The sequence below is a fragment of the Lactuca sativa genome, chromosome 2 (assembly GCF_002870075.4).
Source record: "Lactuca sativa cultivar Salinas chromosome 2, Lsat_Salinas_v11, whole genome shotgun sequence".
Lineage (NCBI taxonomy): Eukaryota > Viridiplantae > Streptophyta > Magnoliopsida > Asterales > Asteraceae > Lactuca > Lactuca sativa.
The window spans coordinates 234,085,625-234,229,803 of NC_056624.2; the positions used below are offsets into that span (position 1 = coordinate 234,085,625).

Sequence of the window (144,179 nt, forward strand, 5' to 3'; positions counted from 1 at the left end):
CATTTAACGGACTGTTAGGCGACGTTAACAAGTCCCTTAGACCAGTAGTCTTCTACGTTCATGGCGTAGCATAGTTGTTCTGGTCTACTCAGAGATATGTGGCGAACTACTATTGACAGCTTGTGCAGTTGGCAGGGCGAAATTGCCATTGTTCGGCGGTTTCATCATGAGGACGGTTCGTTGCCTCATTGATGGCATTAAAACCCCAGTTCATCCTGGCGTTTTCCTCATCGCCTTCTACTTTTTCTTGAGAAAATCCCTTTAAACCTTTCCTTCATATTTTCCTTGGCTACTGCTCGCTCTTTAGGAAAAGATCCTGCCACCGAGGAATAGGAGTCTTTTGAGTTCCGATTCGGGTTCGTTCCTGAACACGGTGTGCAAATTCCCTTGCCTAATGCCTCTTTGTACAGTCCTCCTGAGGGCAAAGTCGGGATCCCAATCACCTTGTTTGAGGTAGGTCTGCGCTTTCCTACCACCGATTTCTTCAACTTGGTAATCCGGGGATACGGGTTTTCAGTAAGGGAGTTGACCCTTATCGCTATAAACAAGATAGTCGGCTTTGAACTCCTTTGTCGTGCCCTAGGCCGCTTGCCGAACGTTCTTGATTTCAAGCACTTCTTTAACGTCTTCACTCAGTCGGGGACTCAAACCCTTTCTTGCCGTCGGGGAGTCCCTACTCTTATCTACGATAAGAAGTGTAAGAAAAACTGGCAAGATAAATTCTTATGGGTGAACAACGGTCTCGTGGTACTCAGTTACTCAAGGAATAAGGTGTACGTCGACCGTTCCCTCATGTTGTTTGGCGTTGACAAGGAACTGGTTGATGCCCTGGAGGATATCAGCATCACCAGTGAAGATTGGCTTGACTATTTCATGGCCGCCGATGGGATGAGTGTTGCATGGAGGGCTCATGGGAAGATGCCTGAATTCTTTGTTGAGAAAGTGGGTATCCCTTTTGCTTTTCCACTTCCCCCCCCCCCCCCCTTCCCTTTTATATTGAAAAGATTGGCAAGTTATGTTCACAGTCGTGCTTTGGCTGAATGCGCATTGTTTCTTATTTTTACCAGGTGTGGAGTAGACTGTTTCTTTAGAGAAAGCTCTATGGGGTTTGTTTGACGGAGAGCTTCAGGTTCGCGACGTTGACCTAGTGGAGGCTCTTCCACCTCCTTTTTCTTGCCAAGGACTTACGGCGACTGCCAGTTCTGACAGTGTTACCGACGCTAATGAGGATATGGACCTACAAGATGTTGTCATCACTGGTGCTTCTTAGAAGGATTCTATGTCGTCCGGGTCCCCAAGGAGTCTTCGCCGATTTAAGAGGCATTTCGCACTCTTGGAAGCCTCTTCCGACAGTCGAATTGAGGCAGCTGGCACCAGGCCCCCTCTACGTAAGAAGCGTAATTTGAGTCTCTTAGCGAGGGTTTCTAATGATTCCAACCGGGCCCCCGATGAAGGTCCTTCGAAACTGCTGGAGACAGCACAAACTGGGGTGACTGAACCGTCCCGTCATATGGGAGAGGAAAACACAGAGAAAACCAGCCTCGTTCCCACAATCGCGGGAGTTGGGACAAAGACTGAGTCTTCACCTCCTCACGGTCTTGCCTCCACCTCTTATGGTAAGACCGCAACCACCCCTTGCTGATAGGTTCTCATCTGGATGCTTATAAGCCAACCTGGAGACAATTTGTTCAAGATCATGTCTCTGATCATGAAACCGCTCTTGAGTGGTGTCAGCACACATTTCCTCCCGCCACGACTAAGGCCTTAAGTATCCTGTCCGACGAGCATATGGATGATGGCTTGCGTTATGCTGCCGCCCAAGTGTTGCTTATTTAGACGCGACCGTTGAACACATCTCCGAGATGGAGACCCTCCAGTACGATTCAGACAGAAGGAACATTAAATGTGAAGAACCAAAGGCCCAAGTGGTGATGGGTGTGAATGTTTCTCTTTATCGCATATACTCTTTCGCCTGGTTACTCTGTGTATGGTTTATGTTGGCCATCACATCATATGTACACATAATTTGTTTGCACCCCTGGTTAGAGTTCTCTTGCTAGTGAACTCTTTGTGCTTTACTGAAGCTGGTCTTTGAGAGATTTGTTCTAATATGCTTCTTAAAGACCTTGGGTGTAGCCAAGATCGTCATCTTGAGGCTCACCTAATTTTGTTTGCTTTATTTTTTATATTCATGGAAGGTTATGACCCTTCTACACTCATGTCATATTTTCTTTAATTGATGAACATGTTTTGGGAGGAAGGTTATGAGCCTTTCCGATGTAAGCTCCTTGGTTGCCTTCTTGTAACGATTTCGCTCGTGTGACGTTGGATGATCAGTCCTTGTTTCCACACGGTAAATGTACAGAACCTTTTTGTTTCTTAGATTTGGATATAAGGAGCATCTGAATTGCCATTTCTATTTACTCTAGTTTTTGTTTAGATCATAATATGACTAAAAATAGTAAAGTAATTGTAACAACATAAATTTCAAAACAATTTTTCACTTTTTAAAAATGTAATTTCAGTCATAAAGATTCACAATTCTCAATGTATCACATAACAAATCCATAAAATCACATCCCAAGATCAAAATATATGAAACTTCAATAGTGTGTACTAATCATGCTGGCGCCTTCCCGCGATCCTCACTAGTACCTGAAACACATAACACAAAACATTGTAAGCACAAAGGCTTAGTGAGTTCCCCAAAATACCACATATAACACATATTAGCCACTCGAGGCTATAACTCTGTGGACCCTCTGGTTCTAACTCTATGGACCCTCTGGTCCTAACTCTGTGAACCTTCCGGTTCTAACTCTGTGAACCTTCCGATTCTAACTCTGTAAACTCTGGAACATACACGTCATGAATCACAAAGAAATAATGTAGTGTATCACAATCACATAAATAGAATACAAGATACTATGTCATATAACTCTAATTACCACTCTAGGTAAAGTATAGTGAGAAGACTCACCTCGAGTAACTCGATAAATCTCGAAATCGGTAAAAATCTGGTCTAGCCTCCGCCTAATCACATGGAATAAGTACTCTAATCAATACAACTCTCAAGGCTAGACTAATCGCTCTCCTAGCACTCTTAGAAGGGTAAAATACCATTTACCCCTCTCATGGCTCAAAGACCCAAACGTTGACCAAACCCTAAAAGTCAACTCTCCGGGTTACGCTGCGCGTACCAAACCTGTACGTTGGGCGTACCCGGCAACCTCACAGAATTGGGGAACGCAACCCTCTACGCTGCGCGTACTGGGATTACGCCCCGCTTAAGTCCCAGTTTCATGCTCCTTTTCTTTTGGGGTCTTAAACGGTTAAGACACACATCCAGCTCCCAGATTTGACTACCCCTAAGCCTCTTAATCCATAAATTTGGTGACTTTAAGCCTTTGCATGGCTGTGAGAGTCACCAACACCCAAATCATTCCACTTCCAGCACTATAAAGCCCATAACTCAAACATGACTTCCTAATGACGACCAAGTTGGGATTTTTATGGATCAACAACACATATAACACTGAAATGGGACAAATCTAGGTCCATGGAGTCCTTTTTGCTCATAAAGTCTCAACCTTTGGGACTTAAACCCTAGAAATGGACCATAAAACACCAAACCAAAATAAAGAGGAAAGTTCTGAGCTTTTTACCTCTAAGTGAAGCTCCTCCTTCTGAAGAACTCAGATCCAAGCTTGAACTCCAAACCCTAGCCTCCACAAGCACCTCCCTTCTTTTTCACTAACACACAAGGACACTTTTAGCTCAAAACACTCACACACAAGCTTTAGGACGAAGGAAATGCTCTCTTAGGGTTTCACTTTCTGAAATGGTGGCTGAGGATAAGGCCTTAGCATTCCTTTTATAGTGCACAAGACACAAATTAGGGTTTGCATCTGGGCCCGCTACGCCCAACGTAACCCTGGGTACGCCCAGTGTACCTAGGCGAGTCCGCGTCCAACTAAAGTGCATGAGTACGTGCTGGGTACTCTTCAGTACGCCCAACGTACTCATGTTCCTTAATGTTTCAGTTAAGGGCTTAACTTGACAATCTTGGGAAAGGAGAAGGGTTTAAGAGACGCACCTGAAATTCAGGATGTTACAGTAATTTATACTGATTACATTTACATATTAAAATTAACACACAATACGTTAGCTAGCATTGTTTCTACCTTTAACACTTGTTTTAAGAGTAGAAGTGGCGCAGGCTCTGCGCATTCCACGTTCTTGGAATGTCTCTCCCGTCTTGAGCTTCTAGGACTTAGGCACCATTCTGATGCGTTTCTACGATTTTGTATGGTCCTTCCCATGTGAAACTGAGATTCCCAATGGTTCAGCGTGGCTAGACTCGTTCTTTCTTAGTACCCATTCTCCAACTTTGAAGTTTTGGCCCGGACTTGGCGATTGTAATAGTTCTCGGTCCGTGATTTATACAATGCTTGGCGCATCTGTGCTGCCTCACGTTTTTCATCAAGCATTACTAGGTCTTGGTGTCGCCCTTCTTCGTTGGCCACCTCCTCGAAACTCTGTGTTCGCAAGGAGCCAACGACTATTTCCAATGGGAGGACCGCCTCCGTCCCATAGGTTAGACTAAAGGGTGTTTCTCCCGTGCTACGACCATAACACTGTCAGGAGCTCATCCTCCTAGGTGGACTTTGATCTGAGTAGCTATTTCTTCAAACCATTGATTATGGTTTTGTTGGATATCTCTGTCTATCTGTTAGCCTGAGGATACGTCGCTGATGTGAATCGGTGGTGGATTTTCTTTTCTTCACACCATTCCTTGAAGGGACTTCCTTCAAACTAAGTGTCGTTATCGCTTATGAGGATCCTAGGGGTTCTAAAGCGGGCCAAGATGTTTTTTGTCATGAAATTTATCATCTGCTTGCCAGTGATAGTGGCCAGTGGTTCCGCCTCTATCTACTTGGTGAAATAATCCACGGCTACCAGCAAAAACTTTACGCCTCCCGGCGTCGGTGGAAATGGTCCCACTATATCGACCCACCATTGGTGGAAAGCCCAGGGGATAGTGATGTTTGTCAATGGCATGGTTAGTTGATTTTGGAAAGGAGCGAATGCTTGGCCTTCCTTGCATTTCTTGGTTAAGGTTGCAGCGTCGTTGTATATGTCCGGCTAGTATACTCCTAGACGAAGTATCTTGCTTGTGAGTACGCGAGCGCCTTCATGTGTTGTGTCCCCGGAATGGCTTTCTTCGAGAAAATCCTGCCCCTCTGTCTTCGAAATGCATATGAGCCATGGCTTAGATATCCCCTTCAGTACAACTGATTGTCCTGTATCGCAAAATGCGGTGCCCTAACTTTGACTTTTCTCGCCTCGTGTGGATCGCCCGGAAGCACGCCATGGCACAAGTAATCAACAAATGGTTTTGTCCATTCTGGGGGAGCTGATATGGTATTGACATTTTGGTTATCAATACTCCTTTACGAGATTACTTCAACCAACACTTTCTTTGTGAGATGATCATACGAGGTGGATGCCAGCTTGCTGAGGGTGTCTGCCCTTGCATTTTTCCCCTGGGAGATTTGCTTTATTGAAAAAGTTTTGAACGTGTTGGCTAACTTACGGACCGCATCTAGATATTTCTGCATCCTCGGCTCCTTTGCGTGGTATACTCCATTTATTTGGTTTGTGACAAGCAACGAGTCACTAAGAGCTGCTAGTTGTTTTGCGCCAGCCTCCTTGGCCAGCCTTAGTCCTGCCAGGAGCGCCTCATACTCTGCTTCGTTGTTAGATACTTGGAAGTCGAACCGTAGTGCATAGGTGATCTCTTCACCTTTGGGGCCTTGGAGGATCAGGCTTGCGCCTGAGCCTTCTTTGCTTGCTGCACCATCGGTATACAACTTCCAAAGTTCCTTGTCGGCCTTAGGCTCTAATGGGTCGACAGAGATTGTCTTCGGTACTCCCTTGATGATATCTGGGATTTCAACCAATAATTCAGCAAGGGCCTAGGCTTTGATGTTGGTTCTGGGGTGGTACTAGATATCATGTTAACCCAACTCTATGGCCTACTTGTCTAGGCGTCCAGACTTTTTTAGCCTTAACAACACTTGTTTTATTGGGTAACTGTTCAGAACCTCCACTTTGTGGGCTTGGAAATACCTCCGTAAACGTCTCACTGCGTAGACCAAGGTGAGGACCAGTTTTTCCAAGGCCAGATAATTTACTTATGGCCCTTGCAGGTCCCTTCTGACAAAGTGAATGGGGATTTGCTTGCCTTCCCTATCCACCGCTAACACAGAGGAGATAGCCTCTTCAGATGTTGCTAAGTACATCTGTAAAGTCTCCCATAGAAGTGGGCAGGCGAGATTCAGGAGTTGCTGCAGTGCGAATTTCAATTTTTGCAAGGCCACATCCGCTTCCTCTGCCCATTTTAATTGCTTTTTGTCTAGGCATCCCTTGAGTGTTTGGTACAGAGGAAGAGACTTCTCTACGAATTTGGAAATAAACCTTCCAAGAGTCGTTAACCTACTGTTAATCTCCTGCACTCCCTTAAGGTTGTGAGGGGTTTTCGACTTAAGGAACTCTTGTATCTTGGTGGGATTGGGTAGAATCCCTTCCCTGGTCACCTGATAACCAAGGAATTTCCCTTCCTCAACTCCAAAAGTACACTTATCCGGATTTAACTTCATCAGTGCTTCAACAAGCGTTTTGAAGGTTTCTTCCACGTCTTGGAGTAACATTTCTTCATTATGGCTTTTAATTACCATATCGTCGACGTAGACTTCGATATTCCATCCAATTTGGTCGGCGAATACCTTGTCCATCAGCCTCTGGTTAGTAGCACCCGTGTTTTTGAGCCCAAATGGCATTTTCTGATAGCAGGAAGTGCCTTTTCTATATGGAAAGCTGTTTTTGCTTAATCTTCTTGCTTCATCTACACATGGTGATAGCCCTTATATGCATCAAGGAAGCATTTGATTCGGAATCCTTCAAGCGATTGGACTTTCTGATCGATCTCTAGGAGAGGATAACAATCTTTTGGGCATGCTTTATTGAGATCTGAATAATCTATGCACATTCGCCATGCCCCATTGGCTTTCTTTACCATGACCGAGTTTTCTATCCATGTTGGGAACATCATTTCCCTGAGTATGCCAGCACTCACCAGATCGGTCACTTCTGCGTTAATAGCCCTATCATGGTCTACCACCTGTCCTCGCTTGTTTTTCTTTACAGGGTTGCTCCCAGGCGCTATGTTAAGACTGTGTTCTATGATATGTCGATCGAAGCCTGTCAGATCCGTTGGATTCTAGGCGAAGACGGTGGAGTATTGGCTCAGAAGCGCCACCATTCGTGCCTTGGTTTCGTCTGTTAAGTGGGCGCTGATTCACACAATCTGCTCTGGATGCTCCATGTTTATTTGGTGTTGCTCTGTGGAACATCCCTCCTTGGACTTCTTTGGCGCGTGCACGAGTTTTGGGGCGGCTATGATTTGGTGGCAATATTGTGCTCTGGTGTTTGTGGCGAGGACCGCCGCCGATCCCTAGCGATTGCTGAATTTAATGATGCCATGTATTGTCGATGGTACGGGTTGTAGTAAAGCGATTGTTGACCGTCTAAGCAGAATGTTGTGTTTTGTTGGGTATCGGATCACAGAGAATTCGATTGTCCTTGTGATTCGGTCCCTTTCGTCGTGGCTGACCAACGTTAAGGGCAATTGAATAATTCCTAGCATCCATAAGCTATGTCTGGAGAATCCTACTAATGGTCCACCGGTTGAGGGTCGGAGCCCGTCCTTCCACGTGTCAGGTAGCTTCCAGAAGCAGCGCTCATAGAGTATATCAGAGCAACTACCATTGTTAATGTATATTCAGTGGACCTTCGTGTTATGAATGAATCCTGATATGAGGAGTGGGTCTCGTGGATCCCAGTTTGATGGTGTGGGATCGCTACTCGAGAACTGATATTGAGTAGGTTTCTCAAGAGTGCCTCGATCTCGTTTTCTGCGTGGTGAGGTGGGTTTCTCTTACGAGAGTTAGAGATAGTGAATACCTCAGTGCCGTCATACGGATTCGTCTGCAACAAATTGGGATGTGATATCACCATCTGAGGTGATGAGACATCCGATGACAATTGCCGAAAATTGCTCTAGGGCCCTGTTTCTGCTGTTTTTTTTATCATAATTGGTGGGATCCGTTTCATCGACACCTAGAGTGGTTCGTGCGTTCTGAATAGAGCTTCTACTGCCACCCCAGATGTTGTTGGGTTTAGATCCCCCTTATGCAAGGAACCAACGTCGTCTATTGGCTGTATCACTCTGAGGATACGTCCTGATTGCGTAAAATGTTGTGACAGGTTCGCAAATAGTTTGGATGCTTGATGATGTAACTGCTTTGGAAGCTTTCCTGATAACACAATCACAAAAGAACCGTTAGAGGGAGATCGGGTGTTCTCCCGGGACGTCGCTCCGACATTCAAGTTAGTTTAGGATGAGAGAGAAATCTTAGGGTAATCTTCGTGAGAAAGAAGATGGATCCCTCCCTTGAGATGGAAGAGATCCTTTTATACCTGTTACTAACGGATCGTGGGGACCGTCTCTCGTGAGCGTGATACGTGGCCTCCTCTTACTGGGAGAGCTATTCACACTAACTAACCGCCAAGTGACGCCAGTTTTGGGCGTCACCCGAGCTATTTTTAGCTTTCTCATTGGTTGTGGGTGAATGAGGAGATCACATGGGACGCTCTTCCCTTGTGACGAGAAATGGGCTGTCACTCCAGCTTTGGCTCTCTGAGGCCAAGACCGGGTCTCAGCCAAGGCAGTAACGTCTCTGTTACATTTAACGGGTCGTTAGGTAACATTATATATATATATATATATATATATATATATATATATATATATATATATATATAGGGTTAGGTTACTATGTTCTAACTATTTATTGTGTGTATGTATGATTGATTATAGACCAATCATTTTAGTTATTTTAAGAAAATAATTAATGCATATTAAATGTTAAAGATATAATGAGTATTAATTAAATCTTTAGCATTTAATATTTATTAATTACTTTCTTAAAATAACTAAAATGATTGGTCCAGAATCAATCCTACATGTACACAATAGATACTAAAAACATTTGAACCTAACTCTCTCTCTCTCTCTCTCTGTATATATATATATATATATATATATATATATATATATATATGTGTGTGTGTGTATGTGTGTGTGTATGTGTGTGTATATATATATATATATATATATATATATATATATATATAGACAAAGTTGCAAAAATGGTCCCTGCGGTTGGCAAATTTATGTGTTTTTGGTCCAAAACGAAACCTTGGTGCATCAGTGGTCCAATTTCAGAAACCTTGTGTGTTTTTGGTCCCTATGGTTGGTATTTTTGTGTAGTTTTGGTCTATACCCCACATAAAATGACAAATGTACCCTTATGATAGTTTTTTTAATATTCTTTTAATATTTTCTTATTCTTTTAAATAAATAAATAAATAACCCAAAAGAACTCACACCCCCACCTACCTATGTCAGCACTCTCACATCTCTCTCTCTCCCCCCCTCTCTCTCTCTCTGTCTCTCTTTCCTTCTTCTAGACGACATCATCCTAGTTGGGTCTTCATCGGAGTACCGTTTTCCTGATGGAGTACTTTTACAGAGTAACCTTCAAGCGGATAAGTGAAGTAAACACACACACGCACACACGCTGGGGACAAAGACAGTAGGGGCGCTGGAGGAAGAAAGTGTGTTGAAGGAAGAAGGGGATGGATTTGATCAAGGTGAAGCAGTTTATGGAGTAACGGACTCTGATCTAAGATTTGAAACCTCTTTCTTAAAGTAAACTGCAAATGGGAGAACGCTACCGAAACCCTAGACGTATCTGACGTCGAATTCACATGAGACAATCACCGAATCTGCTTCAAATTTGAGTTCTTGGTTTTAGCACTTGCTTTTATCATATTGCCTCCGTCCTCCACATGCTCCAACAAATTCAAAATTTGATTCCCTTTGTTAATCTGAGTTTGATTTGATCTTAATTGTTGTTTTTTTTCTAAGCACAAATATTGTTGCGGGTTTGAATTGAAGCCGAAGTAGGGGTTAAAGACGGTGGTATTAAGGATGGAGTTGGAGGCTATGGAGGTGATGAAGGTGGTTTTAATGGTGGTGAGCTCCAACGGTAATTATAGGTGGTGCGAAGGGTAGTTTTGGTGGCTTTAATGAGGGTGAGGGGTTTTAAATCTGACGAGACAGTGGGAGAGAGAACGATGGGGATGGAGAGTCTCGCAACCAGGACTCTGGAAAATGTGGTAGTGGTTGCGATCTACGTGAACTCCGACGAGAATGGCGGTTGCTGATGGTGGTTCCAAACACAGGTGATGGAGTGTGGAGATGATAAGAGTGGGGAATGGGTCATTTGTTTTTATTTTTTGTTTTGAGTTCCAAAATTACAAATTTAATTAGTTTATGTATTTCAACAATTAAAGAAAATGAATAATATAAATTATAAGGGCATAACCGACTTTTTCAGTGTATAGGGACCAAAAACAATAGAGATATCTAATTTTGGACCAATAGTGCATTAAGATTTCGTTTTGGACCAAAAGTGCATAAATTTGCTAACCACAGGGACCATTTTTGCAATTTTGTCATATATATATATATATATATATATATATATATATATATATATATATATATATATATATATATATATATATATATATATATATATATATATATATATATATATATATATATATATATATATATATATATATATATATACTTTTTTCATTAGAGTGTTGAGCATTCAAATGTTGTATCGTACCACTAAAACCTTAATAAGCATTGTTATTAATATTATTTTGTTTATTTGTCAATTACATGTAAATGATATTGACAACATTAGACATGCTAAGGAAGCACGACTTTACCTATCTATTTTGATTAATATTTTCAAGCCATTTACACCGACTTGGCATTGCATGACGTAACCTGTAATAAGACGTCCTATACACTTTGCATGTCTCTCAAAACAAGCTTGTAGTTATTCGATTTTTTGCAGTCGTAGCTTGCAAATATGAAAAACTTTTTACAACAAAAGTCGTAATATGTATGTAGGAAGACATGTATACTAGCGATGTAAGTGGAATTGACCATATCACATGTGATGTCTAATTTTATAACTTACTCGATGCATTCCTTTAGCCTCATTATAAAACCATAAGCTGGAAAAATTAATAGACTACAAAATAAAAAATGTCATATAGCATAATTCCTAAATATATGTTCGTACAAACTAGTATGAAGTACATTTTAATTATCATCTCTTAAAGAAATCTAACACTCCAATAGTCTCGTACATACTAGAATGTCTCAGGCGTCATTTTAGCAAACGTTAAAAAGTTGGGTCAATTACCTAATATTCCACAAAAAATATATTCAATTTTATGATTATCTTTAGATATAAATAACTAAAGTACTTAATTGATTGAGATTCTTTGTAAAGATAATGCAAAGTTTCCTTTGTTTGCACTTTGCAGGTTACCATTGCTACCCCACCAACAACATCAACTCAGACATCCGGTTAACTACTCTCCGTTGCTACTCCGACAACATCAACCGGTCAACGACATCTCCAGAAGAGCAAGAGTTGCACATGTCGGAGGTTTAGAAATAATATCAAAACTAAAATCATAAATCATTAAGATTGGCATGGAAAATAATTCCAAAAAAAAAAACATAAAGAAATAGAAACATGGTTGAGATTGGATCTATACCTAATTTGGGTCAAACAGACGATGCATATTTAACGAATGGAAACAAAATTAGTCAAACATGAATGCCAAAGTGCCAAGTGCCAAACGCCCAAACCCGACATCATTCAATTCAGGTGGGGAGTGGGGACCCTGGAACATGTAGTAAAAAAAGGGCCAAATTGTTGGTTTAAAACAATTACAAATGATTAACTTGCCGTTTCATCATATTCATTAACAACAATAATCTCAATAAGAAACGGTTAAAAGACAAAAGTATCAAAAAAAAAAAAAAAAGAATAAACACAAATGTTTTTACCTATACAAATGAAAAATGTGTTTTGTTAACAGAGTATGTATGAGATTCTAAATGAAGCAAGCGGAATCAGGGGGATTGAGGCGGAGTCCGGAATATTGTGATTTCCTGCTGCTTAAAGTACCTGCGATCTTCTTCATCAACAAGCACCAGATTCAAATAATATTTCACACTGAATTTGTTGTTGATATTGCGGTGTGTTGGTGTGAGTTCATATGGGCTCAGGAACAGCCTGATTGGAATCGACTCACCTAAATAAATTAAACACATTTCAACTCAAATTAGAAATTAGACATTTGATTTGATTCCAAAGTATGAAGAATACTTATTATTATTACCTCTGACAGGAGCTCCATCCATGAGCTCAAACTTTGCTAGGGTTTCTGTCTCCACATGAGTGTTAGCCCCAGAACCAGTGGATTCCCGTCTTCTGATCTCAAGATCCATATTCTTCAGCTTTATTCTAACAAGCAGAAAATATATCTTCCCAATGATCACGTCTTTTAGATCATACTTGCTTTTGTTGTACTCAAACTCGATATGAAGGCAGTCTTCGATTCCAACTTCCATCTGTGTCATTCATTACATTTTTTTTCTCAATGCTTTTCTTGCTAAATCAAGCCAACTAAAAGTAAAACTCACCTTAATGCTATTGTTGATGTCTGGAGCTGGGGTGTAGTTGTGCACCTGATGCAATCCAATACATACATATTACATATTACATAGATAGATAGATAGATACATCACAAGTAACCCTTTCTCTTACCACAAAATCTTGGTATTCCACTATGCTGCCAGCATAACCACGATTGATGGTCACCTTTAACACATACCTGAGAGAATGAGATAACTTATTTTTACTTTACCTTCATCCCGAAACTAAAACATTTTTTTTTTAACTTACCTAAGTCGCACGTTTGCTCCATTGTATGTCTCGTACATCATTTCAACCGTTGAAAATTCAAAAGGATATGTTTTCTTTTCATACACTTCACCAGGAACATCCAGTTCACGAACTGCATAGCACAACATATCAGATTCACAATGTAATAAATCAAGTCACCCTTAGCCCTTAGGTAACAGAAACCTACCAAGGGAGGTAAAATCATAGAAGTTGCCTCGGTCAAAATACATCTCTGCAAAAAACAAAAATAAAATATATTATTATAAATTATAATATGCTAACTTGTTGTTACAGATTTACACAAGCTCACCGATCTGCCCAAGGAGCTCTATTTTGATACCATTGTGTTCAACCTTCTTTCCTTGCGAGGGTTCTAAACAAATCTACAAACAATGGACCCCACACTTTCCATCACATGTGACATGACTAGCCTCTCAATAAAATGATCAAAGCAACAAAACAATAAACCATATATAGTCAATTGTCACATGTGCACCTTTCCAGCAATGTTTTCTTGACTTTGGAAGAGGGGGACCAGTATTGTCTGACCATTTTCCTTCTTTAATGGAACCTACATCACAAATATAGTCTACAAGCTTCGTTATAGAAGCACAAAACCAGTACTATTCTATCTTACATTTTAACCAGTTGTCTTCCTACAGGAGAAGCAGTGATTAACAATTAAAGAGCATGTGCTTTGTAAGCTGATGTTGCTATAAACATCAGAAATTTCATGGCAATAGACAATACTTAGCACATGAGATAAGCCCAATCTTCGTGACATTAACTTGAAATATTGTTCATTCCTACATAACTTCTCACTAAGAATCATCACTGCTTGAGTTGTGTCAGATGCTTTAAATCAAGACTTAGATCCAATAAAAAGACCACTTATAATAATAAATTAACGATATAAGATACCTGCTTGCGAGTTTTGGCATCGGCAAATGAGATTGAAATATTACAAGCCGGCTTGAAAGCTCCTAAAATGTAATTCTGAAACATACCAACGAAGCATCTTATACTCCAACGCAACAGTTATAATACTCCTGTTAGATAAAATATAACCTTCAGGATCAGCTCTTACCATGCTGCTGCCTGCTAACGATCAAATCAATTTCCACTCTCAGAGCCCTAAATTCACTGTTTCCGATTTGAATTATTCAGAGCATTGACGTGCAAGTTAGCACGGTATAGATATGCAAATTGATTAAATTCAAGAGGTCAAAACCCTAATCATGATTACAAATTTTAAGAAAAGGCTTCCAATCTGCTACTAAAAAGAACCAAAATTCGTTACTTAGTGGTTGATCTAAAGATAATAACAAATTGGGCTGAGCAACATGTTGATATATATAAATACAATCAAACAAACAGAGAAGCAAAGAAAGTAGGTACCTGAGACTGAAAGTTAGTCGGGGAAGATTATGGACGGATCTGAGTGCTGAGCAAGTGATCCGAAGAGTTGATTATGGCAAGCAGCAATAGAGCAACAGAGGGGGGCGGAGACGACGACCCCAATGTTTAGGCAATAGAAGAAGACAAGTGCCAGATGTCCGTCGTGACGATTTCCTCTACTGCCTACTGGCGCGTGGCGTGGAAATCGAATCCGGTAGTTTTTAGGCCCATTCTTCTTCTGGTCATCAAATCAAAGCATGAGCCATGGCCCATAACACATGAACTGTGGACGGTACGAGGTCGTGTTTTGAATTAAGCCCTACACTCCGGGGGCAAGCTTACCTTTTCGTTTCATACATGTTTCAATCAAAAAAAATCACTTAGGGTGTGTTTGATAAAGGTCTGACTGGGTTGAGTCAGCGAATTGGGCTGACTCGGTCAGACCATAAGTGTTTGAATTGTTGCTTTCTCGGTAAGATTGGCTGGCCCAATTGCTTTCTCGCTCAGTATCTTAACAATCGTTGACCGGAGACATTAGACGATCCTACCCCTCCCTCTTTATTCTTTCTTCCATCGTTCCCTAACCTAAAAACACAGCCACATACAACTCCACATCGTATCTCCAATTGAACGCCAAACAGAGGTCGCCGGTCGGACCTCTGCCATCCCGCCGATTGCACCTCCGCCAGACTTCTCTTCCATCTGTGACACCATCTCAACGGCATCAGGTAAGAGAGTCTTCTTCTTTTCTGTTAAAAATTTTTAAAATCAGATACCATTTATGCTTTGAAGTTCTTTATGAAATCAAAATATTTTTTTGTTAGAATATTATGAATTCTTTATGAAACCAGAATTGTTTTTCTCTATTGTTATGAAATTTGTATCCTTTTTTGTTGTATTGTTATGAAATATGTATAAGCTATGAGCAAGTGTCGTGTTTTTTTGGTTGTATAATATGTTGGACAAGATCATACGAAATAGCTCTTAGCAAGTCATGTTTTTTATTACAAATAAGCTGATTTGAGAAAAGTTCATATGACATTATTTATGTTCAATAGGACACTGATTGCTCTAGTATGTCTTCTGGTTTTATTAGTACATAATTCCATACAAAGATAAATAGACTTGCACATGATGGATGTTGATATATGATTCATTTTTTGTTTGTACACTTTTATGATTGAATTAAGTATACTTGATCAGGTTATGATTATCATTGTGTTTGTTAATTACAACTCTCTATAATTCATGTCATGTTGTATTATTATGAAATATGTATAAGCTATGATTAGATGTGCTATTGTTATGAAATTTGAATCTTGCCCTCTAATTTCTTCTTCTTCTTTCATTTCGGTGGGATCTTTACAGTGACATATTGAATAAAGATTTTTGGGTGCTGATTCAGATTTTTTTTTTTTTTGAGAAAAGGACAGTTTGGTCTTTTTTTGATTAATTTCAAGATTAGCAAGTATAAGCCAGGTCTGTTGGTTCTCAATTGGTTTTTCTGGATCAAGAAATTCAAAATTAGTAGATTATTGAAGATATGGATGAGAGGATCTGTTTTTTACAAGACATATGGTCAAAATTCTATGCTCATGGAATGGTCTGGAATAAAAATGGAGCAGGGGCAATTTGGTCAAAGTGTTATTCTTATGTTTACTGTTGCTCTGTATCAATTTTGGTCAAAGAATAAATTGTTTGAATTGTTGAAAAACAATGAATTTATTTATAACTTTGTAAAAACAATGATTTTTTTTTATAACTTTAATTTGGAATTTTTAAAGGATTTGTGTGTAATTTACATCACCCTTTAGAGCAAAGGGTAAAATGATCATTTTTTATTAGTCAGACCATTCAGTCAGACGTAGAATCAAACAACATGGTTTCTTACTCAGTCAAGATTTCTTACCCAGAAAGACATTTCTCAGTCAACACTTTCTCAGTCAGCAACTATCAAACGAGACCTAACTATTTATTTTTATCTTTTTTTATTTTGACACTGTATTTTTTTGTTACAATTAAATCATTGTAATTTTAATTTGTTGCAATTCTGACCATTTCACCAGTTTACTTCATGTCATCTGGTTGTGACGACATGATGATGTGTTAAATGGTGCAAATGACACTATGTTTTTATTTTTTTGTGATTTTGACACTAAGTTTTCAATCTTTTCTAATTTTAACATTAAGTTTTCGATTTTCTCCATTTTGCAACATAAATGAATTAAACATATGCAAGGACATAATTGCTCAATTTACCTTATAATATAATAAAATATATGTACAATCATTATAAAAAATATATATATATGAAATAAACATATGCAAAAACATAATTGCTTTCATTTTTTGTATTTGATTTTCTTTCTCTTTTCAAATTCATTACCACTCTCATCAAATGGGTTTTCATCACTTTCTTTCGACGACCCAAGAACCTCAAAAATTACGGTTCATGGGTTATCATCACCAAAGAAACCGGCGGCATCAGCAAAACCTTTTCCTTTCATGAGGTTGGAGAAGAAGTTTTGATGAATGTGATGAAAGTGAATGTGATAGGTATGAGTTTGGTAACAAGATTTGTGATTGAAGAAATAGTTGAGAGGAAATTAGGTGTCATTGTTAATATTGGTTCAGGTGCTGCCATTGTTGTACCTTCACATCCTCTTTATGTGATTTATGTTGTCAACAAGCGTAAGTTGGTTGTTAATTGTCTTTTTCTTTCTTTTAATTTGATCCATGGTTCTTTCTTTATGTTTTAAGATCAAATTAAAGGCATATATGTTTTAATTTTGAGTCAAGAAACTTGCACTAGGAATGTTTTTATGACCAAAAGGTAGGCATGGTTCTAAGTTATGAAAACAAGTTATTTACATATACAAGACAAGGTCGAAGAAACGAGGGAGGAGGGACAAAAAATTCAGTAAAAGTATTACACCAAGGAATAAGTGAAATCCAAATGCTATATATCGTAACAAATTAAGGTTCTATAGTTTAAATCTTATTTACAAATATAAGATAAACATAAACTATATACAAACAAATATTTTCATTAATGGGGTTGGAAATTGAATATGTTTATTTCATTTGTGTTACAAATTGGAGAACATCAAAAACTTAGTGTCAAAATTGGAAAAGATTAAAAACTTAGTGTCAAAATCGCAAAAAATTAAAACATAGTGACTTTTGCACCATTTTTTCACTTCTTACATGTCATAATGTCACGTCAGCAGTGATAATCGGATGACATGAAACAAACCGATCAACTTGTCAGAATTGCAACAATCGAAAAACATAATAACTTAATTAATATAAAAAAAAGTTGTGTCAAAATCGAAAAAAATGAAAAATTCATGACTTTTTTGCTATTTACCAATCAAAATCTTATATATTCATCTACTCTAGTTTGTTTAAAGTTTAGGCAAAACCCTAGAAAATCTACATATTATTCTTCAATGCTAAAAAAAACACTATGTTATTTTTCTATACAATAAAACCATTTTATTTATCGAGCATGTCTAAAATAATGCTTGGTAATGGGCAAACCCTTGAAGTCCGGTTACCTAGCATTTGTGACTTCATAAGAACCCAATATATTATCCTTATATGTATAAAAAACTCATTATGTTATTCTTTTATACAATAAAACCATTTTATGTTTTAATTTTGTATAATAAAACCATTTTATGTTTTAATTTTGTACAATAATTAATTATGCTACAAATTTTTCTCTTGAGAAAAGATGATCGGTAAACTTTTCATTGATCTCGTAAGTAATTACAAGTTATAAATAATACAAACTAACCACAAAGCTACTTGATCTCGAACAAAGTGAATTTCAATCTTTACGTGCTTCATGCACTGACGTTGGACAAGAATCGAGTTGAAATATAAAATATTAAAGTTGTCACAATCCAAAATGGTGGCCTTGGTGTTAGTGCAATGGAGTTAGTTGTAATTTTAACACCCCTCACATGGGCCTATTTGAATTAACCTTTAATAAATTATTTTAAATTAACTTCAAAGTTTTAGTTTGCAGAAAAACGATTTTCCAAAGTTTAATTTAGATATTTTACAAAGTTCAAAGGCGCATAACGGTCCCAATTAAAATTTTCCAAAACATTTAGTGGTTTAATACAACAATTCATGGGAGAGTGATACAACATATACTTAAACAAAGGTTTAAGAAGCAATTACAAACCAAGGTCTTCTAAATATTTGAAGCTTATGAGTCTCCTAAACTTCTGACAATATCTACTAACCTGAAACAATTTATCAACAAATGGGTTAGGCTATGTGGAGCCTAGTAAATACGATTTCAAGGTTAGGCATTATGCACGGTGTATGAATGAACATTGTGGTTCATACAACAATGTACAAACCCATACCATCTCAAATAAAAAAAATCAACATCAAAAGTTAACTTTGGGGTAAAATGTTATACTAGTCAAAGTACATTGTCAACATCTTTGTCTTTAGCTAACAAAGTGACATTAATGACATATAGTTTCGAACAATCAACACATTCCTCTTCCTCGATTTCACTGATATTTCCATAATCATCTTCCATATCAACAAAATTTTGTTGAGTACCTTGTGTCGGATTTTTAGTTTTGTTCAAAATTTTGATTTGCTCATTTTTAGTCAAGGTCTCATTCACAATGTTAACAAGTTCATCAACATTTAAACAATTATTTATGTTAACAACACCATACGCAGATGAATCATTAGGAATGGTGGCATAGTTAGCTACTTTACTCTCAGAGTCGAAAGTAGTCTCATCAACTATCTCTCGTTTGAAAGCAATGAAGGGAAGCAACTTCCTATGTTGTTCAACATAAATGTCAGCAATGGTAAAGATCAATTAGCTTGCCATATAATCTTTTTTCTGTGTTACAGTAAATATTACGTTGTTTAACTAATATTTTATTGTCCATTTCAAGAGTGTCCCTATCACGCATAATATTCGTAATATAAAACTCTAAACTCTCTATCTTAGATTTCTTCTCTTCCAGTCTATTACGAACTTCATATAGGGACGCCTTAGATTTCTCTCTTCATTACTCATCGAAATAAGCATGTCATTCAAGTATGATCAAGTTTCATTAAATTCGCATAAAACAGTATGATAAGAATTCAAAGGAATATTAAGTAAGACGAAAAGATCATGTATCTTAGCAGTCATTGGAGATTTTGGAGTCGTTGAAACGAAACATCTCCCAATTGACTCCTCTTCATCACTTGTCTGAATATTCTCATTCATCTCCAATTCTTCATCTTCATCATTGTCTACTCCATTTTTCTCAACCAATCTCTTATTGCAAGATTCACCTTCCTTATACTTTGCAAACAACATGCCATGAGTAGGATGACACATCTCTTCGTCATTAGATTCAGATGACTAAATTTGATACATACCATCACTCTCATCTCCTCCTTTCGTCATTAGATTCAGATGACCAAATTTGATACATACCATCACTCTCATTTGAGTACAAAGTTCTTCTAATCTCTTTGCATAATATGCCTCATATTTCACTTTCTTTTTCTTTTCTTCCATCTTTCTCAACATGCAATCATTGGTCAAATGATTGTTACCATTACAATAATTGCAGTTGTAGCCAAAATCTCCTTTCAATTTAACTTATGATTTCTTTTATATATTCTTCTTTCTTCTCAACTTTCGTCTTCATATTCTGACTTACACTAACATTTGACACTTGTTTCTTCTCAAAATTGTTCTTAAAACTTCCACCGGTTGGTTTCTTGAAAAAATACTTCACCTTATTGTCAGTTTGTGTAATAAGCAAGTGCTTCGTCATCAGAATTTAGCATAAGTCCTTCTTCATCATCATTCGCATCACCCTCAGACTCATCTTCTTTCACATTTGCTTTTGACACTAACGCCATTGGAGCACCATAGTTCAACTTGTTCTCTTCAGCAATCTCCATTACCTCTCATTCATGCGTTTTAAGAATATTTTACAAATTCGATAGAGAAAGAGTATCAAAATTCTCCTGTGTCTTGATCATTAAGAATATGTTTCACCATTCCTTTCTGAATCCATACACGAAAGTAAGATTGAATTCTAGAGAAGTAAAATTAAACCCATATTGATTGCATCTGAAGATCAGATCATCCATCCTGTCGTCATATGCTTCAATGTTTTTGTTTTCTTTCTGCTTGAAATCAGCAAGTTCAGAAAAACATTTCATCATTGAAGTCTTCTTTGTCCTTTCATTTGAAACATCCTAAAAATATGACCTAAAAAATTAATTTTAAAACTTATAAAACGGTAATCCAAATTATTGTCATACAACCAAGAAAGACCAAAGTGTATCACTACATCATAAAATGTCAGAGTAATTCTCAAAATGTAGAATAAAGTGGTGTGTGCTCTACAATCATCCCATACTCTTTCCTTTTGAACCAGAAGTACCTGAAACATAAACTAAAAATACCCCATACCATACATAATAAACACATATTGGGCCCCCGCCCTTCATCGGCCCCCACCCGACATCGAGTCCCACCCGACTTTGGGACCCGTACAGCATCGAGCCCTGCTCGGTTTACAAATATGTTAATCACCAGGCCCTGCCTGATGTAACGCTCGTGTTTCTAGGCTAAACATTATTACGATGATGTAATAGTTAGGGTCAACAATTCTAACCTATTTTGAAGTAATGAAGATGAATTATTTGAGTATTACGTGATTTATGTGCAATATATGTGCTTATAACGATGTAATAAATAATAATAAAAATATACGTCAAAAGTAAAATAACATATAGACCCAACATTTATGAAGAAAGTTGAAGTAGCCGTAACAAGGATTTCTGGGATATAAGGAACGCTGAAATCCAACTTATAACGAAGAAGTTATGACCCGTTGAAGTTTTCCGACAAAACCAGCACGACACTGTGTGTCGTAAAAAGTGAGTTTGTGATAAAATACTTTGTAGACTTAAGGATCTAAACGAAAGTCATAGTATATGTTAAACCGAGAACGTACATAAAAAGAACGTCCAAATCTGACTTCATATGAGGAAGTTATGATTTTTCTAAGATTTAGCATAGCAGTGCACAACCTGGAAATCGAATTTTAGATTGATCATTTTTTATCCGACACAATTTAAATGAGAATTGAAGATATCGTTAATAAGAACTCAACGATATAAAGACAGACGAAAACGGACGTCGGATGACAAAGTTATGAATTTTTAGCGGACTTTATCTGTCTAAGCCTGTTAAAATATAACTTTAAAAATAAAGTCAAAATTAGTCGGCGGAGTCTAAATGAAAGTTGTAGATCCCATCGATACCCATGCGCGGATATAAATAACATCGAAAACGGAACTCGTATGTGAAAGTTACAGAATTTAGAAATTAATGGGATTAGGATGCGAAAAGGGACACATGGCCGAATCCTGACCTTCGCTTTCTCTCCACGTCTTCACATAGGATATCGAAACCTAACCCTCGTATGCACAACGTACTCCAAGGTTACGCCCAAAGTGTTGGATTAGTGTCTAAGTCCATAACTATTATGGTATGTACTTGACCCGATGGTGCATGGTCCTTTTGGGTTGCCTTCACCAAAGCAACTTGATAGGATGAATTATGGAGAGAAAGGATTAAATATGATTTATTAATATATTATGGGAATAATATTTTAAAGGAGAAATCATATTAATATTAGTCAAGAATTAATTAGTAATTAGTTTTGTGACTAAAAGAGATTAATTAAACTTAAGGGACTGGAATTGTAATTATAGGATAATTGCAATTTGGGCCATGGATTGCCTTATATTAAGGAGTGGACGAATTCTATGGGGAAACCCATATGGAAATCATCCAAGGCCTTAAGGAAAGGGATCCATGGGTTGCTTAGGGCTTAAGCATCCAAATTAGGGTTTCCTTGTTAGATAACCCTAATAGCCTCACTATATAAAAACCCCTTATGCCTTAAAAACGTGTACAAGACTTCTTCTAGGGTTAGAACACGTTTTGGGCAGCCTCCATCCTCTCTCCTCTTCATCCTCTTGCTTATGGTGTTTGTGAACCATTAGAGGAGCGCATTTGTGACTCTAAGCTTTCTAAAGTCAATACAAGGAGATTTGGGATTGTTATTGCTACATAACAATCAAGGTAACATCTTAAACCTATTCTCATGTTAATATGATTACTTGAATGCTAGAATTAGGGTTTATAGTCTTGGATAACTTGCATGTACAATAGAGAAACCTAGATCCAAGCATTAGGGTTTGTATGAGCACATAGGATGTTCTTAGGTCCAAAACCCATCAGTGGTATCAGAGCCTAGACTGGTTTCTATTGTATTGATGCATTGTATGATTGAAAATTTCGATTTTTGTGGTTCTGGAGGCTGGACTCGACGAGTCCATAGATGAACTCGCCGAGTCCATGCTGACTCGACGAGTCCATGCCTGACTCGACGAGTCGGCTCGTCAGAAGGAGGGAAAACTGGGATTTCTTGCTGTTTATCTTTGAGATACTCGCCTTTATCATATTAGATCAACATAAATCCGATTTTATGAAATATATGACTATATTCTTGATCTAATTGAAGATATTTATCAATTAATAAAATATTTGTTTCCCTATGTGATAATTGATTAATTATTTTAATTAAATTGGTAAATTGTTTTGCAAGAAATCATTAAATAAATCAAATATGGATAATTATGTGATTAAATGTTAATTTAGATTATTTGTTATTTGATCCTTGTGTTATGAAATGTTTCATATTTTCCCCTTTAGGTTCTATAGTTTAAATTTGACCTCAAAAGTTTTGTTGTTTTGAAATTTAAATAGTTGAAACCCTAATGTTTTGAAAAAGGTTTCAAAACTTGCCCTCAAGTTTTGGAATTTAAATTTTGATTAAATGGTTTAATTTTGATGTATATTTAAATTCTAAACCCTAATGTGTTGAAATGTTTCAAAATTTGCCCTCAAGTTTTGGAATTTAAAAGTTGATTAAAAGTTTAAATAGGAATGTTAAATTCTAAAACTCTAGTATAGTTTTGAAAAAGTTCAAATCACACCCTTATGGTTTTATTAATTAGTTAATGTGTATAATTAAAAGATGTTTAATAAATCCATAAAGTTTTTGGTTTAAAATTTAATTGAATTAAAAGTATAATTGTTAAATTTGACCATCTAATATTTTAAAAGTGTAAAATACACCCTATACTATATATATAACATTAAAAGTCTAACATTATATATATGTATGAGTAAAGTCAGTCTTACCGTTAGTAGGCCTCATTCACGAAGCTGGTCTATAAGGGGTGTTTAAGGAAATTGCCTATAAAATGACGATTGAATGGGTATCCACTCTTACCCACCGCACTCTTGACTAGTGGAGGGTCGTTAGCCGAACGGGTAGGATAGGACGAAACCTTCCATTATAAGTATAATGAATTATTAAAGTAACTAAATGTTTTCATAAGATTCCCAAACTTAGTTACTTAGGCAAAAGTGAATTGATGCAATTCCATGAAATTACACTTTGTGCCCTTGCGAAGACGTTAGTGGAGCGTGTTTGGTTTACCGGCACACTAAATGGTTCTAAGCAAAGGTAGCAAAGGGTGACTCAATGTTTGTCATAGTTCGGTGGAGCGTGTGTGGTTTACCGGCACATCGAATAGGTGACTGTAACATGTGAGGGCACCATGTAAGTTTGCATGGTTATTCACACCCACTTTGTGATCCTCGGCATCCCAGTCACAAACTAGAGGGGCATATCGAGATTTAAACATGTCGTTGAAGTGTTCAATGAATCTCAAAGGATCTAGGAGTTTTCATATATTTAAAACTTAAATTTCTTTTTCGTTTTTCATGGTGGAAATTAGTGAATCGTCATTCACTTACCTTCAAATGTTCTGCAATTAGGGTTACGGCATCCCTCTCCCGAGTTGTGGAATATTGTGTTGGGTCCTAGCCTTAGTATCTCATTTAGGTGATTTACTAAGGACTCAATCAATAAACTAACTTGAATTCTTTTCTCCCATTTTGTAGATGTCAAAGTTCGACAACTATGGTCTTCCCAAATCCCGTGGAACAAGCATTCCACATGAAGATGATATTCCACGATTCGATCGAGGAACAAGAGATCATACTTCACTTCCTCCTCCTCCTCCAATTATTCTCCCTAACCCACAACTTCGAAGGCTTGAAAAGTTCAAGATCACTCAAGCCCTTTGGCAAGTAAACATAAAGAAGGAAAGTCGGTGTGTGCACGCGTCCTAGGGATGAAGTCACACATTCATAGGTTAAGAATAATGGGATCCGTTGTCTGTGAGGAGATGGCTGTTGATTGGGTTCTTCAGTCACTTCCTAACTCATATAGTGAGTTCGTAAGAGAGTACTATATGATGAACCGCGACGTGACCCTTATAGATCTCACCTATATGCTTATTGATGCTGAATCAACAATGGTTTGGCGCAATAGAGAAGCAAAGTTGATTGGTGAATCTGCCTTCCAGAACTCTATGGATATAGGAAATGGCAACGAAAGACATGCTATGATCGAAAAGTTTGATCATAAGAGAAAGGCAATGTCTGAAGTAGTTCCATGTCATGTTCCAAAAGTGTCAATTTGCTTTTATTGTCAAGAGAAAAGGGCATTGGAGATGAAGCTGCCCCATTTACCTAAGAGATCTAAGAGATGGGAGAGTCGAAACGTATGGCTCTAATATAGGTAAAATACATTAACTAACTCTTTTAAGCTTCTACTCTAGATTCTTAATACAAAATGTGATAAAATCACAATTGATGTTTTGAAGAATCGAAGAAAAGAAAGGAAGCTTAAGGGAAGAAGTGAGCAGAATCTAACCGTGAAGGAATGGATTTTGATCGCATTTCTAGAAGATTAGATTCTTGAGCTACTACTTAGAGTTAGAATTAGATTGCTAAGAAAGATATATTAGCATAGTTTTTCAATAAATTGCATTGTAAGAACAAATTTTTCCGCAATAAAATAAATTTTGATTTTAAATTTTATTTACTTATCCTTGCAATAGCGTGTATGAAAAATTGATGTTAAAATGTTTCTATTATTAGCAATAATGGATTTGGTTCTTATTATGTTATTTATGGAAAGTCGAGAGTTTACCAAATAGGGAGAGTTTCTTATCGCCCAAGTTTCAATTGGACAGAAACTTGAAATCATGCAACTTGGTTGCACGATGAATGAGAAATTTCGTATTTGGAAATTAGACTAATTCATTGACAAAGTGTCAAGTGAAGGACTAGGAGATCGAGCACACAAGGTTGCGTGTTGAACAAGTCCACCATAAGAGTAACAAAGATATTTGTCATGATTTACTAAAGGTTTAGTAAATATAATTATACTTACAAGATTAAGTGTAATTCGGAATTGATTAAAAAGGTTTAAATCAATAGCAAAACGAATAAGAAGAATCAAGTAGGTAGAAAGATAAGAGTTTCTCCATTCTAAGAAGAAGGGAGAGTAGCTTTTATGCTTTATGATAGGTCTTAATGATTAAGAACCATATCTCAGTTGATCCTCTAAATGAGTCTTAGTACAATTGTATGTTTAAGAAGAGGAATCGATGATTGAAGAAATGGTTAAATCAAGAAGTCAATCATACTTCGTTCAAATAACAAGTCTTAAAGTTAAGATTGTGACATTGAGTGAAAAGTATTAAAAAGGTTTGTAACATTCATCAAATGTGGAAAGTTGTGATGTCTTGGATAAGACAAAGACCAACTAGGACCAATTTATGAAGAGTTTTGATAAAAGCTACACTAACTCTTGAATATTTGTTTGTCAAGAAATGTTTTGACAAGAGAATCTTATATGTCAAGGAGTTAGTGGGAGTCTTAATGGTCTTGAAAGGTTTCAAGAACAAATCAAATAGACCTTATTAATCATCAATAGCACACGAGTTGAGGTTTACAACCTATCGTGTTGACATTATTTTGTTTCTGTGCCAATCCAATCGAGTTAATTATGCATATGAGTCCTATGAGTTCTCATTTGAATGCATAAAAGGCAAGGACCTTGATCAATGGAAAGTACATTGATAAGAAAACGTGAGCTACTTAACTACTTGGAAGACATGGTGGGCAGCTGTGCTACCATAATGCAAGAAATCAAGATTAAAAAAATTCGGTCCATATGAATTTGAATTTGTCGTGAACTTTGGTTTTGACAAATTCACATGGATAGGAACAAATACACCGTTTAAATCTAAGTGTCATAAGATTTCCTCCTTCATGAAAATGATTGTGAGGAAATGCTTTCACTAAGAAAGATTTTAAGAAGATAGTGATTGTAAAATTGCATTCTCGAATTCGATTATGGTTATGGTATCCCTTTCCATAATTTGAATTGTGAGGTTTGGCAATTGTTTACACACACATATGAACTATCTAAGGCAAAGGTGTATAAGTTCAAAAAGCCTTGATAAAAGATTATCAAAACATTAAGTATTAGAAACATGGACTTAAGAAATTCAATAAGTATTGTTTTTCTGAAAGTTAAGATGTTTATGAATACATGTTGAAGCTAGTGGGAGCATAAATGTTATGTTTTATAATAATCATCATGATAGTGGGAGCATAAATGTTATGACTGTATGATTATTAAAGCACATATTGCAAGTTGGCAATATTAATTATAGAAAACAAGAGTTATACCTTGTAAAGTCGTAAGGGTTGTAAAGTTGTTTTACTATAATTAAGGGAGAGAATATTATGCTTCATTTCAAATCTAAAGGATTAGGTTGAGAAATGTTAATAAATTTAGTCAAAAGTACATAGTGTGTTCTTAAAATTTCGATTATGACTACGACATTCCTCTTCACAATTCGAATTTTGAGAACATAGCAAATAAAACATTATGCATCGTGTCCCATACACTTCGAGTATAGGATCTATTGCAAATGCTTTAATATTTGACCATTCTAAAATTTTCCAAATGTCTAGCGCATTTATAGGGAAAAGGAACTAGAATCGGTTTTGACTAAAATAATTAAACAACTATCAAAGGACAATCCAAAGTTCGAAGAGGATTGGTTGCTTGTGAGTAGTTGGAAGCATGGTATTAGATGGACCATATCGACATTATTATGAATAGAAAAGATTCTATTAAGAATGAGTTGTCATATGGAAATTATGGAAATGTTTCCATATTGGATGGACCATATCGACATCATTACGAATAGATAAGATTCTATTAAGAATGAGATGTCATATGGAAAATATGGAAGCGTGTCCATATTGGGAATTGAATATTGAAAATCTATGTCTAGATTAGAAACTTTTATGCAAAAGGATGTTCAAAGAAATGTACTTTGAGTGAGAGACATCATATCTAAGGAATTGTCTTGTAACAATGTCCGATAGAGGAATTTGTAATATCATTGGCAATAGTCTTTGTGACTTTGGTGCAGTGACATTACGAAAGGATCATTGCATAGAATGTTAGAATCTAGCATATTTTTGAAGTAACAAGCATTTGATATTCTCACACTTATGAAAAAGCATTTGGAGTTGTGAAATGAGAATGATTGGAAATGTGTTCAATTTGATATATTTCACAAAAGTAAGAACCATAGGTAAACATTGTGTGCATGCTAAGAGCATGGGACAAGTGTAATAATTCAAGTAAGAAGTTGATTACCCGAAACGACAAATAATGAGTAATCGATATAGTGATAAATAAAAGGAGTTTTATTTATACTCAAAGGTTTGAGGCCATATGGGATTGGTATTATTCTTGTGTTTCACATTTGCATGTTTTGACTTCCAGAATAATTGAATTTATTAAGAATAATCGAATTATTCGAACGGGCCACAGTCGTTCATATGTTAGAAGTAGATATGAATGAAGACTGTCGTGAATTGGTGTGTGGATTGTCTAAAAGAGTATTAGACATAAGCAAATGTTTGCTGCAATGTTCATGATTGCTTATGAATATGATTTGAGCATTGGATTAAACCCACGCTCACTTGGATCACTCCATGAATTGTATCACGAGTGATTGGTGAGACGATAACATCTTATATTCTTGAAACCGAGATTTGTGAGTTGTATCTTGCAAATCGGTTGCACATTGATAATATGTAAACGCACTAGTAACTTGGTGTTATAAAACATATTGTTGTGTGTGATTCAGTGAGTAAGTTCAAGCAAGCATTGTATCAAAGTTTATCCGTTCCTTTTATCCAAGGTAGGATAAAAGCGATATCTTTGGGCCCCTCGATGATTTAGTGATGACAAATGTAAATGCTCGGCCGGGCTAGGTCTAATTTGATTTGTTCAATTAGTCAGTCGTCATAAATCAGAAATCGATAAATAGTACAAAGAGAATGATTAGTAATCATGTCTTACGATATCTAGAATGGAGGAATATATGATCCCTTATCTAAGGACACGCGTATCTGATAGGATCAGAGTTGACAGCGGCTTTGGAAAGCTACGATTGCAGATCAGGATATGAAGTCATATGCATAATAGTTATTAGACTTATCCAAGTGGGAGACTGTTGGATTAGTGTCTAAGTCCATAACTATTATGGTATGTACTTGACCCGATGGTGCATGGTCCTTTTGGGTTGCCTTCACCAAAGCAACTTGATAGGATAAATTATGGAGAGAAAGGATTAAATATGATTTATTAATATATTATGGGAATAATATTTTAAAGGAGAAATCATATTAATATTAGTCAAGAATTAATTAGTAATTAGTTTTGTGACTAAAAGAGATTAATTAAACTTAAGGGACTGGAATTGTAATTATAGGATAATTGCAATTTGGGCCATGGATTGCCTTATATTAAGGAGTGGACGAATTCTATGGGGAAACCCATATGGAAATTGTCCAAGGCCTTAAGGAAAGGGATCCATGGGTTGCTTAGGGCTTAAGCATCCAAATTAGGGTTTCCTTGTTAGATAACCCTAATAGCCTCACTATATAAAGACCCCTTATGCCTTAAAAACGTGTACAAGACTTCTTCTAGGGTTAGAACACGTTTTGGGCAGCCTCCATCCTCTCTCCTCTTCATCCTCTTGCTTATGGTGTTTGTGAACCATTAGAGGAGTGCATTTGTGACTCTAAGCTTTCTAAAGTCAATACAAGGAGATTTGGGATTGTTATTGCTACATAACAATCAAGGTAACATCTTAAACCTATTCTCATGTTAATATGATTACTTGAATGCTAGAATTAGGGTTTATAGTCTTGGATAACTTGCATGTACAATAGAGAAACCTAGATCCAAGCATTAGGGTTTGTATGAGCACATAGGATGTTCTTAGGTCCAAAACCCATCACAAAGTAGTATGAGGCTCCAACCTATAAATAGATGCACAATTCTTCCATTTTTCTCACACTTTTCCCATTTTTTCTCTCTCAAATACTTCTCTTAGCCCCTCTTATTCCCTAGTACTTCCCAAGTGCTAGAGGCGAGTCCCAGAGTGCTAGAAGACTTCGAGAAGAATAGCTTTCGGCTTAAAAGTTCTGCCCCCGTAGAGCCCGACTCCTAGCTAAACCCCCTTGTAAGTGAGTTGTGCTTACCATACTTTAAGTATATCTTATGTTTAAGTTCATTATCGTTATTATGAACCTATAAACAATATATGCGCTAAGTATTATAAATTATACAAAGTGTTATTATAATATCTTTTAACTGCTCACGTGTAACGCCTGTAGTTCCGGGCTAGTCAATTTAGAGATAATAGGGGTCGAAAACGACTTTTCGACAAAAGATTATTTAGAATAAATAATATTAACCAAGTTGTAGAATATGTTTCAAGGGTTCCGTACATATAAAGAACGCCGAAATCCGAGTTATAACGAAGAAGTTATGGCTCGTCGAAGTTTTACGGCAAAACCGGCACGACACCGGGAAGCGTAAATAGTAAATTTACGATGGAGCGACTTTTAGCCTTAGCAATATAAACAAAATTTGTAGTATATGTTAAATTGAGAACATACAAAAAAAAAAGAATGCTCAAATCTGACTTCGTATGAGGAAGTTATGAATTTTCTAAGATTTGGCTTAATAGTGCACGACCCGAAACTCGATTTTAGTTAGAGCGGTTTTTGGCTTACGCGAACTAAATGAGAGTTGAAGATCTCATTAATAGGAACTCAACGGTAAAAATACATACGAAAATGGAGTCCGTATGAAGGAGTTACGAATTCTTCCCGGTCATTTAGCAGTCTAAACTCCTCCTACTGTTAAATTTGAGATCGGTCGAGAATTAGCCGATGGAGTCTAAATGAAAGTTATAGATCTTGATTTTACCTACGCGTTGAAAAAAATAACGTCGAAAACAGAGCTCGTATGCGAGAGTTATGATTTTTCTAAGTTTGAAGGTTGATACGTGATAGGGGTGACGTGGCACCATCAGAATTGGACACGTGGCACCACCAGAAGGCTGCCACATGCCCCTACTCGGCGAGTCCATCAAGAATTCAGCCTATAAATAGAGGTGTCGGGTTCCTCCTATTTCCACACCTTTCCCCACTTTTTTCTCTCTCTAAACTCTCTCTCTAAGCCTCCATACCCCCCCCCCCCCCCCCCCCCCCCAAATCCTAGGGTAACTCCCTAGCACGAGGCGGAAGCCCCGGAGCGCCCGACGGCTCCGAGAAAAGAGCCTTTCGGCTCGGGAACGCTGGTCCAACGAAGCCCGGTTTTGCGAAAAACCCGCTGTAAGTGAGCTACGTCTATGCTATTTTTAATATAACTTCTAATTAATTATAGTAACATTATTAGGACCTTAAAAAAAATTCTTTGGGCTATTATTATGAGTTATATAGTGTTGTTTAACGCTTATATAATAATAATAATAATAATAATAATAATAATAATAGCTAGACTATTAATTAGTCGCGGTTAACGTTAGACTAAACCCTAGTGGTGTTGATACTAGGTTTTGTCGAGGAAAATTGTTTTAAGAGTTACGAAGTACTGTCCGAGGACCGAGTCACTACCGTATCAAGTGAGTGCATAATTACTTTCATCTTACACATAGATATGAAGTATTTTATATAAATTACGTGCTATGTGTGCATATTATCTGAATACTTGTTGTCTATGTTAGATGAATGATTTTATACACGTTTTAAACGATTTAAATTGTATATGTATTTTATATCTACGAAAATGTTGGGATAAAACATGGGTAGATATAATAGATGGAATATGAGTTGGACGATGAGTTGAGAGGTGTTATAGACCACGAGGTGAGGGTGAGAGGTGAATGATGTGAGAAGCCTTTTCCTAAACGATGGCCCCGTCATTCAGCAGAGTATGGATGATAACCACGGACTATTCTAGACAGTCCAGTGGAACACTAGCAGGCTCGCAACTTGTAGGTGTTGTGAATGATGTGTTCATCGGTGTACTCTAAAAACCCATTGACATGTATTGCGAGTGGATACTATCGATAAACGAAATAGCCCTGGCAGCTATGGATTTAGTGCTCGTTGAGCAAACCCTGGCAGCTATGGATTTAGTGCCCGTTGAGTAAACCTTGGCAACGATGGATTTCGTGCCGATTCCTTAGGATGATCCTTAGGAATGAATGAACGAGGATTAGCTGATTCTTAGGGTAGACCCTTAAGAGTAGAGAAGATAATGGGGATGGGTAACTTGGTTAACTGTTTGACGATTAAACATAATAATTATATTATTGTGAGTTGAAAACCCTATGTACTCACCAGGTTTCCCAACCTGACCCACTCAGTTTATTTATGTCACATGTGCTGTTATGATGTCACATTACACTGAGAGATTTAAAAGAGATGTAGATCACTAGTGATAATGAATGTAAGTTCTGTTTATGCTTATGTTTTTGTATTGACGGTGACATCCCAAACGTTTTAAAATGAATAAAATACGTTTCTTCGAAAATGTTTTGATAATGTATTTATCGTGTTTTTCTGGGAACAAATTCCGCAACATTTTTATGAAAAGAAGTACTCTGATTTTTATAAAGCATAAACAAAATCGGTCTTTTCTAGCCGTGAAAATGGGGATGTTACATCACGGTACGAGTAATCTGGTTTGAAAGGCCGCATAGGGTTGGGGTTGTTGGATTTTAGAACAGCTTAAATGCCAAAATGGTCCTGTCCTCCTGTGTTTCATGTATGGCCCCTATTTGTACACAGTAGTTGAAAAGTATTGTTTAACACTTATAAAACAATATAGCTCATAGACCTTGAGTTAATAATTAGACGCAATAAATATTAGACTAAAATCTAGTGACAATGATACTAGGTTTCGTCGAAGGAAAATAAATTTGTTAGAAGCAAAGCGCTGCCCAAGTTTGGAGTCATCACTTTAACAAGTGAGTGCATAGTTACTTTCATGTTACACATAGATATGAAGTATTTAATATAAATTACGTGCTATGTGTGCATATTATCTGTGATCTTGATATCTATGTTGGATGAACAAAATATACATGTTTCATTCGGTTTAAAATGTATATGTATTTTATACATATAATTATGATGGGTAGATGATATAGATGATGAAATAAATGATGAAAGGCCTCGATGTTTAAGCCGATTTAGTCATCTAGCAAAGTATAAATGACGACCACAAACTATTCTAAACAGTCTAGCGGAACGTTGGAAGGCTCGCAACTTGTAGTCGTTTATAAACGATGTGTTCACCGGTGTACTCCATCTCCCTCATGGTTGCCTTACTGACATATATTGCTGAGGAATCTTCTAAGCAGTATTGGCATCTTGATAATGATCCTTAGGCTAGGTCCCTTGATTAGATGCTTTAGGGACAGAAAGTGAGGATAACAGGAACAGGAAATCGGGTTGAATGATTTTATGAAATTAATAAACTTAATTATTGTGGGTTAAAAACCTTATGTGCTCACCAGACTCCCAAGTCTAACCCACTCGGTTTCTTGTATTACAAGTAGTGGCAATACAGAACATGAGTGATGATTTGATGAGAGATCAATGGATTATAGGCCATTAGAATAATAGATGTTGTAAGCCCTGTACTAATTCTGTTTATGCTTATGTACTGTAATGACAATGACATCCCAGCGTTTTTAATATAATGAAAACACATTTCTTCGGAAATGATTTGATAATTTACTTATCATATTTTTTGGAAAAAATTCCTCAACATATTTCTTGAAAAATATACTCTGGTTTTCAAATATAGCATAAACAAATCGGTTTTTTATGGTCGTGAAATTGGGGATGTCACACCTGACATCGGGCCCCACCCGATACACTTATAAGCATATAAACATATAATCATACTAGCACATGTGATAATCACAAAGATAATAGCATACAATAGAGTCATCGGGCCTCTCCCGACATTTAACCCCGCTCGGTATACATACCAACGCATACCACATGCAAGAGTTATGCAGACATCTAGCACCTAACGTAATAAACCATGGGCCGACATTGGTTCCTTTGACCCGCTAAACATAGTGAGGAAACTCACCTCAGACTGTTGAATCTCACAGATAAATCTATGGTTGTTGGTTCGCTAAAATCCTCGTGCTATCAACATAAAATAACATCCAATTAATAATTGGATCTCGACTCACACTATGAGTCCAAACTAGGGTAAAAGACCTTTTTACCCTTCACCTAACTTGGCCCAAGGCCAAGGCCCAAACAAACAATCCAAAAGGCCTAAATTCCAAAATGATCACCCAAGGCCCAAATATGGCCCAAAATTCCAAATTAGGCCCAAATCCATTCGTGGGTCTTCAACCAAAAGAGTCCAATAAAATAGAATTAACCCAAAAATAGAATCTTGATGGCCCAACAAAGCCCTAGAATCCTAAGGTCCAACATGGACCCAATACCAAAAAGCCCAAAATTTTGAAGCCCACTGCTGAGTACGCGGGGCATACTCAGTTCGTACGCGCAACGCACCAGCGTGTACACCCAACGTACTCCCCAGTTGGCCATCCCACATCATTAACCACTTAATCCATTTAGCTCTTACTCCATACTCTCAAATCTGACTTCCTTAAGGTGACTTATCACGTAAAGTTGGCAACTTTACGTGCATGCATGGTTTAATGGGGCTCTAGAGCGCAAAAGAGTTGAACAAAGGGTCTTAACACATGCATGAGTCCATAAACACCACAAAGCTTGCATTTTTATGGCCAAAGAGACTAAAAGAAACTTAGATCTGCCATCAATCAGTTATGGAGTGAATCAATAAGCTCACTATTCACTCCAAGGAATCAAAAACAATAAATAACAACATAACTAGATCTAGCATCAAAGATTAGCAAGTTGTGAGCTTTTTACCTCAAAAGCTAGCAAATGATGAGCTAATCTAGTATCCTTAAGCTCCAAGCACAACTCCAAGTGGTTCACTTCTTCTCCTCCTCCACAAAGCACCAACAAACACTCTTTATGGCTCAAAACTCTCAAAAACACACTAGGGTTTCGATTCCTAGACAAGGGAAGATGGAGGCTGGTTAAACATGCCCAAAAGAGGCTATAACGGGGTTTAAATAAGGTACAAACCCTTAAAATTAGGGTTTGCTGACTCTGCGTGTACGCCCATCGTACTCCCACGTACCCCCAGCATACGTGGGTGATGTCTGCAACCAACTTAAGCTAGTACGCTAAGCGTACCCAAAGAGTACGCCAAACATACTAACCAAGGACCAATATGTAAAGAATTTGCACTTTAGGATTTAAAAAGATACATACCAGAATACGAACATTACAATTCTCCCCACTTGAATCTGGCATTGTCCTCGAAGTCCGCTGCTCCAAATAACTACGGATAGTGCTCCCTCGTTTTCGACTTCCGGCTCAGACGTCCACTCAGAACCCTTGCGATGCTGCCATTAAACTTTTACTAACTCCAAAACCTTGTTCCTCAAGGTTTTCGTCTTCCAATCAATAATTGTCACCGATCTCTCAATATAATTCAGGCCGTCATCCACCTGAAAATCCTCCTACGACACCACTGTGAAATCATCCACCAAGCACTTTCGCACCTGAGAGACATGAAACGTGCTATGGATCTGGTTGAGATCATCTGGAAGATCCAAGCGATATGCAACCCGGAGCACCCTGACAAAAACCATGAAAGGACCGATATACCTGGGGCTCAACTTACCCCTCTTCCTGAAATATACATATATGCATTTGTAAAAATATGCATATATGAACCTAAAATGTTGATTTTTTTGGTTAAAAAATTATAATATTTTTTAAATTTTCCATTTTTTTAATTTTAATGATTTTTAAATGCTTTAAAAAAATGCAACTTTTGTAAAAAATATATTTTTTTCGATTTTTTTTTTCAAAAATTCACATTTTCTATAAAAAAAATTTAAAAATCTGCAATTTTTTTAAAAAAAATATGAAAAATACTATTTTTTAAAAAAATCCGAAAATTTGATTTATTATGTGAACTTTTAGACATTTCTATTAATATTTCCAATAACACAAAAAATGAAACATTAAATGAGATTGGTAAGATTACGATTATGCCCTTAATGAATTAGTTTTGATCTAACGCTCCACTTTTAGTTTTCGGGTTCTCGGAAAACTATGAATTCTCAACCGATCTCACATTTATATATATATATATATATATATATATATATATATATATATATATATATATATATATATATATATATGTATATGTATATATATATATATATATGTATATGTATATCATTATATATCATTATTTTATTTGTTATTAAACTTGCAAAGATATTACAAAAGTTATTAGAAAAATATTGATATAGGCACGAACGTAGTTTTAAAACTGGTCAAAGCAGATCGAGACCGAAAGAAACGGTAACCAACTAAAGTGAAAATGAAGAATCGAAAATTGGACTATTGTTGACTTGACTGAACCGGTTTTGGTGTTTGTGTTGTTTTCTTTTTCTCCAAAACCGGTTTTTTGGCCATTAAGTTATATTCTAGCACATCAAGTCGTTTTCCATCCAATTAAGTCATTTCCAACTAGGGGTGCAAACGAGTCAAACTACTCGCGAGCTACTTGAGATCGGATCATTAAAAGTTCGACTCGAAACCGATTTTAAATGAGCTCGAGCCGAGCTCGAGCTTAATATTAAGCTTGTTTATTAAACGAGCTCGAGCTCAAGCCTATGTCACAATGCTCGATTAGGCTCGCGAGCCTAAACGAGCCTTTATATAATATTATTTATTATTATTTATATATATTAAAATAAAAACATATTATGGGAATTATGAATTTAGGGTATTAGTAAATGGGCTTGAGTCGAGCTTAAGCTTATTTAGGCACGCCAGATAAAAACGAGTCGAGCCCGAGCTTGAGCCGAGCTTGTATAACTCTTTACGAGCTCGAGCCAAGCTCAGTAAAAGAAAGATCGAATCGAGCCAAGCTCGAGCTCGAGCCTTATATAACTTAAACGAGCCTGAGCCGAGCCTGGTCAGGCTCGGGCTCGGCTTGGCTCGTTTGCACCCCTATTTCCAACACATTAATGCTCTCTCCATCCAATTAAGTCATTTTCCAACCCTTTTCGAATGAGTTCCAATTTACTTCTAACACAATTCATCAAAAGAAATAATAATGATTTAAAAAATAATAATAAAATTAAATGAAGTCCAAAAAACTATACTAAAAGTTCATATATCAAAACCAAAATACCAATATATCAAAACAAATAATGTCACAACTTCATTTCAATTATTTACCAACCACGATATGAAAAAAAAAAATCCATTATATTAAAATTAAACTTTAATTGTTTTCTTTTCTTCTTTTTTTGTCATCTTGTTCTTCTATCGTCTTTTTTATTTTTATATGAGAGTTTATCCGTAGACAACTTTTCTTCATACACAACAATTTATGTTTTAAAATATTGTATTTTACAATTATATGGAGTATAAATTGTTGTGTATGGAAAAAAATTATGTACAAATTACTTCCTTTTCTATATAATTAACAAAAAATTACGAAGATTTAAAATCAATACCAACCCGATCTCATCACCAATATATGGTTTTCTAACCAGATCTTGGGTATACATAGAGTCGTTCCAAACATATTTTGGGTCCAGGGCGAAAGACAAGATAGACCCTTAAAATACATAAATGTTATCAAATTTTTTATAATAACTCGATAATTGAAAGAAAATTAATTCTACTATCTACTAAATATAACAATTTGAGTCGCCTCTATCGTCTATCAAAGCCTCGTAATCAATGTTGTCAAACATGTTCGATATGGATCTAAAACTCGACCGCAATTTCTAAATGTGAATTCCAATGTGACGGATACTTAAGTATTAAAAACTAATTTATAAAATATCTTAAATTAACTGTGGACCGGCGTTGCCTTGTATGTATTTTATATGGGGTTGGTCAATGCCGTAGCCGCCGAATCGGGCTCGTGGTTTGGCAACCGCAACGCAGGTAGGTCTGCCAAATACCAAGCAAAAGACCCTCAATCTTGTAATTAATAACAAACATTGGGTCAACGAAATCCTGCTCCGATGTCTGGATCAATATAAATACCAAACCTCCAAAAATTTCTCACCTTAAAAGCTCACAGTTACAGTGTGTCTGTAAAATAGTCCTTAAAAGCTCCGCCTCGTAAGTATTAATATTAACGATTCCTCCTGAATATAGGATTTTTTTTTTTTTTTCATTCGAGTAAAGATGAAATCTGGTTTTAGTTTTTACTAGTTTGATTTGTTTCATAAGCAGGCACAGCAGATACATACATCAATGGCTTCCGGTAAGAAAACTTTCGTTTTCAATGAAGTTTCCACGCACAACAAAACCAAAGACTGCTGGCTTATTATCGAGGGAAAGGTCGAATCTCTATGACATGAACTTATTAAGTTTGACTTTTTTTTTTACCTAAAGTTGGTAATTGTAATCGATTTCCTTCTGGAGTTTCTGTGGTTCCAATCCTGTATTTCTTCATGGTTTTGTGGTTAATTGGTGACATTAGTTTGGGGTTAGTTGAATTTTGGCTGAGATAAATTTCTCTTCAACCGTCTAAGTTTATTTTAATGAACTATTGATGTTTTTTTTTTCAGTTACGATCAATTAAGAAATGGGATTTGGCATTGCATACGATGAATTGAAACTTTTTGCTATTGCCCATTGGATTGATGCATGGTTAATCAATTAATCACTTGACGCTTGATGGAAGAATTTTGGAACTATAGTTAAATATTTTCAAAATTATTCATGGATTGGAATATCCATAGTACTTTACATCAATTAATTTATCATAGTTCATGTCAAATGAGTGTCTCTTATCATGTCTGTCTGGACCCTCCCTCTGGCACTGAAAAGGAGTGTCCAGTGCCCAAATGTCCAACCTTCACCAATAATAGCCTCGCCTGCTTTAACAAAGACCAGACCAGACCAGAGTCTATGTGGCTTTCATTATGCAGCACGCCAGTATTATCATTTATTAATGTTGTTGTAAATCTAAAGAATGGTCTTTATAGTGTTTTTTGTAAGTTTGTGAAATGTGAATTCACTTGTTTATGTTATGTGACGGTGAGCCTAGGTTTATGATGTAACACCATTTATGGAAGACCACCCTGGAGGTGATGAAGTTCTCCTAGCAGCAACGGGTATTTAATGTTTCAATTCAAGTGTGTGTGTGTATATATATATATATATATATATATATATATATATATATATATATATATATATATATATATATATATATATATATATATATATATATATATATATATATATATATATAAGGAATAAGGATGATGGGGATGATTGGAATTTGCAGGGAAGGATGCAACGAGTGATTTTGAGGATGTTGGGCACAGTGATGATGCACGAGGGATGATGGACAAATATTACATTGGTGAGATAGACAGGTCAACTGTTCCTCTGAAACGTGTTTTTGTTGGCAAGGAAAGGAACTACAATCCTGACGACACTTCAGCAGTCATCATCAAGATATTACATTTCCTGGTGCCTCTACTCATCTTGGCCTTGGCTTTTGCTGTCAGATCCTACACCAAAGACAACTCCTCCTCCTCCGCTTGAACCACACCACAGAAATAATTACATCACATTTTTCTTCTTTTTAACATATATATATATATATATATATATATATATATATATATATATATATATATATATATATATATATATATATATATATATATATATATATATATATATATATGTCTAGATGTTTTCTTTCTTGTCTAACATTGTTATCATTATGTCATCAACAAGTCGAATAAGTACGGATCCTCACCCATGTTTATGTGTCATAAAATATAATATAATAGATTTTATTAGAGGATTTCATTTCATGGTATACTCCACTCTAGACATGAAGGTGTCTGTCATAAAAGATAAAGAAAATCAACAATGATGCTAAATGGCGTTGTTTGATAATCAACAATGATGATATTGAACCGAACATGTAACACATTTTCCTTATGTTCCAATGTTTGTTGTTTGAGAGATAAGACTTGAGAGTTGAGAGTAGGAAACATAGGTATATATTTGTATATTTAGTAGCAGTTTTATCCTATTGAGTTACATCACAAATAAGTGAATAAGAGTGATAAGGCGATTGGTTGTAGTTTCTTTAATGTTTTGGCGTGATAAATGGCGTTTTAGCAGTTAGCAGTTAGTTAGCACCCCCTGTTGTGTAGAGCAGGCTTTAGCACCTCAAAACGTTTAGGATTTCGGTTAGTACTTTTACTGTCCCCAGACCACACCCAACTAGACAGTAGGATTAGGTATACAAATATATCCAGACTCATATTTCAGCATAGCTTAACCATCTCATTTCATAATATCATGTAAATCCCAACTACCTAAGAGTTTCTAATAACATAATTTATTGGTGAATCAAATTTGAATTTGAACGTTCCTTTAGTGCTGTGGTCCGAATCCACACTACACATTCACAAAAAGCAACACAAGGTAAAACCTAAGACAAGGATGTTATAAAGTTCCAATTCATGCTTTGCACGGTTTAGGGTTATCATTCAAGAAACAAACAAACGAATGAAAATAAGAGAAAGTAGTTGTTGACACAAAAATCAGTCTGGAAACATGCTACATTGACATCTTGTGTTTGCATTCTCTCCTCTCAACTCAAAAGCCAATGTCACATGAGATGAGATGGGATGAGAGGCAAAGAGACAAGTCAACCAACCAACTGCTAAAATAAATGCAGGAGTAGAAATATTGATTCATTCTCAAATCTTGTTATGGTAGTAGCTACTTGGATGATATATATAATTGTGTTTGTAAGAAACTACAATAATTTCCCCCCTTCCCCCCAGTAAAGAACTGGTAATAGAGTATTAGTAGTAGTAGTACTAAATAAAGGTTTCTGATGAAAGAAAAAAGAAAACCAAAAGAAATGATGTTATGATGATGAATATTGGGGAGCACACGAGAGGATTATTTATGATGGAGCGAGGAAGAAGAAGAAGAAGACATGGTGGTGGTGGGGGTTTCGATCTTGTCATGAACAGAAACCACCAAGTCATGGGCATCATCCAAAAGCTTCCAAACATCGAGTTGACCGGCCATGTTATTACATTCCCTTATTATCTCATCCATGCTGCTGTACTTCTCTATTATCTGTTTCCTCCTCTGCAGCACGGAAGCAGCAATGGCATACAGCAACAGATCCTCGGTAGGAGGGGGTGCCCGCTGTCTTATCCTGTTCCACGCGGAGGACTTCCCAATCCCAGCTCTGATGGCGGCCTGATCAGCCCACATCACCTCCCACAAACATATGGTCTGTTGAAAAGTCAACTCCCTCCTAAACAGCACCACCACCATCCTATACACAAAGAAACAGTCCTCCGCCTGAAGCTTCTCCAAGTGCTTGTAGAGATGCGAGTCTTTGGATTTTATAATCTTGGAAACGCGGTTCAACTGCCGTCTAATCCCCGTCTCATCGAGCCTGAAATTATGGCGTGCCTTTCTCATGAACCCAACGAAACACCAGAACGCTTCGTGGTCTTCACTCATGACCGCGATTATTGGAGACAGCAGATCGCTCATCCCCTGGCAGTATCCGATTTCCGGATCGTACAGCGCGTACGCTTCTAGAACCGCCACCAGCCGGGACGCGTGGAAGATTCTACACGCTTCTAGATGCTCGTAGTCTTTTAATCCCACTGCTTCCGCTGACCGCACAGCTCGTTCCTCCGAAACCTCCGCTTGAGGTTGCGAGTATGGGATCCAGTCTCCGTTGGCACGGATCGCATCCAGGCGAATGATACGCTGCCAGGTGGAGAAATCCTCGCTCGACTGGACTGCTGATGACTCTTCGTTTTCCGACGATGGGAAGGGGAAGGTTTGACTTTGACTGGGTTCGGGGGGATCTTGAGAAGAATCTGAGTCGGAGGATTCCGAGTCGGATATGTTTGGATCTATGAATCTTGTTGAGACTGATCCAGGAGTGGCTTCTTCTTCCTCCAATAATACTCCTGAATTCATGGGAGATGGGGAAGAATTTATTTCTTCACTAGAAAGCGACTCCCTGGCACTCACAACTTCTTCTGATTCTGCAGACTCCATGCCTTGACTGTGACTGTCCCTATTGCTGCTGCTTTCACCTACAAGCTTCCTGCATTGCCTACGTAATTTCTCGTACTTCTTTCTGTAACATATAAAAACCTTGCTTCGCTTTAGATTGTTTTATGAAAATAAAAATATATATTATACTCAAAATGACAGTGCGTACCTCCCCTGAGTTCTTAGTTTATCTCTTTCTTCTTTGCAAGTGTTGAGCTCATAACTATTTTTAAAAAAAAACAGAAATTTTGAAATGAAAGGAGAAATAAAATTTGGAAAGGAGATATTATTAATTTATTATACTTACACTCCAAGTAGGAAAGGCCAAACTTCTGATCTGATACTTGCATCCACTCCCTACAAATCAATTATAAGTACTGAATTGAAATGAAATGCTGTGACTGTGAGTAAGGAATAGGAACATGCATACCCCACTGCGAACTTTTTTAAGAAATTTAACACCATCTCGAAGTTTTCCATCTGGTGTAAACAAATTTCTCCACTGTTGAGGAGTGAGTGCGTGTTTTCTTTTCCTACGTGACCATGGTGATTTCAGACGCCCCCTGTCATCAAAATAATATCAATATGTCAGCTCAGCTCAGTGATGCAGTTTCATGTAACTTTTGTAGAGTGTGTTCTACATCTCATAAAGTAATTTCTATTGCAGATGATCACATTCACATGATAGAAAACATCAAGTATAAGATGACAACAAATGGTTTGCTGGTTCAGCATTCTGAAATACAAAAACCAATAAAAAAAAACTAGGTTCTAATCATCAACTCATACTTAAGGCTGTCATTCCAAAATAAGTATCATGGTCCAAAACATAAAAGTCAAATTAGGTGAAAACTTTTATGCACACCAAGAGATTTCTAAATCCAAATAACAATTTTGAAAATGTAATGGAAAAACGATGCATGCCAAGTATACAGAAGCACTAAGGACACACACACACACACACACACATATATATATATATATATATATATATATATATATATATATATATATATATATATATCTTGAATTAACTACTTTAGTTACAGTGGAGAGTGGTAACCATAAAACTTAAGGAAACTGACTGATTCTATTAACCATGACCAGAACCAGATTATGATTATGATTTCGGCCAACTGAATTCACCTTTTTTGTCCTTGCCTTCTATTGGCTCATCCTTTTAATATTATCCTTAGTTCTACTAAACTACCTTCTTATCATTTTTCCAACATGGGCTTTTTATTCTTTATCATTAAAACAAGTAAAATTAAGGACAACACTAGGTTTATTGTGGAAAAATATACAACTTTACTAGAATCTCTAGTCACTCTTTTAACTAGTGTCCAAAAATGCCATCCATTTTCACTACATAAAAGGAAGTTAATGTTAATGTCCCAAAGGATAACAAAGTGTGATTCGTTCAGTATAGGGCAATGGAGATTCATATTCAGATGGCAAAAGAACTCCATGTTTGGCATTATGTTCAACCATCTTCCACGACTTTACTGATTTTTAAAATAAAAAAAAAAAGTTGAAACAGAAAAAGACCAACAAAATTTGTATATAATCAATGCACGATCCAAATGCCAAATCCTTATCCTTCTCAAGTAGAAAGTAGAAAAACGAATAACTAAATACCATTAAAATTAACGTCCATACACCTAATGATATTTAAAACAAAAAAGCAGGGGCCTGAACTCGTCAAACACCTTCTAAAGCTGCGAATTTATTAAATAAACAACCAGCAGAATCAGAATCATATAATTCATTAAAGTTGGACAAGACCTAAGAAAAGGGGGGGAAAGGTACTGCTACAATCAAGGATTTGAGAAAAGCTTGAGATCAAGATTTAAAATGAACATAGCGACGGATACCGGAAAAACATGATTTGGATCAAAGAAGAATATACTCACCGATCGGAAGTGGAACACGAAGCTGGTGAGGAAGAAGCAACAACGAATAAAACAGATCTCAAATGAATCCACGAAGACGACGAATTTGATGAATTTGAAGACGACGACGAGGAAGACGAAGTTTGACTACGTCTTAGGGCTTTCATCAATCTACTAGAGAAACTTGTCGTGGAAACCAACAAAAGAAAAGAGGAACAAAGGGGAAAATAGTCCTAGGGGACCAATACTTCTAGGGTTTGAAGTTGAGTTGAACAAGTGGTGTGGTTATTACCAATTAATTGTGGTCATTTTTGTTACCTAGTGGTGGAGTACATAGCAGCAGCGATTACAAGGGCGGCGAAGACGGTGATGGCGAGATTTACTCCGGCATTTGAAGGTTGGCAGCCACCGCCGCCGCCGCTGCTGCTGCTGCTGCAGATGAAGAAATCACCTAGCTTATACAGCATTAGCGGCGGAGGAATAGAATAAGAAGATGAAGAGCATGGAGAGAGAAAAGAGTATCCACCATAAATCAACTGCTCTCAAAAACCTTTAACTTTGGGCTCTTGAGTCTGGTTTTTTCTTTGTCTCATCTCCTGCTTTTTTTTTTTTTTTTTCTCTCTCTCTCTAGACTCTGGGAGGGTGGGTGGGTGGGTACTGGCACTGGGGCATGTGAGCGTAGTAGTATCAAGTATTAAAGCATTAGAATATTAATGCAACTGATCCATCATTAATTAAAGAGTAAATTACACGAATACGCTCTGTGGTTTAACATAATTTGCATATTTGGTCTCAATATTTATTTATTTATCATCCTTGTAGTTTGGATTTATTTCGGTTTGGTCTCTAATCAAATCCTTTTTTTTCTTTTACTTTCATTCGTTATTAAATATTTATATAATCTATTGTAACAACCTGGAAATTTGAGTATATGACTATATTCTATTCGACGTATAAAGCTAGTTTGGTGTAAGACACTAAAGTAGATTGTTACTTTGGAAAATCACAATCTACTTTGAGTTAAAATAATTTCTAACACAACGCATTTGTGTAGGACGTGATGCGTTTGATCAAAGTAAAGAAAATGAAAAATCAATGAAAGAGTGTGACGTGTTCTATGGTGGATGTGGCTCATCGACATACCCAGGCGATGGACACATGTAGCACGAACACGACACGTGACAATTCATGGATTTGTGACAAGGCAACAACATAGCATATCTTATGGGTATCCACTAACGTGTCTCTAATATGCGTAGTCGGATGATTGGCATGTGTAGACGTGTGTCAGTGTTTTCGTAACCCACCTGGACACAATGCATCCCTGGTAGCGACGCGAATGTAGATTCAACCTCTATACATATGAGATGCGAAGTATGATAGATGAGCTTTTTCGAAAAAGGAAAAAGATGGTGTTTTACTAACAACTGTCGGGATTGATTTCTCATAGATTATAGTTGTCGAGGGTACAAATTCCCCATACAAATAAAGGTTTCCTTCGAGAAACATCGATAAAGGTTTCCTTCGAGACCGATCCAAAAGAAATCGGACCGGATGGATGGTGGGTAAGAGGGGTGAAGATGGCGGCTGGGTAAACTCCGAATGGATGGTGGCGGCTAGAGAGAAGACGCGTTAGGGTTAGGGTATGGGAGCTCAGCGCCGACAAGAGATCCAGAAACAAAGAAGAAATACTCTCCGGATCGGTACCATACTTTTGATACAGGGGAATTCAAGATGATGTCCGGAAATTACACAACCATTGACAACCATAATGTTTCTGGATCTGTTCCTGTAAAACTTCTTCTCCTCTTCTTCAATTGCGTTTTCATCACTTCGATACTAGATCTGAACCCTAATTTATTCATTGGTAGCTGTATTATATTGTAAGCATTAAGTAATTTGGTTGTTGGTTGTTGCAGATTCAACTCTCCAAACCTTTCCCCCATCTGGAACACAAGGCAAGATCTCAGGCGCTTCTGGCCCTCCCCGCGATGTCGATGGTGTGTGTTTAAATTCTTGAAGCATCTTATTAGTTTTCAACTATCTACTGCAATTTAGTAACTTCAGTTAATGGATCTCATTTAGTTCAGCTACATAGTTAAATCCATATAAAATTCATCAGTTTTAGGGCTTAGATTACTAGCATTTTAAGTTTCTTATGGATTTGAATGCATCATGACTTAGTTAACCTATCTAAAACCTCAGCTAATTGGAAAACAAGACTCATGTTATTTTAATCCTCCAAGCAAACTACCAACTAATGAACATCTATCAGTTAAACTTATTAGAGATGTAATCTTTGTTACATTTTCTCTTCAGATACATTCTCAAAGCCAGTATCTGGTTCATAAGAAGCACAACAAAGTAGTGGTTGGTTCAAGGTATTCACAGTTGCTACTTACCAACCTTACTTTGATATTGACACATCCGATGTTTTAGAAAGAATCAAAGATTCCCTCTTGCCCTTTGGAGGAAGCTTCAATGAGAAAACCACTAGTAACCCAGACTTGTAAGCTTAAAACGGGAGGGAAGATCATCGGGTTCAAGTCCCGTGCTCCTATCTACCCTGGCTTTGGAATTCTTCTTCAAATTAAATCCGGTAATTACCATTCTCTATTATATCGTTTCCGATAGAATATGTTACAAATTCTTTAAGAATATTCAAAACCATTCTGCAAGAATAGTTTATTCTGTAAGAATATTTATTGATGTATTTTATTATAATGCATTGAATTGTTTAATTTTTGAAAATTGATTATCTTTTCTTTTTGGATTTAGGTTTTGAAGAGGCTAACATTGATGTGGAAAAGGAAGAAAACATATAGAACGAGAGTATATTATACCAGAATATGTTATGCTACAATGTATAAAGTGTTGCTTAAAAATAATATTCTTTCAGAATAGATTAGTGTTTTTGTTAGATTTTGATGTTTTTTTTTAATTTTTTCTTTCAGAATGTTGTTATTATTCAATGAATCACAATCATACAATGTAATTATTGTTATATTATTAGTTCAAGAATTGATTTGTGTATTTTTTTCAGAATGTATTTACTAGTTTATGGTTGACATTCAGCCATTCTGACAGAATAAAATCGAAAAATATATTTACTAGTTTATGGTTCGCATTCTATCATTCTGACAGAATAAAATCAGATTTTTAAATTTGAATTAATTTAAAATATTCAAAATTTTAAAAAATAAAGGAATTAATCATCCCTAAAAATCCGAAAATTTCCTTTTTAATATAGGTTAATTGACTAAAATGTCCTTATGTTGAAATTTGTGTGATTATACGGTACATGCTATCATATTCTACTATCATAAACCTTTAGATCATGACCTTTGATTATATTCCATCTGATGGTCTAGATCTGTGCATTCTGACACACAATAGTTAGTAAAAACAAAATAACCTAACCCTTATATATATATATATATATATATATATATATATATATATATATGTATATATATATATATATGTATATATAATTTTCATAAGTTCTATTTTAATATTTATAACTATTACTATTACTATTTTAGAATACAGAATTGATATTGTATTATTATTGGGAAGACAAGTTTTGATTATTTGAAAATTTTGCGCATTTTGATAAACTACAAATTAAATAAAAAAAATTGTTTTAATATAGAGCCATTATATTTTGTTTAATTTGTTTAAAGAAGTTTAATGATGGATTATAATTGATAAAATATGGATTGCATTTTGCATGCCTATCCATAAACTTTTGCTTTTGCTTTCTTTTCTCTTTCAAAAGAAATCACCACGCGTGTTTTTTTGACTCACCACTTCGCTTTTTTTCGTAGACATTTTTTTTTCTTTCTAATTTTTCATTTATTATCTTATAATATGTAATGTTAGAGGCAATAAAATCAACACAAAATTAAATAGATGGTTTTTACGGTTGGTAAAAGCACCACAAATAGTTTTATGTCTCAATATTTTGGCATATATTATATAATAATATATATTTTATCCTTATAACTAACGTCATTATATGGCCGAGTCGATGTTAAATGTAAGAAAATTTAGGGTTTGTGTTGGAGATATGGATACCAACTTGGATCGTGAGTATATTTTCCGAACTGATATTTCTACCCTATGCCTGAGTTGCAAGAAATTCAGCCTAGGATAATCCAAGTGGACACTTATGATTCTAGGCACAGAAATCGTAAGCCAATTTGCTAGAGAGATTCTGTGAAAGTTTAATGAAAATGAGAGCTAAAATTCGTCACCCTCTTCTGAGAAGGAAGAATCGTTTATATATTAAATGAGATTAAGGTTTTAGTAGGGCTGAGCCGTCATTAGTTGCTTTGGAAGCAAGTCATGACCAGTTAGGGGCTCTGCCCCTTGGACCCCGCTAGGGGCGCTGCCCCTTTGGAAACCCCGGATTCAAGGGCACTGCCCCCGGACCCCCGACTAGTCGTCGAACCGGCTTCTAATTTGATCTTATACATGTGTGCGCTCTGCACAACCCCATACATATATTAGAGTACAAATTATGAATCCATTTAGCTCACATGTTAGTTCCAGTTACTTAAAATGACATGGTCACACTAAAATCACCAACATTAAATACATGTGCAGTGATCAATTTATTTATTTTTGTTTTGGGATTCAGTATAACCACTAATTTAATTATTCATCATGACTAATTTCTCTTTCATACATTCTTTAATAATCACAGTTAGCCGATGATTAATAATTCATTCTATTAGGTTTTCAAAATAATGATGTTCTCGAGGACGAATATAAAGATGAAGATGAAGCTAAAGAATTGGTTAGTTGCATACATGTTGGCCACACATTTTGGAGGTATGCAAAAGTGAAATTGAGGCCTTATAAAATATTTCTTGTAAAATGTTATTAATTAAATTCCAAAATATAAAGTTTATAACAAGCATTCTGTAAATTCACGAGCAGTTAACATATATCTTATAAGACCATTTTTACTAGTAAGTTTCTTCATATAGCATGGAAGGTATCTCAATTTCTAGGATCTTAGTTGTTAACTATATATTAGTGGCGACATCATTACCATTAAAGTCGGCAGGCTATGTTTTCATCAACACAATGCATATTCTCGACACTTGCAATACAACTTCCTCTTTTATACGATATTCCACAAAATCATCAACTTCTTACACATTCAATGTTAAATATTTTCTATTTTTATTCTCATTAGATTGAAAATTAACAAAATTTATAGTACCATATTTGAATACATTTTCATCCACCTGAATCGATTATTCATTACAATAACATTCTGGAACTTGTAACACTTGAATTTGGTATGTTCCCTTTAACCCTTCTACTTATGAGCACTTCACTTTTGGTCATTATGTTAGTAAGCAGGACGTACCATAGGGTATGCTTAGCGTATTAGCTGAGAAGCTAGTACGCGGGGCGTACCATGTGTGTACACTTAGCGTACTAGTGCGAGGTTGGATCACGCCTTCGGGTACGTACGCGGGGCGTACGGTTGTGTATGCGGGGCTTACGTGCGTCTAAATGAAACCTTAATTTTTGGGTGTTGCGCCCTATATATTCATCTTAAGTCCCAAGAGTTGGCCTCTTTATCGGCCTCCATTGTCCTAAAACTCTAATCTAGAACCCTAATGGCATCTTTGAGTGTTCTTGAGCCCTGGTCTTGATTTTTGGTGGTTTGTGCTCCTTGAAGTGATAGAAGAAGAATTTGGAAGACTAATTTATTGAAGGGAAGCTTAGATATCCAAATTTAGCTCCATCTTTTGGTGACTTTTGAGGTATAAAGTTCATACCTTGTCCACTCTTTGCTTTGATCTACTCTTTAGATTGTTATGATCCTTTTTGGTTCCTTTTGGTTGGTCTTGATGAGTTAAGACCATTTTAGAAGTTAAATCTTGTAGATCTGGATGTTTGGAGGGTTCCTTAAGCTTAAATGTGCAAACTTTATGTTGTTTATGGTATCATTCATGTATTAAGTCATTTATTAAACTCTTTTGAGCTCTAGAGCCTTATTAAGCCATGCATGCACGTAAAGTTGGCAACTTTACATGATAACCCACCTTAAGGAAGTCAGATCTGAGTTGGGATGGAAGTCTTAATCGATTAAGAAGCTAAAAAGTGAAAGTTGGCAAAAAGATGGAGTACGTTGGGCATACAAGCATGTACGTTGCACGTACAAGCCCTCAAGCGAGTACAACCCGCATACTCAATAGTGGGATGCAAAAGTTGGGCTTTTGGTATTGGGCTTCATTTTGGACTTTAGGAGTCTAGGGCTTTATTTTGGCCACCAGGATGTTTTGGGCTAAGAATACTTTTGGACCTTAGTTTAAGCCCATGAAGGGGTTTAGTCCCAATTTGGAAAATTGGGCTATAGTGGGCCTTGGGTGATTGTTTTAGAATTTGGGCCTTTAGACAATTTGGATTGGGCTTGGGCCTTAGGCCAAATATAGGGAAGGGTAAAAAGGTCTTTTACCCTAGTTTGGACTCTTAGGGTGAGTCAGGATCCAATTATTAATTGGATGATGTTTTGTGATTATAACGTAGGGATTTTTAGCGGGCCACCAGCCAGAGATTTAGCCGTGAGGTTTAGCAGTGCGAGGTGAGTTTCCTCACCATGTTTAGCGGGTCTAAGGCACCAATGTCGGCCCATGATCAGTGATGCTAGGATACTAGATGTTTGTGTGACTCTTGTATGTGTATGTGCTTATATGATTTGTATGTTGGGCGGGGCCTGTTATACTCAGTGGGCGGGGCCCGTTATGCGAGCGTGGGCGAGGCCTGATACACTCATTGGGCAGGCCCCGTTATGTGTTTATTTATGTATGGTATGTGGTATGTTGGGGAACTCATTAAGCTTTGTGTTTACGATTTTCAATTTATGTTTCAGGCACTTCTGGTTCCAAAGGGAAGAACTCAAGATGATTGCAGAGTACACACCACATGTTTCCGCATTTTGTGATTTACTCTGATGATTGATGATGTATTGATAGATCCTCTTTGACTATGATAAATTATTTTTTATGTTTTATTTTATATTTAAAGCAACCCGAATCATATTTTCTAGTGTGAGGTATTTTTTTAGTAAAAAAAATCAATGATAAATTTAACGTGATTAGAACATTTGGACAAAGGTTTATATTAACTATAACTTAAAATTAGAAATTTATATATTATATCAATCAAATTTAAATATCACACTTATTTGTTGGTTTTATTTATACAATTACATATGTTCACAATTCGAATTACTTCGAATATAATTATCTGTTGACTCTTGTCGATGTCGTAGAATTGAAAATATGACCATGGAAAACTTAAATGTGAATACTTAATGTGAAAATTCTTTTTTCATATAGTATACTTTGAGTCTAAATTCAATTTTAAATATTAACTTTCATTTGGACCTTTAGTGTTGTTGACATGTAATGTATTTATATTGATATTTGAATTTAATCGATATAATAATATATTTAAAAAAACTAATATTTATTGTTAATAGAACATGAATGAGATTAATAAGCAACATGTAAGTATTCTTTAATTAATATATCATTATTTTTCCTTCAAATTTAATTAGTATAATATTACAGAAAATATATGAACGAAGGCCCTTTATGGTTAAAGGCTCGGTGCGACCGCACCACACACAAACCCCCAAGGATACCACATGACTTGCAGGTTCGCATGGTGATGAACAACATTATTGAAATCCAAAATTGTTGCAGGTTGAGATCGATCTAGATGGTTTCATTTGTCTTCTTCATTTGGAAGGGAGACAAATCCAAGACTGATTTCATGCAATTGAGGGTTAGAAAATATGCAAACTCGAAACTAGGTTGAAGACAAAGAAGACGGTTGAAGCTTTAGAATTTTGATCAAATATTTGTTAAGAAAGTTAAATTGTTTCGAAATCTCAACAACTTAGTCTCGATTCCAACTTATTTAGAAATAATAAATCCCCTTTGTTTCTTCCAAATAGACCTAACAAATGTGATATGTCGTGTTGGGTTCTTGAGGAAAATCATTAAATGGGTTGAGAGAGCTTTGACCTAACCCGATGTAATATATCCGTTTTTCATAACATGTATTATTTAAAGGGGTATAACTTGTTTATATGAGAAGTTGGAGAAATAAAGCATGGAGTTTGCTTTAAGGTATACAAAATGTGTTTTAGTGTAGCATTGCGATATAGAAGGAGAATATGACAAGTTAATACAAAAGTAGATTGCCATTTCTGGAAGGCATGACATGCCCTTATGTTGACATGATGTGTCATATCAAAGATGAGTCAACCTTAGTCAATAGTCAAAGGTCGCAACACGGGTGATATTTGTTGTGATGTGTCGAGGTGTTTACTGTTGGACACGTATTGAGGGACCGAGACATGTGGTGAGCGAGTGAGACTCGTGGCAATTAATATTACCATAATTAACATTTTATTTTGGACAATTATCTTAATAAATTATTTTATAATGTTGTATTTGTAGATAAATATGTTGGATCAATATGTTCAAGAATCATTTTAGAATGATGTTTGTCAATAACATATAATCCTATAGGGTCACACCTTTAGCAAGTTGGTAGATATTGATTTTTTATTATTAATATGACTATTAATAAATATCAGTGTTGCAAAAATCGCGACCGATTAATCTCCGATTAATCCCTAGGCGCTACTCGACCGATTAGAAGACGCATAACGATTAATCCCTACACACACAATAAGTGTAGCAGTAGAACCCGATAAAATTTTAACATTTTGAAGAAGTTATATCTCAATAGAAACTATTTGAGATATGATTAGTGTTGTATTAATCAGATTAACCTATTTTGTCATCATATTAGTGGTATTTATGAACTTTTATAAGATATTAGTCATATTTAATTTTTTAAAATTCAACAAATTAGCCATTAATGGTCACCGATTAATCCCCCGATTAATCTCTGCCTAGCCGATTAATCCCTTAACCCCAGTCTACCGACTAGGTAACGTCCAACGATTTTTACAGCCTTGATAAATATATTCAACATACTTATTTGATTGGGAAAATATTATTTATATGTTATGTACGTCTTTATGGACCCTTTGTAGTCCATTTATATAAAGCTACTTTATATAAATAAAATATATACATACTTGTATATAATAAGTAGTGGAAGTCACCCATGCTTTGACTAATGGCTAGTCAAAGTCATAGGTATGAGTGAAGAGGGTAAGGTTGCTTGTAAAGCAACCAACTACACCCCATGTCTCTTTCATTTGCAACCCATGTTTTCATTTAAGAGGGATTGTCATTCTTACTTGCAAGTTACTATAAAAGAAGAGGCATAATTAACTTTTATGTTGCTTGAAATTTTGCTAGTCATTTTCTTCTTGTTTTCTCTCTATAGATGTGGGTTCTATTACTCTTCTTCTTCTTCTTCTTCTTCTTCTTTATGTCTTTTGAATCCTAGTGAAGATTTGGTTCTTAGAAATGTTTCATCGTTAATGCTTAATTGTGATAACCACTTAAAGGCTTATGGAGTACTTCATACAATAAGGGAACCAACATTCTATAAGATTTACTCTTGCTGCTGGATACATTATAGAGAAACTCTATTCTTGAGTTTTTTTTTTCATATTCATCAACTCCCTAAAACCAAGTGGGATCAAAGTATTTAAATGTTTTATTCTTAACATCCTATGGTTGTCATTATCTTTCTAGGACACCACAACTTAATGGTGTGGCTGAGAGGCGTAATCGGACCTTGTTAGACATGGTTCGTTCCATGATGAGTCAAGATTCTCTTTCCATTTCTTTATGGGGGTATGCCTTAGAGAAAGCCACCTATATCCTCGATCTTGTCCCTACCAAGAAGGTTGCTAAAACAGCTCACGAGATGTAGACAAGGAAAGTTCCCTCATTAGCACATATTAAGGCCTGGGGTTGTGAAGCTTTCGTTAGACGAGAGACTCATGACAAGCTAGCACCTATAAGTGAGAAGTGTATTTTCATTGGCTACCCACAAAAGTCTTTTGGATATTTGTTCTACAGAACTAGTGAGAACGTGGTCTTTGTAGCACAAAGATAAGTCTTTCGCAAGAGAGAGCTCATATGCAAAGAGGACAGTGGGAGTACGATTGATCTTGAAGAATTTCCAGAATCAACCAATGAAGAAACCTTAGAAGACACTAGCCCTAAACCAGAGGATGTGACTCCTGTTGAGCCCATTGACAATTCATTACCTCTTCGATGTTCTAGTAGAGTTAACATGCCACCCAAGTTCTATGTGTAACACCGTAAAAATTTGAACAATTTTTCGCTTTTGAAAAACCATAAAATATCATTCACAATCATTTTAAAAACATTGTATCAACATTGTATCAATACAAAACCCCAAGATCATAATATATAAACTCCAATGTGCGTGTGTACGAATCATGTCGGCGCCTTCCCGCGCTCATCACTAGTACTTGAAACACATAACACAACAACTGTAAGCATAAATGATTAGTGAGTTCCCAAAAATACCGCATAGCACATATACGCCACTCGAGGCTATAATACGACCCTCCGGTCGATGTGTCTCAGCGGGACCCTCCAGTCCCGTAGCTTGTTGGACCCTCTGGTCCGGTCATAGCTCGTTGGGCCCTCAGGCCCGGTCTGTATCGTTGGACCCTTCGGTCTGGTCTATAACATCATACAACATACATATAACACATAGCACATAATCTCATACATAGAACATAAGACCCTCTGGTCAACACATAATACCACTCTAGGTAACGTATAGTGAAAAGTCTCACCTCAGGTGTCTCGGTAAGTCTCTGACTCGGTAGAAATGTGATCTAGCCTCCACCTAATCACACAAAGTAAATACTCTCATAAATACCACTATACTCAACCCTAAAAGTAAAAAAAAGTCAACTTTCAACTTTGACCTGACTCGTCGAGTGCACTAGGGCGACTCGGCGAGTCTACACGTGTCCACTGACTCTCTTAGTCCCTCTCTTGGCACGTCGAGTACTTCCCCTGACTCGACGAGTCACACCTGGCATGAATCACGGGGCCACCCCGACTCAACTCGCCGAGTCTCAAGAACAACTCGGCGAGTTCCGCCTTGAACTCCAGTCCCCTTAACTCTCCCTGACTCACCGAGTTATTCCCTAACTCGGCAAGTCTACTCACTGAGTGATTTACGGGAAACCCTCATCCTACTCGTCGAGTCTGTTCTTCGGACTCGGCGAGTTCATGCCATGCACACACTCCATAGGTCTCCTGAGGTCAGATCTGTTCCATACATTCATAGATCCGGCCTTCCCAAGCATGATAATCACGTAAAGTTCTGACCTTGACACTCATATAACATCTAAATGGTCTAACTAGGTGATTTAGCCCCAAAAATGACATCCCAAGCTCATGGCTCCCAAAATGACTCATAAAGCTCCAAGGGTTAAGGTCTCTGGACCTCTTTGCAGGGGCGGAGCTTCAACATTTGATTCGGAGGGGCCAAATATATAATATGCAAAAAAATTGGTAAGCAGAGGGGGCCAAGGACAAAATTTTATATTTTGGGGTATAAAATGTATAAAATGAAACTATAAGGGCTATTTATAACCAAAAAATAGGGGGGGGGGGCGGGGCACAGCCCCCCTTGGCCCTAATAATGCTCCGCCAATGCATCTTTGGGTCCAGATCCAGAACATAGACTCGAGAAGGGACCAAATGCTCCACTTATTCAACCTTTAAAAGGGTTAGAAAACCCTAACACTAAGAATCAACACCAAAACTAAAGAAGGTCCGAGCAAGATACCTCAATATGATCTCTAAGAACTCAGAAATCACCAAAATCGCACCTTCTTCAGCCTCCTCTTGCCTTGGTCACCTCCTTCTTGCAAAAACACCCACAAAAGGATCAAGAATGGCCTCTCCTTCCTCACAAACGCTCTATATCTCTTAGGGTTTCTCTCTGGGGATTATTGGCCACAAATGACAGCCCTAAGGGCCTTTAAATATGTCTCAAACCCTGGAAATTAGGGTTTCATTAAACAGCCTGGACTCACCGAGTCCACTCATGAACTCGCCGAGTCCAGCTGTGAACTCGTACACGAATCCGCGACCATACTCGGCGAGTTTAGACACCAACTCGCCGAGTCTCCTCACAACTTCCAAAAATAAGAGAATAAAATATAATACCTGGGAATCTGGATGTTACAATTCTCCCCCACTAGAATCAGACTTCGCCCTCGAAGTCTCATTCTGCAAACAACTCTGGATGCTGCTCCCGCATCTCACGCTCCGGTTCCCAAGTCAACTCTGACCCTTTCCGATGCTGCCACTGGACCTGAACCAGAGGCACCTCCTTGTTCCTCAAAACCTTGACCTTCCGATCCCTAATCGCCACCAGTCTCTCAACATAATTCAGGCTTGCATCCACCTGAATATCTTCTAATGCCACCACTGTCGACTCGTCGGGTATACACTTTCGCAGCTGCGACACGTGGAAAGTGTCATGAATCTGACCCAACTATGCCGGTAACTCCAAACGGTAGGCTACCCTGCCTACCCTCGCGATCACCCTGAAAGGACCAATATATCGGGGTCCCAACTTGCCCCTCTTCCTGAAGCGAATCACTCATTTCCAAGGAGAGACCTTCAGGAGCACGAAGTCGCCGACCTGAAACTCGAGCTCGGACCGGCGTCTGTCCGCATAACTCTTCTGATGACTCTGAGCAGTCAACAACCTCTGTCTGACCTGCTGGATCTGCTTTGTCGTCTGAAGCATAATCTCGGTACTACCCATTACACGCTGCCCTACTTCTCCCCAGCAAATAGGGGTCCGACACCTCCTCCCATACAACAGCTCAAAGGGCGGCATGACAATGCTCGAATGGTGGATGTTGTTGTAAGAAAACTCTGCCAAGGGCAAATACGTGTCCCAACTCCCACCGAAATCCAACACACATGCTCGGAGCATGTCCTCGAGCGTCTGAATCGTCCGCTCACTCTGTCCGTCAGTCTGTGGGTGGTATGCGGTAGTAAAATGTAGTTTCGTACCCAATTCCTCATGAAACTTCTTCCAGAACCTGGAAGTGAAACGTACATCTCGATCTAAGACAATCGAGATCAGCACTCCATGCCGCAATACCACCTCTCTCACGTACAACTCTACCAACCTCTCCGTGGAAGAGCTCTCACTGATGGCCAGGAAGTGAGCACTCTTCGTCAACCTGTCCACAATCACCCAAATTGCATTGACACCCCTCGCGGTCCTTGGCAATTTGGTGATGAAATCCATGGTAATTTGTTCCCATTTCCACTCGGGAATCTCTAATGGCTACAGCTTACCATGTGGACGCTGGTGCTCGGCCTTAACCCTGCGACAGGTCAAGCATCTCTCTACAAACCATGCGACATCCCTCTTCATACAAGGCCACCAATATTCCTTTTTCAGGTCCAAATACATCTTAGTGGCCCCGGGATGGATCGAGAATTTCGATCGATGAGCCTCTTCCATCAAAATGGTATGCGTTCCGCCCACGGACGGTACCTATATCCGACCCTGAAATGTCATAAGCCCCCGACTATCGGTAACGAATTCTGATACCAGCCCGACAAATCGCTCTATCTTCTGGTTTTTTGGCCTCACAGCCTCAGCCTGGGCCCCACAAATAGCATCCAACACTGGGGTCATCATTGTCAATCTCAAACAAACATCTCGCATTGGGGCGCCCTCCGCCCTACGGCTCAGTGCATTGGCTACAACATTAGACTTGCCCGGGTGGTACAGGATCTCACAATCATAATCCTTGACCACATCCAACCACCTCCTCTGGCGTATATTCAGGTTGGGCTGATCCATCAAATACTTCAAGCTCTTGTGGTCCGTGTATATCGTACACTGAACCCCATACAGATAATGTTGCCAGATCTTGATGGCGAACACTACCGCTCCCAGTTCCAAATCATGAGTGGGATACCTCGACTCATGAGGCTTAAGCTGCCTCAATGCATATTCTATCATATGCCCCCTCTGCATAAGCACCGCTCCCAAACCGGATATTGATGCATCACAATATACCACAAAATCCTCCATCCCTTCCGGAAGTGCTAAAACTGGGGCTTCGCATAATATCTGGCGAAGTGTCTCGAATGAGGTCTGCTGCTCCGGACCCCAAGAAAACGCAGCACCCTTCTGGGTCAACTTGGTGAGTGGCACGACGATCTTGGAGAAATCCTTAATAAATCTCCGATAATAGCCGGCCAAACCCAGAAAGCTCCTGATCTCGGTGGGTGATCTCGGCACCTCCCACCTCATGACCACCTTAATCTTGGCCAGATCGACCAATATCCCATTATGGTTAACGAGATGCCCCAAAAAATGAACCTCTCGTAGCCAGAACTCACATTTGGAGAACTTGGCATAAAGCCTCTCCGATCTCAGAATTCCGAGGATCTCCCTCAAATGCTCCTCATGTTGCTCTCTGGATCTCGAATACACCAATATGTCGTCGATGAACACGATCATTGAGCGATCCAACATCGGTCTGCACACTCTGTTCATGAGATCCATGAACACCGCCGGTGCGTTGGTGAGTCCGAAAGGCATCACCACGAACTCTTAATGCCCATAACGAGTCTGGAATGTTGTCTTCTGGACGTCCTCCTCCCGCACCCTCACCTGATGATACCCAGACCTCAAATCGATCTTGGAGAACCAAGATGCTCCCTGCAAGTGATCGAACAAATCATCGATCCTCGGCAACGGGTAATGGTTCTTGACCGTTAGCTTGTTTAACTCACGATAATCAATGCACATTCGGTGCGAACCATCCTTCTTCTTGAAAAAAAGAATAGGCGCCTCCCATGGTGAACTGCTCGGCCTGATAAACCCCTTCCCCAACAACTCCTGGAGCTGCGAGGATAGCTCCTGCATCTTCGGAGGCGCAAGGCGACAAGGCGCCTTGGCGATAGGCGCAGCTCCTGGAACCAATTCAATACCGAACTCTACTTGCCTCTTCGGAGGCACACCCGACAACTCCTCTGGAAACACATCCGGAAACTCACGCACTATGGGGACCTCATCCACTGACTTCGGCCTCTCTGTATCAACCCTCGCATCCATCACATATGCCACAAATCCCTTACAGCCTTGCTGTAGACTCTGTCTTGCTCTGGCGGCCGAGCAAAATGCTGAACCCGCGCGTGTACCCTCGCCGTACACCGTAAGAACTCCCCCACTAGGGTCTCGAATCGTCACCAATTGACGCTCGCAGTCTATCACCGCTCCATATCGACTCAACTAATCCATACCCACTATAACACACACGTCCCCCATCGCGATCGGAACCAGATCTATTGAAAACTCCACACCAAAGATCTCAAGGACACATCCTTGAATCACATCAGAAGCATACACTACTCGCTCATCAGCTATGAAAACTCGCAGAGGTCGATCAAACGCCTCCCGACGGATACTAATGAGCTGACTAAATGCTATGGAAACAAACGACCGACTCGCACCCGAGTCAAACAATACCAAAGCAGGCATAGAACTCACAAGAAAAGTACATACGCACATCATCATATAAGCATAAAAACTCGACTCAAATAAAAGATGAATAGAGAATACATACCAACAACAACATCGGGCGCCGTGCGGACCTCCTCCACAGTCAACTGAAATGCTCTCCCACGAGCCTTCGGGGCCTTGGCCTTCACCGGCCGGACATCAGTAGCCCTAACAGTAGGCGCAGATCCCTGTGCTGACCCCTGAAGAAGCTGTGGGACTCGGCTTTCCGATGGCCAGTCTGGTTGCAATGAAAGCAAACCAAAAATCCCTTGGGGCAATCCCTCGCGATATGCCCCTCCTTCCCGCACTTGTAGCATACTCCAGCCCTGCACGACCCCTCGTGACTCTTAACGCACTTCCCACAAGTGCGGCCCTTCGCGCCTTATATCTTGAATCAACGGGTCTAGCCCGCTTGGCTGCCGGCTGAGACTGAGCCGGTCGCCGATCCGCCCTCTGTGACTCGGCCTCCTCCCTAGCCTGAGTCTCCAACTCAATCTCCCTCTTCCGGGCATTTGCCTGAAGCTCAGCAAATGTCCGGTAAGTTAAGTTCGCCACGAACTCCTGAATATCTCTCCTCAGAACACTTGGATAACGGCTCATACGAGCATGCTCAGAAGACACCTGCTCAGGGCAAAACATCGCCCTCTCATGGAACTTCCTGGTGATCACTGCCACGGAATCAGTACCCTGATTGAGGGTCAAGAACTCCTGAATCAACCGTTCCCTCTCCACCGGGGGAACATACTCCTCTCTAAACATAGCGTTGAACCTCTCCAGGTCACCTCGGAAATCTCAGTCAAAGTGAAGTTCGTCGTCACGAACTTCCACCAATCCTTCGCTCCCAAGCGGTGCTGGTTCAGGGCGAACCGAACCCTCAAGTGCTCTGGACAAGAACACGTATATAAACATCCCTTGATGTCATAGATCCATCTCATAGCGGCAATCGGGTCCTGCGTCCCGTCGAACTCTGGTGGCTTCATGTTGCTGAACTCCCGAAACAACAACGAGTCACCTCCCTGAGGTCTGGCAGCAGCAACAGCAGTAGTAGCTGCAGCTGCAGCAGCCTCAGTCAGCGCTGCATACCGCTCATCAAAAGTCTCAATCAATATGGTTTTGATGTCCCCAAACATCTCAGGAATCTCAGCCCGGATGGCAGCAGCCACCTCCTCGTGAATCAATCGACGGATCTCCTCGTCGCTGACACCACTGCTCTCAGGTGTGTGTCGAGTCCCAACCATGATGCCTCTAAAATATAGTAAGAATTATCAGAGACTCGATCGAGCATACTCATACTTGATGACGCAACCCTACTGGTTCTCCGTTGTCCAAAAGATTCTTACTTGGAATGCCCACTGATCCGGTATCTTCAGTAGTATGGCCCCAATACTACTGACCACACCGCATCAGCATTCACTCCAAGTCTTCCTCCTTGGATCTTGGATTACAAGTACTCTATTCTCATGAGCTCCTAACTGCTACCTACCCGCTCTCAAAGCATCTCAGCAGCAGAAATCTCCTAGGCTAAGGCATCACAAATCAGGCCACTCTAGTCCTAATAGGTATACCTAGCCTACTCTAGCATGCATAATGTAACATAACATATCTCATAACACATAATGTAAGGGTACTTTTGGGGATTCACCGTTCGGACGTTGGCTGATCGTACACACGGCTCTGCTCTGTTTGTCACAAAACTCACTTTTTACTCTTTTCAAAAATTTTACTTCATTATCAAATTTTTTCTCAAATCCTCAGTTTGAGTTCAGATACGCCCGAAGATGCATCTGAATCCCTCAAACCAAGGCTCTGATACCAACTTGTAACACCGTAAAAATTTGAACAATTTTCCACTTTTGAAAAACCATAAAATATCATTCACAATCATTTTAAAAACATTGTATCAGTACAAAACCCAAAGATCAGAATATATAAACTCCAATGTGCGTGTGTACGAATCATGTCGGCGCCTTCCCGCGCTCATTACTGGTACCTGAAACACATAACACAACAACATTAAGCATAAATTCTTAGTGAGTTCCCAAAAATACCGCATACCACATATACGCCACTCGAGGCTATAAAACGACCCTCCGGTCGATGTGTCTCAGCGGGACCCTCCAGTCCCGTAGCTCATTGGACCCTCTGGTCCGGTCATAGCTCGTTGGGCCCTCAGGCCCAGTCTATATCGTTGGACACTTCGGTACGGTCTATAACATCATACAACATACATATAACACATAGCACATAATCTCATACATAGCACATAAGACCCTCTGGTCCACACATAATACCACTCTAGGTAACGTATAGTGAGAAGACTCACCTCGGGTGTCTCGGTAAGTCTCTGACTCGGTAGAAATGTGATCTAGCCTCCGCCTACGGACACAAAGTAAATACTCTCAAAAATACCACTATACTCAACCCTAAAAGTCAACTAAAGTCAATGGTCAACTTTGACCTGACTCGTCGAGTGCACTAGGGCGACTCAGCGAGTCTACACGTGTCCACTGACTCTCTTAGTCCCTCTCTTGGCACGTCGAGTACTTCCCCTGACTCGACGAGTCACACCTGGCATGAATCGCGGGGCCACCCCGACTCAACTCGCCGAGTCTCAAGAACAACTCGGCGAGTTCCGCCTTGAACTCCAGTCCCCCTAACTCTCCCTGACTCACCGAGTTATTCCCCAACTCGGCAAGTCTACTCACTGAGTGATTTACGGGAAACCCTCATCCTACTCCCCGAGTCTGTTCTTCGGACTCGGCGAGTTCATGCCATGCACACACTCCATAGGCCTCCTGAGGTCAGATCTGTTCCATACATTCATAGATCCGGCCTTCCCAAGCATGATAATCACGTAAAGTTCAGACCTTGACACTCATATAACCTCCAAATGGTCTAACTTGGTGATTTAGCCCCAAAAATGACATCCCAAGCTCATGGCTCCCAAAATGACTCATAAAGCTCCAAGGGTTAAGGTCTCTGGACCTCTTTGGGTCCAGATCCAGAACATAGACTCGAGAAGGGACTAAATTCTCCACTTACTCAACCTCTAAAAGGGTTAGAAAACCCTAACACTAAGAATCAACACCAAAACTGAAGAAGGTCCGAGCAAAATACCTTAATATGATCTCTAAGAACTCAAAAATCACCAAAATCGCACCTCCTTCAGCCTCATCTTGCCTGGGTCAACTCCTTCTTGTAAAAACACCCACAAAAGGATCAAGAATGGCCTCTCCTTCCTCACAAACGCTCTAGATCTCTTAGGGTTTCTCTTTGGGGGTTAGTGGCCGCAAATGACGGCCCTAAGGGCCTTTAAATAGGTCTCAAACCCTGGAAATTAGGGTTTCATTAAACAGCATGGACTCGCCGAGTCCACTCATGAACTCGCCGAGTCCAGCTGTGAACTCGTACACGAATCCGCGACCATACTCGGCGAGTTTAGACACCAACTCGCCGAGTCTCCTCACAACTTCCAAAAATAAAAGAATAAAATATAATACCTGGGAATCCGGATGTTACACTATGGTTTTCATATAACTTCAGATGGTGACACACTTTTCAATGATTGTACACTGGTAAATTTGGATGAGCCAGCTAACTAAAAGGAAGCAATGACAGGCCGTAAGGCTGCCTTGTGGAAAGAGGAAATGGACAACGAGATCAAGTCCATGTATGATAACCAAGTTTGGAATTTGGTTGATCAAGAACCTGGTCGAAAGACAGTGGGTTACAAATGGATCTTCAAGAAGAAGACCGACATGGATGGAAAGGTACACACTTTCAAGGCATGAGTGGTTGCGAAGGGATTTACTCAAACCCCATGGATTGACTACGATGAGACCTTCTCACCAGTTGCCAATATAAAGTCTATTAGGATAATGCTTGCCATAGTTGACTTTCATGATTATGAAATTTAGCAAATGGATGTCAAAATCGCTTTCCTTAACGGGAAGTTGGCTGAAGATGTTTACTTGAGTCAGTCAAAGGGTTTTGTAGATGCAAAATTTTCTAATAGAGTGCGTAAGCTTGAGAAATTTATTTATGGATTAAAACAAGCATCTTGGAGCTGGAATCTTTGCTTCCATGAGAAAGTTAAATAATTTGGTTTCTGTAGGAGTGAGGATGAGTCATATGTGTATGTCAAAGCTAGTGGGAGTTTATTAACTTTCCTAGTATTGTATTTTGATGACATGCTCCTTATATGAAATGACATTCCAACTCTGCAAGAAGTAACGTATTGGCTTGGAAAGTGTTTTGGAATGAAGAATCATGGAGAGACAACCTATATTCTTGGGATAAGAATTTTAAGGAATAGAAAGAAAAGACTAATTGGTATTAGTTAGAGTACATACTTAGAGAAGGTACCAAAACACTTTAGTATGGAAACTTCCAAGAAAAGAGAGCTACCTATTCAAATCAATGCTAAGTTAAGTAAGACTCAAAGACCTAGTACAGATGAAGAGATAACGGAAATGAGTCAAGTCCTATATGCTTCAGCTATAGGATCAATCATGTACACTATCACATGTACTCGACATGATGTTTTGCTTTAAGCGTGGTTAGTTGATTTCAGGAAAATCCTGGCAGGGCTCATTGGATAACAATGAAGAAAATTCTTAAGTATTTACAAAGGATAAATGACATGGTTCTAGTCCTTCGTGGCAGTGATACGTCGAGAGTGAGTAGGTATAGTGACGCCAACTTTCAAACAGATAGAGACAACCTTCTTTCTCAATTTGGTTGAGTGTTCTTATTAAATGGTGAAACAGTTACTTGGAAAAGTTCCAAGACACAATGGATTATTCTACTTGTGAATCAGAGTATATAGCAGCAAGTGAAGCATTAAAGGAAGCAGCTTGGCTGAAGAACTTCATCGATGATCTCAGAGTAGTTCCGACCATTTAGGAGCCAATAGAATTTTTCTGTGATAATGAAAGAGCGGTTGCTTTGACCAAAGAACTGAGAGATCATGGTAAATCGAGGCATATCGATAGAAAGTATCATTACATCAGACATAGAGTTGAAGAAGGTCATATCCTAGTGAAGAGAGTGTCATCAGAAGATAATCATGCACATCCTTTCATGAAGGCTCTGAGTAAGGTTAAGCATAATCAGCATGCTAGGAGCATTGGTTTGAGAGATGATATTAGTTTTAGTAATTATATGATTAGTTTGAAACTTGTAACATAATAAATGTAACTGAATTTGGTGATTGAATAATAGAGATTATTTATGAGTTTGTTTACTGCCTTTGTCAATTATTTATTCTTGTGTCTCAATTTGCATGTTTTACTTCTTGAATAATTTAATTATTCATATTCCACAATCGCTCATACTTATGGAAGTAAGTAGTGAATTGAGATTGTCATGAACTGGATTGTATATTGTCTAAGGAGTTTAGACATAGCAACTGTGTTGTTAAAACATTCATGAGGACTTAGAAAATGGAGATTTCAGTATTTGATAAACCCACGCTCAAAGAATTACTTCATGGATTCTATCACGAGTAATCCTGAGACGATAATATCTTATATTCTTAAATCAGAGATATATAATTTGTATTTTACAAGTGTGTTGTACATTGATATTGTGAAACTGTGTCAGTAACATGATTTTGTAAAACGTAGTATCACGTATGATTTGATGAGTAAATGATACAAACATATAAGTTAAAGTTTATTCATTCCTTTTTCCCTAATGGGAGAAACGATATCTTTGGGTCCCTCGGTGATTTGATATTGACTTATAGTGTTGGGCTCAACCAAAAATAAATTGATGTGTTCAATTAGATGTCTTATGACGCCATTACAAATAAGGAAATCGGGAAATAGAATTTTAGACAAGAGATTGTTTTCAATCCATGAATCATGTCTATATGAACAACTATGAGTTATCAGCAACCCTGGGGACTATCACCAGTCCCAGTGGGTAAACAGCACACCCTGTGGGTTATCAGTAACCCTAGAGACTATTTGCGGTCTTAATCACACATAAACAATATAATACAATAATAACAGTTAGACCTAACTGGTAATCATAAATACAACTATTCTACCACACATGTAATAATAAGTGAGGAGACTCACCTGATACTGATGACAAATAAATCTCACACCCGAACTGCCGAAACTAGACTCTGCCTAATAACATAATAATTAACCCTAATTAATAATCAAGGTCCATAACTCAACTCACAAGTCCAAATCCCACAACTATGCCCCTTAAGGGAAAAAGACCATTTTGCCCCTTCTATGGTCCAAAACGCTAAATCTTGACCAAAAGTTAAAAGTAAACAAAAGTCAATTGCCCAACGCATACGCTGGGCATACACTCCTCCTACGTGTGGCATACTCGAGGGGTCTGGTGAGTCTGGGTCAGGCCTGGCTACATTGGGTGTAGCCAGAAGTACACAGGGCGTACGTCTTCTGATCTCAAAAATCGCTCCAAAATGTATTAATTATTAAGACATGCAATCCAAACATAGATCTGACCTCCATAGAACGTCTTAATACATAAAGTCCATAACATTAAGCCTTTTCATGGTTGAAAAAGAGCTTAAACCTTAAAACCCTAACTTAATCCATACTCAACACCAACAAATTCTTGAATGGCTGGAAAAGGACCATCAAGCAACCATTTTTATGAATCTACAAAACCTAAACCACATGAAAGGATAGCTAATATGCTTCGGAGTACTCCATACTCACAAAGGTCCAAGACTTGGGACAAAAGACTCATAAAAACTCATCTATGGAGATCTAGAAAGAAACACATCAAGGTATAAAATTTATACCTTCAAAAGATGCACAAAGTGAGGTAGTTTCTGGATCCACAAACTGTAACACCCCTAATCCAGCAGACCAAGAAAGGAAAGGAAAACCCTAAGTCAAGGAGTCGACTCATCGAGTCCAAGGAAGAACTCGACGAGTAGGAGCGAGTTCCATGTCGCAGATTAAGTGGCCGACTCGGCGAGTCGGGGGATTGACTCGGCGAGTCTGGTCTGGGTTGGGAAACCCTAATTTTGGGACTTGGTGCCCTATTTAAGCCTCATATTTTCATCACCTCAGCCTCATCTTCAGCCCCTAAACCCCAAACCCTCACCCACGAAACCCTAGTGCATTTCGTGTAATTGTGAGCCATTTTTGGAGTGTGTGTGGTCTACTTGGAAGCTTGAAGAAGGAGAAAAGCTTAGAGGAATCAAGAAGAGGATTGTAGATCCAGAAGTAGCTTCTCAACCTCATCACTTTCTGGTAATAAGGTCTTGACCTTGCTCATCAACCTCTTAGATCTACTCATGTCCCTTTTGTTTGAGTTTTGGTTTAAAAGCTAGATCTATGGGGACAAGGACGTCCCAAGCTTAGATCCATTCAAATCTGGAGCCCCTAGGTGTGGCTAAGGCATAAAGGTGCAAGCTTTATGCCATTAGGATATCCCATGCAAGCTTAAAGAGATTATCATGGCCTTTTAGAGCCCTAAAGTCCATGCAAGGAAGTAAAGTCCAGGATTTTACTTGGTTATTGGATGTCTAGAGCCTAGATTTTGATTTCCCTGATTTGGTTTGGAGTAATAAGGGTTTTGGATCATGGAGTTATGTCTTAATGAGCTAGGGTTTGGTCTAAACCCATTAAGAAGGACTTAGGATGGGTAAAGCTGGAAACTTTACCCTTAATAAGTCGTTTCTAGAGTGTTTATGAAGTTTGGAGTTCAGATATGAAGTATAGGGGCTTAATCCTTTAAGATTGTCCAACAGACCGAGGAACTCGGCGAGTCTAGGGAGGGACTCGACGAGTTTAAGTGAGTTGTCCCGATTTTCCGGTTATGGGTGAACTCCACAAGTCAGGGGAATGACTCGGCGGGTTGACTTAGTTTTTCACGAGTCTGGTTAGCCAGGGTACTCAGTGAGTCAGGGGTTGACTCGATGAGTTGGTTCGCGATTGCAAGATTCTGAGCTTTTGAACTCGGCGAGTTGATGGAGCAACTCGACGAGTCAAGTCAAACTAGAAGTGTTAACTTTAACCATGGACCGTTGACTTTGACTTTGGACAGAGTTGACTTAGTTTGATTTCTGGAAGGCATTTTGGGACTAAGTGTTATGTTGGTATTGGTAGCTCGGGGAGCTAGGGGAGGAGTAGCTCAGGGAATTGTCGATTAGCAGCCAGAGGTTTCAGCCAATCTTCAATTGTGCGAGGCGAGTCTCCTCACTGTATACATGGGTCTACAGCCACAATGCCGGCCCATTATGTTTATGTTTATGCTTATGTTTAAGTATAGAAGGAAGACCCGAGTGTTAGCCCTAGACACTTGTTGTTTTATGTTCCGGGTTACGAACTGATGTCAGGCGAGGCTCGAGGAATGTTAAGATGCTAGAGGTCTTTGCGATTCTTGTATGTATTGGTATGATAGGTTCCGGACCGCGGGTCCGATGTCGGGGTAATCCCGAGGTATGTTAGATAATAGTATGTCCCTGGACTGGGGGTCCGATGCCGGGGCAATCCTTAGGAAGATTCTTATGTTGAATGTTAGTTTATACTTGTGTCTCTGTGATACTTGTATGTGCCTGGTAGGGAGGTGAGTGTGGGCGAGGTCCCGTATCTCATCACTAGCTGAGTATGGACGGGGTTCCATATCTCGATATTAGCAGAGTAGGGGCGAGGCCCGTGATAGGAATAATGTGAGTGTGGGTGAGGGCCCGTATCTCACTACTAGTAGGAGTATAGACGGGGTTCCACTACTTCAGTAGCAGACCAGGGGTGGGGCCCAAGTTAGGCGAGGCCTTAGATCAGGGTACAGTTAGAGTATGTTTATGTATGCTTTAGTATGTTATTCGATTGTATGTATGCATGTAGTAGACGAGGCCCGGAGACAGGCGGGGCCTAAGGGAGACAGATCTGTATACCGAGAGGGGCTTGATGCCAGGTGGGACCTGATGCCAGGATGGGCCTGATGTTGGGCGAGGCCCGATGCAGCGGGCAAGGGCCCAGTATGTGGTTATGTGTTCCTGGTTATGCGTATATGGTATGTGGTAGGTTGGGAAACTCACTAAGATTCATGCTTGCGGTTTTTAGTTTTGGTTTCAAGTACTTCCGGTAGCGGTGGGAAGAGCTCGAGATGATCGCATGGCACACACCAAGAAGTTTAGCCTGGGATGTTTACTCTGATAAAATGAACAAGTGTTTTGAAAAGATACTATGATTTGTTATATACCCCTTTTAGTATGATTGAAATGATTTAATATTCATGGTTTAATAATGTTTTAAAAAGAAATTTTTGGTCATGATTTTTGGGATGTTACACAAGCTTGTAAGCAGCACCACCTTCTTCAATAGTCTTTTTCTTCAACGAAAGAGCACCAAAATCACTAACAAGCTTCAAAATCTTCACATATAAGACTTAGGCTCGAGATTAGGGTTTGTAAGGAGTGGAGGCTGATAAGGAATGTCAAAGGGAGGCATAAGGTGGATTAAATAGGGAGCAAACCCCTACATTTAGGGTTTGGGAGTTGAGCTAGTACGCCATGCGTACTAGCATGCGTCATGTGATCCATGACTCGTTGCACGTACCTCATGTACGCCTAGGGATGACAAAAAATCCCAAACCCGACGGGGAAACCCGAAACCCGAACATTTCGGATCGGGTAACGGTTCGTTATCGGGTTCGAGGCAGTGAATGGGTTATCTTCGCCCCGACCCGCCCCACCCCGATTATATATATATATATATATATATGTAATATATTTGAATCCTTTTGATGTTAATTGTGCGCATTTAAAGATAAAATACTTACTGTGGAAAAATCTTTTTAATTATTAACAATCTGGTGTGAATGATCGTTTTTTATGATTTGACATATTACACTAAACTTAAATAAAATATTTTTTAATATAACAACGTCCAATTTATTTTATTAAAGTGATGCATCATATTTTTAATTTAAGTGGGAGGCTAGAACATGTATTTTTTTATAAGACACCGGGGTATCCTAAACCGGAATAAAGATTTCGTTATGAATTGTTGTAAACTCGATAAGATACCCGAAACTCGACGGAAAAACCCGAAACCCGGTGGGGTGTCCCGATAAGATGCGCGAAAGATATCGGGGGGAGTTTAGGAAACCATGCCCCGCCCTGAACCCGCCCCATTGCCATTCCTACGTACGCCTAACGTACGGGCTGAAATGTAAGACTTTTTCCACAAAGGGCCAAATATGCAAACTTTAAATAGGCCAAGGGATAAAATGAAAATACCTGAAAATCGGATGTTACAGTAAAGCCTAAACTTTTATAATTTTCGATTTTACTAGGTGTGTATTAAGGTTCTTGATGCTCAATAGATTATAACATTTAATAGTGAAAACATAGATCCAATTAGGTTGCATGTGAACTTAAGAGTTAAGTTATTTTCTGCCACATGAATTTTGTAACCATTAAAACCTATCACATACAAGTGTGAGTTTTACCTTACTGATGAGATATATCCCGAGTTAGCAGTATTTGTGAAATCATTTTCATGTCCAAATGATGAAAAGAGAATAAAGTTCAAGTCGACACAAGAATCTGCTAGAAGGATATCTAGCGAGCATTTGGTGTTCTAAAGAGAGGTTGACAAAGACTCACAATACCAACACAATTATGGAGCTCAAACGAATAAGTAGTTTGATGTACGCATGTATTATATTGCATAACATGATTATAGAAGATGAGGAAAAGACGATTTGCCGCTAGAATGAAAATAAGAATTTAACAAATGTCGAAGGATAGGGTATTGATACGCAGACGTAGATGACGAACAAATGGGAAGTATACGAGAATCTCATTGTTGACAATTTTGATGAAGACGACTTGTTTGACAATATAGATGATGAATCAGGAATGTTTGAAGGAGATAAAGATGAGAATTATGACGATGTGGCGAACGCCGATGATTAGACGTCATGTATTATTCTACTTTGTTTCAATTATGTTTTTTTTGTATGTTTTTAATTTAGTATGTGTTTTTTTAATTAATGAAGTAATTTTCTTTTATTAAGTTTATATAATTATATTTTATCAAATTCAAAAAAGAAAAAAAAAATAATAAAAGTGTGGTATGACATTAATAGTTTTGTGGGGTGAAGAAAAAATAATGTGACAATGACGTGACAATGCGATAGTAAGATATGGCACTCATCAATCTAATATATGCCAATGTGGGACTAGCCCATTTGGTAGATATATTTGCCTCTTAGATTGAAGGTCTTGGGTTTTAGTCCGGACATAAACAAATTCTATTAACTTTGAGTCATAGAGTCTTTATTACATCATAAGTTCTTACTTGTACCGTATAAAGAGAAATAACTTGAAGGATGTCATGTCAAATGGGAGAGGGAGATGAACCCACCGGGTGCAGTGTGGTGTATTATTTTGTCATGTAAATAAATAGGAGATGGGTTTTAATCATGATAAACTGGATAGTGACAACACAATCATTACTATAATAATAATAATAATAATAATAATAATAATAATAATAATAATCACTTTCTCATTTGTATTTCTTTTTACAAAAACATAACAGATTTTCAGGAATAAAGCTTCAGTTCTGCCTGCTTGGCTTTAGAGTTTAGACCTCAACAGTCAACAGTCAAACTGCACCGCACTCTTTGGACCGAGTCGTTGGGGATCTTTTGTAGCAAGAACCTTAATTAAAACCATTAACAAAAACCTTAACTAAAACCATTGCATGCATAACCAACTGTGTGTCTCAAGAGTCAAGTCATGTCTTTTCCATAACATACTTGTCTTATTATCTAAATAAATAATGTTAACAAAGCATTTAAAAGAAATAAAAAGTCGAGGCTTAGCAGTAAAATCTCGACTGTCTTTTTGTATAGCTTACAAGATCAAGTGAGTGCTTTTTTTCCCCTATGAAATTATATATGGGTAAAATTGTTGATGGATGATGGTATATGTATGGATAAAGTCTTGCATACATAAGATGGTCTAGTACTTTTCTAGACCTGTCTAAATGACGATTTTTTACCCTTATATTTCAAATAAATAAATAAACAACTTTTAACAATATCCATCGGTTTTAGTGTGAGAGGTGTTACAGTAAAAAGAAGGACCGATAAATAGGTAAATGGTTAGTTAATGTCTTGATACATTAAGCCAACTCATTAAGTCATTATGTCCGGATGAATGAAGTCAAAAAGAGACAACCATGGCCAGATTTAACTCATTAAGAAAAAAAGAAAGTCTATGAAATGAATTAACACCTTACAAAAGGACTCATGGTCTCTTAAGACATTGGCTGCGTCCTTTATATGTAAGGTATCGTTTGAACAGGCAAGACTTGACATGATCCCTTTGTATGCTTAGAAACTATTCTGATTTTTCTGAAATATAAAATGATTTTATTTACTGCATGTGTGTGACAGACACAGATTATAACTAGTCATCAAATAACAAAGTGTTTATGATATGAATAAATCAAAACAATTTCAACTTGATTTGAGTTTCCAAAGCAAGAACAATGGAGAGTGTATCTACAATTGAAAGTTATCTGCAAAGAAGAGAGTTGTATTTAATTATGAATTAGCAATTAGCAAGAGAGATAAAAACAATTTGGAGCATATACAGAAGAATAGATAGATACCTTGTCTGGAAGACATTTTGGAGCATCTTGCGAGGGGACTGAGTTGCAGCATATTCCAACTGATCCAACTCAGTGGGCCTAAGCTTCCAACCCAGAGCTCCCAGATTGTCTTCAGCTTGTTTCACAGACTTAACTCCTGGTATTGGAATTGTGCCTTTGCAGATGCACCAATTTATTGCAACCTGTGGTATGCTTTTCCCCCTTTTTTCTGATATTTCTTTCAATGAGATCAAAAGGGGTTCCAGCCCTGGAAGAATTTGTCTGAACAGCAAACTCCTGCATGTCATCACATTAATTTTGAACAAAAAAAAATATATATATTTATTTAATCAACTAGTTTTGGTTTTGGTTTTTACCTTGGTCCACGTGGAAGATTATTACAAGTAGGGGTGTACTTGCCAGTAAGCATGCCAAGGCCTAAAGGACTGTAAGATATCAAACGGATTCCCAGTGAATCACATATACTCTTGATCTCCATTTGATCTCCCCCCATGCTCAACAATGAGAACTGCACCTGAAAGCCATGAAATATGATAAATAGGCATACGCATGCACTTATACAGTAGCTTACAACTACAAGTAAGTGAGTAGTACCTGAGCTGAAGACAAGGGAACTCCTCGTTCCTTGAGGTAATCATGTATCTTCAGTAGCTGCTTTGGTCCATAGTTGCTCACCCCAACTGCTCGAACTAAACCCTGCAGCATGAGTTTTTTTTTTTTTTTTTTTTTCAAAAAACTTTTTGCTAAAATCATTTGTGTCTAATATTGAGTTGACAGATAACCTTGTCATACATTGCCACCAAACCATCCCAAAGTGCTCGCTCTTGAAGAGGAGCATAGTTTGCGGTTGACCAATGCAACTGTCCTATTCCAATCTGCTCCACTTCCAACCTATCCAAAGAAGACCTGAAAATTACAAAAACCCATCTCATTCTCATTCACATTCTCATGACTCTTGAATTACATAATCAGGAGAATGAAAGAAAGAGTTGTATACTACTATACTTGCACGCATTCACAAATTGGTTGGGTGTCAGGCGCCATGGATATGCAGCAAACTTTGTGGCAATCACAATGTTATCACCAACTTGTCTCTGTCCTGAACATCCAGTCAGCCAACAACTTAGCAATAAACCCGAAAAAAAACCTCTACATATGCATCGCTAATGTTAACTGAATTACAAGAAACTGTAGACTCCCAAAAATAATTATTGAGACCAAATTAAGGCACACTATAAAGAGTTTTACCTTCAAATTCGCGTATGAACCTTCCAAGAAGCTTCTCGCTCTGCCCATTTAATTTACCAGTTCCATAAGAATCAGCGGTGTCAAAGAGGTTAATACCATTATCCACAGCTAGGTTAAAAATTTGTTGAAGCTCAGTGTCCATGGATTCTTGGTATCCCCAAAGTAATTGATTGCCCCATGCCCAGGTTCCAAACCCCATGGGGGATACACTCATTGGCCCCAATTTCACCTATTAAAACCGAATCAAATGTAGCCATCGGAGTTAGGGTGGGTAGGGTTTATGAAGTGAAATTCAGTTACCTTCTGCCATGGCCAGAAAACGCGAGGTATTTTGAGAATCTTGATAGGGGAAGCAATCGGAGAAGTAAATAACGCAGAGGGTGTTGTCCTTGACATAGATATAGCCATCGGAGTTAAGGTGTTGTCTTACCACCGTTTTTTTGCGCGCGCAATGTTCTTGCTGGAAAACTGAACTGATAAGGTCCGCAAACGACCAAAAGAAACAAACAGAGCCTAAATCTGACAGCTGAATAAAAAGAAATCTGACAGCTGTGGGATTTGAACCCACGCCCTTTCGGACCAGAGCCTAAATCTGGCGCCTTAGACCACTCGGCCAAACTGTCTTATGTGAGAGATGATTGAATAGTTGATTAAATAATCTTTTACTGGACTGATCACTACAAAATCCTAAATTTGAAACGTGTTAATTAAGTCATTTTTTTAGTCATTAAAACTACTATATCAAGTTTAGTAGGTTATAAATTTCTGTGGCATTTCATATAGGTATTTCTGATCCATATTTATCTACGTAACATTGATGTGACGAACTTTTAGATTTTTTATTTCGTATTTTTTGACAATATAGTTGTAAAAAGATTAATCGAAAAAATTTCAAGCTAAGAAATAGGTATCACAAATGGCTAATTATCAAACAAAGAAAACAACCAATAGTCATTTGCTGATAACCTTTATGTAAAATGATTAGTGGAAATTGTTTCAAGCCAAGAAAGCGATGAACACTAGTTTAAACATAAGCTTCATTTGATCAAATCTTTATTTTTATTTATTTATTTATTTATTTTTTTAAATCACCTCGTAGCTTCCTATAAGGGTTTTGGGAGGCTTAGGGCACTTAGAGAGAGAAAGATTGTAGAGAGAGAAGTAAAAAATGGGTGAAGAATGAGGCTGCCCTCGGCCCTCTTTTATAGCTGCGAGGCCTCGGACGTACGCTAGGCGTAGTCCTCGGCTGCGCGGGGCGTAGTCATCGGATAAGGTTGCCAGCGAGCCTCCAACTGTCTTACACTCGGAGCAGATAAGAGCGAGGGTACGCGGGACGTACCGGTTTCAGACGCTGGGCGTAATGCGAGGACAGGTGTCAAGATCCGAAGCGAGGACCGTTGGGAGCAAGGTACGGCTGGGATTGCGCCACGTCATCAATCTCGCACCAGGTTTCGCATTTTCAAGTCCCAACTTCAAAAATTCGTATCTTCCACATACGAGCTCTGTTTTTGATGTTCTTTATATCCACACGAAGGCGGGAACGTACTCTACAACTTTCGTTTAGACTCCGTCGGCTAATTTTGACTTTATTTTAAAATTTATATTATTAACAGGCCGAGACAGGATTGGTCTGTTAAATTCTCATAACTTCTTCATCTGACGTCCGTTTTCGCCAATCTTTTTCTCGTTACGCTACTCTTAACGAGATCTTCGATTCTCGTTTAGGTTGTGTCGGCTAAAAATCACTCGATCTAATATTCGAATTTCAGGTTGTACACTACTAAGCCGAAACTTCGAAAAATCATAACTTTTTCATACGAAGTCAGATTTGGGTGTTCTTTTTATGGACACTCTCGGTTTAACGCATTCTACGACTTTCGTTTAGATCGCTAAGGCTAAATCTCGCTCTATCGTAAATTCACTATTTACGCTTCCCGGTATCGTGCTGGTTCTGTCGCGAAACTTCGACGGGTCATAACTTCTTTGTTATAACTCGGATTTTGGCGTTCTTTATATCCCTGGAATCCTTGTTTCGACCACTACAACTTTATATAAAGATATCGGGCTTATCCCACACTTTAATTTTGACGCTTGTTTTTATCCTTTATTTATAATTAAATAATAAGCACATAAATACACATAATTCACATAATACTCAAATATTTCATCTTTATTACTTCAAAAAAAAGTGTTACAAGAGTTGAACTAGACTATTACATTGTCAGAAATGCTTAGCCCTGAAACCCGTGCGTTACAATTCTCTCCCCCTTAGGATGATTCCGTCCCGGAATCATGCATCAGCTAACAGATGTGGATAGCGACTCATCATGTCATCTTCTGTTTCCCAAGTGAGATTCGGCCCATTCGAATGTTTCCATCGGACTAGCACTAAGTCGACCATCTTGTGTCGTAACTTCTTTGTCTTACGGTCAACAATTGCCTCAGGCTCTTTGATCAGCCTTTTATTCTCATCCATCCTTAACTCTGAGATTGAAATTATGTCGGGAACTTATCCCGTGAACTTCCTCAAATAACACACATGGAAGGTGTTATGAATACCATTGAGTTCTTCGGGCAATTCCAGCTTGTAAGCTTGGTTCCCAATCTTTTGAAGAACTTTAAACGGTCTAATAAACCTTGGACTTAGCTTTCCTCGTTTCTCGAATCTTATAAGTCCCTTCCACGGTGAGACTTTTAGCAAAACCGAATCCCCAACTTCGAAGATCATCGGTCGTCTTTTCTTGTCAGCATAGCTCTTCTAACAATCCTGAGTTACTAACATTCTTTCCCTAATCACCTTCAATTTCTCAACAGTCTCATGGACTATCTCGGGGCCCATAAACTGCTTCTCTCCGGCTTCAAGCCAACAAGACGGCGTACGACACTTATGTCCATATAAGGCTTGATAAGGTGCCATCTTGATGCTTGAGTGAAAACTGTTGTTGTAGGAGAATTCTACCAGAGGTAAGTGCTCGTCCCAGTTCCCTTGGAACTCGAGGGTACATGCTCTCAACATATATTCCAGTGTTTGAATCGTTCTTTCGCTCTGGCCATCGGTTTGCGGATGGTAAGAAGTACTCAAACACAACTTTGTACCCAACTCCTCTTGTAGACTCCTCCAAAACCTCAACGTGAAACGACTATCACGATCTGATACAATCGTAAGAGGAACACCGTGAAGTCTTACAATTTCCTTTACGTAAGCATTTGCGAGCTTATCCATAAACCACTTCTCGTTGGCTGCTATGAAGTGTGCACTCTTGGTGAAACGATCCACGACTACCCAAATCATGTCGTGTCCGTTTTTCGTCCTGGGCAGTTTAGTCACAAAATCCATGGTGATGTCTTCCCATTTACCCATGGGTACAGGTAAAGGTTCTAAACTCCCATACGGTTTCTGATGTTGTGCCTTAACTCTCGCACATGTCACACACTTGGCCACATACTTCGCAACATCGAGCTTCATCGTCGGCCACCCGTAGTAGGGTTTTTGGTCCCTATACATTTTAGTACTACCGGGATGAATCGAGTACATGGTCTTGTGTGCTTCTTCCATCAGAAGGTTTCTTATTCCTCCCGTCTTAGGTACCCAAATCCGATCTTGGAATACCTTCAGTCCTCGACTGTTTGTACCGAACATTAATGTTTTGCCCAAATGTTCTTCCTTTCAGTCATTCTTCTCTAAAGCTTCTTCCTGAGCTTTCCTGATACTTTCCACAATCGTCAAGACGACTTCGATTCTCAATGCTCTTGACCTTTTCCTTTCAAGGTTGACTTTCCGACTGAGAGCATCGGCGACAACATTTGCTTTACCAGGGTGGTAGAGTATCTCATAGTCGTAGTCCTTGAGTAACTCTAGCAAGCGTCGTTGCCTCATGTTCAATTCTTTCTGATTAAAGAGATACTGGATACTCTTATGATCAGTGAACAACTTGCACTTCGTGTCGTAGAGGTAATGCCTCCATATCTTTTAAGCGAAAACTACCGCTGCCAACTCCAAATCGTGAGTGTGGTAGTTCTTTTCGTGCTCTTTCAGTTGTCGAGATGCATATGCTATAACCTTTTCTCTCTCGGTTAGAACACAACCCAACCCGACTCCAGATGCATCACTATATACCGTGAAGTCTTCAACTCCATCAGGTAGAGAAAGTATCGGTGCTTCACATAACTTCTTCTTTAGCTTCTCGAATGCCTCATCGTGTTTCTCACTCCACGTATACGTAGCTCCTTTGTGGTTCAATGCTGTTAATGGAGCAGCTATCGAAGAAAAGCCTTGGATAAATCGTCGGTAATATCCGGCTAATCCTAGAAAGCTTCGAATCTCTGTGGGACTTTTCGGACGCTCCCACTTCATTACAGCCTCAATCTTTGCGGGATCAACCATTATCCCTTCTTGGTTAACCACATGACCCAAGAACTGGACTTCTCGTATCCAAAAGTCGCGTTTGGAGAACTTGGTGTAAAGCTTCTCCTTCTTTAATACTTCCAACACTTCCCGTAGATGCTTGCCATGCTCCTCTTGGATTTTTGAGTAGATCAGAATGTCGTCGATGAACACTATCACGGATTTATCGAGGAATGGTTTACAAACCCTGTTCATCAAATCCATGAATGTTTCTGGAGCATTGGTTAGTCCGAATGACATAACCAAGAACTCGTAGTGTCCATATCTCGTTCTAAATGCAGTCTTCTCAATATCCTGCTCTCTTACCTTCAGCTGATGATATCCTGACCTAAGATCGATCTTTGAGAAGTAGCTCGAACCTTGCAGCTGATCGAATAGGTCATCAATCCTCGGTAATGGATACTTGTTCTTCACTGTTGCCTTATTCAGCTCTCGATAGTCTATACACATTCTCATACTTCCGTCCTTTTTCTTCACGAATAACACCGAAGCTCCCCAGGGTGATGAACTAGGTCGAATGAAACTGTTGTCCAACAGCTCCTGAAGTTGTGTCATAAGCTCCTTCATCTCCGTCGGTGCTAATCGGTAAGGTGCTTTTGCTATTGGTGTCGTACCTGGTAACAAGTCTATTCGAAACTCCACTTGTCTATCAGGTGGTAATCCGGGAAGATCTTCGGGAAATACTTCCGGATAATCACACACAACCAGTATATTTTGCACCTCTTTCTTTTCCTTCTTAGCATCGATTACGAATGCCAAGTATGATCTACATCCTTTGGACAAACATTTCCTGGCTTTCATCAGGGAGATGATTCCAGAATTCACTCTGCATTTGTCCCCGTACACCATAAATGATTCCTTTCTGGGTGGGTTTACCCTTACTATCTCCTTTCGCCATTGAATCTCAACATTGTTGGCGCTAAGCCAATCCATACCCAAAACGATGTCGAAACCGTTTAACTCTATGGGTAATAGCTCCTCATGGAATTCGTTTCTGTTTAGGTTGATGATTACGTTCTTAATATGATTACTAATATGTATAAATTTTCCACTGGCAACTTCTACAATCAGGGCATTATCAAGTTTTTCTACAGGCAATGCTAACTTCCCGCCAAATTCATGTGACACAAAGGAGTAGTTGGCTCCGGAATCAAATAGTATATTTGCAGGCAAACGATTTACAAGAAAGGTACCTAAAGCGACGTCTGCTGCCTCCTTTGCAGCCTCGAGCATCATCTGGAAGGCTCTCGCCTTCGGCTTCGGTGGTATGTTGGGTCTTCCTGCCTCCTTCTTCTTGGGGCAGTCCTTCAAAACGTGCCCTTCTTCATTACACCCATAACAGGCCTTCTGGGTGAGGGTGCATTCATTGGCATAGTGCCCAGGCTTTCCGCATTTGAAACAAGTGACCCATCCGTCACACTTCCCCGAATGCTTCTTATTGCACTTGTCACACCACTTCGCTTCTGATCCTCCTCCTCTCGAACTAGACTTCGAGAATCTACTCTTCTTGTTGGACTTCGAGGATCCATCGAACTTCCATTTCTCACCAACCTCAGCCCTTTCCAGACCTCTTTCCTTTTGTTGGTTCTCCACATTCTTAGCTGCTCGAACGGCTGATTTCAGAGTGGTTGCCATCTTGACTGTTGGGCCAAAGTCAACCGGCAGTCCGTTTGCAAACTTCTCAATTTTGGAAAGTTTGGTTGGCACTAGGTATGGAAACAACTTCATCTTTTCCGTGAATGCAACAACATAGTCATCGATGCTCATTCTCCCTTCTTCAAATTTTGGAACTCATTGTTCAGATCAGTCAGATCTATCTCTGAATAGTATTGCGCCTTCAGTTGGTCTAAGAACTCATCCCATGACATTTTCAGAGCTTCTCCTCGCGGCATTGTATCTGCCAATAGCTTCCACCAGCTCAAGACTCCAGTTTTCAGTTATCTCACAGCGAAGACAATCTTCTGCTTCTCGCTGCAGTCGCAACTCTCAAACACCATCTCCATCTTAGAGATCCAATCCATAATCTCAACAGGCTTTGTGCTTCCTAAGAGACTTGGTGGTTTCGCACCCAAGCAATTTTTGTACATCCGCCCATCCTTGTTGTTTCTACCTTCTGGGCCATCCCTTTGCTCACCTTGAGTCCCTACTTGACTCACTTGGCGGCTGTAGTTCCCTTCCTCAGCTTGTTCGGGAATTGGTTCCGTCGGTTCAACATGTATGGTAGGTTCGTCCCTGTTTTCGTGGAACATCTGTCTCATTTCTTCCCTTCGTTCCGCTAGCATACCCCGAATCATGGCTTGAACTCCAGCCATGGTGACTGGCTCAGGTGCAACTTCTTCTACAACAGGTATTTGCCGAACCATTGGGGGTTGGTTCCTATCTCCATTTGCGTTTACGTTTCCATTACGGGTCTTTGCCATCTTGATCTATACACCGAATAAGGTGAATTTAGATCTTTATTTAGGATAGACGTTTAAATCATCCTTATCACTCCAAAACGTTTACATGCTAGTTCTAATATCGTACTCGTACGTTTAGAATCCTAAACATATAAGGTTTCCAGATCCGGTCGGCAACAGACCATAAATCCAAACAAATAACAACATATCATGCATAAAGCATTTAGCACATAAAAGCATTTTAGGCACAATTCCTAAAATAAGCTAGTGCTCACACCTCACAATCATCGCTTAGCATTCTAAGTGTAAGTCTAAAAATCCTACAAATTCCTAGTTCGCTTAAATTAATGCTTTGATACCAACTGTGACATCCCCATTTTCACGGCAAGAAAAGACCGATTTTGTTTATGCTTTGTTTGAAAATCAGAGTAACATTTTAAATAAAAGTGTTGCGGAATTTTTCCCAAAACAAAATATGATAAAGATTTATCAAAAGCATTTCCAAGGAAATGTATCTCATTAAAAGACTTGTGATGTCATGTTCGATACAGATCAAAAGCATAAACAGTACAATATAATCCTTACTACATTATTTCGTATCTACATGCCTATATCCGTAATCCCTCATCCAAAACATAACATCTATGCTCATGCGCCACTACCTGTAATACAAGAAACTGAGTGGGTCAGGTTGGGGAGCACATAGGGTTTTCAACCCACAATAAATAAGTTTATTAATTTCATCAATCAACAATAACCCGATTACGCGTTCCCGTTATCCTCACTTTACGTCCCTAAACACCTATCATAAGGGACCTAGCCTAAGGATCATCATCGGGATGGACGCTACTGCTAAGGGGATTCCTCAGCAATAAATGTCCTTAAGGAAACCATGTGGGGGATGGAGTACACAGGTGAACACATCGTTCACAAACACCTACAGGTTGCGAGCCTGCTAGTGTTCCACTGGACTGTCTAGAAGAGTCCGTGGTCGTCATCCATACTCCGCTAGATGACAGAATCAACAACATCAACATCGAGGCCTCTCATCATTTTATCACACATCACCTATTACATCTACCCATGTTTTACCCTATCATTTTCGTAGATATAAAATACATATACAGTTTAAATCATTGAAAACATGTATAACAATGTTCATCCAGCATAGATAGCAAGTATTCAGATAATATGCACACATAACACGTAATTTATATAAAATACTTCATATCTATGTGTAAGCTGAAAGTAACTATGCACTCACCTGAAAGGTGGTGACTCAGCACTCAGACAACGCTTCGATACTCTTAAAACAATTTTGCTTCGATAAAACCTAGTATCAATACCACTAGGGTTTAGTCTAACGTCAACCGCGACTAATTAATAGTCTAGCTATTATTATTATTATATAAGCGTTAAATAACACTCAATATAACTCATAATAATAGCCCAAATAATTATTTTAAAGACCTAATAACATTACTATAATTATTTGAAAGCTATATTAAAAATTGCGTAAGCGTAGCTCAGTTACAACAGATTTTAAAGAAAACCGGAACTTTATTTGGAGCAACGTTTCAAAACCGAAAGACACTTTTTCTCGGGACTTTGGGAGCCTCGGGGCTTCCCTCGGGAGCTAAGGGGGTTTACCAAGGGTTTTGGGAGGCTTAGGGAACTTAGAGAGAGAAAGATTGTAGAGAGAGAAGTGAAAATGGGTGAAGAATGAGGCTGCCCTCGGCCCCCTTTTATAGCTACGAGACCTCGGATGTATGCTGGGCGTAGTCCTTGGCTACGCGGGGCGTAGTCATCGGATAAGGTTGCCAGCGAGCCTCCAGCTGTCTTACATTCGGAGCAGATAAGAGAGAGGGTACGCGGGGTGTACCGGATTCGGACGCTGGGTGTAATGTGAGGACAGGTGTCAAGATCCGAAGCGAGGACCGTGGGGAGCAAGGTACGGCTGGGATCGCGCCACGTCATCAATCTCGCACCAGGTTTCGCATTTTCAAGTCCCAACTTCAAAAATTCGTATCTTCCACATACGAGCTCTGTTTTTGATGTTCTTTATATCCACACGAAGGCAGGAACGTACTCTACAACTTTCTTTTAGACTCTGTTGGGTAATTTTGAATTTATTTTAAAATTTATATTATTAACAGGCCGAGACAAGATTGGTCTGTTAAATTCTCATAACTTCTTCATCCGACGTCCGTTTTCGCCAATCTTTTTCTCGTTACGCTACTCTTAACGAGATCTTCGATTCTCGTTTAGGTTGTGTCGGCTAAAAATCACTCGATCTAATATTCGAATTTCAGGTTGTACACTACTAAGCCGAAACTTCGAAAAATCATAACTTTTTCATACGAAGTCAGATTTGGGTGTTCTTTTTATGGACACTCTCGGTTTAACGCATTCTACGACTTTCGTTTAGATCGCTAAGGCTAAATCTCGCTCTATCGTAAATTCACTATTTACGCTTCCCGGTATCGTGCTGGTTCTGTCGCGAAACTTCGACGGGTCATAACTTCTTCGTTATAACTCGGATTTCGGCGTTCTTTATATCCCTGAAATCCTTGTTTCGACCACTACAACTTTATATAAAGATATCGGGCTTATCCCACACTTTAATTTTGATGCTTATTTTTATCCTTTATTTATAATTAAATAATAAGCACATAAATACACATAATTCACATAATACTCAAATATTTCATCTTTATTACTTCAAAAAAAAGAGTTACAAGAGTTGACCTAGACTATTACATTGTCAGAAATGCTTATCCCTGAAACCTACGGTATTACATATTCCTAAGCAATCTATCATAACTCTAAAAGTAGCAGCTCCAAAAATCCGATCATCGAATAATGTGATCGAAATCCATTTGTTCGCGATCAGAATTAGCTCACTTCTTCCTTTAAAGGTTCCTCTCTTTTCTTCGATCCTACAAAACATCAAATGTAATATTATCACATCATGTATTAAGAATAAAAAAATAGGAACTTATAGAGTTAGTTAATGGATTTTACCTTAAGTAGAGCCATACATCTTGACTCTCCCATCTCTTAGATCTCTCAGGTAGATAGGGAAGCTTCGTCTCCAATGCCCCTTCTCTTGGCAATAAAAGCAAATTGACTCCTTTGGAACAACACACGGAACTACCTCAGACATTTCCTTTCTCTTATGGTCAAACTTTTCGACCATGGAATGCCTTTTGTTGTCATTGCCTATGTCCATGGAGGTTTGGAAGGCAGATCTACCAATCAAATTTGCATTTCCAGTGTGCCAAATCATTGTTGATTCAGTAGCAACAAGCGAATAGGTTAGACAGATAAGGGTTACGTCGTGGTCTATCATATAGTACTCTCTTACGAACTCACTATATGAATCAGGAAGCGATTGAAGAACCCGGTCAACAGCCAACTTCTCACTGACAATGACTCCCAACATTCTTAACCTGTCAATGTGCAACTTCATCTCTATGACGTGTGCACACACTGCCTTTCCTTCTTCATGTTTACTTGCCAAAAGGGCTTGAGTGAGCTTGAACTTTTCAAGTCGTTGAACTTGTGGGTCAGGGAGAATAATAGGAGGAGGTGGAGGAGGTGAAGCATGATTTCTTGTTCCTCGATCGAATCGTGGAATATCATCTTCATGTGGAAAGATTGTTCCAAGGGATTTGGGAAGACCATAGTTGTCATACTTAGACATCTACAAAAAGGGAGAAAATTCAAGTTAGTTGATTGATTGAGTCCTTAATAAAACACCCAAATGAGATATTAAGGCTATGACCCAACACAATATTCTACAACTTGAAAGAGGAATGCCGTAATCCAAATTGCAGAACATTTGAAGGTAAGTGAATGACGATTCACTAATTTTCCACCATGAAAAATGAAAAAGAGATTAAGTTTTAAATGTATTGAAAACTCCTAGATCCTTTGAGATTCATTGAAGATTTCAATGGCATGTTTAAATCTCGATATACTGCTCGTTTTGTGACTGGGATGTCGAGGATCACAAAACAGGGTGTGAATAACCATGCAAACTTACATGGTGCCCCAAATGTTACAGTCACATATTCGATGTGCCGGTTAACCACACACGCTCCACCGAACTATGACAAACATCGATTCACCCTTCGCTACCTTTGCTTAGAATCCATTTAGTGTGCCAGTTAACCACACATGCTCCACTAACGTCTTAGCAAGGTTACAAAGTGTAATTTCATGGAATTGCATCAAATTCACTTTTGCCTAAACTAATAAGATTTAGGAATTTTATAAAACATTTATTTACTTTATAATTGATCATACTTTTAATGGAAAGAGTTTGCCCTATCCTACCCGTTCGGCTAACGACCCTCCACCAATCAAGGAAGCAGTGGGTGAGAGTGGACACCCATTAAACGGCTATTTTATAGGCCATAACCTTATACCCCCTTATAGATCGGCTTCGTGAATGGGGCTTACTAACTGTAAGACTAGCATTTAAGTTATACAGATATAATATAAGACTTTTAATGTTATATATAGTATAAGGGTGCATTTTACACTTTTAAAATACTATGTGATCTAATTTAATAAATTACACTTTTAATTAAATTAAATATAAACCATATCACTATGGATTTATTAACTTTCTTTTAATTATACACTTAATTAATTTAATAAAACCATAAGGGTGTAATTTGAACTTTTCAAAAACTTGGGTTTTAATCAAATTTAAATTTTATAAAACTTAAAACCTTTTAATTTAAAATTTTAAATATTAAAAATTTGATTTAATAATTATACCAAAATTTAAACAATTAATTTGAATTATTAAATCTTGAAGGATTATCTTATTAAATTAAACAATTAAGTTAACCTAATCCCTTAAATCCCCTAAAATTCGAAAATATGGGATGCGATAATTCAAAATCTTTAATTACCAAATTAAACTATTAAATAGATAATCAAAAGATATGGCAATATCCAAATCCCTAATATTTAGGGATCTTATCTTGGGGAGGAGGCAAATTTCGAAACCCTAGGGTTGGATAACCCTCAAATTCGAAATCTTGGAGGCTAAGAAAAGGGTTTGGGAAACCCTATCATATTTCGAAATTCAGGGTTCAAGAACCCTAATTTCTAAAATCATGCCTCTTAGGGTTTATTGGCCATAAACCCTAAAGTGTCAAATTCATACATTTGTATAAGGCTAATTGAAAACAAAAAACTTGGCTCTGATACCACTGTAAGGATTTATACAAATAATCATATGTGTGCATGCAACCCTAGATACGGATCTATCTTTTCACTATTAGTTATACAACATTATGAACTCAAAAAGAAACCTAACATGCTCCTAGGTAATTTCGAAAATCATAAAGGAGAATGGAATACATACCTCTTGTTGTTATGTTGTAATAACAACTTGTATCTTGAATCTTCTTGCCTTTGAAAGCAAGTACCACAAGTGTAGTACCTCTAATGGCTCACAAGCACCAAGAGCAAATGGAGAGGCAAGATAGAGAGAGGGGAGGTATGAAATTCGGCTATAGGAACCCTAGGTATCAAGTGGCCGAATTTCTTATGCCAAGGGGTCTTTATATAGGTGTAGGAATTAGGGTTTCTGTCCTTATCCTTATCTGGTTGCTTAGCCACCAAGCAGCCTAAAGGATAACCCTAGAAACCTTATCATGGATGAATTCTAAGGCCTTATCCCCTTGAATTTGTCCACCCTATCATATAGGGCATCATTTGCTCTACTTTGCAACTATCACATAACTAGAGTTCAGTCCCCCTAGTTCAATTAACTTCTTTTGATCACAAAATTAATTCTTATTTAATTCTCGACCAATGTTAACTAAATATATATATGATTTCTCTTTTAATATATTATTCATATAATATATTAATAAACCATAATAACCTCTTTCTCTATTATTTCTCCAGTCAAGTTGCTTTGGTGAAGGTAACTCAAAAGGACCATGCACAACCGGCTCAAGTACTTACCAAATATGGTTATGGGCTTAGACACTAATCCAACACCTTTGTACTCTATTAAGAAGCTCCACCGAATCTGACACGAGAAAATCAAACGTATCAAATGAAAATGGTATGAACACGTGTTGATTTTCCATGCACGATTTCTTATGTTTGATGATTTTGCCTGTAGCAGTTTTTAAGCAGCGTGTCCTGCCGTGAAACCCTCAGCTCTCAAGCGCACGAGAGGGGATACGCCTGTAAGTTCCACACATGTGTGTTTCCGTCTAACCCATCCAAAATCAGCCGATCTAAGGGTTAATCTTCCTTCTGTCGGGTTAGTCAAGAAATTCATAGGTGCCTCTTTCTTAATGGAAACCCCGACACACTTAAATATGTCAAAAAAACATCCCTAACCATATCGTGTCTATATTTGAACCCCGAGTGTTCTTTACAATGAATTGCATGCTCTATAAAAGAGTCCAAACATACCTTGCGGCACACCAAACATATCTCGTCAACTGGGAATATTGGGATCATGAGTCGATATTTGAGGATAGTATGATACTCCATAGGAGACATATGTTAACCAAGCCCATTTATAGGGATAGCTAGAAGAAAATTTTGAGCATGTGGTGCATGTAAACACTGGAAAACTGCTTTCTACCGAGTCGTCATGTCGAGATGCACTTCCATATCTTGGACAATTTTACTAAAAAAGCCACTTACCAGTGTACTCTGGGATTTAGGTGGGGGGGGGGGGGTTCCTTAGTAGTAAAATTGCTAAGGTCAATGTCTGGAAGCTTATTACGAAGAGAAGACAAAGCACAAGCATAATCAGAATCTATACCACATATGTCGCTATTCCGTAAGATGTTGTCTTGCAAAACCCAAGATTGGACCCTTGAGGCAACAAAAGCATATGAGGTAGCCTATACTACCAAGTATAAACCCAAACTACCAAACCTAATGGGTAGGGAAGCAATTCGCCACTATATGTCGCCAAAGAAAGGGCCACCACAAACCACAATGTCCTCAATTGCCCCGAGTAACCATTTGTCAGAGAACAACACCGCCTCTTCCATGTGAATTGGTTGGTATGTTATGAATTCAAAGATAAGTCTAGCAATACCCATACAAGGCTGAAGCAGAAGGAGCCCACTCTGGGGGCCAGACAATTGGGGAAAAAGGCGCATCAAATTCACAACGTTTTAGGCTCTCTTTTTGGCTAAGCTGCTAATGAAACTAGTATCTCTACTAATAGCTCCCCCAAGAAGTTAACCCCATCGAAGGCCTCCTGATGCCTACCAGAAGTAGCTCGTCACGCAACTTCCTACCATCACACGAGGGCCAAAAGAGCTCGGTTTTCTTGATATTCAGCCGAAGGACCAATTTCTTGATATTCATCAAGGTACCATCACAGTAAGGTTTTATATCTAATATCACCCCCGAATGGAGCAACCCCTGAGGAACATAAAAGTTTCATTGTTGCTGTAAAATGTCCATCGCCAACCTTACAAAAACATTGCCTGACATTGGTGCTGCCCAATGTTCTTTCCTCCTGAACGTACTCTACCTTTTGCCTTGTTGCTCCAGTCTTGCATTGTCAACTAAGTTTTTAACTAGCTTGACGATACCGTCTTCAGTCCCCCAAGTAGCTAATGTGCTCAGAATATTACGATGTTGCAAAGACTTACTGTTGCCAGACCTACTTTCTTGCCTATTCTTGGACCTGAACAACTGAAGAGTATACCTAGAAAGAAACTCGAAAAAACAAAGGAACATGGGAGGGGTGTTGATGAACAATGCTGTATTTTTTTCTTGATTTTGTTGGGGGGTGATGGTTGTAGGCCGTGGAGAAGATAATGAACATCAAACACATATTTATTTATTTATTTTTTATTTTAGTAAATTCTTTTATTAAACCCACCTCTTGATCCCAAAATCATCGATTTGCATCAAATTAGTCAACCCAACTTTCTAGTCAAAGTTAAACCCATTAAACTCGAAGTTCGATGAATTGAAGATGTTGGTGTTGATGGAACCTAAGTTGTTGAACTCACCACCGACATGAATGTTGGAGTTCCGGTGTGGTAAACATGATGAAATGAGCACGAGGGATGAAGGTTAGAGCATAATGGGGGCCTGATTCAACACTTCGGTTCTTATTTCCTTTTTTTAAAACTTAATTACAAAATTGGTCCTTAAAGTTTCTAGGGTTTGCTAAATTTGGTCAAATGGTAGAAAAGTCATTTTACTCTAATAATAATAACTAATGGAAACCCCACGAATGGTGTAGGTTTTAATGAGTTTTGGCCAAACCTATGACAAACTGATTAAAATTTGTAAATTCTTGAGTCATAATAATGAGTTCACATAGTACAACAATTTTGGAAAAAGAACTTTCTACATATATGAAAAGTACATTTGTGAAATAAGACCAATAATGTACAATATTTTTGAAAGTTACTAACATAAAAATGAAAATTGTTCTGGTAAATTTAGACATGTGCTCTTTATTTACTTTGACAATGTCACATGTTTATAAATGTAAAGTACATGCTGTGATGTATTTTAAATGTACTGAGAAAATTATAAAGTACACTGCGTTAATATTTAAGGGTAAAATGGTCACACGGGGCAGGGAAGGGTATCATTGAATTACATTTTTGTGATATTGAGCAATTAAGCCACTGTTGTGATATTAAGCCATTATGTTTCTGTTTTTGGAGTCATTGAGGTGTATGACATGTATTGGAAAAAATGGAATGTATCAAAGGAAAAGATCAATTGGGACCAAAATGTGAGTAAATTGAACACATGTGAAAAGAAAATAGAAAGGTGCTACAGAACCACAATTTTGATTTTAAGCTCTTTGATTAAAAAATCTTGGAAATCAAACTTGAAGTGACGAAGCGATCCATGACTTTAGGTTTGTTGAAATAAACAAAAATACAAATAAAAGCTAGTTTTTTTTAATAATTTTTTAAAAATATATATAGATCTTGTTTCTAGATCTACAGAAAAGAAATAAATACAAAAAAATGTTAGTTTCCGGATCTAATTAAATGAGTTTCAGTTTCCAAGCCAAAAGTCACTCCATAATCTAAGAACTACTAAAATAAATTAGAAATATCAAAAGAAAAAAAATAATTTTGGAGAATCTAGTTATTAGAGTTTTTGTGACATCCTAGAATTTAGGTATAAATCTATAAACAATCAATTCACCACGAACCTCTTTATAATTCGACCTATTGAGTTTTAATGCATGTTTTGGAAAATATATAATGTCAGTATAATTACAACAAGATATGAAATGATATCTTACTTCCGGTTGTGGGAAACAAATCACAAACACAAACTACTGACCTAGTTAATACGTTTGAAAAACTAAAATTTCGTATTAAGCTTTTGTGAGCGAGTCAAATACTCTCTCGTAGTTCATGTTCACCTGAGTCTGAAAATATAAATAATATACAAAATGGAGTTCGTGTGCAAAAGATCCGACTATTATAAGAAACCAAACCGGTATAACATTGATTTAACTGAATTGCATAAACTGTTTTAATCCATTAAGACACTTGCACACCTCAGATGGAAACTTCAAGAGCGTTTTTGGACGCATACTACGCTATAATATGTCATTTCATACTCAAAATAGTTTTAGTAAAAATATTTATAAAAGTCGAAAAATCAGACGTTTCAGAGCAATTAGATGCACATTTTTAAACGTGATTTCCCGGAGTTCTACAACTCAAAAAATTAATCCGTTCGGATTTTTGGAATCCTTGAATTAAAATCTATCATTCGCCGCCTTCGGAAAAATTATTTGACGTCGGGAATTGGACACGTGAATCAAAAGCCATTTTTGTGACATTTTAATGTCACAAAACTTTAACACTTAGAGAATTGGTCATGTGGGACCACCATGGACCAGCCATGCATACCCATCTCTCTCTCATGTATCTCTCTCTCCCCATCTCTTTCTCTCTCTTACGTATCTTTCTCTTTCTCATAATTTCTTGCTACACGGACCTTTGTGATGACCTTAGAGGTCAACACCTACATAAGCTTGTTATGGATGCCAAATATGGTAAGGTTTATATGCGAAGCCCTAAAGAAGCTCAAACAATTGATGGGGAGTAATTATCGATTCCTTTTTTATGCATGCTATAACTTAGGAGTATTTTTAAATATTTTTTGTATTGATATTGTCCATTGTGGTATGAGATTTGTTTTCCTTTTTTAAAGTATTTATTCTCCCTATTTAAATGGTAGTTTATTATGAAATAAATCATGCTTTAATCCCAAGAAAACCCTAGTTTTGTATTCTGTAAATCGCATAGCTTGGTCTCCTTTGTAGGGAGGCTAGGCCGCTCCAGCATTCACGACACCTGCGAGGGAAATCACTGGTCCAACACGAGATCCAAGTCTCGGGGTGTAAGAAATTTGATATCAGATCCGTTCATGATGACAACCCAAACGGAGGAACTCATGAAGAAACTTGAAGCTTTCATGATCCAACAAACCTAAAGCTCAAGTGAGTTAAATGCAACAGTGGAATCCTTGAAATCCAAACAAACGACACTGGAGGAAGGCTTATCTACATGAAGCCATAACAAATCAAATAAAAAAGGGGACTTGGAAACTACTATGGAGGAAGAGATAGGGATGTAGTCATTCCATGATCCACCAGAGCAAAGTCTAGGAAGAGGCAGAGGGACATGATTTGACTTCAACAGTGCTCTAGATAGTAAGGGGTCGACAACCACCACCGTGGTTGGATGGGGACAGGGTACCGCTAGGGGACAACCAATCATAATAGGTCGGTTAATCGGGAAGGCTAATGATTCATGGCATATCGGACAACCACAACCGTTTAAGAATAGTTGGGACTACCACAGAACCGAAGGATCTAACTGCCAGGAACGACTACATAAACGTTAGGAAGATTACGATGACATAGGGTTCCATGGTAGCCACATACCAAGATTCGCAAAGATGGAATTCCCTATGTATGACGGAAAAAGCGAACCGGTAGAATGGCTATAGAAGTGTGAAGATTTTTTCCGAAGAAAAACAGACTCCAATGGATGTATGGGTTCAACAAGCCACCTTCTCACTGTATAGAAGAGCCAGTGTATGGTACCACAATCTTAGAAGAATGATGGATCGCTTGAATTGGGGAGAATTCTCAGAAGAATGTAAAATCATATTTGGGCCACCAATGAGCATGAATGTAACGTCCCAAAAATTCATGGCCAAAAATTTCATTTTTGTTTCAATAATACCATTAACCAAACATGTTTATAAAATGCGTAAGGGAAATCAGAGTATCTCAATAATCATCCAAAAGTCCATCAAAATCATAATAAGTGGAAAATCATGGTGTGTACAATACGATCATCCTGAGCTCTTCCCATTTGAACCGGAAGTACCTAAAATATAAACTGAAAATCATAAGCACAAAGCTTAGTGAGTTCCTCAAAATACCACATACCATAAATAAATGTCAGCTCAAGGATGAGCCAGGTTTATTTCACCCCTGGGTTTGTTTCAACTTTGAGTCTATTTCAACTCACATGACAGTCAAGGTTGTACCAGGTCTATTTCACCCCTGAGTCTATTTCAACTCAAATGACAACTCAAGGTTGTACCATGTCTATTTCAGTCTCGGGTCAATATCACCCCACATACATATAGCAAACATGAATACATGCATACAACAAGAGTCTCAAAGACAACAAGCACATTGTTAACATGCTGTCGCACGTGTATTAAACAAGTAAATTATCAATGTTGGTTGCACTAAAAATAGAGCACAGGGAAGCAGGGTCGAATCCTCAGGGACACAACCTAAAAGTCAATGTCTTTTTTCATCAGACACAATCTAGTCAAGACATAAATTATTAAAAGGGGCATTTGAATTAAACTAAAAATTAAAATTGAAGTGATATTAAACTAAACACAAATCAATAATAAAAATGATTTCAGTTTTGCTACGACTTTCCTAATCATGTAACTGATCCAAATCTGATTATTTGAGATGCGTTCTATCTAATCTGGTACTGAGAAAAACTAACAAGCTCTAGTATAATCTCTTTTACCTATTTAGTTAACCAAAACAAATTCTTCAATTAACCCTAACTTTTTACTGTCTAATTAAACAAGCACTTAATTAAGATCAGAGAAGTTGCATTAACATCTATGTAAAATTCCAAGAAATATCCAATACTTCTCACAAGCTCGGAAGCGTAAAGATATGATTTTTACAGTTTGTAAAAAGTCAAATCCCAAACACGGAACCGATTTATTACTTGTTACTTATTACCCGTTGAGAAGAACAATCACGTATTCTATAACTGATTAACTGGAATGATAAAACCCTATCTAGGTGATCAGACTAACCAGAATCAAAATCAAACATTCATTAAGAACAAAACTGAGGAATCTAGATAGAAACACAAATAAAAAAACCAGATTTAATGATCAATCACATGAAAAATACTCGTCTTTGTAGAACTGAAAACTCTGGTTTTAGCCAAACATGGCTAAAATCTGATAAAAACAAATGGAAAGAGACATCAAACAACTAATCTTACTAATCTACTTGAAGGAGATGATCCATAGTCTTCAGATCTTCAAAAATCGTTAAAATCGGAGAAAAAGTGCCTCCTAAATCGTATTTTCGTCGTCTGGTACCTCTGGAGTCGCCAACTTAGGTTACTGGAAGGTTATGAGGGTCTATTTATATGTCCAATAGCAAAAACGACGTGCATGTGATTGCATGTATCAAAGTTGTGATCGCAGGTTTTGAGAAAACGCATCATGAGCCTTTTTAATGAAGTAGGATGCTATTTTGGCACTTTTTGGGATGCCTGCGATCGCATAGAGGGAAGTTACGATCGCATGTTCATACTTTGCGATCGCATGTTTTGAGTTTTCACTTCCAGATGAATTTTTGGCACTAAAAAACCTTGAATCCAAGTTGCGACCAAAGTTACACTCGTATAAAGGCTCCATGCGATCGCATGGAACAGAGTTGCGATCACATGTTTTGCCTAAGACATCCGAAAGTTTGTCTACTTTTCAGATCATTTTGAATCGCATCAATCGGAGTTACGGTTCATGAGATATGGTCAAAATACTGACAGGGAGTCAAAGCTGCCAACAACATCCTTTAAGTTTAGATTGCAGATTCTATCTTCGTGTGATCAATTCGACCGAATGTTTCTTGATCAAAGCATCTTCCATTCATTCCTAAATATACTCCATAAGTTCCAAGCTCCATTTTTCGCTCCAAACGCGCATCCAACTACTCCCAAATCACTGCTCCACTCGAACTATCTAAAATTGACATAAAAACATGAGCAGTAAGGGAATTCTAATGAAATACATGAGTTGAACATTATTTAAATAAATAACATGCAAATGTAAAATATATAGCTAAATGATAATAAAAACTACCCTATAAGAGGCATAAAATGACATCTAACACACATACTACCCTAGTATCCTATAGTATAGTGAACAAACTAACCTCAATCCGCTGGTAAACAATTAGGTGCTCGGGCTGCTGAACCAGAGAATCCACACACTAATCAATCAAATAATTTCCAAATTAATAATTAGGTCATAAACCATAACTGTAAATCTAATTCATTAAACCCAACTCCTTAGGGTAAAAAGGCCATTTTACCCTTTCTTTATCGGCCCAATACCGAGACCCAACCTAAAAGCAACCGAAGCCCAAAATGGCCTAAAACCCTCTAAGCCCACATTGTGGAGTACGCTAAGCGTACCTAGCTCGTATGCCCCGTGTACTTGTTGGATTAGGTGTCTAAGCCCATAACTATATATGGTATGTACTTGACTCGATTGTAGCATGGTCCTTTGGGTTGCTTTACCAAAGCAACTTGACTGGAAGAATAATGAAGAAACAGAATAAATGTGATTTTGAATATATTGTATGAATAATATATTAATAGAGAAATCATATTATTTAATTAACATTGGTCAAGAATTAATTTTGTGGTCGAAAGAGGTTAATTGAATTAAGGGGACTGATATTGTAATTATGTGATAATTGCAATAATAGGTTGAGGACCTCTTGGGTAAGAGGTGGACGAAATATTATGGGAGCCCATAAGGATTTCGTCCAAGGTTAGGGTTCTGGAAGGTTCCTATGGGCTGCTTAGGGCTTAAGCAACCATATTAGATATTTGACTGAAACCCTAATCCCTCACCTATATAAAGACCCCCTTGGCATCCAATTTTTGGTGACAAGAAACGCTAGAAGGATCCCTAGAGCCGAAATCATCCCTCCTCCTCCTCTCTCTAGCATTCTTCAATTGCTTGTGGTGTTTGTGATCGATTAGAGGCATTACATTAGTTATACTAAGATCTCAAGGCAAGGATCTTCAAGCTTCAATTGAAAGGTAACGTTCTTACTTGTTATTTATGTTGATTTTGATTTTGGTATGCTAGATTTAGCGTTTATAAGCTTTGGATGATTATTGCATGTACAATTAGAAAAATCTAGATCCAAAGCTTTAGGGTTTGCAAGTGCACCATAAGATTGTTGTTTTGCTTAAAACCCAACGATGGTATCAGACCCTAGGTTGTTTTTTCTATTGTATTTGATGCATAGCTATATTGTTCAAAGCTGAAAAAGTCAAAAAATTTGCTTCTGCCTGATGAACTCGTCGAGTCACTTGATGAAATCGATGAGTCAGGGCTACTCGACAAGTCCAGTCTATGACTCGGCGAGTCGGCTTGTCTGTTAGCAGATTTTTCAGGATTTTGACTAGAATTGGGTTGGGATTATTATCATAAACGTTTTTAACTTATAAAATTCGATTTTTTCAATATGATATTGATTATCTTCATCCAGTTAGAAGATAATTGTTAAATAATGAGATAATTACTTGTTTATATGATAAAATAAATTATTTGTATTATTTAATATGAATTATCTTGACATAAAAGAATTAGGTCAAATTTAGATAATCATAAATTATTTGATTAATTAAATTATTAGAAATTTGATCTAGAAGGTTTTGAAAAGTTTCTAAACTTGCCCAAGAGTTTTGGAATTTAAAATTTTGATTAATAGTTTTAATTTTGAAATATTTAAATCCTAAACCCTAGAATTTTACAGGTTTAAAATTTAACCCTTATACTATTATAAGATTAATAATTATATATATATATATATATATGTATGTATGTATGTATGTATGTATGTATGTATGTATGTATAAGATAAGCTAGTCTAACCGTTGGTAGGCCTGATTCATGAAGCTGGTCTATAAGAGGTGTTTAAGGAAACGGCCTGTAAAATGACCGCCATTGGGTATCCACTTTTATCCACCGCACTCTTGACCAGTGGAGGGTCGTTAGCCGAACGGGTAGGATAAGGAAGCTAATTCCTCATGAATAAGTATAATGATCTATAAAGTAACTAAATGTTTTTTTATAAATTCCCAATCTTAGTTACTTTAGGAAAAATGTGAAACTGGTGCTATTCCATGAAATTACATTTTGCACCTTGCCAAGCTGTTAGTGGAGTGTGCGTGGATAACCGACACACTAATTTGGGACTAGCAAGGGTGGAAAAGGGTAGCTCGATGTTTATCATAGATCAATGGAGCATGTGTGGTTAACCGGCACATTGATTAGGTGGTAAATGACATCGAGAGTACCAAGAACGTTTGCATGGTTGTTCACACCTTGTTTGTGATCCTCAGTATCCCAGTCACAAACTTGAAGGGCATATCGAGATTTGAACATGCCATTGAAAAGTTCAATGAATATTAAAAGAATCTAGAAATTTCAATTCATTTAAAAAAAACTTGATTGTCTTTTCGTTTTTCATGGTGAAAATTGGTAAATCGTCATTTACCTACCTTCAAATTATTTGCAATTTGATTATGACATCCTTTTCTGAATTGTAAATAATTATGTTGGGTCATAACACTAATTTCTCATTTGGGTGTTAAACTGGGGATTCTTATCTAATCTAAACTTTGTCTCTTTTCTCTTTCAGACGTCTACTCCAAACAACAACGCTTCTGGCTCATTCTCACTCATGAATTTGTGTGGGAGGGTGATATTTGATGGGTCAAATTTTAACGATTGGATCTGCAACATCCGCATGGTCACCCGCTACGAGGACAAATAGTATGTTCTCGACAAGGAGCTGAAGGAGATTGACACCAACACTGCTTCTCCCGAGGAAATTTTTGCGTATGAAACTCATGAGAGAGATGCCACGAAGGTCCATTGCATCATGCTCGCAACAATGACTGCCGAACTCCAAAAGTCCTACGACGACTACTATCCTTTCGAGATGCACTAAGATTTGATGGAATGTACCATCAAAGTGCTAGGCAGGAAAGGTACGAGATCATCGCCTCGATGATCACTACCAAAATGAAGGATGGAGAGTCCATCACGACCCACTTGCAGAAAATGCAAAGATATGTGGACCGCTTGCTGAAGTTGAATGTCAACTTCGATGAGGAGCTGGCCATAGATATCATTCTACACTCCTTGCCTCCTTGTTACGACCACTTTTGTATGACCTATCATATGAAGAAGGAGGATGTCACTCTAAGCAAGCTTCAATGTCTGCTAAGGACTGCTGAGAGTAGTTTAAAAGGCAAATCTATTGCATCTACTCCTAATACTGCTGCCCCTGTCTTGGCTATTGGGCAAGGAAAAGGAAATAAGAGGAAAGATCCTTCTAAGAGCCACAAGGGAAAGTCTCACGATGGTACCTCTTCCAGTGGAACCAAAGCTGGTCCTGTTGTTCCCTCTTCCAACCTGAAGGATGCAGAGTGCTTCTACCGCCACGAGAAAGGGCATTGGAAATGAAGTTTCCCGAAGTATCTGCAAGATATCAAGGATGGGAAGATAAAACCTACCTTCGCAGGTATTTATACTATTCGATCTAATAACTCATCAGATGCTATGTTTTGGGTCTTCGATACAGAATGTGGTTTTCACATTTGTTTTGATTTGTAGGGTATAAGAAGAAGTAGGGATGTGGAGCATGGGAAGATAAACTTGATCATGAGGAATAGGAAAGCATCGTTTGTCACCAAGATTGGAGTTTACTCTTTAGTGCTTAGTAGTGGGTTAGGTTTAGAATTGAATAATTGTTGCTACTCGTCAGAAATGACGCGAAACATTATCTCTTTTCATGGTTTGTATAAACAAGGTTTTAGATTTTCGTTTAATATTGAAATTGGGTCTATTAATACTTTCTTTAATGGTACTTTCTATTTTGAAGCATTGCCTTGTAATGGAATATATGAAACTGTGATGGTTGTAGACAACTTAGGAAATGATGTGTTGCATATCGATTTTTCCAATGGTTTGGACAAAGCATGCTTGTGGCATTGTCGTCTTTGACATGTCAACAAGAAGTGCATAGCCCAACTCCAAAAGGACGGAGTGTTGGAGTCATTCGACCTTGGGGATGATGATACTTGCGAGTCTTATTTACTTGGAAAGATGAACAAGTCACCCTTCACTGGTACTTGTGAAAGGGGTGAGGGTTTATTGGATCTCATACATACCGATGTATGTGAGCCCTTTAGATCCACCAAAAGGGATGCGAACCAATTCTATGTGACTTTCACCGATGATTATAGCAGATACGAGTATATCTACTTAATCAAGCATAAGTCAAAAACCTTTGAAAAGTTCAATGAGTTTAAGAAAGAAGTGGAGAATCAGTTGGGCAGGAAAATTAAGATGCTCCGATCTGATGGAGGAGGTGAGTACCTTAGTATTGAATTCCACGACTACCTCAAGGAATGCAGAATTGTTTCGCAATTGACGCCAGCTAGGACACCGCAGTTGAATGGAATGGCTGAGAGGCATAATTGAACCTTGTTGGACATAGTTCGTTCCATGATGAGTCGAGCTTTGTTACCTATCTCATTATGGGGGTACACCTTAGATACTGCCACCCATATCCTTCATCTAGTCCCGATTAAGATGGTTGCAAAAACACCTCACGATATGTGGACAGGGAAAGCTCCCTCGTTGTCACATATCAAGGTTTGGGGTTGTGAGGCTTTCGTAAGACGAGAGACTCATGACAAGCTCGAACCTCGTAGTGAGCGGTGTATTTTCATCGACTATCCATAGAAATCCTTTGGATATCTCTTCTATAGACCGAGTGACAATGTTGTCTTCATTGCGAGGATATGGGTTTCTGAGAGCAAGAACTCATATGCCAAGAGGACAGTGAGAGGAAAATTGATCTTGAAGAGCTTCAAGAATCAAGCGATGAAGGAACCTCTAACACTGGAACTCAACCCGAGGAGGAAACTCCTTTTGAACCGATTGACGAGTCCTTACCTCTTAGACGTTTCAGTAGAGTTAGTGTTCCACCCGTATTATATGGTTCCATATAACTGCTGAGGATGATATGTTTATTAGTGGTAGCACACTAATAAATTTGGATGAACCTAACAACTACAAGGAATCCATGGCAGGCCCAGAGTCTGCAAAGTGGAAAGAGGCTATGGACAGCGAGATTCAGTCCATGTATGATAATCAAGTTTGGAACTTGGTTGAAAATTTGCCAGGTCGTAAGACGGTTGGGTGCAAGTGGATCTTCAAGAAGAAGACCGAAATGGATGGGAAAGTACACCGATATAAGGTGCGATTTGTTGCGAAGGGCTTTACTCAAACTCCCGGAGTTGAATATGATGAGACCTTCTCACCAGTAGCGAAAATTAAATTTATAAGGGTTATTCTAGTCATAGCTACATTTCAGGACTATGAAATATGGAAAATGGATGTCAAAACCTCTTTCCTTAATGGATAGTTGGTTGAAGATGTTTACATAAGTCAGCCAGAGGGTTTTGTCAATGCAGAGCACCCTAATAGAGTGTGTAAGCTTGAGAAATCCATTTATGGATTGAAACAAGCATCTCGCAGATGGAATCTTTGTTTCGATGAGAAAGTCAAAGAGTTTCGTTTCTCAAGAAGCGAGATAAGGATATTCTTGGGATATTCTTTGGAAGTGCTTCGCTATGAAGGACCTTAGAGAAGCTGCTTATATTCTTGGGATATGGATATTGAGAAATAAGAGTAAGAGACTAATATGACTTAGTCAAAGTACTTACTTGGATAAAGTGTTAAAACGTTTTAGCATGGAGAATTCCAAGAAAGGGGAGTTACCGATCCAAAGCAATACCAAGTTGAGTAAGACTCAAAGCCCGAGTACCGAAGCCGAGATTGCAGAGATGAGCCGAGTACCTTATGCTTCCGTTATTGGCTCAATCATGTATGCTATCATGTGTACTTGCCCTGATGTGGCCTTCGCTTTGAGCATGGTCAACAGATATCAAGGGAACCCTAGTAGGGCACATTGGACCGTAGTAAAAAATATTCTCAAATACCTACGAAGGACTAAAGAATGGTTCCTTATCCTCGGTGGGAGTGATGACTTAAGAGTGTGAGGGTATAGTGACGACAGTTTTCAGACCGACCGGGATAATTTCCGCTCGCATTCGGGCTGGGTGTTTACCCTGAACGGAGGAGCAGTGACATGGAAAAGTTCTAAGTAAGAGACCGTAGCTGATTCAATGTGCGAATTAGAGTACATAGCAGCAAGAGTAGCGTCGAAGGAGGCAATATGGCTAAATAACTTCACCGGAGACCTTGGATTTGTACCGGCCAAAAAGAAGCCTATGTAGATTTTCTGCAATAATGAAGGTGTGGTTGCCTTGACCAAGGAACAGAGGGATCATGGCAGATCCATGCATATCGACATAAAATATCCTTTCACTAGACATTGGGTAGAAGAGGGACTCCTCGTAGTAAAGTGGGTATCGTCAGAGGAGAACCCAACAGATCCCCTTACGAAGGGACCGAGTAGGGTTAAGCACTTGCAACACACTAGAAGCATTAGGCTGAAGGACGATGTTAGTTTTAGTGATTAGATAGCTTTTAGAAAATTGTAATAGATAAATTGTAATTAATATTTGATTATTAAACAAAGGATTTTTATTTATAAGTAAAGTTACTGTCTTGTGTTAATTATTTACTATTGTTTCACTTTGCATGTTTTGACTTCCTAAATGATAAGATTATTTAAACTATCCACAGTCGATCATACGTTGGAAGTAAGTATGAATCAAGACTGTCATGAATTGGCTTGTAGATTGCCTAAGTGTTTAGACATAGCAAAGGTTTGCTGCAATGTTCATGAGTGCTCCTTAAATAAGAGTTGAGTAGTGGATTAAACATGCGCTCACATGAATCACTTCATGGAATTTAATCACGAGTGATTGTGAGGTGATAATATCATATAACCTTTAAACCTATATATATATATATATATATATATATATATATATATATATATATATATATATGAGTAGTTGTTTACGAATTGGTTGTGCATTGATAATGCGTAAACGCATCAGTAAATTGATATTACAAAACGTATTGTTGTGCACAACTTAATGAGTAAATAGTACAAGCATATAAGTTGAACTTTATCTGTTCCTTTTATCCTACGAGGTTAAAAGTGATATCTTGGGCCCCTCGATGATTTTGTTTTGACTTATCTGTCCGGTCTAGTCAGGACTAAATTGATGTGTTCAATTATGTTCTATGTCAGACAAATCAGAGATCGAGAGACAAATTTTTGGACAATAAGTATGACTATGTTCCATGTATTTGTCTTCACGATATCTTGAGAATGAAGGACTATACGATCTCTTATCTAAAGGACGTGTCAGAATTCGACAATGACTTTTGAGAACTATGATTGCTAAGCTGATTTTGAAGTCGTAGTTGCATTTATAGTTATTAGACTTATCCAAGTGGGAGACTGTTGGATTAGGTGTCTAAGCCCATAACTATATATGGTATGTACTTGACCCGATTATAACATGGTCCTTTTGGGTTACCTTCACCAAAGCAACTTGACTGGAAGAATAATAGAGAAAGAGGATAAATGTGATTTATTAATATATTGTATGAATAATATATTAATAGAGAAATCATATTATTTAATTAACATTGGTCAAAAATTAATTTAGAATTAATTTTGTGGTCAAAAGAGGTTAATTGAATAAAGGGTACTGTTATTGTAATTATGTGATAATTGCAATAATGGGCTGAGGCTAGGACCTCTTAGGTAAGAGGTGGACAAAATCTTATGGGAGCCCATAAGGATTTCGTCCAAGGCTAGGGTTTTGGAAGGTTCCTATGGGCTACTTAGGGCTTAAGCAACCATATTAGGCATTTGACTGAAACCCTAATCCCTCACCTATATAAAGACCCTCTGGGCATCCAATTTTCGGTGATAAGAAACCCTAGAAGGATCCCTAGAGCCGAAATCATCCCTCATCCTCCTCTCTCTAGCGTTCTACAATTTCTTGTGGTGTTTGTGATCAATTAAAGGTATACATTTGTGATACTAAGCTCTCAAGGCAAGGATCTTCAAGCTTCAATTGAAAGGTAACATTCTTACGTGTTATTTATGTTGATTTCAATTTTGGTATGCTATATTTAGGGTTTAAAAGCTTTGGGTGATTATTACATGTACAATTAGAAAAACCTAGATCCCAAGATTTACGGTTTGCATGTGCACCATAGAATTATTGTTTTGCTTATAACCCAACAATACTCACCCTTGACCAACCGACGGGGTTCGAACCCAGTTTGCGCATCGTACATGGAAGTATGCCCGTCGTACTGGTCTATGAGCTAATACTTTTTTTGGATGATTTGAACCCTGAAGACCTTTCGTCTAAACTTCAGATATTCTCTAAAACAAGGTCTTAATCCATAAAGCTGGAAGATTTAAGCTTATGCATGGCTTAATAAGCCCCCATACCCAACTTTAACACTTTAACCTCATGAAATGAACATAAACCCTTACATGGTTGAGTTAAACCTACAAAGCTACCATTTTTATGCATAAGGGACCTCAGAAACACTAAAATCTAACATCATAAGCTTTTGGGGTAGCTTATATTCTCAAGAACAACTCAAGGGACCAAAATATGCCAAAAACTCCAAACTATATAGATCGAAATGATAAATCAACAAGGATGCAACTTTATACCTTTTAGGACTTGCCAAGATGACGAAGATTCTAGATCTTTAAGCTCCATTCCAACCAATGCTTGATCACCAAGCTCCTACTTCTTCACAATGCATAAAACCACAAAAAGTTTACTTCCAAGGCTCAAGAACACATAGGGGAAGGCTAGGATTTCGTGGGGGGTCTTTCGAGGCAAGGAGGTTGATGAGGGGGCAACCTTAAGGTCCATAATGACATTTACATAGGGGTCAGACCCTGAAAATTAGGGTTTGTGGTTTTCTTACGTACGCCTGAGTTACGCATGGGTACGCCAAGCATACACCTTCAACACCCGCGACCCACTTAAGGGAGTGCGCCCGACATACCCCATGCTACGTCCAACGTACTAAGGGACCAAAAATGAATTTTCTTTACTAAAATCAATTCCAATGTTAAAGAGTACCTCAATCTTGATCGTTACAATTCTCCCCAACTTGAATCAGACTTCGTCCTCGAAGTCCGCTGCTGGAAATAACTCTGGATAATGCTTCCTCATCTCATCCTCAGGCTCCTATGTCAACTCTGAACCTTTTTGTTGCTAGCACTGCACCATTACCAAATCCACCACCTTGTTTCATAGAATCTTCGTATTTTTGTTGAGGATTGCTAATGGTCTCTCTATATAATTAAGACGATCATCCACCTGAATGATCTCTAATGGAACCACTGCAGAATCATCAAATAGACATTTCATCAGCTAAGAAATGTAGAAAGTGCTATGGACCTGACTGAGCTCCTCTGGAAGATCCAAATGATACGCAACCCTAGCTACTCGGGCTAATACCCTGAAAGGACCAATAATATATTTGCGGCCCAACTTACCCCGCTTCTAGAATCGGATGACACCTTTCCAAGGTGACACCTTCAGGAGTACCATGTCCCCAACCTGGAATTCTAAGTCTGAACAACGTCTGTCCACGTAGCTCTTCTGTCAACTCTATGTTGTCTGAAGTCATCCACGAACCTGCTGAATCAACTCATTCTTCCAAAGTACCACCTCCGTACTACCCATAACGCGCTGACCGACCTCACCCCAACATATCAGGGTCCTACACTTCCTCCTATAGGGCATCTCAAAATGAGGTCGATTAACGTTGGCGTGATAACTATTGTTATATGAAAGCTCTTCCAAGGGAAGATATGTGTCCTAACTTCCACCAAAATTCGTACACATGCCTGGAGCATGTCTTCCAAGGTCTAGATAGCCCCCTCACCCTGACCATCATTCTGTGGGTGGAAAGTCGTGCTGAAATGCAGACGAGTACCCAACTCCTCTTGAAGTTTCTTCCAGAACCAGGGAGTAAACCGAACATCCTTATTAGAAACCACCAAAACCGGCACCCCATGTTGTGCCACAACCTCCCAAATGTAGATGTCGACCAGCCTCTCAGCCGAGATACTCTATTGGATTGGAATAAAGTGTGCGCTCTTGGTCAATCAATCCACGATAAACCATATCGAGTCCACTCCATGCACTGTCCGTGGTAATTTCATAATGAAGTCCATCATGATCTCTTCACATTTCCAAACGAGAATACCTAATGGCTCCATTTTTACGTGAGGTCGCTGGTGCTCGACCTTAACTTTCCTGCAAATCAAGCACCTCTCTACATACCAGCTACATCCCGCTTCATGTAGGGCCACCAACAATTAGGCCGAAGATCTCTATACATTTTCGTCGCTTTGGGATGAATAGAGAACCTCAAATTGTGCGCCTCCTACATCAAAACCTGACGCGCACCTCCCCAATATGGAACCCACACCCTCCGATGAAGAGTCAATAAATACAAGCTATCATAATCGAATGAACACACCTAACCCACTATACGCTCGCTCTTCCGGTGTTCTTCCTTCATAGCCTCAACCTGTGCTTCCCAAATCCGCTCCAGAAGGAGAGTAATCACAATCATCCTCAGACACAAGCCCCTGATCGAAGCGGTATCTATCTTGCGGCTGAGAGCATCAACCACCATATTGGCCTTTGTCGGGTGGTAGAGGATCTGTAACATCCTGACTCGCAAGTATGCGTTTTAAATCATTATGTACATGTTTATGGACCTACTCGACGAGTTGGTTGCCCCAAATCGTGGTGTAGAGGCGGGTTGGCCCACGTGGATTATTGGACCTACTCGACGAGTCGGAATACCCAAACTCACCGAGTTGGAACTGGGAGATGAAACCCTAATTTTTAGGGTTTTTACCCTATTTAAAGGACCTTAAGTCCTTACCTCCAGTCCCTTATCACCTCTTGACGTCCAGAAGAAACCCTGATCGCTATTAACCTTGTTCTTGAGTGTTTGTGAGGCTTAAATAGTGATTTTGGTGCATTTTGTGAAGAAGGTGCAAAGTATAAGAAGCTTGGAGAAAAGAGGGGCTTGTGGATCTGACTCTACTTCATCTTGGCATCATTTTGAAGGTGACAAGTCGTTACCTTGACTTATCTTTAGCTAGATCTTTTCATGTTTAGATTTAATGCCATATTTAGCATTTTTGGGAGTCATTTCGTGTATTGGGTATGATCTGAAGTTGTAACTTTAGATTTGGATTCCTCTTGGTCCCTATAGCTAGCCATAAAGTTATTTGATTTAGCAAGCTTGGGTCTCTCTCCTTGGGTTAAACCTTTCCCTTAGTTTGGTTTTGGAATTTAGGACCATGCATGCGCGTAAAGTTTGCAACTTTACGTGGAAACCAGGCCCTAAGAGGTTAGATCTGCAATATGGAGCTTTGGGGTGGCTTAAAAACATCTGAATAAGAAATGGACTGCATGAACTCGACGAGTCACATAGATAAATCAACGATTCCAATGAAGATTGACCGTGGATAGTTTCGGCATGGACTCGGTGAGTCAGTAAGATGACTAGATGAGTCAGTTAGGGTTTTCCCGAATTTTGCGCACGCATTGAATCGGCGAGTAGTCAGGAAACTCGGCCAGTCAACTAAGGTTTCAGGATTTCTTGAGTTATGGAAGGACTCGACGTGTCAGTAAGCTGCACTCGACGAGTTGGGTCAACATGGACTGTTGACCTTGATCGTTGACTTTGACTTTGACCAAGGGTTAACAACTTTGACTTTTGGGGGTATTTTAGTAAATTGGAAATTTATGGAAGTGGTCTTATGGTAAATATAGGTGGTGGATTTCATGGCTGTGATTTGAGAGTTTGAGCTTATCCCTTCAGTTCGATATTTGTGAGGTGAGTTTTCCTCACTATACTAAAGGGGTCTATGGCACCAAGGCCGGCCCATTAGATTTGATATCCTAGTAGTTGTTGATATATCGGGCATGAGTTAGTATTGCATGCTAGTTGTTATGATAGTCTGAGAGTGGTTATGCATGCTAGTTGTTGTAATAGTTTGGTAGATCTATAGGACTACCTATGATATGGCTTGATTATCTATATGCATAGTTAGTATTATATGTCGACATGTTATGTGGATAGGGTTGAGGTTTCACTGCTCCGTGCGGTGACCAAAAAACCCTGGAGTATGCCATATATTAGTTGAGGGCCAGGGAGAGCATGCCAGACTCATATTGAGGACTCCTAAGCACTCCAGATGCGAGCTGAGGGCCAGGAGAGCATACCAGACTTGCACTGAGGGCTAGTCATTTCGTTACAGTCCAAGGACTAAGGGAGCAAGCCAGATATGAGCTGTGGGCCTGTAGGGCAAGCCAGACTCATACTGTGGGCTCAAGGGTAATCCATTTTGTAGAGTTGTGGACCTGTTACATGCTGTTATTATGTGTGCTATTTGTTATGTGTTGGTATTTTGGGGGAACTCACTAAGCTTTGGGCTTACGGTTTCAATTTTGGTTTCAGGTACATCAGATGATCGCAGGAAGGCGAAGGCGTGATCGTACAGCTCCTCACATTTTATGATTTTGATTTCTGGGATACTCTGACTTGATAATATTTTGAAAACACGTAGTAATAAATAATGGTTTTTAATTGGTTGAAAAAGTTTTAAATTGGCTCAGTTTTATGGATGTTACAAGTTGGTATTAGAGCCTTGGTTTGAGTGAATTGGAGGAACACTCGTGTGAATCCAGTCTCAAACTAAGGAAATATTTTCTAAAATGGTTTTCAAAAGGTTTTCAAAATAATTAAAAGAGGATGCAGAGGGTACGATCAGCTGGAGCCAATAAGTAGACCCCAAAATATCATGCAGTTATTTGATTTTGTGATATGTCAGAACATCATGCTAGTACTACGCTAGGGATCTTCAGGAATGACATGATAGAATTGCCTAATTGTATGATTCCTGATAGCCTAGGGTTTTCCTTATATGAAATTGACATCATTATTGTAGTTACTTAGTGTATGCATTACGACCGTACATAATTAAGATCTTATAGCCTGGGAATGTTTGGTTTGGCCTTATTTCTTGTTCTTGTCTGATGAAGGGCTTAGGGTAGGATCGGGTATTTGAAAGTCTATAGGGTCCAGCGTTATATATGGCTAGCATACATGAGTGTTGCAGGGTTGGTGGAAGTTTCATGGTTGAGTTGTGCATGGTCAGTAGGCTAGTTATGAGATAGTTAGCCTTCCGCTAGAAATGAGGATTGAGTGATCAGCATGCATATGTATATTGTTAGGGTATTGTGATGATACTTGAGACAACTATGGGAAGGTGTGGAAGGTAGTATGGGCCCATATTACTGAAAGCACAGGACCCATAGGCGTAACGAGGAAGTCACAACCCCTAGGGTTTAGTTGGGAGTTGGTTCCCTGTTATTTGTGTGGATTATCTGATATCTTCCTGATGTATTTTTCAATATGGTGGTTACGAGGCATTTTTGTGAGTGGATCCGAATCAGGATCAAGGCAGGGTGGTCAGGATGTCCCTACAGCGCCCGAGACTATCGGCCAGGGTGGGCCAGTTTTGACAGAGGATCGTGTCAGGGAGATCATCCTCGAGGAGGTGGTTGAGATTGTTCGGGGTCAAATTCTGGAGATGTTTGGGTCTATTAAGATCGCCATGATGGAGTATTTTGATAACAGATATGCAACGCTAGCTAAGACGGTTGCCACAACAACTGTAACAATGGTAGGGGGAGGAGCTAGTCGGGGTTTTCGGTACCTGGACTTCGATAACACGAAGCCCCCGACTTTCGATGGGACTCAGGATCTGATCATAGCCATGAGGTGACTGTCTGATGTGGAGGGATGTTTCTTCACGTGCTCATGTCCTGCTGACCAGAAGGTCAGATGTGCCCTAAACTTGTTGATGTCCGGGGAAAAGGGGTGGTGGAAGTTGATGACTGGGTTGTATACCAATGATCAGAGAGTTGCAGTTACTTGGGAGCAGTTTAGGGATATGTTCCATGCTCGCTACATTCCACGGGTCAAGCGTGAGTGACTGTTACAGGAGTTTTTGGATCTGAGACAGGGTACAGAGTCGGTGACGGAGATTACCCGCATGTTCACCGATAGGGCGATGTTTTTTGCAGAGTTTGCTTCTGAGAAGGCTCAGATGACATGTTATCTGAGCATGCTCAAGAACGATATCAAATAGTTTGTTGCTAGCCAGTGATGTGATACACTGCTGGAGTCACAAGAGGCCGCTAAGCGGCGTGAGCTGAAGATTGAGTTACAATTACGGGAGCAGAGGCAGGCCCGACGTAGTCACAGCCGGCACCGAAGCGGTCTAAGACCGCTGATACTAGGTCTGGAGGTCAGTGTGACTGCACTTGTGGAAAGTGCGGAAAAAGTCATTATGGGGTTTGTCGATCAGGTAGCAGGTGCCACAAGTGTGGCAAGGAGGGACACTATGCGAAGGATTGTCGTCAGCCCACCCCATTTCCGAGTGTGAGGATATGTTACCACTGTGATTAGATTGGCCATGTGAAGGCCAACTATCCGTTACTCGCCGCCAAGCCGGCACAGGCTCCCGCACCAGTTACACTGAAAATTACTAACAAGATTCAGGGTAGAGCAACGCTCCCGAGGGCTCAGAGACGCGCCTTCCAGCTTTTGTTCCTTAATATATATATATATATATATATATATATATATATATATATATATATATAAGAAATTATATATATTTTTAAAAATTGCACATGGATGCATGTCAATGCCATGTGGATGAAGGTGACCGGAAAATGCCTACGTGCATGGCATGCCTCGTAGGACGGTAACATCTTGAACATCATGTTATAGCGTATCCCAATGACTAGATGGTAACAATTTAAGGAGTTCAATGACTTAATTAACACGATTTAAATTTAGGTAGGCTAAACAATGATGTTTATATAAATTGAATGGTCATTTAGAACAAAAGTCATTAATTAACTAATAAACTAACACCTAACCAAATTTTTTAGGCCATGTTTGTTTACCTCTTAATAACATGCATCTTTGAATCTGCATATATATATATATATATATATATATATATATATATATATATATATATATATATATATATATATATAGGCTTAGGTTATTATATTCAAAGTAATTATTGTGTTATTTTAAGCATAAATGTGGGCGAATCAATTTTACATATTTTAAGAAAGTGATTAATATATCTTATTGAATTAAATATAATTCAAAATATCATTTAAATTAATTAGAAGGGTATTTTAGTCAATTAATATAGATTTAATAAAGGAAAATTGCATTTTTTAAGGAATCATAGATTCTATTAATTTTAAAAATTCGATTTTATGAATTATAATTCTTTTAATTCGGATATTCTGACAGAATATGTTTATATTCAAAATTAAAAATATTCTTGAACCATAAATAATAAAAATATTCTTAAACTATTTCTTGATCATGACTTTAAAAACTTCTTATAGAAAAACAAATTCTTAAACAATCAATTGAAGAATAAAAACAAAAAATACATTATTTCTTATAGAATACGGGTAAGAATTGTTAAAAATTACATTTATTGTTAAAGAACAAAACTAAAAAAACTTTCAAAATGGGAAAGAAAACATCAAAATCTAACAACGACACTAATACATTCTAAAAGAATAATGTTGCTTAGAATCACTTTCAACTTTGTGGTCCGTTCTTCAAGCATCAACTTTTGTGAAAACAAAACTAAATTGTAGTCTAGATTCCAATAATACATTAGCAAATGAAAAATAAAAAACTAAATTCCTTTGGAAAAATATGTGGACTTGTGAATTGCACCAAAACCAATAACCAAGAATTGTAGAACATGCATAAATTAGTGAGAAAATATAAATACTCCATTCCAACAGAATTAGAGTTCATGATTCCATTCCAACAAAATTGAAATTCGTGATTCCATTCCAATAGAATTGGAATCTCACCAATATCATCCATTGAATCATCTACAAAAACAAATTGATTTTTATCATGTAAGAAGAAGTAATTTTGATATGAAATGATACCATTTGTTTACCCCTCTTGCTCATTGGTAATTACTCTTTTCCCTTTTTACTCTTCATTTTCCATTTTTACCCTACCTTTTGTATGTGTAATGTAACAGTGGCCTAGCACAAACTTTCACATGCAACCTGTAGAACATATAAATATGTTCTATACCCGTATGTATAACTCTTTTCCCTTTTTACCCTTCCTTTTCTGGTTCGTGAATCAGCCAAAATCACCTCCTTTGGAGGTGTTGCTTTCCCAGTAAGAAACACAAGGTTGAACCTCTTGTTCTACATTTCCTTGTTCCTGTCAAGCAAAACAATAAACCCAAACACCCGTTCAACCATTAATTTCTGTAAACACACTCAAAACCAAACATCCAGTTCATCCATTGATACCAGTCGACACAAACAAAAAAATGAATAAATCAAGAGTATTACCTATTGTTGCTTCATCCTTAGCCTTCAATCCAACTGTTTCCCATTTCTTCGTGCTTATTCCCATTGAACAAATGTCATTGAACACTCTCCCGGGGTCATTGTCACTTCAATCGAACCAATCCTCACACCCATCTCTTCTTTTTCTCTTCACAAACACCACCAGATTTCCTCCCCGTTCACCCCTTGCTACTGGAAACGAAGCAAACAGTCGAGAGGCTGCTTGAGTCCTCGTTACACCCACAAAAGCCACAACAGCCTCATTGCGATTCCCGTTTCCTGTTTTCGGCCTCATCGAGCCCTGGAGATGACCATTCTCCTCCAGATAGATTGTTCATTCGCTGCCTTATGCCACTTCCTCCGCTTGCAATCGATCGACAAATCATTGTGCCCTCTGTGAGCTTTTGCTGTGTTCGTTCCGTTCATAAGCCACCACTATGAGTGTTCGATTACCACCACTGGAAACGCAACCTCGGACTTCCACCAATCGATAGCACCCCCAAACGATTCCTGCACCCGATTTCTTGAGTCTCTGTGACCTGCGCTCGTTGATCTGCCTTCGTCCATCTTTGCCCGATCAAAAGGAACACGAGTTTAAAAGCCCTAATCATTTAAGTGGATCCACTCTTTGAAAGCAAAGACTCCCTTATTTATTTAGGTTATAAGTCAATACCATGATTATAGGGATTATTTTTGGAAGTTACTAAACAAATTACTAAATTGACCTTATTTATTTATTTAGTTATTTAATTTTGATTGGCCCACATTGATGCATCAATAACACAATAATTACTTTGAATACCTGAACCTAGCTCTCTCTATCTCTTTCTCTCTCTCTCTCTCTCTATATATATATATATATATATATATATATATATATCAGGTAGTGATGCCCTGATGGGTGATGAGAGATTGAAGATGAGCGATGAAAAATGTTTAGAAGATGCCCTGACCCCTAGTTGTGATAATTATGATGTAGTCATCTATCAGAGTATAGATGACGACCACTGACTAATCTAAACAATCCAATGGAACACTGACAGGTTTGCAACATGTAGTTGATGAATTTATGAGTTTAGGTGATGTAGAAATTGTATATTCATGCGATGTACTCTGTGGACGAAAGTTCAAGTGATGTAAGAACTGTGCATTCGATGTGATGATTAGACGATGAACATTAGGAAAAGTTCTTAGTATTGGAAATATAAACTGCGATGATAGGCGCCGAATATTAGGTGAAGCCTTTAGCGATGAAAATATATAATGGGATGATATGTGATGTTATATAAGAAATGACGATGTAAGTGATAATTCTAAGGAGAAGAACTGAGACTAAATATAGAAGAAAATAGGGATGAGTAATTGGGTTAATTGTTTGATAACTAAACATATTAACTATATTATTATGGGTTGAAAACCCTATGTACTCACTAGGTTTCCCAACCTGGCCAACTCAACTTCTTTGTATCACAGGTAACAGTACAAAGGTACATGAATGATGAGAGATTCAAGGAGATGTAGGCTATTAGTATATTGAGATGTTGTAAGTCTTTGTTTATACTTTTGTTTCCTTTATAAGTTATGACATCCTAAACTTTTAAAATATAAAATCTCCTAAAATGCCTTGATTTTGATATTATATCCTGTCAAGGGTATTTTAGGACCAATTCCGCTATAACAAATGTTTTCAATAAGCATAAACAAAAAGTTTAAAATGACTGTAAAATGGAGATGTCACAATTAACCAAAACAATGTAAATGAGAGTTGAAGATCTCGTAAATACCAATCCATCGATATAAAGATAGTCGAGAACGGAGTCCGTATGAAGGAGTTATGAATTTTACACGATCATTTGTAGTGTAATCTCCATAGACTGTTAAATTTAATATAAGATGAGAATTAGCCAAAGGAGTCTAAATGATAATTGTAGTACTCATTGATAGCTACACCTTGATATAAAGAACGTCGAAAACGGGACTCGTATGTGAAAGATATGAATTTTTTAATTCACGATTTTACCTAGCATATGCGGCCCATAGGCAGCTACGTGGCGCACCCGAAACCCATCCTTCCCACCTACCAAAAGGCGCAACACACTTGGTAGGTAGGCGCGAAATACCCTGCCATAATTCTGACTATATAAAGCCTTTCAACCCCCTATCATTCCTTACACCATCAGACTTGGGTTTCTCTATCTAGAGAACCTGATTTCCTCTAGATTCCCGATTTTTGGAGTTCTAAAGTATTCACAATAAGCTTTGAGGCAACAAAGATTCAGACAGAAAGAAGTGATCGATATCGAAGTTTTGCTTGCGATTTTCCTGGTTTTTATTAGAAATCGCTGTAAGTTAAGCTACACTTACTAGGATATTAGGGTAACTTATAATTATTTTTATAGTCATTATTAGGAACCTATAAGTACCAAATTAGTCATTAATTCTAGTTAAATGTTCTAGTTGGTTTACTTACGAGAGATGTGTCTAGAATGGACACGCTGGCTTGGTTGTTGGATTTCAGAAAAACTATATGCTGAAATGGTCACGCCTCTCAACTGTCCTGCATCACTTATCCTTATTTGATAGCCATGAAAATGTATTTGGAATTAATGACAAATCTAACTTCTACTAGATTGCCATAAATATTAATAAGTTATAATATTATAGGTTAATACTTGTTAAACATGTTACCCACCAGTTTGATCGTTTAAAGGATAAGTATTAATCGTCTGAGTAATTGTCCATATGAGTTTTTCTCACTATACTATATACTCAAGTATGTATCCTCTGCATTTTAGGATGTAGTTGCTCTATAATAGAGTTGACAATGGGTCGACCTAGGTTGGGTTCGGTTTCAACCCATTTATCAATTGGGTTGAAGATTTCAACCCGACCCAACCTGGTTATTTAAATGGATTGATATTTTCAACCCAACCCATCCATTTAGATAAATGGGTTGTCACCGGGTAAATTAACTTGTTTATATAGTTTCCAACCCAACATATTAAATAAATGAGTTAAACTTGGGTTGACCCATTTAAAATAAAAATTAATTAATTAATTAACTAAAGATTACATCACTTAAATAGTTATAGACTTAAATAAAATTTCAAAGTATGACAAAAGCACAATCCTAATTCACATATAAAAAGAAATTGTTCAAATAACATTAAAAATATGTAATTTCTAAGTGATTTTGGAGAGTGACTAGTGATGTTGATGCAAAGAAAAAAAGATAAAAATTAGGATTCCATTTTTTAAAACATAAATAATAATACGGACATTGTAATTTATAAACTAATACTTAGATTAATACATGATAATATTGAAATAATTATTAAATTAAATATAAAATTAAAGTTAAATGGGTTGGTAGGTTGAAAAAGGTTGATGATTTTTATTCGGCCAAACCTATTTAATTAAATAGGTTAGACGGGTTGACCCATTTAGCTTAAATAGGTTGAAAATCTCAACCCAACCTGCTAATTTTGGGTTGGGTTCGGGTTAGGTTAGTAGGTTGGATCGATTTTTGCCAGCTGTACTCTATAGTATGCAATGGACCAACTTAGTTAGTTGCCTGTTGTGTGGAACTGTTTGTTTGCTATATATATATATATATATATATATATATATATATATATATATATATATATATATAGAGAGAGAGAGAGAGAGAGAGAGAGAGAGAGAGTTAGGTTCATATATAACCTATAAGTATTGTGTGACCGTATGACTAATTCTAGGCCAATCAATATATTAAGGGTAATTTTGGAATTTTCTATATAACTATTTTAATAATTAAAAATAAATAGTATTTATGTTCCTTAAATCATGGGGCAGTTCTCTTTTAAGCCTAAATACCCTTTTTAACTTATTTCTTGAAGACATCGTATTCTTTTGTCCACAAAAAAACATAATCAATTTACTTCCTTAACCCTCCTCACACCGGTCGTCGTTGCTTCTCCCCCCTCGCACACCGACCATCGCCATCTGCTTCTTCATTTTTGTCGCCACCGATCAAGATAGTATCAGGTTCGCTTATTTATTTTTTTCTTTTTTTCTTTTGGCTCAAATTGTGTTATTTTTTTGCTTCTTCCCATGATTTGTTCTCCCGATTTAATGAGAAATCAAGATTCGGTGATTATTTAGAGGTTTTATTTGGAAGTCCATCTATTATGTATTTGTATTCGGAAGTAGAAGAGACGACTCGAGCGTGGCGAAGGAGAAAAAAAACGAAAAAAAGAATATATCATGCTTAATGAAGATGTGAGGCGATGAGAGAAAAATAAGATACCACTTTCAATGGAGAAACATTTGTTCAGCATGTTATCCCACCAGGTTAGTTATCCCACCAGGTTAATTGGCTTTAACCCATTTCAGTTTCTTTGTTCCTTACAATTTCACAATCCAAAATGATTTAATTTTTATGCCAAATTTATTGGGTTCAATAATTTAGTATGTTAGAGTGTTTTTTTTGCTTTTTTTTTTCTATACCAACAACATAAGTAACATAACAGAACAAAGGAACATGATAACCAGATTTAACATGTGAGCTTTTATTTGAATGCACTCCAACTATTTGTGAAAATGTCAAAGATAAGTATATTGTCATCGATATATCTCTTTTCTAGGCATTTTCGTTTACATTGAATTCCACCTGCACTCTGTCAATCTGGTATTCTGAAAGGATTTATAAGCATGATTTATTGCAAGAAGCATGATCCTTCAAAAGTTATCAAGAAAACAACACATAAAGACTAAAATCTTATCCTAGACCCTGATTTGGTCCTATATAATGTTGTATAAAATATTTTTAAGATATTTATAGTTTAATTTTTTGGGGTTTGTTGCTTATATCCGCTACTATGGCAATTGAAATCCATAGATTAATAAAAGTGAATTAGATTTACAATCACTCTCTTGTGACCAAGATTATGGTTGTTTTGACGCATGCACAAACCATGGTTTTTATGTATATAGCCATGGTTCTTAGTTTCTTTTTACTCTCAATTTTTTTGTTGTATCTTATGATATAAATATTCACATTCTTGCATAATAAGAACCATTGACTTGAATATTTGTTTGTATAATAAGAATCGTTGACTTTTATGGATTCTGTTTTCCAGTTAGGTTTATTTGTTAATCAGGATTTAATTGATTTTATTTGTGTAGTTTTTGATATAAAGAATCAACATTGAAGTCGCCATCATCATCTTCTGCAACATCTACAAGAACAACTACACACATTGATTGGCCAAAAAAAGATCTAGTCACACCTTGATCAACCGTGATCACTACCCTTAAAATCGTTTTTAATGGTTTCACAAGTTTCATTTTCATTTGTTTTGATATCGGGTTTACTCTTTTAGACGGAAGTTATAGATTGTCGGATTTTGTACTTGTAGTTTAAATTCTTCTTTTATTTTAATTTTGTTTTCTTAAAAAATGTATAATTCTTAACGAATGTATTTTATTTTTTTAAAAATATAAAATTGATCTTAAAGAATTTCATATATACGTTTGTAATTTATGTCTTACTCTTCAAGACATGTTAGTTGTACACTTGTAATTCACGTTTTATTCTTAAAGAATGTCAGTTATAGATTAGTAATTCATGTTGATTCTACAAAAATTAATTATGATTCTTTATAAGTAATCATGATTCTTCAAGAATGTGCTACATTTATATTTATTACATATTTGATTATCATAAGAACATTCTTTCAGATAAATTTTTGCAATTAACAACCATTTTCAAAGAATTATGATTAAAGGTTTTCCATATAGTTAGATATCTTCTGATTTTTAACCAAAATGTAGATAAATTCTTTAAGAATTTCCTTTATTCACTACTTTTTAAACCATGTTTTACCTGTACATTTGAAAACTATTATTTTTCAAATCAACAGTTACAAAAAAACTTACGTGATTGAAAAAAATGTAATAAATTCTCAAAGAATTTCATACATTCAACGAATTTCTTCAAATATTCAAATCCATATCATACATACTTATAAAACTAGCATTTTTTTCTTGAATCTCATGCATTTGAAACCCCCATAAAAATTTGTCAACACCACATACATTTGAAACCCTCACACCCTTTCATCTTCAAAGTAATTAATCACACATAATCTCATTCCAAGAAAATAACACACTCTATAAGTTCAACACCTCATGCATTTCAAACCCCCACACCTTTTCATCTTCATTATATATGTAGTTATATTAGTATATTTTTCTTACAAAAAGTCGTCATTTGGTTGAAGATATTATGATTCAAAAGTTTTCATATAGTTGAAGCATTCACGATCCAAATATGATGATTTGAAGAAATGAGTTATGTCGCATCGATGGTAATTGTAATATGATTTTTTTTTCTTTCAACCAAAACAAATGAAGCTTTTATATTCTTTCTTTATATTCAATTTCTCATTTGACCTTTACATGCGATTTATATGTATTACTTAATCTTGAATGTGACTCTCCAAACATCAATGTTTTGCTTGAAATATCTTTCTTATTCTTCTTTTTCAAGAAAAACATTTTGGTTACAGGTTAGTGAAGAATTGCCATCAAGTTTCTATGGTTGAATGGTGTTCAATAAAGAAAGAAGATTCAGAAAACGGATATAGGTTTTTTTTATTTGAGCAAAGTAGACGAATGTTAGTTTTTTTTTTTGATTTAAATGTATATTTATGTAACATTTTTATTTATATATTTAACCACCCAATGTTCTTATTTATTTGATTGTAGTTTTTCTGTTTTGATTATGTTTATTTTCTATTATTTTTTGTTGGGTTATCCTACACAACATATTTACAAGACAATATTTAAAAGATAACATAATTTTTAACATTTGATATGTAATTATGATGATTTATCATGATATGTTCTTCATATGAAATTAATTTATCCATATTACTAAGACAATAATTACATATGACATTTACGAAAATATATATTATATGTGATTTGTCTAACATATATATGCACCTATGTATGTTATAAATTTATAATTAAATATATTTATGTTTAATAATTGAAGGGATTAAAATGATGCATCAAAACCAATTATTTAGACTAATATAATAATAATAATAATAATAATAATAATAATAATAATAATAATAAATACACATTTCCAAATACTGTATTCATTTGAAACTCACACTACAACTCAAGAGTTTTCTAATTTATGTATATTTATTAGTTACAACTCAAGAGTTTTTAACTTATGATTATTAATTAGTAATCACTAATAACTTTTTATTTTCCTTTATTTTATAAGGTTGTAAAGTTTTGCTCATTAAAAACATTAATGTATTTGAAGATATTTGTGATTTAAATATGAAAAGCTAATATAAATGTTATAATAAAAGTTTTAGTGTTTTTATGTTATTAAAAGTTTTAGTGTTTATTTTTCGTATTTTTTATTATTCGTTGTATATATATCTTTTTTTAATATAATGTTATAATAGATGTTTTTGTATTTTTATGTTACTAAAAGTTGTAGTTCATATTTTTGTTCATACATTTTGTTACCCGTTATATATAGATTATCATACGTTTGATATATAATTTACACAATTTTAAACGGTTTATAGAATTATCAAATAATTATGTATATCACAATTACTTAAAACTTAAAACTATAATCATCATACAATATTATAAAGGAAACATTTTTTCTTTCACAACATTGATTTGAAACTCCCAACATTTCATATTTCCATACAATACTTAATTTATTAACTTAAATATGTTTTTAGTTGTAAACATTATCATAAATGGTAGAATTTGTGACTTATCAATATGATATACTTAATTTGTTAACTTCAATGTATAGTTAAATAAATAACCTACATTAATATCAAATAAGCTTAAAAATTTAGTGTACAATTTAAAACCTAAAGTAAAATATCAAATAATGCTTAAAAAAAACCAATATATATTTTTTAACATAGTTAAAAAGAAAACATTAAATATAATAATAATAAAATAACCTAAATTGATGAATCGAATTAACTAAAAGGTGTTTGAAAACTATATTTTAATAATATATTTTTAACCTGCGCCGCGCAACGCGCGGAAATTCGTCTAGTTCTTCATATAGAAATGTTTACAGAGTTTTGATTGAGGCTTTGGTTTATTATCGGTGAGTGATCTCTGTTTTGGAATATTCATAATTGTTGGTTCCTAAATTCCCTCAAGTTTAATGTGTATTAATCAAATTGTCCATTATACCCTTATTAACCTTTTATTTAATTTGAATAGTTAATAAAAGAAATGTTTATGTGCATTGTATTTTATTGTAACTATTCTATACCATCAAATCTTAGTCATTCACAATTCTAATCTAATGGTCCAAATTTTGACATACAATCACACAATATTTATGATTTACATTTAATCCTAATCCTATATATATATATATATATATATATATATATATATATATATATATATATATATATATATATATATATATATATATATATATATATATATATATTATGTGGGGAGTTGAGGATAGACTAACTTCGTGCTGAAGGCCAATAGACTTGGGCGGACCAACTTTACGTTGAAGGCCAAGGAGCATACTAGCTTTATGCTGGAGGCAAAGGGGCATACCAACTTTTTGCTAAAGGCCGAGGGGCGGATCAGGTTTATGCTGAAGGCTATTATATGTATGCATTGTATATGTATTGTGGTAGATGGTGTTTTTGGGAACCCATTAAGCTTCGTGCTTACCCAGTTTATTATAAATCTTTTTCAGATACTTCATTGATTCGTGAGAAGAGCAATTTCCAACTATACACATGCGCATTCACATCATGTTTTCCGCATAATGCAATTATACTCTAATATAACTGAATAAATAAAAATGAATAAATTATATTGAAAATCGAGACGTTGCACATCGATTGTGGGTGCCGCTCTCCTTCATTGTCGACGCCACCCTCAATGGAACTTCAAATCAAGAGCAATTTGAAGCAATTTAAGACGTAAATCTATCATAATAAATGAAAATTATTTTTGCCAAATGTCGTATTCTCATTGCATTTGACACATGTCATTTTCTAAGATTTTTTGATTTATTGTTTTTCCACTTGTTATTTTATGATTTTTTTTTTCATTTTATTAAATTCTACATAATGATTAAATGTAATAATTGTAATAAATATAATAATAAATGGATATCAATTTAATTAATATAATTTCCTTTTAATTTCTAAGTTTCTAAATTTAATCAATTTTAACAATTCAATATGTTGTTCTTTATAAGTTCAAATTTCTTAAATTTATAGATTTTCATATTTTTTTTAATAAATCCGTGTAATAGACGGATCTGACAGCTAGTTAGTTAATACAATGTAATATTAATGTAAACTCATTTATTTGTAAGGAGAATTTAAAGTAATCTAAGAATTCTTGCAATTTAGCCGATACAATGCTTATATGTCACCATATTTTAAAATCTGTCGATTTTACAATGTGTTGGATAGAAATGTAAAATTATCATTTTTATCATAAGCACATTCATTCAATTTAATCAAACAATATGTTCATCGACAAATATTTCGAATCCTGATTCAGATCTTAATCAAACACAAAGAAAATGCTTTAAGTCTAAATTAAAGGTTTGCCGCTTTGCAGATCAGAAAATGTTTTATTATTTTTTAATTCATGGGCATCAATACTGACATGGATTATTACGATCGAGAACATGGATTATGGCCTTGTATTAAAAGTCTCATCACTTGGAGATGGATTTGCAGATCTCCGAACAATACTACGATAGAATTGAATTAATTAATTATAACGAAAACATAAAAGAACAAAAAAAACAATCTTCACAGCTAAAAGATAACCTTTATAGAAAAAAAAAAAAAAAAAAACCAAGTTCGGCATCCTATACAGTATACGTTCCTGCAAACAAATTAAACAGCCTCCCCCAGGCACATAATTAAGTAATTAACAACCTATTGCCACTTGCCATTCCCATGACTGGCAGTATTCCATAAGTAAGTTGCAATCTAATTTAAGAGTACAAGCATCCTAGATCCTAGTATGTATTAGTAATTAATCACTTGATTCGAACCTAGCTAATATATATTAATTAATTAGCACCTAGCTACTAATACTCCAATCTCCAAACCATTGAAAACTAGTTAAACAAGTTATTTAGCAGCAGCAGGTGGCCGGCGGTGGTTATTATGAATTTGATGACCAAACGTCCCACCAGTTGGAACATGACTGATCGAAAAGGCTACCGAGATCATAGTTGCTAGCTTTTTCATTATCATCAGCATCAGCATCATCATCATCATCATCATCATGACGTGAGATCAATTGATTTACGTTTACGTTTTCTGATTCTTCTTTCCGGCTACTGATGATGATATTGGGTTTTCTGCGAGGATCATCTTCGTCTGAGTATATCGCCATGTCCAATGCTCCGCTAAAACCGCTTGAGTAATTACCATTATTCAACTCCAAATTTGTATCTCCATTTTCAGATCCACTGTCCAAATCTTTGCTGCTGCTTCCTTCATGAGGCTCTTTTAACCGAGTGCATAGGTCTCTTAACTGCAAATAAGTTAATGATATCAGTAGCTAGTTTATAAATTAGTTAAAAATAATTAATTATTAACGTACGTATGTACCTGTTCCAGCAACGCATGTTTTTCTTTCTTTAAAGACTCGAACCGATGAGATAAAGCATCATAATCAGCCTTGAGCGATGTGTAGTCTTGCTCTACCTGCTTTGACTTCCAACGAGCCCTTCTGTTTTGAAACCATATAGCCACCTGACGTGGGTGCAGCCCCAGTTCTCTAGCCATCTCTAGCTTCTTTCTTGGTTCCAGCTTGTTCTCCATCTTGAACAGAGACTCCAGTGATTTTATCTGCTCATCACTAAACCTCCTGCTGCTGTTATTAATTATGTTCTTGCTTTTGCTCTTCTTCCTAATTTGAGCACCAGCTGTAGGTTTGAAAACTTCATGATCAATATTGGTTTCTGAACCTGAAGCACCTCCTAACATTCTCACATGCTTTAAAATCATAAAATCTTTGTTTTTTAGCAGATGAATGAATGAATTATTCAGGATGATGTAATCGAGGTATCTTGTTGAGTCATGCTTTAAAATACAAAATACCAATTGGGGGGAGGTTGGGCCTTAAGATATAAATATTGTGAAAAATAATAGTTAATAATAATAAAAATAATAATAACAACCAATTAGTGGCTTGCAGTGGCGTGTGCCACTCACCCTCTTATCTTTTGTGTTTTTCATTTTCTTATTATTTTTTTCCAAATTCTTCCTGGAGCCCAAAATCTCATCTTCTTACTTATAATATCCTAAACTTTTTAGAAACCGAACATGAATAGTTGATGTTTACAATTTTAAAAAGGACGGTTATCTAAAAAAAGTCCCACCACCATCATCACCGAAGCTAACAAATGAAATAATTAATACTTATATATATATCATTATAACCTTAAAACGTACACGGACCATAAAATCTAAACATAGATCGTGAGTTGCTTTCTTTATATTGTTCATGATGGTGATATATCTATTATCCATATACCATTAATTGGAAAAATAAATAAATAAAAGGGCACGAGGAATCCTATGGGTTCATGTTTCAAATTCCACCGTGTATTAACTTGTTACTCAATATTTATTTGAAGGGATTTGGGAATCCCTCGTGATAGATAAAATTATTTACAAAAAAAAAAACAAATTCCAGATTTCAGCTTCATAATATATTTTCTTCTCATAATCAAAATAGGTATGACACAAATTAATAGCAGATGAAAGCGTAGGCACATAAGATGGTATATTCTAGAGAAAACTTTAATTTTGGCCCCACTACTAGGAACATGTGTTTAAGAGACGGAACAATCCGTCACTAATTGTAGTTTGCCACGAATCAGCGACATACTTCCTTTATAGCCAATTAAGGTGTGGCTAATGATTTAGCTAGAGATAGATAATCTAGCAAATTCATCACTTATTACAGTTTCTTTTATGCCATTGGCGACAAAATTAGTAACATTATTCTATCATTGGTTCCGGTAGATGTTGCCCTAGTTATTTGTTTTCCATAGAACTCATTATATAAGTTAAATAGTTTATCAAACAAAAACCATAAAACAACTGCTATAAACATATTTATCAAGTATAGCCAATCGAAAATTAAACTTACCATTCTTTTGTGACTAACTATGTTCATTCAAGTAATCCATGAATAATTATGTAGTAATATCAGTAAGAACATTAGCTTCTGGTGTAGAAAATCAAGCTTAACAAATGTTTTTCATCCATTCCTATACTTTATTTACACATGTCATATTTAAATTTAAGTAATGATGAATACAAAGTCAAACACATTTAAAGAAAATGTAATGCTCCGATTCTCAGGTATTGATTTATGGTTATAAATTCTCATGATTTCAAGGTCTACTTGACGAGTTGGTTGCTTGACTCGTCGAGTAGCAGCGGGTTGGTCCATGTGTTTAAGTGACATACTCGTCGAGTCCAAGAAGGGACTCGACGAGTAGGAGCTGAAGGATGAAACCCTAATTTTCGGGGTTTTGCACCCTATTTAAAGGATCATTGGCCTCCTCAGCCTCCCTTTACAGCCTCTTGATAGTCCATAAACCCTAATTCGTGTTAGAGTGCTTCATTTGTGTATTTTAAGCTTTAGAAGAGAATTCTTGGTGAGAAGAACTTGGAGAGCAAGTGGCTAGGAGCAAAGAACGTGTGGGGATCTGATATCTACCTCAGTTTGCATCTCTTGGAAGGTATCAAGTCATTATCCTGACCTCATTTACTTCTAGATCTCATTTGGGTGAATTTTAGGGCTTTTCTAGCATATTAGGAAGCTTTTCTTGTGTATGAGCTAAGATTTGTAGTTGCAACTTCAGATCCGATCTCTTAGGTCTTTAAGTCCATAAAGCTTCCGATTTTTGCAATTATGAGACTATCTCCTCAAGTATACGACTCCATTTCAAGCTTGGATTTGTCATTTAGAGTCTTTAGAGCCTTGCATGCACGTAAAGTTTGCAACTTTACGTGATAAACATGACTTGGGGAATTGGATCTGCAATATGGAACCTTATCATGGCTTAAAAAGCATCTGACTGGATGAAAGAATGAAGGGACTTGGCGAGTTGCATGGTCAACTCGGCGAGTCCGATGAATATAGTCGTGGGGTCGGCGAATCAGTAGAGAGACTCGGCGAGTCAGCTAGGCTTTTCCCGACCTTTGGACATGCATGAACTTGACAAGTTGCAGGGAAACTCGACGAGTTGGCCAAGGAGTTTACGAATGCAAACATTAGGAACTTGACGAGTCACTCAAGTTATGCAAGGAACTCGACGAGTAGCTCGTTATACTCGACGAGTTGAGGTCAGCATGGACTGTTGACCTTGATCGTTGACTTTGACTTTGACCAAATGTTGACTAGTTGACTTCTGGGGGCATTTTGGGAAATTAGAAATTTATGGATATGGTTTTATGACGAATATAGGTGGTGGAGTTTGTGACGGTGATCCAAGAGTTGAGCTTATCTCTTCAGTGCGTCAATTGTGAGGTGAGTTATCCTCACTATATCTAATGGGTCTAAGGCACCAATGTCGGCCCCTTTTCGGATTTGTATCCGGATTTATGGTATGATATGCTTATTGGTTTACATCCTGGTAGTTAGGATGGTGATATGCTTAATGACCTGGTTAGGTCTGTACCCTGGTAATAGGATGTTGCTATGATTAGTGATCTGCTAGATCGTCTTGTGTTTGGCTGTCAAACCAACAAATGATGGGATAAAATAATATTAATAAAGCTCAAATCACTGCTATTTCTAATACTAAAGATAGTATAGAGTAAGCAGGGCCGGTCCACATGAATACAAGACTTCTTATCTTGCCATATTTTCACACATAATACAAATAATATTGAAATGGGGGATTGTGTTTGAACTTGAATTAAACTTCATAAATAAGAAAGATTGATAACAAACACAGTAAAAGAAGTACATTTCCGATTCTGACTCTTATACATGTATTATGTTGAAAGATGTAATATGATTATAACTCATGTTCAATCTAGGTTGGTAAGTTGGATATTAATAAACTCTAATATCCAAATTGGCAAAAGTATTTTATTCAAAACAAGCTCTTCAAATAAAACTTCATTTAATTGATTCAATTCAAATAAGCTCTTGCATCAAATCATTAAATGACATTAAGTTTTTTGCACTAATTACCAACAATGTTTAACATTCCTCTTAAGCTTGGGAATATAAACATTTACTCTTTGATTGCACTAATTTTGATCTAATTACAACCAAGTAAGTGTCTGTGTGACATCCCCAAAATCTCGGCCAGAAAAGACCGATTTTTTTTCATTTATGCTTTTAAATATTTTCAGAGTAAATCCTTTTGATTTGAAAGAGTTGCGGAATTTGTTCCCAAAACAAAACATGATAAAATAATATTTATCAAAGCATTTCATCAAGAGATGCATTTCATTATATAATCAAAACTCGGGATGTCATGTTCCGATACAGACCATAAAGCATAAACGATAAACATTACAAGTCATTCAACAAATATATACATATACAGACTTGTAAACAAAACAACAAGATGATCCATCCATCTTACGCCCTTGTGCCACTTCCTGTAATACAAATAAAACTGAGTGGGTCAGGCTTGGGAGCCTGGTGAGCATATAGGGTTTTCAACCCACAATAAATAAGTTATATTTAATTTCACCAACCAAACACTATCCCGATTACCCATTCCCGTTATCCTCACTTTACGTCCCTAAAACAACTATCTCAAGGGACCTAATCTAGGATTTTCATCGGGACGGACATCACTGCGAAGGGGTTTCCTCAACAATAGATATCCTAAAGGCAACCATGAGGGGGGATAGAGTACACCGGTGAACACATCGTTCACAACACCTACAGGTTATGAACCTGCTAGCGTTCCACTGGACTGTCTAGAAAGAGTCCGTGGTCGTTATCCATACTCCGCTGAATAACTAGATCAACAACAACAACAACATCGAGGCCTCTCATCTGTTTATTACACACCAACTATCTACCCATGTTCTACCCAACATATTAGTAGATAAAAATATACATTTGTATACATAGTTTAAAGAAAACCTGTATAGCATGCTTGAATCAACACATATATCACGTAACAGATGAGGCACACACACACATAACACATATCTCATAAAGAAATAAGCAGATCTGTAAGATAGAAGAGAGTGAATACTCATTCACACATAACACCACCAAATATATACACATAGCACATATTTTATATAAAATACTTCGTATTATTGTATTAGAAGAAATAACTACACACTCACACTTATAAACAACAATATAATTAATACACTCGAACCAAACTCGTATTATTATTGTGTTTAAGAAAGTTAGTATACACTCACTTGATCAGAAGATGATCGGACAGCACTACGGCTTATAGGAGTAGTAATCCACAGCAGATCTGGAAGATCTCCTCGAAAATCGAACTTCTCGCGGGCAGAGCTTCGACTCGGGAACCGCGCTTCTCGGGATCTTCGGGATCTCGGGACTTGCCTCGGGGCTAGAGTATGATACCGGGGCTTCGGGGTAGCTTCGGGGGTTTACGCGCAGAGCTTCGGCACAAAAACGAGAGGAAATTAGCAAATGACTCGGCTGCCTTCGGATTCCTTTTATAGAGGCTGGAGCCTCGGAGTACGCGGGGCGTACAGGCGTACGCAGCGCGTACGCGTCCGAAATCGTCACTGCATGCGTCATCCGAAGTGTCGACACTATGCGGAGTACGCGATAGCGTACTCACGTACGCGGGGCGTACGTCGGATCGGACTGATGACCCGGCTTCGGATAATGCCTCCAATTTTGATTTAAAAATAAATACAAAATGATTAATAAACTTCGGAAATTCATAACTTCTTCATACGAACTCCGTTTTCGACGTTCTTTATATCCACGGAAAGGTGAGACCATGCTCTACGACTTTCGTTTAGACTCCGTCGGCTAATTTTGACTTTATTTTTATTAATTATTTTTAATAGGCCGCGACAGAAACTTTCGTTATAAATTCATAACTTCTTCGTTTGACGTCCGTTCTCGCCTAACTTTTTATCGTTTCGATACCAACAATGAGATCTTCGATTCTCATTTAGATTGCTTCGGCTAAAAACCGCTCGATCTCAAATCGAGTATTTCGGGCTGCACACCGCTAAGCCGGAACTTCGATAAATCATAACTTCCTCATACGAAGTCAGATTTGGGCGTTCTATATATATTCGGAAACCTCGTTTCGACTACTACAACATTAACCAAAGATATTAAGTTTATTTTACACTTAAATTTTGACGCTTATTTTTATTCTTAATTAATCAGACCACATAATTAAGCAATTAAGCACAAAACACATAATACTCAAATAATACATTCTTATTATTTCAAAACGGGTTACAAAGGTTAACCTAGACTATTATATTGCTAATAACGGCAAGCCCGGAAACACAGGCGTTACAATTCTCTCCACCTTAGAATGATTCCGTCCCCGGAATCACACATCAACAAACAAATGCGGATAGCGACCCATCATGTCACTCTCCGTCTCCCAGGTGAGATTCGGCCCATTCGTGTGTTTCCATCGGACAAGCACTAACCCAACCATCTTGCGTCGCAATTTCTTAGTCTTTCGGTCAACAATTGCCTCTGGTTCTTCAATCAACCTTTTGTTCTCATCAATTCTCAATTCAGAAATTGGAATTATGTCGGGAACTTCTCCCGTGAACTTCCTCAAATAACACACATGAAAAGTGTTATGAATTCCATTCAGTTCTTCTGGTAGTTCGAGCTTGTAAGCTTGGTTCCCAATCCTCTGAAGAACTTTAAACGGTCCAATAAACCTTGGACTTAACTTTCCCCTTTTACCAAATCTTATAAGTCCCTTCCACGGCGAGACTTTAAGCAAAACCAAATTTCCAACTTCAAAAGTCATCGGTCTTCGCTTTTTGTCAGCATAGCTCTTTTGACGATCCTGAGCCGCTAACATTCTTTCCCTAATTACTTTCAGCTTTTCAGCAGTTTGATGAACCAACTCCGGTCCCATAAACTGCTTTTCCCCAGCCTCAAGCCAACAAGACGGCGTACGACACTTCTGTCCATACAAAGCTTGGTAAGGTGCCATCTTAATGCTCGAGTGGAAACTATTATTATAGGAAAATTCTACCAACGGTAAATGTTCATCCCAATTACCTAGGAATTCCAAGGTACACGCTCTCAGCATATCTTCAAGTGTTTGTATCGTTCGTTCGCTCTGACCATCAGTCTGCGGATGGTAAGCTGTACTTAAACACAACTTGGTACCCAATTCCTCTTGTAGACTTTTCCAAAACCTCGATGTGAAACGGCTGTCACGATCCGACACAATCGTTAACGGAACACCGTGAAGCCTCACAATTTCCTTCACGTAAGAATTCGCAAGCTTCTCCATAGACCATTTCTCCCTGGCCGCTATGAAATGCGCACTCTTAGTGAATCGATCAACGACCACCCAAATCATGTCGTGACCATTCTTTGTTCTGGGCAGTTTAGTGACAAAATCCATAGCAATGTCTTCCCACTTACCCATAGGCACAGACAAAGGTTCTAAACTCCCGTACGGTTTCTGATGTTGTGTCTTGACTCTCGCACAAGTCACACACTCGGCCACATACTTTGCAACATCAAGCTTCATCGTCGGCCACCAGTAGTAGGGTTTCAGGTCCCTATACATTTTAGTGCTACCCGGATGAATCGAGTACATGGTCTTGTGAGCTTCTTCCATCAGAAGATCTCTAACTCCTCCTGTCTTAGGTATCCAAATCCGATCTTGGAACACCTTCAGTCCATGACTGTTTACACCGAACACCAACGTTTTGCCCAAACGTTCCTCCTTTCTGTCATTCTTCTCAGAAGCTTCGCTCTGAGCTTTCTTTATACTTTCCAAAATAGTTGAGACAACTTCAATTCTCAACGCTCTTGGCCTTTTCCTTTCGGGATTGACTTTCCGACTGAGAGCATCAGCAACAACATTAGCTTTACCGGGGTGGTAAAGTATCTCGCAGTCATAGTCTTTAAGTAATTCTAGCCAGCGTCGTTGCCTCATATTCAATTCTTTCTGATTAAAGAGGTATTGGAGACTCTTATGATCAGTGAAAAGTTTGCACTTCGTGCCATAGAGGTAATGCCTCCATATTTTCAGTGCGAAAACTACCGCTGCCAACTCCAAATCATGAGTCGGGTAATTCTTTTCATGCTCTTTCAGCTGTCGAGACGCATATGCTATCACCTTTTCTCTTTGGGTCAAAACACAACCCAATCCAACCCCAGACGCATCGCTATAGACAGCGAAGTCTTCAACTCCATCGGGTAGAGAAAGTATCGGTGCCTCGCATAGCTTCTCCTTTAGCTTCTCAAATGCTTCCTTATGCTTCTCACCCCAAGCATAAGTAGCTCCTTTGTGGGTCAAAGCTGACAATGGACTAGCGATCGAAGAAAAGCCTTGGATAAACCTTCGGTAATATCCGGCTAATCCTAAAAAGCTTCGAATCTCCGTGGGACTTTTCGGTTGTTCCCACTTCGTCACAGCTTCGATCTTTGCTGGATCAACCATTATCCCTTCTTGGTTGACCACGTGACCCAAGAATTGGACTTCACGAATCCAAAAATCACATTTGGAGAACTTAGCATACAGCTTCTCCTTCTTCAGAACTTCCAACACTTCTCGCAAGTGTCTGCCATGCTCCTCCTGGCTTTTCGAGTAAATCAGAATGTCGTCTATGAACACTATCACGGATTTATCAAGGAATGGGTTACAAACCCTATTCATCAAATCCATGAACGCTGCTGGAGCATTGGTTAGTCCAAACGACATAACCAAGAACTCGTAGTGTCCATATCTAGTTCTGAATGCAGTCTTCTCGATATCTTGCTCTCTTACTTTTAGCTGATGATATCCTGACCTAAGATCGATCTTCGAGAAATAGCTCGAACCTTGCAATTGATCAAACAGGTCATCAATCCTCGGCAACGGATATCTATTCTTTATTGTTGCCTTGTTCAGCTCTCTGTAATCAATGCACATTCTCATACTTCCATCTTTCTTCTTTACAAATAACACCGGAGCTCCCCAGGGCGATGAACTAGGTCTAATGAAACCCTTGTCCAATAACTCCTGAAGTTGCATCATTAGCTCCTTCATCTCCGTCGGTGCTAATCGATAAGGTGCTTTCGCAATTGGCGTTGTTCCTGGCAACAAGTCAATACGGAATTCCACTTGTCGATCAGGCGGTAATCCAGGAAGATCTTCGGGAAATACTTCCGGATAATCACACACAACTGGAATATTCTGCATCACCTTCTTTTCCTTCTTAGCATCAATCACGAATGCTAAATACGATGTACACCCCTTGGTCAAACATTTTCTGGCTTTCATCAATGAAATGATTCCAGAATTCACTCTGCGTTTATCTCCATACACCATAAACGAATCTTTCCCAGGCGGGTTTACTTTGACTATTTTCTTCTTGCATAAAATTTCGGCATCATTGACGCTAAGCCAATCCATTCCCAATACGATGTTGAAACCATTAAGTTCGATAGGCAATAATTCCTCGTGGAACTTATTCCCATTTAGATCAATTAAGATGTTTTTCATGCGATAGCTAACAGGTACAAACTTGCCACTAGCAACTTCGACTAATAAAGCATTATCTAGTCTAACAACAGGCAAAGCTAGCTTTCTACCAAATTCATGCGATATAAAGGAGTAGTTGGCTCCAGAATCAAATAAAATTTGGGCAGGCAATTCGTTAACGAGAAAGGTACCTGAAGCGACATCAGCTTCATCTTTAGCAGCTTCCAGTGTCATCTGGAATGCTCTCGCCTTAGGCTTTGGCGGAATGCTGGGTCTAGCTGCCTCCTTCTTCTTCGGGCAGTCTCTCGACATATGACCCTCCTCACCACAACCATAGCAAACTTTCTTTGTGAGGTTACACTCATTGGCATAGTGCCCTGGCTTTCCACACTTGTAGCATGTGTTCGCCACCTCACATCTTCCATGATGCTTCTTCTTACATTTGTCGCACCATTTCGCTTCACCTCCACCTCCCCTCGAACCAGACTTCGAGAACTTGTTTTTCTTGTTGGACCCTGAAGTTCCATCGAACTTCCTCTTTTCTCCAACATCTATTCTTTCCAGACCCTTTTCCTTCTGCTGGGCCTCCACATTCTTAGCTGCACGAACAGCCGTTTTCAGAGTGGTTGCCATCTTGACTGTCGGACCAAAGTCAGCAGGCAGTCCGTTAGCAAACCTCTCAATCTTGGAGAGTTCCGTCGGCACTAGGTACGGAAACAACTTCATCTTCTCAGTAAATGCAGTAGCATAGTCATCTATGCTCATCTTCCCTTTCTTCAAGTTTTGAAACTCATTGTTCAGATCAATCAGATCTATCTCCGAACAATACTGCACCCTTAACTGTTCCAAGAACTCCTCCCATGACATTTTCAGAGCTTCTCCTCGTGGCATAGTATCTGCCAACAACTTCCACCAACTCAAGACTCCAGTCTTAAGTTGTCTAACCGCAAAGACGGTCTTCTGCTTGTTGCTACAGTCGCAACTTTCAAATACCATCTCCATTTCGGAGATCCAATCCATTATCTCAACCGGCTTTGGGCTCCCAGAAAGACTTGGCGGTTTGGCGCCCAAGAAATTCTTGTACATACGCCCATCCTTGTTGTTTCTCCTTTCCGGATTGTTCCTTCGTTCCTCTTGAGTCCCAACTTGACTCACCATGCGACTATTGTTCCCTTCCTCCGATTGCTCGGGAATCAATTCAGGTTCCTCAATAGGTATGATAGGTTCATCCCTATTATTATTCAACATTTGTCGCATCTCCTCCCTTTGTTCGGCTAGCATAGCCCGAATCATGGCTTGCACCGCAGCCATTGTTATTGGTTCTGGTGCTGCTGCTACAACAGGTATTTGCTCAATCACTGGCGGTTGATTCCTGTTTTCATCTGCGTTTCCAACGCCACTCCTTGTTCTCACCATTTTTGATCTACACCGAATAATTTCACCTTATTACTCCAAACGATTACATGCTAGTTCTAATATCGTATACATACGCTTAGAATCCTAAACACATAAACCTTCAGATCCGGTTGGCAACAAACCGTAGATCTGAACAAATAATATCATATATGGCAACATATAACATTTAGCACATAAAAGCATTTTAGGCAACTTTCCTAAAATAAACTAGTGCTCGTGTCTAAAATCCAACAGACACACATCTCAAAATTCCACTTAGCATTCTAAGTTTAAGTCTAGAAATCCTACAAATTCCTAGTTCACTTAAACTAATGCTCTGATACCAACTGTGACATCCCCAAAATCTCGGCCAGAAAAGACCGATTTTTTTTCATTTATGCTTTTAAATATTTTCAGAGTAAATCCTTTTGATTTGAAAGAGTTGCGGAATTTGTTCCCAAAACAAAACATGATAAAATAATATTTATCAAAGCATTTCATCAAGAGATGCATTTCATTATATAATCAAAACTCGGGATGTCATGTTCCGATACAGACCATAAAGCATAAACGATAAACATTACAAGTCATTCAACAAATATATACATATACAGACTTGTAAACAAAACAACAAGATGATCCATCCATCTTACGCCCTTGTGCCACTTCCTGTAATACAAATAAAACTGAGTGGGTCAGGCTTGGGAGCCTGGTGAGCATATAGGGTTTTCAACCCACAATAAATAAGTTATATTTAATTTCACCAACCAAACACTATCCCGATTACCCATTCCCGTTATCCTCACTTTACGTCCCTAAAACAACTATCTCAAGGGACCTAATCTAGGATTTTCATCGGGACGGACATCACTGCGAAGGGGTTTCCTCAACAATAGATATCCTAAAGGCAACCATGAGGGGGATAGAGTACACCGGTGAACACATCGTTCACAACACCTACAGGTTATGAACCTGCTAGCGTTCCACTGGACTGTCTAGAAAGAGTCCGTGGTCGTTATCCATACTCCGCTGAATAACTAGATCAACAACAACAACAACATCGAGGCCTCTCATCTGTTTATTACACACCAACTATCTACCCATGTTCTACCCAACATATTAGTAGATAAAAATATACATTTGTATACATAGTTTAAAGAAAACCTGTATAGCATGCTTGAATCAACACATATATCACGTAACAGATGAGGCACACACACACATAACACATATCTCATAAAGAAATAAGCAGATCTGTAAGATAGAAGAGAGTGAATACTCATTCACACATAACACCACCAAATATATACACATAGCACATATTTTATATAAAATACTTCGTATTATTGTATTAGAAGAAATAACTACACACTCACACTTATAAACAACAATATAATTAATACACTCGAACCAAACTCGTATTATTATTGTGTTTAAGAAAGTTAGTATACACTCACTTGATCAGAAGATGATCGGACAGCACTACGGCTTATAGGAGTAGTAATCCACAGCAGATCTGGAAGATCTCCTCGAAAATCGAACTTCTCGCGGGCAGAGCTTCGACTCGGGAACCGCGCTTCTCGGGATCTTCGGGATCTCGGGACTTGCCTCGGGGCTAGAGTATGATACCGGGGCTTCGGGGTAGCTTCGGGGGTTTACGCGCAGAGCTTCGGCACAAAAACGAGAGGAAATTAGCAAATGACTCGGCTGCCTTCGGATTCCTTTTATAGAGGCTGGAGCCTCGGAGTACGCGGGGCGTACAGGCGTACGCAGCGCGTACGCGTCCGAAATCGTCACTGCATGCGTCATCCGAAGTGTCGACACTATGCGGAGTACGCGATAGCGTACTCACGTACGCGGGGCGTACGTCGGATCGGACTGATGACCCGGCTTCGGATAATGCCTCCAATTTTGATTTAAAAATAAATACAAAATGATTAATAAACTTCGGAAATTCATAACTTCTTCATACGAACTCCGTTTTCGACGTTCTTTATATCCACGGAAAGGTGAGACCATGCTCTACGACTTTCGTTTAGACTCCGTCGGCTAATTTTGACTTTATTTTTATTAATTATTTTTAATAGGCCGCGACAGAAACTTTCGTTATAAATTCATAACTTCTTCGTTTGACGTCCGTTCTCGCCTAACTTTTTATCGTTTCGATACCAACAATGAGATCTTCGATTCTCATTTAGATTGCTTCGGCTAAAAACCGCTCGATCTCAAATCGAGTATTTCGGGCTGCACACCGCTAAGCCGGAACTTCGATAAATCATAACTTCCTCATACGAAGTCAGATTTGGGCGTTCTATATATATTCGGAAACCTCGTTTCGACTACTACAACATTAACCAAAGATATTAAGTTTATTTTACACTTAAATTTTGACGCTTATTTTTATTCTTAATTAATCAGACCACATAATTAAGCAATTAAGCACAAAACACATAATACTCAAATAATACATTCTTATTATTTCAAAACGGGTTACAAAGGTTAACCTAGACTATTATATTGCTAATAACGGCAAGCCCGGAAACACAGGCGTTACAGTCTGTTACTAACATCAAATCATAAAACATATACGAATTTCATAATTTGATTAACTAGATTGACTAGAACCCTAATTCACTGATCAAGTGAAAAAGAGAACCAACCAAACACATGATTAAGATAAAATCAAAGATTACTAGATGTTAAACACAAGTCAAATTCAAGTTACAACCTAACAACACATACTTAAGAATTCAGATTCGGAAATGATAGTGAAATCAACCACACATGTCTAGGTTGAACTACAAATTAAACAAGTTTAAACTTCAAATTGACCTACAAAAAGGAAATTAAAGTGTTTCCAAGTGTTAATCTACTTGCAAAAGCTTTGAAAATCGCCTTCTCTCTGCCCAAAATCCGACCTAACCTCCACAAAACTGATTGTCTGAATTATATGAGAGTAAAGCTACTTTAAAAGCTGTTGAGACGTTTACACGGCCCGTGTAAATTAAAGGGTGCCATTTACACGGCCGTGTAAACAAGAAAAGTAGAATGCTTAATTCTTCCAGGTCTTCGAAGTAGAATGTCCTTGTATATACGTTTACACGGCCGTGTAAATTGTAGGTATACGTTTACACGGCCGTGTAAACTCCTGTGAAGCCAAATTCTTCATTCTCTCTCTTCTAAGCTCCAAAACTTCTGCAACTTTGTCTCCAATTCTTTTTAACTTCCTCCAACAATATCCAACCTTCAAAAAGTCCCTGAAATATCAGAAAAGTGTGTGAATGGAATTGCATCATGAAAAATCCCGAAAAATATGCAAAATGCATGAGTTTAAACCTAAATGCAATGCACTTTTATGAACTAAAACTACAAAATGAATGCATGAAATGTACCTAACATCTTGACTGTTATATATATATATATATATATATATATATATATATATATATATATATATATATATATATATATATATATATATATATCACTGTCATAAAAATCTCGACTAGGTCCCGATTAATCTCCGATTACTCCCTAGGCGCTACTCGACCGATTAGAGGGCACCTAGCGATTAATCCATGCATACATAATGAGTAAACATTATAAAACGATGAAATTTTAACATTTTGAAGAAGTTTTATTTCAATGGTAACAATTTGAGGCATGATTAGTGTTGTATTAATCATATTAACCTATTTTGTTATCGTATTAGTGGTATTTACGAACTTTGACATGATATTAGTCATATTTATTTTTTTAAAATTCAGCAAATTAGCAATTAATGGTCCCCGATTAATCCCCCGAAAAATCACCGCCTAGTCGATTAATCCTTTGACCCCAGTCCACCGACTAGTTAACGTCGAACGTTTTTTACAACCTTGATATATATATATATATATATATATATATATATATATATATATATATATGCTAGCGTATGATATATGTGTGCACATGTTTGTTGATTGGGGTTTGGGTTGAGGCGGTCCTGCTTTGTCCTGAAGGCCATCATACCCAAAGCGGTCCAGATAAACTGAAGGCCCTGCAAAGGGGTTCAGTTAGGCCGAAGGCCCAACGTGCTAGGCGGTCTAGACAGGCGAAGGATCATAATGCATGTTGTTTATTTATATGTTTATATGATATGGTTATATCCGTATGGCGTTGGTATTTTGGGAGTAACTCACTAAGCTTTCGGGCTTACAGTTTCAGTTTATTATTTTAGGTTCAGCGGATGGCATGACCGTACACTTCCTCGATTAATGATTATGATTTCTAGGAACTCTGATGTTTAAATTATTTTGAAAACAAATTGTAATGACTGATTGGTTTTAAATGATTTAAAACGTTTTAAATTGGCTCGAATTTTATGGATGTTATAGAAAAACCAAAGTAATACCTGAATTGGCGGAACCAATGATTTTTTCAACATAAAATGCAGTTCCATAGCATGGCTTTGTTACCTTAGTATGCCCATCAAAGTTTGTTGACTCTCATAAAAGTCTGGAAATAGAAATGCATAATCGGGAAATCATATACAATAAGGGAACACTAACAAATTCATTGATAGATGATATGGTACCTGACATTGTTTAGTATGAGCTCATTTAGTACGGACTTCTGGAGCAAAAGTGGAAGGTAAAGATAATCCAACTAGCCAATCTATTGAAGGGTATATGTAAAACCTATTTTTTATAATAGGTATTCTTGTGTAATAATAAGCAGAAATTAGTGAAAGAAAGTGACAGCTTATTATGAGATGATTTCGTGCATATAAAGATCGTCAAAATTGGATTTCGTATGAAAAAGTTATGGTCGTTTGAAGTTAAGATAAAAGTAGGTTGCTATTTCAAGAAAGTCAAGTTTTGTGAACAACGCGACACGAAGGAGAACAAATTCATGAGAAATGTGTTGACTACTAAAGGACACATGGTGTAAGGATGAGATACATGTCGAGATCTCAAACAAAATAACAATTCACAGCGCGGCGTGCTTTTCGAGTAGTATATATAGATTATGTTTGTGTCATTTGGTGAGTTTTGGCACATGCTATCAGGGAAGAGGCTCATGAGGTGTTTCCAGAGACTTATTACTGTAGATTCTTAATATCGTATAAGGGGTACGATGGTTGAGCTACAAGATGAGTCTTTGTATTTTTCTCTCGTTATTATGTAATTATGTTTACGTAAGTATTTTGTAGTGGGTTGTTAGGCCTCGAGTGTAACATCCTAAAAATTCATAGTAAAATTTCATTTTAAAAGCACTTAAACCATACAAATGAGTTGTTCCAAAACCAATCAAGTGATATATCATTTTAACATCAAGAGTAAAAATCATAAATAACCAATGTAAGAAACTCTGGGGGATGTTGTGCAGTCACGTCGTGTCCTTCCTTTTCGTAGCGGAAGTACCTAAAACCAAAAACATAAAATCGTAAGCACAAAGCTTAGTGACTTTCCCAAGATACCACATACCATACATAATATCGGGCCTAGCCCGTACATTGGGCCCAACCTATAATAATGGGCCTAGCCCTTCCTAATAAATTGGCCAAACCTAACATACAAATGGGCCTAGCCCGATATACAATAGGCCTAGCCCAACATACAAATGGGCCCAACCCTATATGCGTGTTAATGAGCCCTACCCAAAATACAATGCAAGATTCACAAAGACAGCTAGCATCCTACATAACACATTCTAATGAGTCGACATTGGTGCCTTCGACCCACATGTATTGTAAGGAGACTCACTTAACTCATGAATCAGCTAAACCACAGCTCAAGGCCTCACAACCGCTACTACATCACTCCTATCACAACATACAAGGTCCAATCTTAGTCTACACCCTAAAACTAACCATCTTAACCAAAAGTCAACCCAGGTTAAAAATCAAAGATCAAAGTCAATGGTTAACGTTGACTTTAGTCAACCGCCATTTCTTGGCCATCCGTTGCCACGTCGTGGTCCTCATACAATCGAACAGACGAGCGTTTCCTAGTAGCCTTGCTGTAGAGACCTAAGACCACAATGTGGACGCTGGGTTTCCAATAGCTTAATGGACTAGGACGTTTTCTTCGATTCCAAGAGCTTCAAAGCTCAGATCTGGTCCAATCTATGGTCTAAATGGATAAAGTTTCCGACTTCATCCATTAAGACACCCAAAGAGATCAAGATCTCAAAGCCTAGGTCCAAATAAGAATAAAATCAACAATGTCATAACCATTAAGCCCTTAATCCAAAAAAGTCCTTAACATAACCACTCCAGAGGGGCTTCTAATACCAGATTTATCATAAACATGGGAGCTTTATAGACATGCATGTCTAATACATGTCTAGAGTCCATTTTAGGTCAACATGAGCTAAAAATAGCCAAAAAATCATGCAAGGTCAAGAACCCCAACCAAATTCTAGATCTACAATATATGTTGCTCATGGGACTCAGAAGAGTCATAAAGTTGCCAACTTTATGTGTTTCTTTTACTCAAACGTGCTTAAACATGAAAAACATGGGACAACATCTTAGATCTAACCACTTCAAGCCATAAAGTTTGAGCCTTTGACACTTAAAAATGTCCAGATGCTATGTGAGATGTTGATGATGTTATTTCCTTGCAAGATCCACCAATAAAGCACCTTCTTCTCCTTCTTCTCTTCTTCTCCAAGCGAACAAATGCTCCAAAGTGCCATAAATCACCAAGGGAATTAGTGCTAGGGTTTCTATGAGGTAAAAGGGTGTTGGGGGCTGGTAATGAGCCCTAGAAATGACTTACATGGGTTCAAATACGAAGGAAAACTTAAAGGAATCATGGGCTTGGGCCAGAACAGCTGCCACATCGTGGCGGTCTAATAATACATGCATGCTTTTATTCGATGCGACGCCGCGGGTATCCTTGCTCCACATCGTGGCACATAGTTTTTTTCCATAAAACTCCGTCTTTTAGCCCTTGAAAATATAAAGCTAACCATTCTAGAGCACGGGTGTTACAACTCTCCCCCACTTAAATTAAATTTGGTCTTTATCATTCCTTACAAATTAATCTACCACACTCGAAAACCCTGCCAGAACATACGGGATACTAATTTGGACTGAGAAGTCCTCTCACACGGATGTCCGCCTTCTATTTCTGCTATCAAAAACCCATTCTAGTAGAGACCACATATCTCGATGGAAAATGGAACCTCGTTCCTCTGCCCATGACCACTAAGGAGGATTCCGACTGCCCTGCACAAAAACTAAAAACTCTAAATAGTTTCTGACTTACCAACATGCATTACCAGCTCATCCCATATCTATAAAGACTCTAATTCGCAAACACAAACCGAATGAAACACTTCCGTTCTTGTTGACAACTGGAAAAACAAAATCCCTAATCTTTCATCGTGACTGAAGCAACTCATTTGAAAACAAGGCGACATCCAACTCGAGTCTCGCCCACAAGTTCCAAACCCAAACATCACTCACATCTTGATAACTAGGATCTGCTTATCCGATCTATCTGAGATCTCATGCATCCATGTTGACCTTCTACTAAACTGGAATGCAAAATTACTAACCGTTTGTTGAGACCGACAATCTCATGCATGGTCACACCATGAGACTCCGCCCTAGAGTCTAACTGATAAAGGCTACCATATCCTAATTTCCACATGGATTCAATCCATTGATCACAGGGTCTCCCTACTCTAAACGTGATATAACACCTTAACTAAGCCAATTACTACCGGGTCCCACCCTTAGGAGTCATGGACTTATTTCTTCACGATCAACCGTGATACTATCTAATCCACTAGGATGCTCAAGGTCACAGATAACCTTGATCTCTCCATCATTCCATCACTGGTCTAGGGGCTATAACAATCACTACCTGCCCTATGCATATCCTCGAATGTTTGAATGGTTTGCTCACCCAAGTTAACCTAACCAATCGAGCCTTGCCTATGGGTTTCACCAATACTATCATAACCAACCGGGCCTCTCCCATAGATATCACTGAAGCTATATAATTGAACGGGCCTCACCCACATGAGGGATATACAAGCCTAAAACACCATCATAGCTCCAAAAATCCTCATTACTAACAAGAAGTGGTCAACCAAAAATAACAGTCTGACTTGAGCCATGTGTGCGTTGTGATCCTCCTACAACCCATCGATTACTTCTGCAATGGTCTATCTCATCCCGGTGAATGCTATGACTCTCATCATAGACTTTCAACACTTCCATAGTAACCTATCAACCTTGTGAATGTTATGGCTACCCCTTAGTCTTACAACACTTCCACAACAACCATGAACCTAGCCTATGGTCTTGCCATCCATCTACCATACCAAACCATAATCAATCACGAGTCAAAACCTCATCTGAATATACCTCACTCAGGTGTTCGGGTCATGATTCGAACACCAAAGCATTTATTAGAAAAGAAAAAGTAGAGAGGCTCTTACATAACCCTAAACCAGAACCTAATCACATATTTACCATGCACCACTACTGATGTGTCACGTATTCGGAAAGATAACCTGAATCATCATTCCTCAACCCATACCTTGACTAGAACAGGCTCTCCACTTGCGTAGGTTATGGAACTCCTCCTTGTTTCACCCATGTAATTATTCCCATTAATCCAAACGGTTCTCCCCCAGTTGGGTTCTACTGCACTATACCAATATCGTAATCGATGAATTTCTGAACCATCTCACAACATTACTACTCCACTAGTATCCTCCTGAGCTTACAAGATCTAAGATTCCAATACCAAACGGCCTATGGTATCCACTCCTCGAACCAGATCAACCACTTTGCTACCCTTGCAGGAAAATATCATTGCACCCACAACACCTTCCCCTGATACAATTCCAAATCCTTGAGTAACTTCAACTGATGACAAAAGTAAAATAAACCCTTCATCGAATTGGACGGATCTCGAATCCAACCACTCATTTGCTGAAAGTCCGATGCACTTAAGACATCACCAATCGATACAGTTCGAATCCACTCGAACATTCCAGTGGCTGAACAAACCCAAATGCATCACTCACACCTTAGAGTGATAGGGCACCGCTACTCTTACCCCACTAATGGTAGCAATTGGCACAATGAGCTAATCAACCATCAAGTGTCGTCCAACCCGAGCGACATAAGTACCTAGAACTCTTACTTCACTGTCTAGAAGGGACAACCGGCTACCATGAGATTTTGGCGTAAAATCTTATGATGCAAGGACTACACACACATCACTAAAAACATGAAAATGGTAGCATCTTGCCTTGCACTCATGTTCTAATCAATCCCTTATACCTCTCAACCAAGAAAGATCTCAACCATATTGAATTCCACTGATTCAATGACTTACACTACATTTCCTTCCGATCCATCATGTTGAATCTAACATTGATCCGACTGATATTCCTCCGAGTAAGACACCCAGATTGCTTCCAACTATGTTCACACTATCACTGCTCGGCACCTACCCAACTCACGTCTACCGCCAAATCAATTTACTACTCTCCAAGCATGACTCTCGGTATGCAAAATGGAATAGGATGATCCTTTGATAATAATATCCAAAAAATCATAAAGAACTACGATCCTTTTGGTAGGGACATAACTAAACCGAACATAATGTCTCGCATATACATATATATGATCAAAATCATAAATATAATAAGGTGTGAAGAAAGAAAAAATGAAACATACTTGCGATAGCGTCTGGTGGAACTCAGTTCTCCCCGGCCTACAATTGGAATGCTCGGCTCCTCGCTGATGGAGCCTCCACCTTGCCCTCGCAACCGTCGTTAATCCTCAATGTAGCTAGAGCAGGTGCTCTCACTACTTGAATCATCAACCTTAGACAGTTGACCTTATTGTGGCCCACCTAATTGCCATGAAACACATCGGAATCGATCCTCGAGGATAATCCTTTCTAAAATGACCATTATGACCACAACTGAAACAACCCCTTCCTTTCTCACGACAATTTCTCTCATGAATCCTCGTACACTTGGCATAACAACCCCGACCTTGATGGCCTCCCAATCGTGAATCTTGAGACTTGGGCCTCTTAGCCTAGCCCACTACGGTCTGAACCTACTCGGGCCTACGCTTGAACCAAAGTTGCAACTCAATCTCCTATTCTTGGGCTCTAGCAATCTATTAGAACATGAAAAATGATCCTTAAGAAATCTGATGTGTAGCATGTCGAAGGTGATGACTTCCGAAGTGAAGACAATTCCGAAGTCATAGTTTAGTTCAAGATGCATCTTAGTGTTAAAGTGTTTTTGAGTCCATAATATGCATTTATTGTTACAAGTACTATTTTGTTGTGTTCTTATTGTCTTATAGTATAGTACATGAGACAAGATCAACAACAATGGCTGTCATAGTCTGTTGATCTTCAGAAGTCTAGCATTCCATGCTTACTTTTTCATATTTGTCTTATAGTTACTCCTTGACTATTTAAGAAGTAGTCATTGATGTGCACAATAGTACCTACTTGTTTTAAATTTATAAACTACCTTAATTTGCTAACTATGCACTTATAGGTAGTGTACCTAGTCAGATTATAGTATAGCTCAGGTAAGTCGTTTTTCGATCACACGGAATGAAATTCAATTAAATATATTAACTACTTCTAATTAAACTAAGAAACAAACTTTAATTGGGGGGGGGGGGGGTTACTGACTTTTCAAGATCAGAAGAACGTTACTATCAACTAGCAATTAACAAGGAAAGAAAAAAATGAACTTCAAGAATTAAAAGAATACTTCTGCCTAGATCCGATTTCACCTTCTCATATGGTTGATTTCTAATAGATGGATTATATTGATGACCAATTACTAGTTATTATGATCAAATATATAGGCCTACCTATTTATGAATGAGAAAGCAATGATCATGCACAAGTTAAACACCAAATCGATAATAAGCATAAATTGGACTATGAATGATATTAGTTACATTCCTATGATCATGTTAAGAAACCAAACACAAATTAATATTAATTATGTTATCTAACACAATCAAAGTTACTAGATTTATTTAATTAATCTAATATGTGATTAATCCTAGCTCTAATTATCTAATGATCATAAACAATTAGGAAAAAAATTCATGCAATTAATATGATCAATTACCACACAAAATCTGATTTATAAGCAATAGAAACTAGAACTAAACATAATCATCCAAATATCGAAATCAGCACACATGGATCAAGTTCATCTTCACCAAACATAAGTAACAGGTATTTAGCCTCTCATTGTAGCAGAAAAACACAATAGATGCATGTAAAATAAGCTAGACATAAGTATGATAAGCAAACCAACTAGATCAATGTGAAAATATTTTAAATCTTCTTCAATTCTTGAGCTCCACTTGGTTTTTTATCTTCTTTTGGGTTTCTAAGGGTTCTCAGTCACCATTATCCTTAGTAAACCAATTGCATCCCCTTGGGTTCGACCTAATGTCCAGGATTTTATAATTGTTAAAATTGGATCACCACGTCGTGCTTGACCGCCACCACGATGTGGTCCTCGTGTTTATCCCATATCCTTCAAGTTATCTAATCGGTCACAAACTTTCCATTCGCCATGTAGTGTTATCACCACAATGTGGTCTTCAGTCCTCTTTTCTTCTTCTTTTGTTTTAGCTCTTGTTTCCTCCTTCCAGCTCCTCTTATGCTTCCTTTTTGTCCTGAGCCAGACTTTTTTTCTACAAAACATATTTTAAACATAATAAGCATCTTTTGTCCTACAATAAGCATAACTATAGCTAAAAGTATTAGAAATATGCATTAAATATGTAGTTAATTATGCACATATCAGTCACTTTTGTATCAAGTGTGGAACATGTACCTCTTTCACATATATCAAGAATTATTCAGGCAATCATGTATCAAGTGTGGAACATGTACCTTTTTCCCTAGTACTTCCTAAGTGCTAAAGGCGAGCCCCGGAACGCTGGAAGGCTCCGAGAAGAAGAGCTTTCGGCTCGAAAGTTCTGCCCTGCAGAGCCCGGTTCCTAACGAACCTCTTGGTAAGTGATTTATGCTTACCCTATTTTAAGTATGTTGTATGTTTAAGCTCATTATCGTTATTATGAACCTATAAACAAGATTTATCAGTGATTCCAAGTCGTTACACTGATTGATCTACTTACAGGGATGATGTCTAGGTTGTGATTTAGTGAGGTGTTTAAAGTGAGATTTCCAAACAGTATACTTCGTTTACCAAACAGACTGTACCTCTCATATGATCCTACATGGTTGTTCCTTACTTGACAGATCATGAAAGTAGATTTTGAGTTAATGATGAATCTAGACTAATAATTAGTCGCAATAAAGATTAGACTAAAACTTAGCAATAATAATGCTAGGTTTCGTTAGAAGCGAAGCGTTGCCCTAGTTTGGAATCATCACTTTAACAAGTGAGTGCATAGTTAATACAAATTACGTGCTATGTGTGACCGAGTTTGTTCATCTTACACACAGATATGAAGTATTTAATATAAATTATATGCTACGTGTGTATATTATCTGTGTTCTTGATATCTATGTTGGATGAACAAAAATATACATGTTTTATTCGTCTTAAACTGTGTATGTATTTTATACCTATAATTATGATGGGTAAAAGATAGGTAGATTAAAGATGAGATAAATGATGAGCGATGATATAGGAGTGGTAAAATATGGTGAGAAACGATGAGCCAAGTGATGACCCAAGCGATGGCCCCATCATCTAGCAGAGTATAGATGACAACTACGGACTATTCTAGATAGTCCAGTGGAACACTAGTAGGCTCGCAACCTGTAGGTGTTGTGAACGATATGTTCACCCGGTGTATTCTAAAAACCCAGTGACATGTATTATGGGTGGACTCTCGAAAATAATATTGTCAATAAATGAGATAAACCCTGGCAGCTATGGACTTAGCTCCCGTTGGACGAACCCTGGAAACTATGAACTTAGTGCCTATTATATAAACCCTGGCAACGATGGACTTCATGCCTATTCCTTAGGACGATCCTTAGGAATGAATGAAGAATAGTTGATTCTTAGGGAAGATCCTTAAGAGTAAAGAAGATAATGG

General features: G+C 37.9%; 5 protein-coding genes and 1 non-coding gene across 13 annotated transcripts; 1 reads left to right on the forward strand and 5 right to left on the reverse strand.

The window, feature by feature from the left end:
• Window positions 1-11,920: 11,920 nt before the first annotated feature.
• Window positions 11,921-14,611, reverse strand: LOC111888870 (vacuolar protein sorting-associated protein 26B). 6 transcript variants are annotated; one of them, XM_023885003.3, is made up of 11 exons: window positions 14,373-14,608; window positions 14,062-14,117; window positions 13,896-13,970; window positions 13,471-13,545; window positions 13,285-13,357; window positions 13,162-13,206; window positions 12,975-13,086; window positions 12,837-12,903; window positions 12,713-12,757; window positions 12,409-12,640; window positions 11,921-12,321 (listed from the first exon to the last, which is right to left on the reverse strand). In XM_023885003.3, exons 2-11 carry the CDS (start codon window positions 14,062-14,064, stop codon window positions 12,140-12,142), a joined length of 909 nt encoding a protein of 302 aa, XP_023740771.1. In that variant the 5' UTR covers window positions 14,065-14,117; window positions 14,373-14,608; the 3' UTR covers window positions 11,921-12,139. The 6 variants fall into 6 exon arrangements, with proteins under 6 accessions (XP_023740771.1, XP_042755590.1, XP_042755589.1 ...); XM_042899656.2 differs by having other exon boundaries at window positions 14,062-14,206; XM_042899655.2 differs by having other exon boundaries at window positions 14,062-14,244.
• Window positions 14,612-37,778: 23,167 nt separating this feature from the next.
• On the forward strand, window positions 37,779-39,705 carry LOC111888889 (cytochrome b5). Of its 2 annotated transcripts, none has more exons than XM_023885019.3 (4): window positions 37,779-37,992; window positions 38,104-38,214; window positions 38,927-38,993; window positions 39,170-39,705. In XM_023885019.3, the coding sequence occupies exons 2-4, from the start codon at window positions 38,128-38,130 to the stop codon at window positions 39,430-39,432; spliced, it is 417 nt and encodes a 138-aa protein (XP_023740787.1). In that variant the 5' UTR covers window positions 37,779-37,992; window positions 38,104-38,127; the 3' UTR covers window positions 39,433-39,705. The 2 variants fall into 2 exon arrangements, with proteins under 2 accessions (XP_023740787.1, XP_023740785.1); XM_023885017.3 differs by having other exon boundaries at window positions 37,780-37,992; window positions 38,107-38,214.
• Window positions 39,706-40,583: 878 nt separating this feature from the next.
• LOC111888891 (rab GTPase-activating protein 22) lies at window positions 40,584-44,481 on the reverse strand. 2 transcript variants are annotated; one of them, XM_023885022.3, is made up of 5 exons: window positions 44,157-44,481; window positions 42,377-42,509; window positions 42,254-42,303; window positions 42,116-42,169; window positions 40,584-42,031 (listed from the first exon to the last, which is right to left on the reverse strand). In XM_023885022.3, the coding sequence occupies exons 1-5, from the start codon at window positions 44,303-44,305 to the stop codon at window positions 40,819-40,821; spliced, it is 1,599 nt and encodes a 532-aa protein (XP_023740790.2). In that variant the 5' UTR covers window positions 44,306-44,481; the 3' UTR covers window positions 40,584-40,818. The 2 variants fall into 2 exon arrangements, with proteins under 2 accessions (XP_023740790.2, XP_023740789.1); XM_023885021.3 differs by having other exon boundaries at window positions 43,860-44,301.
• A 27,288-nt stretch (window positions 44,482-71,769) lies between these two features.
• LOC111888863 (pyridoxal reductase, chloroplastic) lies at window positions 71,770-73,854 on the reverse strand. Its single transcript, XM_023884988.3, has 8 exons — window positions 73,583-73,854; window positions 73,283-73,511; window positions 73,040-73,133; window positions 72,817-72,940; window positions 72,629-72,730; window positions 72,391-72,548; window positions 72,035-72,310; window positions 71,770-71,941 (listed from the first exon to the last, which is right to left on the reverse strand). The coding sequence occupies exons 1-8, from the start codon at window positions 73,688-73,690 to the stop codon at window positions 71,938-71,940; spliced, it is 1,095 nt and encodes a 364-aa protein (XP_023740756.1). The 5' UTR covers window positions 73,691-73,854; the 3' UTR covers window positions 71,770-71,937.
• TRNAL-UAG (transfer RNA leucine (anticodon UAG)) lies at window positions 73,826-73,905 on the reverse strand. The gene has a single exon. It is a non-coding gene; the product is annotated as a tRNA-Leu (tRNA).
• Window positions 73,906-119,815: 45,910 nt separating this feature from the next.
• Window positions 119,816-121,131, reverse strand: LOC111888901 (homeobox-leucine zipper protein ATHB-12). The gene is made up of 2 exons (XM_023885039.3): window positions 120,630-121,131; window positions 119,816-120,552 (listed from the first exon to the last, which is right to left on the reverse strand). Exons 1-2 carry the CDS (start codon window positions 121,026-121,028, stop codon window positions 120,178-120,180), a joined length of 774 nt encoding a protein of 257 aa, XP_023740807.1. The 5' UTR covers window positions 121,029-121,131; the 3' UTR covers window positions 119,816-120,177.
• Between the last annotated feature and the right edge of the window lie 23,048 nt (window positions 121,132-144,179).

Coding starts and splice junctions, on each gene's coding strand:
- LOC111888901 (XM_023885039.3), bottom strand. CDS start 121,028: ATGATTTTAAAGCATGTGAGAATGTTAGGAGGTGCTTCAGGTTCAGAA. Junction 120,553..120,629: donor AACATGCGTTGCTGGAACAG/GTACATACGTAC, acceptor ACTTATTTGCAG/TTAAGAGACCTATGCACTCG.
- LOC111888891 (XM_023885022.3), bottom strand. CDS start 44,305: ATGCTGTATAAGCTAGGTGATTTCTTCATCTGCAGCAGCAGCAGCAGC. Junction 42,510..44,156: donor GCTATGTACTCCACCACTAG/GTAACAAAAATG, acceptor TTTTGATGACAG/GGGGCGTCTGAAATCACCAT. Junction 42,170..42,253: donor TGGCCTTTCCTACTTGGAGT/GTAAGTATAATA, acceptor TTTTAAAAATAG/TTATGAGCTCAACACTTGCA.
- LOC111888889 (XM_023885019.3), top strand. CDS start 38,128: ATGGCTTCCGGTAAGAAAACTTTCGTTTTCAATGAAGTTTCCACGCAC. Junction 38,215..38,926: donor GGCTTATTATCGAGGGAAAG/GTCGAATCTCTA, acceptor CGGTGAGCCTAG/GTTTATGATGTAACACCATT. Junction 38,994..39,169: donor AGTTCTCCTAGCAGCAACGG/GTATTTAATGTT, acceptor TGGAATTTGCAG/GGAAGGATGCAACGAGTGAT.
- LOC111888863 (XM_023884988.3), bottom strand. CDS start 73,690: ATGGCTATATCTATGTCAAGGACAACACCCTCTGCGTTATTTACTTCT. Junction 72,731..72,816: donor TGGTGGCAATGTATGACAAG/GTTATCTGTCAA, acceptor CTCATGCTGCAG/GGTTTAGTTCGAGCAGTTGG. Junction 72,549..72,628: donor TTCCCTTGTCTTCAGCTCAG/GTACTACTCACT, acceptor CATGGCTTTCAG/GTGCAGTTCTCATTGTTGAG.
- LOC111888870 (XM_023885002.3), bottom strand. CDS start 13,979: ATGTTTCAGAATTACATTTTAGGAGCTTTCAAGCCGGCTTGTAATATT. Junction 13,546..13,895: donor ATGCCAAAACTCGCAAGCAG/GTATCTTATATC, acceptor TTTGTGATGTAG/GTTCCATTAAAGAAGGAAAA. Junction 13,358..13,470: donor AAGAAAACATTGCTGGAAAG/GTGCACATGTGA, acceptor CATTGTTTGTAG/ATTTGTTTAGAACCCTCGCA.